The sequence below is a fragment of the Oncorhynchus tshawytscha genome, linkage group LG10 (assembly GCF_018296145.1).
Source record: "Oncorhynchus tshawytscha isolate Ot180627B linkage group LG10, Otsh_v2.0, whole genome shotgun sequence".
NCBI classification, from domain to species: Eukaryota; Metazoa; Chordata; class Actinopteri; order Salmoniformes; family Salmonidae; genus Oncorhynchus; species Oncorhynchus tshawytscha.
This window is the reverse complement of record NC_056438.1, coordinates 36740657-36884835: the sequence shown is the minus strand read 5'-3', so window position 1 is coordinate 36884835 and position 144179 is coordinate 36740657. Positions and strand designations below refer to the sequence as shown.

The window sequence follows — 144179 nt, the reverse complement described above, 5'->3', positions numbered from 1 at the left end:
AGGCAAGTCAGTTAAGAACAAACTCTTATTTTCAATGACAGTCTAGGAATAGTGAGTTAATTGAGGCTTGTTCAGAATGATACATTTTTACCTTGTCAGCTCAGGGATTTGAACTTGCAACCTTTACGGTTGCTAGGCCACCGCTCTAACCACTAGGCTACGCTGCCGCCCCACCTTGAAATGAAAGGGAAAATCGATGGCATAGCATCACATTACAATGTTCGACCTTGCAACCCCATCAGTTGAGATTCAGTTCCGTTTCGAAAATCCTCTTGCTGAAAGTGCTGGCTACAAATACAGACATTTAGATTTTTCTCCACATCAACTGGATCCACCTTCCGGTACTATGTCCTGAAATCGCTATGAATTTAGGATATTGTGGTTTGCTTACAACCAGGCAATGTAGATGGCCTGTTTCTACTGCTGTGATGCAGAAACCCTTGTATCTGTGTGTAGTGAAGAAATTCTCTAGTTTTATGACACAGGATATGTTAAGAACATATCCAGTGAAATAGAGCAGCAGTGAAATTTCCCTTTAAGGAGTTTTACAACGACGTTTGTTTGATCTGAACGGTTTTAGAACAGTTTTAGAGCCGTTTGGTTTTAGTTTTAGAACATCTCATGTTGGCTGCTGGAGTTTCCAAGAATCAACATGTTTTTAGCTAAAGACTTACAAACAAACACCATATAGGCTCGGAACATGATTAAAACTATCATTTTGATATCATGGATGGTCAGTCTTTGCATCCATAGTTCTATGAATTTGAGTGGTTACATTTCTCCAGCCCCATCCCTTTGCATGTTACTGAAATAGGGATAGGGAGTACGCTTTGTTATTGTTTCTACTTCTGATTAAGTATTTACCACACAGTACATGTAAGATATAGAGAGACCGTTTAAGTGTGAGCTGATCCTCTCTAGGCCTGTATGCATTATGTGCGTGTGCAAAAGATTTTGCGTCTGAAGCCAAGTTCAGATACGTAAGACAAGACGCCACGGGATGGTCTTCAGGAGTTTTAGAACAAAGTTTGCTTAATCTGAAGGTCTAGTTTAGGAATCTCTCATGTCGTCGGCTGGAGTTTCCAAGATTCAACATCAAACATCAAATCCTTATAATAATAATAAGTTCTAGGGAGGGGCTGTACAGTCATTGCTTTTGTCCAATCACAATGCAACTTAGGTTTTGGGTTACACAGCTACGAGGTGAAAAAGGCAATGCTTGTGGAATGTACAGTGCATAGCAGAAGCTTGGGCTTCATGCTGTTGCTTGCTTCTCCTGTTAAAGTCTTGCGACGAGACCGGCTAAATGGATCAATCAGAGAACAGTGCGCTAATGTTCTGTGTGCAGACTCCGGAGACGGGCACATCGTGCACCACTCCCTAGCATTCTTCTCGCCAATGTCCAGTCTCTTGACAACAAGGTTGATGAAATCCGAGCAAGGGTAGCATTCCAGAGGGACATCAGAGACTGTAACATTCTTTGCTTCACGGAAACATGGCTCACTGGAGAGAAGCTATCGGAGTCGGTGCAGCCAGCTGGTTTCTCCACACATCGCGCCGACAGAAACAAACATCTTTCTGGTAAGAAGAGGGGCGGGGGCGTATGCTTCATGGTTAACGAGACGTGGTGTGGCCACAACAACATACAGGAACTCAAGTCCTTCTGTTCACCTGATTTAGAATTCCTCACAATCAAATGTCCACCGCATTATCTACCAAGGGAATTCTCTTCGATTATTATCACAGCCGTATATATTCCCCCCCAAGCAGACATATCGATGGCTCTGAACGAACTTTATTTGACTCTTTGCAAACTGGAATCCATATATCCTGATGCTGCATTCATTGTAGCTGGGGATTTTAACAAGGCTAATCTGAAAACAAGACTCCCTAAATTGTATCAGCATATCGATTGCGCAACCAGGGCTGGAAAAACCTTGGATCATTGCTATTCTAACTTCCGCGACGCATATAAGGCCCTGCCCCGCTCTCCTTTCGGAAAAGCTGACCACGACTCCATTTTGTTGATCCCTGCCTACAGACAGAAACTAAAACAAGAAGCTTCCGCGCTGAGGTCTGTCCAACGCTGGTCCGACCAATCTGATTCCACACTCCAAGACTGCTTCCATCATGTGGACTGGGATATGTTTCGTATTGCATCAAACAACAACATTGACGAATACGCTGATTTGGTGAGCGAGTTCATTAGAACGTGCGTTGAAGATGTCGTTCCCATAGCAACGATTAAAACATTCCCAAACCAGAAACCGTGGATTGATGGCAGCATTTGCGTGAAACTGAAAGCACGAACCACTGCTTTTAATCAGGGAAAGGTGACCGGAAACATGACCGAATACAAACAGTGTAGCTATTCCCTCCGCAAGGCAATCAAACAAGCTAAGCGTCAGTGTAGAGACAAAGTAGAATCTCAATTCAACGGCTCAGACACAAGAGGTATGTGGCAGGGTCTACAGTCAATCACGGATTACAAAAAGAAAACCAGCCCCGTCACGGACCAGGATGTCTTGCTCCCAGGCAGACTAAATAACTTTTTTGCCCGCTTTGAGGACAATACAGTGCCACTGACATGACCCGCAACCAAAACATGCAGACTCTCCTTCACTGCAGCCGACGTGAGGAAAACATTTAAACGTGTCAACCATCGCAAGGCTGCAGGCCCAGACGGCATCCCCAGCCGCGCCCTCAGAGCATGCGCAGACCAGCTGGCTGGTGTGTTTACGGACATATTCAATCACTCCCTATCCCAGTCTGTTGTTCCCACATGCTTCAAGAGGGACACCATTGTTCCTGTTCCCAAGAAGGTAACTGAGCTAAATGACTACCGCCCCGTAGCACTCACTTCCGTCATCATGAAGTGCTTTGAGAGACTAGTCAAGGACCATATCACCTCCACCCTACCTGACACCCTAGACCCACTCTATTTGCTTACCGCCCAAACAGGTCCACAGACGATGCAATCTCAACCACACTGCACACTGCCCTAACCCATCTGGACAAGAGGAATATCTATGTGAGAATGCTGTTCATCGACTACAGCTCGGCATTTAACACCATAGTGCCCTCCAAGCTCGTCATCAAGCTCGAGACCCTGGGTCCGCGCCCAGTGCAACTGGGTACTGGACTACCTGACGGGCCGCCCCCAGGTGGTGAGGGTAGGCAACAACATCTCCACCCCGCTGATCCTCAACACTGGGGCCCCACAAGGGTGCGTTCTGAGCCCTCTCCTGTACTCCCTGTTCACCCACGACTGCAAGGCCACGCACGCCTCCAACTCAATCATCAAGTTTGCGGACGACACAACAGTGGTAGGCTTGATTACCAACAACGACGAGGCGGCCTACAGGGAGGAGGTGAGGGCCCTCGGAGTGTGGTGTCAGGAAAATAACCTCACACTCAACGTCAACAAAACTAAGGAGATGATTGTGGACTTCAGGAAACAGCGGCGGAAACACCCCCCTATCCACATCGATGGAACAGTAGTGGAGAGGGTAGTAAGTTTTAAGTTCCTCGGCGTACACATCACAGACAAACTGAATTGGTCCACCCACACAGACAGCATTGTGAAGAAGGCGCAGCAGTGCCTCATCAACCTCAGGAGGCTGAAGAAATTCGGCTTGTCACCAAAAGCACTCACAAACTTCTACAGATGCACAATCGAGAGCATCCTGTCGGGCTGTATCACCGCCTGGTACGGCAACTGCTCCGCCCACAACCGTAAAGCTCTCCAGAGGGTAGTGAGGTCTGCACAACGAGGGTAGTGAGGTCTGCAAACTACCTGCCCTCCAGGACACCTACACCACCCGATATCACAGGAAGGCCATAAAGATCATCAAGGACAACAACCACCCGAGCCACTGCCTGTTCACCCCGCTATCATCCAGAAGGCGAGGTCAGTACAGGTGCATCAAAGCTGGGATCGAGAGACTGAAAAACAGCTTCTATCTCAAGGCCATCAGACTGTTAAACAGCCACCACTAACATTGAGTGGCTGCTGCCAACACACTGACTCAACTCCAGCCACTTTAATAATGGGAATTGATGGGAAATGATGTAAAATATATCACTAGCCACTTTAAACAATGCTACCTAATATAATGTTTACATACCCTACATTATTCATCTCATATGTATACGTATATACTGTACTCTATATCATCTACTGCATCTTTATGTAATACATGTATCACTAGCCACTTTAACTATGCCACTTTGTTTACATACTCATCTCATATGTATATACTGTACTTGAATACCATCTACTGTATCTTGCCTATGCCGCTCTGTACCATCACTCATTCATATATCTTTATGTACATATTCTTATCCCGTTACACTTGTGTCTATAAGGTAGTAGTTTTGGAATTGTTAGCTAGATTACTCGTTGGTTATTACTGCATTGTCGGAACTAGAAGCACAAGCATTTCGCTACACTCGCATTAACATCTGCTAACCATGTGTATGTGACAAATAACATTTGATTTGATTTGATTTGATTTGCAGCTAGCTAGTCAAGCAGAGAGCCAGCTAGCTATTTTGCTGCACACAGCTAGCCTAGCTTGCTGATGTTTATCTGACAAGTCACAAAGTGTGCCCTGTTTCTGTTGCATTTATTTCAGGACACTCGTTTGCTATAACACTTCACTACAGCAAGTGGCAACTTTGTTTCATCAGTCATTTTAAAGAGGCACCATAACCGTGGAAACGGTCTCAACTGCACTTCTCATCTTTTTTAAAAATCTGAATGCCCCTTCTTGATCTGAAAGGCTCTGCATGGTCAATCCGAGTTCTACATTGGCCGTGCAGCATTTACAGTGATACGGCCTCTGCAGAAGTCAGGACATTCATACTTCTTGCTCTTCGCGGAGCAGAGCTGTTGAGAAGAAAGTTGTTAAGGAAGTGTGTTTATATAGGACCCCCCGCCTATCATCAACCAATCACGTAATGAGGATCTATACGGAGCCTTCCGCATTGTTATTGTTAAAACATTTGGGAGGCCCACAGCGATGCGGAGGCTACGCAATTATGTCACACCATCCATAAGGCGCCTCCGACCACATTTTCGGATCAAGCATAAATTGGCTCTTAGTCAGCTGTTGTACAACACAACATTCTAAAACGAGCTAGTTTTGTCTCGTCTCATGTCAGCTGTTCTATCTGAACTGGGCATTAGAGGCATTAAGGTGGAGTAGTGTGTTTATATGTGTGTCATTTGTATGTGTGCTTCTGATTATGCAAGTGAAAGTGTGACAAGGGGGCCATCTTGGCGTAGGTGTGTCTAGGTGTAGGTGTGTGAATGTAATCCCCAGTGTAATAACAATAATTATTTTCCTCTGCAGGCACTAATCCCCTTTGCCTCCCCGTAGACCTTAGCCCTCACTCTGCAGACAGAGAGAACACAGGATTACAGCTTTCTTTCTGTGTGTCTGTCTGTCTCTGTGTCATCTCAGACCTGACAAAGGGTTGAAATGTTGTCAGTGAAGCACACAGGAATATATTGCAGTGTACAAAGCCTCTTTTTACATTTTCACAATTTAGCTTTCACATTGATTGAGTCAAAATATCCTTGTTTGAATCGACAAGGCCCATTAAACAACCCAGAGGTTAATGCCGCTGACCTGGTGTACCTAAACCAGAGTTGGCAGGGGTTTGAGTCGCAAACTTCTCCTACCTTTCCTCTTCTCTCCACCGTTCAATAAAAAAATGGGACTGACCCATTTTTTACAGGGATAGTTTGGGATTTTGGAAACGAGGCCCTTTATCTACTTCCCAAGAGTCAGATTTACTCTTGGATACCATTTTATGTATCTGCATACTTTAAAAAACAACAACAACCCTCACCCACATAAGCATTTTGCTGAGTAACAACACGACTGTTTCTACTAACCAAAGCCTTGATTGAAGACTACGATGAGATGATTAGTAGAATCAGGCATGCTGGGTTGTACATCAGTGGGATAAGGGGAGGGTGTGAGGCTTTTTATCTGCAGAACGTGAGGAAGAGGAGTAGCGCGTGACTCCTGGCTAATACTGGAGAGTGTGTGTCCTCGTGTCAGAAGGACCTCTCACACCATCTGTGTGTGTGTGTGTGTGTGTGTGTGTGTGGTGTGTGTGTGTGTCTCTCTCTCTCTAATCCCACCCTGTGCTGAGCAAAGGGGAACCAATCCCAATCCGCTCAACTAGGTACAGTGGGCCCAGGAAGTCTGTGTGTGTGTGTGCACATACGTGTGTGCGTGAACATATCTGTGTGTGTGTCTGCCTGTCTGTCTCTCTAAGTGTCATTGTGAGGCAGAGAGACTCACCTGATTGGTCAGGGAATACATTGACGGACACAGGGTACAAATAAAAGTCACTCCACTGTTCTCCTCCGATTGTCTCCTGCTCTAGCAACACAGGTCTGTTTGTGTGTGTGTGTGTGTGTGTGCATTTTAAGTGTGTATGCAGTCACACTGGGCTACTGTAAATTAAACAGTTTGTTACAATGATGGTTAGCAGTTAGGCAGTGAGGGGAACGATGGGAAACAATCGTATTGGATGCTTGGCAGGGCTGAGATGTCATATGTCAATTCAATGTTGATTTGGGGTTTGTGTGTCAGGAGGGGTTTGTATGTCATTGTGAGATACCATGTTCAAAATACACACAGTGTTGTGTTTATTAGGATATTCTTTACAATACTGTAAATACCGGGTGGTTGTTAAAATTAATAATGGCATTAGTAAAGAAAGCAATGGGGATTTGTCTAATCAATTATTTCTCTCCCTCTCTTCTCTCTCTCTCTCTCTCTCTCTGTAAACCCATAGATCTCATACTCATAGATTTTCAAGTTTGCCACCATGAGTCCCAAGAACGTAATCTTCAAGAAGATGGCCAAGGACAAGTCGGTGAGTGTGTGTGTATGTGTGTGTGTTGGCAGGTATGCGTGCGCATGTGTGTCTGTGTCTGTGTGCTAAGCATTATTGTTAGAGTGGCATAATGCAATAATAACAAAATCTGACTATTCTTGATATTTCACACATTGACTTGTATTCGACAAGCAAACCTAACAATAGTTCTGCTCACTTAGCACTTACATATCCCTTAGTAGTCTCTTTCCATAGTTGCTTGTCAAGTGGCTGTGGAAAGAGACTATTCACTTAGATATTTCATGACTGTGTTGTCGTTAGCAAAGTGATGGCGTTAACAGGTGACACGGATGAAGCCATGCGTATGACAGATTACATTGAGATTAGATTAATGTATTACTCCTCTGAGGTGTGTGTGTGTGTTAAAGGATACGCAACACATTTTCCCCAAGGAAAGAATGCTTGCAAGTGGGTTTAGAATGCTGTGAAAGTGTTTACATGTGTTTGAGTGTTTATGTGTTGTGTGTATGCATGCGCTAATGTGTTGACATAATTCCAAGTGAAGGCCTCAGGTATGATTTTATGTTTTGTACTTGATCAGGTTGGAGTATACATGGCAAAGAGGGACTTTGTGGATCGTGTGGACTCTGTCGAGCCTGTGGGTAAGCTCAGCTCATACTCTCTTCGTCAATTAAAACAATCCGGCCGTGAACCAATCAGCAACTCAACAAGTCAAAAACAAACCAATCATTACACAGCAAACACATAACACACTAACGGCATTGCACAAAAAACTATCTAACACACAATTGATCAAATGCTGCCAGATCTAGCTGAATCTACATAAAAGATGACCTAGGATGTTTAATTTTCTCAAAGGCCACTTTTGAGGTCAGAAAACATCTGACAAACTTAGATATTGTAATGTCCCTTTAATTGAAACCCCTCATCCAAATGGCTTACTGGATTCACAGTATTGCTTTAGACAAGAGCCTTAGCAATAAACACTTACATCAATGTAATTAGTTCTTCAGAGCCTTTGGCCAGGAATCAATCAAACGCAGATAAACTACCTGCAGATAAACAACCAATGTGATCTCCATAAACCTCTGAGAAACGGCCTTTAGAAGTCCATTGCTGTGCACCCGTTGCTAACCTGCAATTGGTGTGAAACCTGGCCGCTGTCTTGTCTAATGCTGTAAATTCTAACCTATGCTGTTCTTCACTCACAATAGATGGTGTAATACTGGTTGACCCTGAGGTCCTCAAAGGAAAAAAAGGTCTGCATCTCACCAAACGTGTGCGTGTGTGTGCATGTGCACATGGGCAAGTATATGTGCTTGTGTGTGTGGAACAGGGTAATTGGGCCCCATTTTATTTGAAGGCAGTCAATTCAGAAAGTGATCTGAATTCAAATTAATACAACTTTTTTTTAAAACAACTTATGAAATAAATTGCTTTTACTTCAACTTTTATTGAGAAGCTATTGAAAATAGCAGTATTTGATGTAATCATATATGTTTGACGCCCCCTAGCGTTCGTCCAGCTGTCCTGCACGTTCCGGTACGGTCGTGAAGATATGGACGTGATGGGAATTGCCTTCCGTAGGGAGATCTACATAGCCATCCGTCAGGTGTATCCACCCATACAGGACAGGGAACAGTCCACACACACCAAGATGCAGGGCAAACTGCTGCGCAAACTGGGAGACAATGCCTTCCCTTTCTTTTTCGAGGTGAGGGCCAAGAACCTCAAGGGATACCAACATTTTATTGTACACGCACATTGTAAATTAAAAACACATATACATGTCAAGGAAAACACAAAACTCACATAGGCCTACTCGCCTCATTATGCGCAAACACACACACACACACACACACACACACACACACACACACACACACACACACACACACACACACACACACACACACACACACACACACACACACACACACACACACACACACACACACACACACACACACACACACACACCTCTCGTTCATCTTAATTACATTTGTGTGTTTGTGTGTGTGTTTCAGTTCCCTGATAACCTGCCTTGTTCAGTGGGTTTGCAGCCTGGCCCTAATGATTCTGGGAAGGTAAGGATCGTGAACCTTGACCTGGTTGTCTCTTACGTTGCATCATTTTATTATGTGATATTTGTTCGCTATATTTGAAATGCATACACTGTATTTTGTATTCTGAGTATATTGTGACGATTGGCGTATATAGTTCATATAATCTAAAAAGTAAGAAAAATCTATCTCTGATTGTGAGCATGCTCTGTTGTTGTCTTGGTAGCAATGTGTCGTGGAGTTTGAGGTCAAAGCCTTCAGTGCGGAGAGCCAGGAGGCCAAAGTTCGCAAACGGTCAGTGGAGTTTTCTCTGTCCCAAATAACCCCCATTCCTAACCCCAAGTCTCCACCATCGGCCCTGGAGAGCTGCTTTAACAGAAATAGCCGGTTGTGGCTCTATATCACAACAAACGTTGATGGATGGTGTCACGAAACCAATAACTAGCCTACCAATGTTGTTGCACTTGCTTCGTTTAGGGGTCCTAGGCCTAGTTACATAACTTCTGTAACTTGAATGAATGTGTGCATTTTTGTGAGAAATCAGCGTTTAAGGACCATGTTGGATGCACGTGTGCCCAGGGAGACAGCCATTTTCCTTTAGGCAAAGTGCCAGCTCCTTCTTGATCTCTTGATCGGCTAGTCCAAACTGATTATTATTTGTTCTGTTGGTGACAAAACAGAAATATGTAGAAAAGGAAAAATACAAAAGGCATGACCAAACTAAAGACTCAAAAAGAAACAAAAGGCCCCATGGACACCAAACTAAACCAACAGCTTCACGGCCCTTCCAGCTGGGTCAGTGACAATCACATAATTGGCAGCACCTGTTTCCTTATCAACCAGGCTCAGCACCTGGACACGGTTCCCTTGGGGAATGGAGTGTGGAATTGGTAGTGAGCTGTAGCATGCTGTCTAAACTACCTAACATATTCCATAACAATGGTTCTATCTCATCCATTCCCTCCCTTCCTCTCCTATCTCCCTTCCTCTATAGGAGTACCGTGCATCTGATGATCCGGAAGCTGCAGTATGCCCCGGAGAATAGCGGGACGGCCCCCTCTGTGAAGACCAGCCGTGAGTTTGTCATGTCCGACAAGCCCCTGCACCTGGAGGCGAGTCTTGACAAGGAGGTGGGTAGGATACCATTAGAGTTAACAACACACCACTGGCCTTAGATTTGATGCATTTGCTCATAAATGATTAGTGAAGCATCTACAGTGCATTCGGAAAGTATTCAGACCCATTACCTTTTTTACACATTTTCTTACATTAAAGCCTTGTTCTAAAATGGATTATATTGTTTTTCCGCACACACCTATCTATATAAGGTCCCACAGTTAACAGCACATGTCAGAACAAAAACCAAGCCATGAGGTTGAAGGAATTGTCTGTACAGCTCTGAGACAGGATTGTGTTGAGGGACAGATCTGGGAAACATACCAAAACATTTATGCAGCATTGAAGGTCCCCAAGAACACAGTGGCATTCATCATTCTTAAATGGAAGAAGTTTGGAACCACCAAGTCTCTTCCTAGAGCTGGCCGCCCGGCCAAACTGAGCAAATTGGGGAGAAGGGCGTTGGTCAGGGAGGTGACCAAGAACCCGATGGTCACTCTAACAGAGCTCCAGATTTCTTCTGTGGAGATGGGAGAAACTTCCAGAAGGACAACCATCTCTGCAGCACTTTGCCAATCAGGACTTTATGGTAGAGTGGCCAGACATAAGCAACTCCTCAGTAAAAGGCACATGACAGCCCGCTTGGAGTTTGCCAAAAGGCACCAAAGGACTCTCAGACAATGAGAAACAATATTCTCTGGTCTGATAAAACCAAGATTGAACTCTTTTGCCTGAATGCCAAGCATTGCACCTGGAAGACACCTGGCACCACCCCTACGGTGAAGCATGGTGATGGGGATGTTTTTCAGCAGCAGGGACTGGGAAACTAGTCAGGATCGAGGGAATGATGAGCAGCGCAAAGTACAGAGAGATCCTTGATGAAAACTGACTCCAGAGCGCTCAGTGACAATGACCCTAAGCACACAGCAAAGACAACGCAGGAGAGGGTTTGGGACAAGTCTCTGAATGTCCTTGAGTCACCCAGCTAGAGCCTGGACTTGAATCCGATAGAACATCTCTGGAGAGACCTGAAAATAGCTGTGAGGCGATGCTCCCCATCAAACCTGACAGAGCTTGAGAGGATCTGCAGAGAAGAATGGGAGAAACTCCCCAAATCAGGTGTTCCAAGCTTGTAGCTTCAAACTCAAGAACACTCAAGACTGTAATCGCTGCCAAAGGTGCTTCAACAAAGTACTGAGTAAAGGGTCTGAATACTTATGTAAATCTGATATTGCATGTTTTTATTCGTAAAACATTTACACAAATTTTTAAAAAACTGTTTTTGCTTTGTCATTATGGTCTATTGTGTGTGGACTGATAAGGGAAAAAAATGATTTAATACATTTTAGAATAAGGCGGTAACATAACAAAATGTTGAAAAAGTCAAGTGGTCTGAATACTTTTCGAATGCACTATATACAGTGTTTGTTGAAAGTGGGACCAGCGGTCGTATGTATTGAGAGTAGGATTTCTTATATAGGATCAGGTCCCCCCTGTCATGTTATCTTTTTCACAGTGATCTAAAATGAAAAGCTGATCCTAGATCAGCACTCCTACTCTGAGAAGCTTGATACACACGACCCCAGCTTTTGCATGTGCTGGGGCTTGTTCAATGGGGTCCAACATTTCAAACATTGCTGGTATAAATGTTATTTATAGACCTTCGACAATGCCTGGGATTTTTTCAGAGCGTTCCATATGGTCATATGGCCACAACAAAAAAATGGCTGCCACAAGGAGCCCTCCTCTCTGACATAATTTCCCTTGCAGATCTACTACCATGGAGAGCCCATTAATGTGTGTGTCAACGTCACAAACAGCTCCAACAAGAATGTGAAGAACATCATTGTCTCTGGTAAGGAAAGACCAACACGTGTGGCAAACTTTCCAAACTGACACATATGAGAACAAGATATCTACTCTATATTATATCAAAACTGTAAAAAGCAGTACCCCGCAATTTGCAAAGCACCAGAGGTAAGAACACATCATATCTCCCTTATTATATTGCTACATGATCTGTGAAGTATCTATTTAGGCATTATAAAAGACTTTATGTGTCCTGTGCGGCTCAGTTGGTAGAGCATGGCACTTGCAGCGCTAGGGTTATGTGTTTGATTCCCCACACGGTACCAGTATGAAAAACGTTGAAAATGTAAGCACTTAGTACTGTAAGTCTGGATAAGAATGTCTGATAAAATGTAAATGTAAAAATGTTTTGAAGCCTGACTCGTGCCCTGCCCTATAAGTTCGTTTTCAAAATGTGACTGGAGATGTCATACTCGTTCTATCTCTATATATCATTTCTCAGTGGACCAGGTGGCCACTGTGGTGTTGTATTCCAATGACAGCTACGTGAGGGCAGTGGCCTTAGAGGAATCTGGGTAAGCATCCAGCCTTTGAATGAATACATGTTTAAACTGCACTACACCACAATGGAAATTATATTTTAATCATTAGAATCAGCTATGCAGTGTGACTGCAATACATACAACCTGGAAAGCACCCCAAAATGTCTAACTCGGACTCTCCCATTGGTCTAGGGATGCTGTTGCTGCTGGTGCAAGCCTGAAGAAAGTGTACACCCTCACTCCCCTATTGGTCTGCAACCGGGAGAGGCGGGGCATAGCTCTTGATGGCAAGTTGAAGCATGAAGACACTAATCTGGCATCGTCTAGCATGTGAGTATCCCGTCAGTCATCGCCAGCTAGTAAAACAAGTGGTGATGCTGGAGGACAATCTGGGTCGTGTTCATTAGGACACTCCATAGCAAAACATTTGGAAAATGAGAAACGCTTCTTACTGGACAAGTTCAAATAGTACCTCTCCTTTACCTTTTTGCAACATTTTCATTCATTTGTGCCTACTGAACACGACTATGTAACATTCAAATATATTGTGTAGAACAGACATCCCAGCAAACCAAAATTGGTTCTGTGAAAGTTCCCAGAACACTCGTTAGGTCGTGTGTTCTCAAAACACAAAAAATGTTCAGCTGTGCTGATGATTATACACTGAACAAAAATATAAATGCAACATGTAAAGTGTCGGTCCCATATTTCATGAGCTGAAATAAAAGATCCCAGAAATGTATCTTATGCACAAAAAGCTTATTTCTCTCAATTTTTTGACAAATTTGTTTACATCCCTTTTAGTGAGTATTTCTCCTTTGCCAAGATAAACCATCCACTTGACAGGTGTGGTATATCAAGAAGCTGATTAAACAGCATGATCATTACACAAGTGCAGCTTGTGGACAATAAAAGGCCACTCTAAAATGTGCAGTTTTGGCACACAATACAATGCTACAGAATTCTCAAGTTTTGAGGGAGGGTGTAATCGAATAAGCCCCCACTTCCCGATTGAATAAACCCCCACTTCCCTCCATTCTGCTAGCAAATGTGCAATCTTTGGACAATAAAATGACGAGTTACTGGCAAGATTAAACAACCAACGGGACATTTAAAAACTAACATCTTGTGCTTCACGGAGTCGGGGCTGAACGATGACAAAATCAACGTACAGCTGTCTGGTTATACGCTGTACTGGCAGGGGCGGCGGGTCTATGTATTTTCGTAAACAGCTGGTGCACGATATCTAAGGAAGTCTCAAGCTATTGCTTGCCTGAGGTAGAGTATCTCATGATAAGCTGTAGACCACATTACCTACCGAGAGTTTTCATCTGTATTCTTTGTAGCTGTTTACATACCACCAAAGTCAGAGGCTGGCACTAAAACAGCGTTGAATGACCTGTATTCCGCCATAAGCAAACAAGAAAACACTCACCCAGAGGCGGCTCTCCTAGTAGCCGGGAACTTTAATGCAGGGAAACTTAAATCCGTTTTACCAAATTTCTATCAGCATGTTAAATGTGCAACCAGAGGAAAAATAACTCTGGACCACCTATCCTCCACACACAGAGACGCATACAAAGCTCTCCCTCGCCCTCCATTTGGAAAATCTGACCATAAATCTATCCTCCTGATTCCTGCTTACAAGCAAAAATTAAAGCAGGAAGCACCAGTGACTAGATCAATAAAAAAGTGGTCAGATGAAGCAGATGCTAAGTTACAGGACTGTTTGGCTAGCACAGACTGAAATATGTTCCAGGATTTCTCCGATGGCATTGAGGAGTACACCACATCAGTCATTGGCTTCATCAATAAGTGCAATGATGACGTTGTCCCCACAGTGACTGTACGTACATACCTCAACCAGAAGCCATGGATTACAGGCAGCATCCGCACTGAGCTAAAGGCTAGAGCTGCTGCTTTGAAGCTTATAAGAAGTCCCGCTATGTCCTCCGACGAAACATCAAACAGGCAACAGGGCTAAGATCCTATATCCTAAGATCCTCGGATGTGGAGGGGCTTGCAAACCATTACAGACTACAAAGGGAAGCACAGCCGAGAGCTGCCTAGTGACACGAGCCTACCAGACGAGCTAAACTTCTATGCTCGCCTTGAGGCAAATAATATTGAAACATGCATGAAAGCACCAGCTGTTCCTGAAGACTGTGTGATCACGCTCTCCGCAGCTGATGTGACATCATGTTGATGATGTGACCAACATCTTTTAATAAGACCACCACAGTCCCTGTTCCCAAGAACACTAAGGTAACCTGCTTAAATGACTACCGGCCCGTAGCACTCACGTCTGTAGCCATGAAGTGCCTTGAAAGGCTGATCATGGCTCACATCTACACCATCATCCCAGAAACCCAAGACCCACTCCAATTTGCATACCACCCCAACAGATCCACAGATGATGCAATTTCCATTGCACTCCACACTGCCCTTTCCCACCTGGACAAAAGGAACACCTATGTGAGAATGCTATTCATTGACTAAAGCTCAGCGTCCAACACCATAGTGCCCTCAAAGCTCATCAATAAGCTAAGGTCCCTGGGACTAAACACCTCCCTCTGCAACTGGTTCCTGGACTTCCGGATCGGCCGTGCTCAGTCCTCCCTGTACTCCCTGTTCACTCATGATTGTATGGCAAGGCACGACTCCAACACCATCATTACATTTGCCACAACAGTGGTAGGCCTGATCACCGACAACAACGAGACAGCCTATAGGGAGGTCAGAGACCTGGTCGTGTGGTGCCAGAATAACAACCTCTCCCTCAACGTGATCAAGACAAAGGAGATGATTGTGGACTACAGGAAAAAGATGAAAAAGATGACAGAGCGTGTTCCCATCCTCATCGACGGGGCTGCAGTGGAGCAGGTTGAGAGCTTCAAGTTCCTTGGTGTCCACATCACCAACAAACTAACATGATCCAAGCACACCAAGACAGTCGTGATGAGGGCACGACAAAACCCATTCCCCCTCAGGAGACTGAAAAGATTTGGCATGGGTACTCAGATCCTCAAAAGGTTCTACAGCTGCAACAGCTGACTGGTTGCATCACTGCCTAGAATGGCAACTGCTCGGCCTCCAACCGCAAGGCGCTACAATGTTACGATGAGCGAAGGGGGGGAACCCAAGTGCGGACTCAGAAGAGGAAGCCAGAATGAATGCACAAAAATGTTTATTGAACACAGAGAAATGGGGAGTGCAGAACCGGGGAAGCTCAGATGAGAAGCTCAGATGAGTTGGCTGAGTAGAACAGGGGAACAGGTCCTGAGGGGAATCCAAGGTAATGGTGGTGAATGATATCCAGAGCAAGGTGGTTGGTGGTGAGATGTGGAACAGAGACAGGAGCCAGAGACAGAGCGGTAACTGCAAGGAGAGGACAAAAATTGTGTAAGGCAGGAAATGAGCGCAGCAGAGCAACAGAATCTTGAGAATAGACAACAGGCTAGAATGACAACTGACTGAGCAGAGATTACGATCTGGCAGAGTGGAGGTGGCAGGACTACAGAGTACATGTAGAGGTCTAGATTTATGGAACGATTTGCAGCTGGTTAGGGATCTGCTCTGACTCCAGCACACCTGTCTCCAACCACACAATCACAACCAGAGAGAGAGAGAGAGAGAGAGAGAGAGAGAGAGAGAGAGAGAGAGAATGTATACAGGGGGAGAACTGCAGGTTAGGACCACACCGGATGAACACCTGAGGGCGGAGTGGGAGCAGATGTGACACACAGAGGGTAGTGCGAATGGCCCCGTACATTACTGGGGCCAAGCTTCCTGGACCTCTTTACCAGGCTATTATCGCTATTGTTAGTTCACTGCTGCTCTTTACTTGTTACTTTTAAATCTTATTCTTATCTGTATTTTTTTTAAACTGCATTGTTGGCTCGTAAGTAAGCATTTCACTGTAAGACCTGCAGAATTCGGTGCATGTGACTAATGCAATTTGATTTGATTTGAATTGTCATGCTTCCTGCAGGAATGTCCACCAAAGCTGTTGCCAGATAATTTCTCTGCCATAACCCGCTTCCAAAGTCATTTTAGAGAATTTGGCAGTATATCCAACCTGCCTCACAAGCACAGACCACAAGTAACCACGACAGCCCAGGACCTCCACATCCTGCTTCTTCACCTGTGGGATCATCTAAGACCAGCCACCCAGACAGGTGACAACTTAAGAATTTCTGCACAAACTGTCAGAAATAGTCTCAGGGAAGCTCATCTGTGTGTTCGTCGTCCTCAACAGGGTATTGACCTGACTGCAGTTCGGCGTCGTAACCGACTTCAGTGGGTAAATGCTCACCTTTGATGGCTTTTGGAAAGCTGGAGAAGTGTGCTCTTCACGAATGAATCCCCGTAAAAGGCAGACAGTGTGTAAAGCATCCTGTGGGCAAACGGTTTGCTGATGTCATCGTTGTGAACAGAGTGCCCAATGGTTGCAGTGGGGTTATGATATGGGCTGGCATAAGCTACGGACAATGAACAGAAATGCATTTTATCGATGGCCATTTGAATGCACAGAGATACCGTGATGAGATCCAAAGGACTGTTGTGGTGCCATTAATCTACCGCCATCACCTCATGTTTCAGTATGATAATACACAGCCCCATGTTGTAAAGATCTGTACACAATTCCTGGAAGCAGAAAATGTCCCAGTTCTTCCATGGACTGCATACTCACCAGACATGTCACCCATTGAGCATGTTTGGGATGCTCTAGATCGACGTGTACGACCACATGTTCCAGTTCCCGCCAATATCTAGCAACTCCACACATCTGTTGAAGAGGGGGTGGCAGGTAGCCTAGTGCGTTGGGTCAATAACCGAAAGGTTGCTAGATCGAAAATCTGAGTTGACAAGGTAAAAAGCTGTGGTTCTGACCCTGAACAAGACAGTTAACCCACTGTTCCTAGGCCGTCATTGTAAATAAGCTCTTAACTGACTGGTCTAGTTAAATAAAGGTTCAATAAATAAAAAAGAGTAGTGGGACAACATTCCAATCAACAGCCTGATCAACTCTATGCGAAGGAGATGTGTCACGCTACATGAAGCAAATGGTGGTCACACCAGATACTGACTGGTTTTCTGATCCACACACTTACCTTTTTTAAGGTATCTGTGACCAACAGATGCATATCTGTATTCCCAGTCATGTGAAATCCATAGATTAGGGCCTAATGAATTATTTCATTTCATTGATTTTCTTATATGAACTGTAACACAGTAAAATCTTTGAAATTGTTGCATGCTGCTTTTACATATATTTTTTCTCAGAGTAGAATGTTTTTATAAAACATTTGTCTGACATTTTTTTATGTTCTTTAATAAAAGGTTCCCAGAATGTTTCATTAGGTTGTTTGTAACAGTCTGGTGAGAACATTATGGGGACATCACAAAATATACTGTATATATGTTCCCAAAACACAAAAACTCACCTGAATGAAAATCGCTTCACGTTCCTAGGAAACTATACAGTATTTTGTTTTTTTATGTGTTATTTCTTACATTGTTACCCCAGGAAATCTTAGGTTTTATTACACACAGTTGGGAGGAACTATTGGATATAAGAGCAACGTCAACTCACCAACATTACGACCAGGAATACGACTTTCCCGAAGCTGATCCTCTGTTTGGCCCACCACCCAGGACAATGGATCGGATCCCTGCCGGCGACCCAAACAACGGCGCCGTAGAAGGGGCAGACGGAGCGGTCTTCTGGTCAGGCTCCGTAGACGGGCACATTGTGCACTGCTCCCGAGCATACTACTCGCCAATGTCCAGTCTCTTGACAACAAGGTAGACAAAACCGAGCAAGGGTTGCCTTCCAGAAAGACATCAGAGACTGTAACGTTCTTTGTTTCACGGAAACATGGCTCACTCGAGACACGCTATCGGAGTCGGTACAGCCACCTGGCTTCTTCACGCATTGCGCCGACAGAAATAAGCATGATTCTGGTAAGAAGAAGAAGGGGGTGTATGCCTTATGATTAACTTGACGTGGTGTGATCATAACAACATACAAGAACTCAAATCCCTTTGCTCCCCTGACTTAGAATTCCTCACAATCAAATGCCGACCACATTATCTACCAAGAGAATTCTCTTCGATCATAATCACAGTTGTGTATATTCCCCCCCAAGCAGACACATCGACAGCCCTAAAAGAACTTCATTCGACTCTATGTAAACTGGAAACCACATATCCTGAGGCTGCATTTATTGTAGCTGGGGGTTTTAACAAGGCTAATCTGAAAACAAGGCTCCCTAAATTCTATCAGCATACCGATTGTGCAACCCAGGCTGGCAAAACCCTGGATCAATGTTATTCTAACTTCCGTGCCGCATATAAGGCCCTCCCCCGCCCTCCTTTTGGAAAATCTGAACACGACTTCATTATGTTGCTCCCAGCCAAAAGACAGAAACTAAAACAGGAAGCACCCGCGCTCAGGTCTGTTCAATCGGATTCCACATTTCAAGATTGCTTCGATTACATGGACTGGGATATGTTCCACATAGTGTCGAACAACAACATTGATGAATACGCTGATTCGGTGAGCGAGTTTATTAGCAAGTGCATTGGTGATGTTGTACCCACAGTGTCTATTAAAACATTCCCCAAACAGAAACCGTGGATTGATGGCAGCATTCGCGCAAACCTGAAAGCGCGAACCACTGCTTTTAATCAGGGCAAGGTGACCGGAAACATGACCGAATACAAACAGTGTAGCTATTCCCTCCGCAAGGCAATCAAAAAAGCTAAGCTTCAGTATAGAGACAAAGTAGAGTCGCAATTCAACGGCTCAAACACGAGAGGTATGTGGCAGTGTTTACAGTCAATCACGGACTACAAAAGGAAAACCAGCCCCGTCGCGGACCACGATGTCTTGCACCACGATGTCTTGCTCCCAGACAGACTAAACAACTTCTTTGCTCGCTTTGAGGACAATACAGTGCCACTGACACGGCCCGCTACCAAAACCTGCGGGCTCTCCTTCACTGCAGCCAACATGAGTAAAACATTTAAACATGTTAACCCTCGCAAGGCTGCAGGCCCAGACGGCATCCGCAGCCGCGTCCTCAGAGCATACGCAGACCAGCTGGCTGGTGTGGTTGCGGACATTTATCAATCAATCCTTATCCCAGTCTGCTGTTCCCACATGCTTCAAGAGGGCCACCATTGTTCCTGTTCCCAAGAAAGCTAAGGTAACTGAGGTAAATGACTACCGCCCCGTAGCACTCACTTCCGTCATCATGAAGTGCTTTGAAAGACTAGTCAAGGACCATATCACCTCCACCCTACCTGACACCCTAGACCCACTCCAATTTGCTTAGGTCCACAGACGACGCAATTGCAATCACACTGCACACTGGGTAGGTAACAACATCTCCACCCCGCTGATCCTCTTCACTGGGGCCCCACAAGGGTGCATTCTCAGCCCTCTCCTTGTACTCCCTGTTCACCCACGACTGCGTGGCCATGCACGCCTCCAACTCAATCATCAAGTTTGCAGACGACTCTACAGTAGTGGGCTTGATTACCAACAACGACGAGACAGCTTACAGGGAGGAGGTGAGGGCCCTCGGGGTGTTGTGTCAGGAAAATAACCTCACACTCAATGTCAACAAAACAAAGGAGATGATCGTGGACTTCAGGAAACAGCAGAGGGAGCAGCCCTCTATCCACATCGACGGGACAGTAGTGGAGAGGGTGGAAAGTTTTAAGTTTCTTGGCGTACACATCACAGACAAACTGAAATGGTCCACCCACACAGACAGCGTGGTGAAGAAGGCGCAGCAGCGCCTCTTCAACCTCAGGAGGCTGGAAAAATTTGGCTTGTCACCAAAAACACTCACAAACTTTTACAGATGCACAATCGAGAGCATCCTGTCAGGCTGTATCACCGCCTGGTACGGCAACTGCTCCGCCCATAACCGTAAGGTGCCAAAAAGATCATCAATGACAACAACCACCCGAGCCACTGCCTGTTCATCCCGTTATCATCCAGATTGCGAGGTCAGCACAGGTGCATCAAAGCTGGGACAGAGAGACTGAAAAACGGCTTCTATCTCAAGGCCATCAGACTGTTAAACAGCCATCACTAACATTGAGTGGCTGCTGCCAACATACTGACTCAACTCCTGCCACTTTAATAATGGAAAAAGTAATGTAATAAATGTATCACTAGCCACTTTAAACAATGGCACTTTATATAATGTTTACATACCCTACATTACTCATCTCATATGTATATACTGTACTCTATACCATCTACTGCATCTTGCCTATGCCTTTCGGCCATCACTCATTCATATATTTTTATGTACATATTCTTATTCATTCCTTTACACTTGTGTGTAAGGTAGTTGTTGTGAAATTGTTAGGTTAGATTACTTGTGAGATATTACTGCATGTTCGGAACTAGAAGTACAAGCATTTCGCTACACTCGGATTAACATCTGCTAACCATGTGTATGTGACAAATAAAATTTGATTTGATTTGAATGAAACATTCTGGGAACCTTTTTAAGAACAGAAAAATGTAAGCTCTATTCTTGTCATTTCTATCTGCAACGTTCATGGCGTTACTTCCTGAACACAAATGTTATCCTTTATTGAAACATATTAAAGTGTGTCATTAATAGGATACTACAAAGGCAACACTATAGGGCTGATACAAGTAGCCTTTTATGCTGGTGACTTAATTACACGTCTCCACTTTCTTCATTTCCATTTCTTTCTCCTCGTTCTCTCTCTCTCTCGCTCTCTATCTCTGTCTCTCTTTCTCTCTGTCTGTCTCTCTCTCTGTCTCTCTCTCTGTCTCTCTTTCTCTCTCTCTGTCTCTCTCTCTGTCTCTGTCTCTCTCTCTCTTTCTCTCTGTCTCTCTCTTTCTCTCCCTGTCTCTCCCTGTCTCTCTTTCTCTCTCTCTATCTCTCTCTGTCTCTCTCTCTCTCTCTCTCTCTCTGTCTCTGTCTCTGTCTCTCTCTCTGTCTCTCTTTCTCTCTCTCTGTCTCTCTCTGTCTCTCTCTGTCTCTCTCTGTCTCTCTTTCTCTTTCTCTCTCTGTCTCTCTTTCTGTCTCTCTCTCTGTCTCTGTCTCTCTCTCTCTTTCTCTCTGTCTCTCTCTTTCTCTCCCTGTCTCTCTCTTTCTCTCCCTGTCTCTCCCTGTCTCTCTCTCTCTCTCTCTCTCTCTCTCTCTCTCTCTCTCTCTCTCTCTCTCTCTCTCTCTCTCTCTGTCTCTGTCTCTGTCTCTGTCTCTCTTTCTCTCTCTGTCTCTCTTCTCTCTCTGTCTCTCTCTGTCTCTCTCTCTCTCTCTTCTCTCTCTCTCTCTCTCTCTCTCTCTCTCTCTCTCTCTCTCTCTCTCTCTTGTACCCTACAGTGTTAAAGAAGGTGTGCTGAAGGAGGTTCTAGGAATCCTGGTGTCATACAGAGTCATGGTTAAGCTCATCATCGGCGGGTCAGTCCACTGTGTGTGTGTGTGGCGCGTGTGCGTTTGTGTTTGACGCTTGGGTTTGTTATTGGTTATGTTCTTTACTTTGTATGTTTAATACGTCTTTTCTCTTTTATGCTTTCGTAGAATATTGGGATCTAGGTATGATGCCTTTATCTTATTCAGCATTGCATTTCTAAGAGTGTGTGTGTGTGCTGTTGCGTGTGTTTGTGTGAGTTAGTTAGATTACTTGTTGGTTATTACTGCATTGTCGGAACTAGAAGCACAAGCATTTCGCTACACTCGCATTAACATCTGCTAACCATGTGTATGTGACAAATACATTTGATTTGATTTGATTTGAGTGTTTGTTATGGTTGATTATATTATATGTGCGGTTAATCTGTATCCTATTTGTTTTACTTCAGTGAGGTGGGAGTAGAGCTGCCACTCAAACTGATGCACCCAAAACCTGACCTAGGTACAAATATTTTTATTTCAATATGTAGTCATGAGTTACATGAGTTAAATATTTCTGAAGTTTTCAAGGCTTCACTCCATAGTCCAAAAGTAGCTAACCCATGAAATCTAATCACTTGTGTTGTTATTTTTTGCCTTCTGAAGTGAGGGAAAGGTAAAATTGGATTATCTTTCCTCCATGTTTTGCTTAGAAGTCATATGTGTTTACATGATTGATCAACAATTAATCCGTGGAGGGTGTCATATTCTGAATATGCACCTGGACACATTTTATCGCTCTGCCTTTCTCTTGTTTCTCTCTGACCATGTGTCTTCATCCTCTTATCTTTCTGTCTTTCTCTTCTTTCTCTCTGACCATGTGTCTTCATCCTCTTATCTTTCTGTCTTTCTCTTGTTTCTCTCTGACCATGCCTCTCTGTCTTCCTCCTCTTATCTTTCTGTCTTTCATTTCTTTCTGTCTGTATTTCCGCTTATTTCCAATCACTGTTTGTCTGTCTTTCTGGCTGCCTACCTGACTCGTGTGTGTCTGTGTGTCTGTGTGTGTCTGTCTGTCTGTCTCTTCATAAACCTGTCTGTCTTTTCATACACCTGTCTGTCCTTTCATACACCTGTCTGTCTTTTCATACACCTGTTTGTCTTTCTGGCTGCCTACCTGACTCGTGTGTGTCTGTGTGTGTCTGTTTGTCTTTTCATACACCTGTCTGTCTTTTCATACACCTGTCTGTCTTTTCTGGCTGCCACCTGTCTGTCTTTTCTGTGTGTCTGTTTGTCTTTCTGGCTGTCCTTACCTAAACCTGTCTGTCTTTTGTCTGTCTGTCTTTTCATACACCTGTCTGTCTTTTCATACACCTGTCTGTCTTTTCATACACCTGTCTGTCTTTTCATACACCTGTCTGTCTTTTCATACACCTGTCTGTCTTTTCATACACCTACCTTCTTGCTTATCTGACTGTCCTCTTGTCTTGCCACCTCTCTGGCTTTACATCTGTCATGTTGTCCATCCACACATTTCTTGGGAGCAGCGAGCTGGAAGAGGAGATGGTGTTTGAGGAGTTCAAGCGCTCCTACATGAAGGGGATGGCCGACGATGAAGAGGAGGGCAACGTGTCTACAGGAGACGCCGCTTCCTGAGCAGGGCCCCTCGTCGCTGGCCAGGCAGCCTCTGTCACAGCACCCCTTGTGGTTGCCTCCAGTACTCCATGCAATGAGAATGGAAAACGGGGATAGTATTGAGTAAAAAGTATAACGATAGCAGTCAAAACAATTGTGGTTAGGTGTTTGAGTCACCCTTAGAGGTAGTTTAGAACAAGGCTGGTGGATGATTTATAGTTTATTCACAAAGCTTAGGGGGTCTGTATTTCAGCCTCACCATCAGTAGACTCTTTCAGCTTTGTAATCGGCAGGATTTCACTCACTGTCTTATGGTCACCGTGAGCACAGGGTAATGTAACATCCATCCCTGTCTTTAATAAAGAGTTTGGCAGCCATGTTGTGAGGTGAATGGTGGCCATTTTGAGTCATGTAAAAGATGCTCTGTTACATTGACTATTATTAGCGTTATCTAGTAGATAAAAGTGTAGTGCACTAGATAACTGGGCATATATTTGTGCTTGCAGTGAAGACCAACTGTCTTGTACTTGCGTTATGGTATTAAAAGCTAGAGATGTTCTCACAAAAGCTATAGTATTACATTTTCATAGCATCCTTTCATATCCGTCCCCAAAGGAGAACCCTTTGAATAAACCTTTTGGGTTCCATTTAGAACTCTTTCTACAGAGGGTTTTTACATGGAACCCAAAAGGGTTATACCTAGAACCCAAAAAGATTTGACCTGGAACCAAAAAGGGTTCTCCTATGGGGACAGCTAAATAACCATTTTGAAACACTTTTTTTGTAAGAGTGTAGGGCTGCCTTACAGGTGTTGTTGAGGGCAGATTTGTCCCTTGTGCTTCAACAAGTCACACACAAATAAGTATGAACGACACAAAGACGGACGCACGGTCAAACCAATCAAAAACAGACAAAGACCAAGAGTTTACATTTGATTTAGGCGAGGAAGAGCAATATACAGAACAAAACACAAGCAACAACCATCAAATCTATGTACTAAAAATCACAAAACAACATACTGTATCTCCCTGTATCACAATGCATCACCAATCACTTTAGATACTATTGAGGAGTATACATCTGTTCCAAAAACCACCTGCACCAAATGGTCCATATACCATCAAAACATGTTTCAATACCTTTCTGCTTTCACTGAGTCTCAATTCACCCAAATACAGTGTAAGTCAAATATATTGTAAGGTTACTTCACAATTCAGTCGATCAATATCCGAACTTAAACAACTAAGACAGACAATACTTTTGACCGCATTAATTCATTTTTCTTATGCCGCCCACAAGATTATATTAATGAACAAAAATGGTGTGGGCATAGAGAGGAAGGTCTGCAACAGGATACGTGTGCTAGCTGTTTTCAAAGCAAAAGCTCTATGACTATCTGACGTTACCTGACCAACGCTCCAGCTAGCTAGCTTTCGTAATATTAGTTAGCTAGCTAGCTTTCGTAATATTAGTTAGCTAGCTAGCTTTGGTAATATTAGTTAGCTAGCTAGCTAGCTGTCTTACCTCAATGCTTGGAGGCTTTACTGACAGACAACAGGGAGACAGGGAGCCACAAAGCATCAAGGCTAAAGGCTAAAGCTAGCTAGCTATTATACCAAACAGGTGTGTGTGTGCTTCCACGTGTCCGTCTGTACACTGTACAAGGATTGTTCAAGACTATCCAGCCCCAGCATACACAGCTTGGCACACAAAGTTTTGACCATTACACTGCAATCAAGTGAGTATTAATTAATTATCAACAATTGTCTATATGCTGTAGGTAGCTAGCTATAGGTAGTCCTTTCCTCCACTTAATAATGCCAGAGATGAAAGTAATTAAGATGGATCGTTCAATTGTTCAACAATTCAATTATTCTCAATGGTAATTAGTGAGAATAGGTGAGTATGTCTTCATATAAATAGGTGAGCATACTGAGTATGCCTCCATATAGCCACCACTACACCTGCACCACTGGGTGAGATTGAAGTTGTCCGTGTTAACAGTGACACTACACATATAAGCAGGCACAGCACTTCTGCCATTCCCTGCCTTGCATGGTATGACTTTGTATATACTAGAGATCTCAAACTACATTCTGGACCTTGAAGCCAGTTCCACTGCCTTTTTTCATGTTTCCCTCTAATGAGTGACTGATTTATACCTGGGAAACCAGGAGGGTACAATGAATTATCAGGTAGAACAGAAGACCAACAAGCTCCGGACCTCGTAGGGTAAGAGTTGAATACCCCTGTACTAGAGTATAATTACATATTTCACTCTGTTTTTCTAGAGAAGGACCCGGACAGTATGTAATGTATTTGACTTGTGTGTAGAATATTATTTCTCCATAGAGATGCTGGATATAGAAGTACCTTACGAACCCTCACATCCTACACATGTTCAGTAGAGAAGAACATCAACAGACATGGAGCTGTTGAAGCAGCTCGACCACATCCTACAGGTAACACACACACATAGGAATCGATGAGCACACAAACAAACACATGGTCATAAGTTCCAGATAGAAAGGCTTAAAGTCTGCACCGAGGATCTTATGAGATTTATTAGTGTGTGGTGTGAGGTAACGAGGTGTGTGTACGTAAGGGGGCAGAGTGTTTCCCAATGTGCTCAGTTAGAGGGTATGTATCTGAAGGCTCTAACCTGTGTATGTGTGTGTGTGTGTGTGTGTGTGTGTGTGTGTGTGTGTGTGTGTGTGTGTGTGTGTGTGTGTGTGTGTGTGTGTGTGTGTGTGTGTGTGTGTGTGTGTGTGTGTGTGTGTGTGTGTGTGTGTGTAGTAGTGAAAAGGCAGACTGTGTTGTACCCTGTGTCCTCTCTGAAGGGGTTATTGTGAAGGCTCTAGCCTGCTGCTTCTGATGCTGCTCCCTCTGAGGAAGAGCATCCTGAAAAACATGACCATGATCTCCTTTTACTGGGACACTCACATCTCAACCTCCACATACCAGTCAAAGGTTTGGACACACCTACTCATTCAAGGGTTTTTCTTTATTTAAACTATTTTCTACATTGTAGAATAATAGTGAAGATAACTATAAAATAACACATATGGAACCATGTAGTAACCAAAAAAGTGCTAAACAAATCAAAATATGTTATATTTGAGATTCTTCCAAGTAGACACCCTTTGCCTTGATGACAGCTTCGCACACTCTCAGCATTCTCTCAACCAGCTTCATTTCAATTAGGTGTGCCTTGGTTAAATGTTAATTTGACAAATTTCTTTCCTTCTTAATGTGTTTGAGACAATCAGTTGTGTCAGTTCTGAACATCCGGCGCCGACAGAGATGGCCGCCTCGCTTCACGTTCCTAGGAAACTATGCAGTTTTTTGTTTTTTTACGTGTTATTTCTTACATTAGTACCCCAGGTCATCTTAGGTTTCATTACATACAGTCGAGAAGAACTACTGAATATAAGATCAGCGTCAACTCACCATCAGTACGACCAAGAATATGTTTTTCGCGACGCGGATACTGTGTTCTGCCTTACAAACAGGACAACGGAGTGGATTCCATGCAGCGACCCAAAAAAACGACTCAGAAAAAGAGGGAAACGAGGCGGTCTTCTGGTCAGACTCCGGAGACGGGCACACCGTGCACCACTCCCTAGCATTCTTCTTGCCAATGTCCAGTCTCTTGACAACAAGGTTGATGAAACCCGAGCAAGGGTAGCATTCCAGAGGGACATCAGAGACTGTAACGTTCTTTGCTTCACGGAAACATGGCTCACTGGAGAGACGCTATCCGAGGCGGTGCAGCCAGCGGGTTTCTCCACGCATCGCGCCGACAGAAACAAACATCTTTCTGGTAAGAAGAGGGGCGGGGGCGTATGCCTTATGACTAACGTCACATGGTGTGATGAAAGAAACATACAGGAACTCAAATCCTTCTGTTCACCTGATTTAGAATTCCTCACAATCAAATGTAGACCGCATTATCTACCAAGGGAATTCTCTTCGATTATAATCACAGCCGTATATATCCCCCAAGCAGACACATCGATGGCTCTGAACAAACTTTATTTAACTCTCTGCAAAATGGAAACGATTTATCCGGAGGCTGCATTCATTGTAGCTGGGGATTTTAACAAGGCTAATCTGAAAACAAGACTCCCTAAATTTTATCAGCATATCGATTGCGCAACCAGGGGTGGAAAGACCTTGGATCATTGTTACTCTAACTTCCGCGACGCATATAAGGCCCTTCCCCGCCCCCCTTTCGGAAAAGCTGACCACGACTCCATTTTGTTGATCCCTGCCTACAGACAGAAACTAAAACAAGAGGCTCCCACGCTGAGGTCTGTCCAACGCTGGTCCGACCAAGCTGACTCCACACTCCAAGACTGCTTCCATCACGTGGACTGGGACATGTTTCGTATTGCGTCAGATAACAATATTGACGAATACGCTGATTCGGTGTGCGAGTTCATTAGAACGTGCATTGAAGATGTCGTTCCCATAGCAACGATTAAAACATTCCCAAACCAGAAACCGTGGATTGATGGCAGCATTCGTGTGAAACTGAAAGCGCGAACCACTGCTTTTAATCAGGGCAAGGTGTCTGGTAACATGACTGAATACAAACAGTGCAGCTATTCCCTCCGCAAGGCTATCAAACAAGCTAAGCGTCAGTACAGAGACAAAGTAGAATCTCAATTCAACGGCTCAGACACAAGAGGCATGTGGCAGGGTCTACAGTCAATCACGGACTACAGGAAGAAATCCAGCCCAGTCACGGACCAGGATGTCTTGCTCCCAGGCAGACTAAATAACTTTTTGCCCGCTTTGAGGACAATACAGTGCCACTGACACGGCCTGCAATGAAAACATGCGGTCTCTCCTTCACTGCAGCCGAGGTGAGTAAGACATTTAAACATGTTAACCCTCGCAAGGCTGCAGGCCCAGACGGCATCCCCAGCCGCGCCCTCAGAGCATGCGCAGACCAGCTGGCCGGTGTGTTTACGGACATATTCAATCAATCCCTATACCAGTCTGCTGTTCCCACATGCTTCAAGAGGGCCACCATTGTTCCTGTTCCCAAGAAAGCTAAGGTAACTGAGCTAAACGACTACCGCCCCGTAGCACTCACATCCGTCATCATGAAGTGCTTTGAGAGACTAGTCAAGGACCATATCACCTCCACCCTACCTGACACCCTAGACCCACTCCAATTTGCTTACCGCCCAAATAGGTCCACAGACGATGCAATCTCAACCACACTGCACACTGCCCTAACCCATCTGGACAAGAGGAATACCTATGTGAGAATGCTGTTCATCGACTACAGCTCGGCATTCAACACCATAGTACCCTCCAAGCTCGTCATCAAGCTCGAGACCCTGGGTCTCGACCCCGCCCTGTGCAACTGGGTACTGGACTTCCTGACGGGCCGCCCCCAGGTGGTGAGGGTAGGCAACAACATCTCCTCCCCGCTGATCCTCAACACTGGGGCCCCACAAGGGTGCGTTCTGAGCCCTCTCCTGTACTCCCTGTTCACCCACGACTGCGTAGCCACGCACGCCTCCAACTCAATCATCAAGTTTGCGGACGACACAACAGTGGTAGGCTTGATTACCAACAACGACGAGATGGCCTACAGGGAGGAGGTGAGGGCCCTCAGAGTGTGGTGTCAGGAAAATAACCTCACACTCAACGTCAACAAAACTAAGGAGATGATTGTGGACTTCAGGAAACAGCAGAGGGAACACCCCCCTATCCACATCGATGGAACAGTAGTGGAGAGGGTAGCAAGTTTTAAGTTCCTCGGCATACACATCACAGACAAACTGAATTGGTCCACTCACACAGACAGCATCCTGAAGAAGGCGCAGCAGCGCCTCTTCAACCTCAGGAGGCTGAAGAAATTCGGCTTGTCACCAAAAGCACTCACAAACTTCTACAGATGCACAATCGAGAGCATCCTGGCGGGCTGTATCACCGCCTGGTACGGCAACTGCTCCGCCCTCAACCGTAAGGCTCTCCAGAGGGTAGTGAGGTCTGCACAACGCATCACCGGGGGCAAACTACCTGCCCTCCAGGACACCTACACCACCAGATGTTACAGGAAGGCCATAAAGATCATCAAGGACATCAACCACCCGAGCCACTGCCTGTTCACCCCGCTATCATCCAGAAGGCGAGGTCAGTACAGGTGCATCAAAGCTGGGACCGAGAGACTGAAAAACAGCTTCTATCTCAAGGCCATCAGACTGTTAAACAGCCAGCCACCACTAACATTGAGTGGCTGCTGCCAACACACTGACAATGACACTGACTCAACTCCAGCCACTTTAATAATGGGAATTGATGGGAAATGATGTAAATATATAAACAATGCTACCTTATATAATGTTACTTACCCTACATTATTCATCTCATATGCATACGTATATACTGTACTCTATATCATCGATTGCATCCTTATGTAATACATGTATCACTACCCACTTTAACTATGCCACTTTGTTTACATACTCATCTCATATGTATATACTGTACTCAATATCAGCTACTGTATCTTGCCTATGCTGCTCTGTACCATCACTCATTCATATATCCTTATGTACATATTCTTTATCCCCTTACACTGTGTATAAGACAGTAGTTTTGGAATTGTTAGTTAGATTACTTGTTGGTTATTACTGCATTGTCGGAACTAGAAGCACAAGCATTTTGCTACACTCGCATTAACATCTGCTAACCATGTGTATGTGACAAATAAAATTTGACTTGATTTGATTTGATTTGATTTGTTACAAGGTAGGGTTCGTATAGAGAATATAGCCCTATTTGGTAAAATACCAAGTTCATATTATGGCAAGAACAGTTCAAAAAAGCAAAGAGAAATGACAGTCCATCATTACTTTAAGACATGAAGGTCAGTCAATCTGGAACATTTAAAAAACTATGAAAGTTTGTTCAAGTGCAGTCACAAAAACCATCAAGCCCTATGATGAAACTGGCTCTCATGAGGACTGCCACAGGAAAGGAAGACCAAGTTACCTCTGCTGCAGAGGATAAGTGTCACAACTTCCGCCAAAGTCGGCTCCTTTCCTTGTTCGGGTGGCGTTCGGCGGTCCATGTCACCGGCTTTATAGCCATCGCCGCTCCATTTTTCATGTCTCCATTTGTTTTGTCTTGTTCCCTGCACACCTGGTTTTCATTCCCAATCAATCTACATGTATTTATTCCTCTGTTCCCCCTCATGTATTTGTGTAAGATTGTTTGTGTGATACGTGATTTTGTATGCACTAGGCTTGCTTTCATTTTCTCTCGTGTTATTTCACGAAGCCTGTTTGTATACATTTGACGGTTGTGACTGTTTGTGCTCGTTTTACACTTTGCCTTGTTGGTTGGAGATTTTTGGACGCAGCTGCGTCCGTCTGTATATTCTCTCCTGCCGAAATAAAGTGTGCGCCTGTTCACAATTCTCTGCTCTCCTTCACCTGACTTCAGCACACGCCTGACAATAAGGTCATTAGAGTTTCCAGCCTCTGAAGTTGCAGCCCAAATAAATGCTTGACAGAGTTCAAGTAACAGACACATCTCAACATCAGCTGTTCAGAGGAGACTGTGTGAATCAGGAATTGCTGCAAAGAAACCACTACTAAAGGACACCAATAAGAAGAAGAGACTTGCTTGGGCCAAGAAACACGAGCAATGTGCATTAGAACGGTGGAAATCTGTCACACACTGATCTGTTTCATCTGTCTTTGTGATTGTCTCCACCCCCCAGGAGTCGCCCATCTTCCCCATTATCCCCTGTGCATTATCCCCTGTTTGTCTGTTGCCAGTCTGTCTTGTTTGTTCAAGCCTACCAGCGTTTTGTGCCTCAGCTCCTGCCTTTTCCAGTTTCTCTTTTCCCGCCCTCCTGGGTTTGACCCTTGCCTGTCCTGATTCTGAGCCCGCCTGCCTGACCGCCGACCTGTACCTTTGCCCCCCCTCTGAATTACCGACCTCTGCCTGACCCTGCCAGCCATCTGGTACTGTTGCCCCTCCTCTGGTTTACTGACCCCTGCCTGCCTTGACCGGTCTATTGACGGCCCCTGTTGGGATATTAAACTATTATTTATTCGACGTGGTCTGCATCTGGGTCTAACCTTCATACCTGATAGAAATCTATCCTTTGGTCTGATGAGCCCAAATTTGAGAATTTTGGTTCCAACTGCCGTGTCTTTGTGAGATGCAGAGTAGGTGAATGGATGATCTCTGCATGTGTGGTTTCCATCGTGAAGCAGGTGTTATGGTGTGAGGGTTCTTTGCTGGTGACACTGTCTGTGATTTATTTAGAATTCAAGGAACACTTAACCAGCATAGCTACCACAGCATTCTGCAGTGATACGCCATCCCATCAGGTATGCGCTTAGTGGGACTATCATTTGTTTCTCAACAGGACAATGACCCAACACACCTCCAGGCTCTGTAAGGTCTATTTGACCAAGAAGGAGAGTGATGGAGTGCTGCATCAGATGACCTGGCCTCCACAATCACCCGACCTCAACCCAATTGAGTTGGTTTGGGATGAGTTGGACCGCAGAGTGAAGAAAAAGAAGCCAACAAGTGCTCAGCATATGTGGAAACTTCAATACTGTTGGAAAAGCATTCCAGTTGAAGCTGGTTGAGAGATTGCCAAGTGTGTGCAAAGCTGTCAAGGCAAAGGGTGGCTAGAGAAGTGGTGGGTGTGAGAAGTGTTTTCACTGTTCTATGAAGTTGATGTGCATTCTCAGTTGTGTTTGATTTGATCTCGTTCTCAGACACTTCTGCCCAAATGCAAAAAGAGTCTGGTAAGCTAACGCCTCAAACTGTGGTCAGAGGGAGCTGGGGTGCAGACAGCAGACAACAGATGGTTGGGGGTGGAAGTAGAGGTGTTTGGGGTGGAGAGGACGGTGGACTCAGTGGACGACATCCCAGCCATTTACCTGATGGGTAAGTTGACATCACTTCTACTTATACAATCAACCAAACAAATTTCAATGGCTTTTTTTCCCCACCAGCAGATGTCACAAAGTGCTTTTACAGTAACCCGGCCTACACCAGGGGAACCCGGGACATACAGGGCACCACTGTTCCTGCCTCTCTTTCTCCCTGTGTGATGACATATCCTGTTTAGGCACCTGGCCAGCTGAGTGCAGCTGGCTCTCCCGTCAACATGAGGATCCTGCTGCTCCAGCCCCAAAAACACATTGGCACACAGACACACACACGCACACTATTAGGAATGCTAGCCTATTTAAATGTTTGTGTGTTGTGTGTCAGAGTTAAGGGATAGTAAGACAGTGTTTGAGAAGAGGTGTCTGGTGTGGGAGGAGGACATGGAGATGCACTCCAAGTTTCTGGACAGAAAGGTGACGTATTAGTCTTTCCTTACACCCTACCATTACCAGGCTACTCTCACCTAGCCCCTTACACTTAACCGCTAACCCCCACATTTCCAACATGACCTGATGTGTGTGTTACAGGAAGAGTTGAAGGCGGAGCATGCCTTGTACCTGCAGCAGCACCTGGAGCTCCTTGCCATGATGGCCAACTTCTTGCAGTTCCTTTCACCACGAAAACTGAGCAATGTCTTGTTTGCCCTTGGACTTCTCCCCCTTCTCCTCCCACTTACATCCAGGTGGCACATTCAACACCTCTCCTTGTCAACACACTGGCTGGGTCTCAATAGTCTGTTAGCTTCCTCTCACAGGCGCTATAGTGAGGACAATACTCTTGTCATTATTATGAACATGAGGCCCTCCATCATCAAATATTAATGCTTTAATGGAAGTTTTGTATTTTAATTGTGAGAAATGTTTTACCGTTATTGTTTGACTGAGCTTCACTGAAAACAATTCCAATCAACTCTGTTGATATGGCAATGCAAGAGTTAGTTACAGTGTGTCTTATACATTTTCCATGGTTGATTTCTGTTATGAACTTTGTGGTAATTTTAGTAACTGCTACTTTGCTTTTGCTCTGATGTGATCACCCAATACATTTGTAAGAATAAAGTTACTAATGCTATTGTTTGGATAACTTTACTGCCCTTATTTCCTAGGAAATTATCATGTATACTCCTGACACATATTAATTCATTACAAAACGGACAGCTGGCAAAGATGTACAATGATTCATAAATGTACAGAACCCGCTGCATTTACTAACAAGTCAATGTTTTTATTGTAACATAAACAAATTTAACAAAACAAACAAGTTCAAGTCAAACAACTTCACGTCAAGAAAAAATATAATCAGTTCCAACATTTGACACCCTTGAAAAAGATCAGCAAAAAAGGTGAAAAGCTTCAAGTTCCTCTGTGTACATATGAAATGGTATGCCCACGCAGTGTGGTCAAGGTGCAACAGCGCCTCTTCAACCTATAGAGGCTGAAGAAATTTGGCTTGGCCGCTAAGACCCTCAAAAAACTCCTACAGATGCACCATTGAGAGCATCCTGTCGGGATATGTATCACTGCGTGGAACAGCAACTGCACCATCTGCAACTGCAGGGCTCGCCAGAGGGTGGTGCTGTCTGCCCAATGCATCACTGGGGGCATACTGCCTGCCCTCCAGGACATTTACAGCACCTGCTGTCACAGGAAAGCCAAGAAGTTCATCTAGGACCTCAGCCACCCGAGCCACGGCCTGTTAACCCTGCTGCCATCCAGAAGGGGAGATCAGTACAGGTGCATCATAGCTGGGACCGAGAGACAGCTTCTATCTCAAGGCCATCAGACTGTTAAATAGTCACCACTAGCCGGCCTCTGCCCAGAACAGTACCCTGCCTTGAACTTTAGTCGCTGTAACTAGCTGGCTACCACCCAGTTCCTCAACCTTGCACCTTAGAGGTTGCTGCCCCTAAGTACATAGTCATGGAACACTGGTCCCTTTAGTATTGTTTACATACTGTTTGACCCACATATGTATATACTGTATTCTAGTCATGTCCTATCCTATTTAACTGTTGCTATACATATACCATTCTATCCTACGTATTCTACAGATACACTACATATTGTATCCATAAACTGTCCATAATGTCTATACATCCCATCACATACAGTGCCTTTGGAAAGTATTCGGACCCCTTGACTTTTTCCACATTTTGTTGCTTTGCAGCCTTATTCTAAAATTGATTAAATAAAACAAATTATTCAGCAATCTACACACAAAACCCCATAATGACAAAGCGAAAACAGTTTTTTTCTACATTTGGCAAATGTAAATTTGAAAAAGTATTCAGTATTTGCTATTAGACTTGAAATTGAGCTCAGGTGCATCCTGTTTCCATTGATCATCCTTGAGATGTTTCGACAACTTGATTGGAGTCCACCTGTGGTAAATTCAATTGATTGGACATGATTTGGAAAGGCACACAACTGTCTATATAAGGTCCCATAGTTGACAGTGAATGTCAGAGCAAAATCCAAGCCATGAGATTGAAAGAATTATCCGTAGAGCGCCAAGACAGGATTATGTTGAGGCACGATCTGGGGAGGGGTACCAAAATCTTTCTGCAACATTGAAGGTCCACAAGAACACAGTGGCCTCCATCATTCTTAATTAAATGGAAGAAGTTTGGAATCACCAAGACTCTTCCTAGAGCAATCGAGGGAGACTGAGCAAACGGGGGAGAAGGGAATTGGTCAGGGAGATGGCCAAGTACCCGATGGTCACTCTGACAGAGCTCTAGAGTTCCTCCTGTCTCATCCTCCAGTATTTATGCTGCAGTAGTTTGTGTCGGGGGGGCTAGGGTCAGTCTGTTATATCTGGAGTATTTCTCCTGTCTCATCCGGTGTCCTGTGTGAACTCTAATTCTCTCTTTCTTTCTCTCTCTCGGAGGCCCTGAGCTCTAAGACCATGCCTCAGGACTACCTGGCATGATGACTCCTTGTTGTCCCCAGTCCACCTGGCCGTGCTGCTGCTCCAGTTTCAACTGTTCTGCCTGCGGCTATGGAACCCTGACCTGTTCACTGTGCCTACTATTATTTGACCATGCTGGTCATTTATGAACAGTTGAACATCTTGGCCATGTTCTGTTATAATCTCAACCCAGCACAGCCAGAAGAGGACTGGCCACCCCTCATAGCCTGGTTCTTTCTAGGTTTCTTCCTAGGTTTTGGCCTTTCTAGGGAGTTTTTCCTAGCCACCGTGCTTCTACACCTGCATTGCTTGCTGTTTGGGGTTTTAGGTTGGGTTTCTGTACAGCACTTTGATATATCAGCTGAATTTGATTTTGATTTGATGGGAGAACCTTCCAGAAGGACAACCATCTCTGCAGCATTTCACAAATTAGGTCTTTATGGTATCATGGCCAGAAGGAAGCCACTCCTCAGTAAAAGGAAGATAACAGCCTGCTTGGATTGTGTCTAAAGGTCTTCAGACAATAAGAAACAAGATTCTCTGGTCTGATGAAACCAAGATTTAACTCTTTGGCCCGAATGCCAAACGTCATGTCTGAAGGAAACCTGGTACCATCCCTACGGTGAAGCATGGTGGTGGCAGCAACATGCTGTGGAGATGTTTGTCAGCGGCAGGGACTGGTAGACTAGTTAGGATCATGGGAAAGATGAACAGAGCAAAGTGCAGAGAGATTCTTGATGAAAACCTGCTCCAGAGCGCAAGGGACCTCAGACTGGGGCGAAGGTTCACCTTCCAACAGCACAACGACCCTAAGCAAACAGCCAAGACAACACAGGAGTGGCTTCGGGACAAGTCTCAATGTTCTTGAGAGACCTGAAAATAGCTGTGCAGCGACGCTCCCCATCCAACCTGACAGAGCTTGAGAGGATCTACAGAGAAGAATAGGAGAAACTCCCCAAATACAGGAATGCCAAGCTTGTAGTGTCACACTCAAGAACACACCTGTTTTTGCTTTGCCATTATGTGATATTGTGTGCAGATTGATGAGGGAAAAAAAACAATTTAATACATTTTTGAATAAAGCTGTAATTTAGCAAAATCTGGAAAAAGTCTTGGGGTCTGAAAACTTTCCGAATTCACTGTACAAAGCCATACCGTATAAGGCAAGAAATAGCATAACTTTTGTTTCAGCCTATATGTGTCGTGTCACTGTCAACACTGCCAGCTTCAATCTCACCCAGTGGTGCCGGTATATTGGTGGCCATACGCTGGCATACTCAGTATTCCCACCTATTTTTCCTCTACAGATATACTCACCTATACTCACTAATTATTATTGAGAATATTTGAATGATTGAACGATCCATCCGAATTCCTTTCATCTCTGCCATTATTAGGTGGAGGGAATAACCACCTATAGCTAGATACCTACAGCATATAGACAATTGTTGATACTTATTTAATACTCACCTCATGACAGAGAGAGGGTGATGCTCAAAACTTGGTATGTCAAGCCTTGTTAGCTGGGGCAGGATTGTCTTGAACGAGCCGTGTACAGTCTACAGACACACACACACAATTGTTTGGTATGATAGCTCGCTAGCTTTAGCCTTTAGCTCAATGCTTTGTGGCTTTTAATATAAGCTCCCTGTCTTGTCTGTCAGAAAAGCAACCAAGTATTGAAGGAAGGCAGCTGGCTAGTTAGCTAGCTAATGAACTGACGTTGCTTGTTCGTGGCCCTTATTTATACCTAACCAGGCGACAGCTAGCTAGCTGGAGTGATGTTCAGGTAACGTCAGATAGTCACACAGCTTTTACTTTGAAAACCGCTAGCACACGTATCCTGTTGCAGCTCCTGCTCTACACCCATACCGTCTCTGTTCATTCATGAAATCTTGTGGACGACATGAAAAATGTATTCATGCAGTCTAAAATATTATCCGTCTTATGCAGGTTTTTATTTTTTTATTTTACAATAGCTCTAATTTTGAATCCCAAAAATATAGCTCTTATTATCAGACCGCTAATATCGTAAACATGTGAGTAGCGACATGAAGTTGGATTTTTGTATCAAAAAGAAGATAAGTTCAAACTAGCTAACTGAGATTCTGTTCTCATATATGGAGCTTATGTATGAACGTGGAGGTCACAAACCTCCAGGAATGAAATGTCCTAAATCTGCACTATGCAAGAATATGTGATTTTGCTAAGCAATACAATCATGAGCACACTCTCACTCATTAAGATAAACAAATCAGTCAAACAAATAGGTCGTTTTGTAGGAAATTTTATTCATTAATGTTATAGGAAACTGCCCAGAGCTAACAGGCCATTGTAGATGGCTTTTGATTTATAGAAGGTGCTCTGTTGGTGTTAACTTCGAGAACTTTGTTAATGTATGTGTGTGTGGATTGTGTGTCTTCCAATTATATGTGTATGTAACCTGTGTCTGTGTAACTGACTCTCACGGACTAAGGCGATGGGGTGGTGGATGGCCCCTCTATCTACCCCCAACTATAGTTCCCCTCATCACCACCTGGAGCGCCTGCTGGAGGAAAGTCTCGGAACAAGGGCAAGTCGCAGGAGTCGGGGTAGAGCAGGAAGCCAGAGAAGGTGCTTCTGCTCTCATTGTCAGCATACATGCCGTTGGTGATGTTGTCCTTCACCTGCAGCCACACCCGGTCGCCCATGACCAGGTGGAGCACCACCTGGTGGCTAGCGGTGCCCAGTAGGGCTGGCTCCGTGGTCTTCACGATAGAGTTGAAATTATGGAACAGACCCACCTTCAGCACCTTGTTAAACACCATCAGGTGGTAGCTGAAGACATAGGTGCCGTTCACTGGTGCCCTGTAGATGCCTATGATGGGGTCGAAATGAAACTGCCGGTTGGTGATGACTTGGGTGAACGGCACGGGCTTGTCCGGTAGCGGGTAAATTGTGCCGAGCGCGGCGGTGAATGAGGACTGGATGGCTGGAGAGCATGGCCCGGGAATGCCCGTCATACCGAGGTCACCCTGGTCTCCCTTTTTACCGTTGAGACCCACGGCACCCTTAGGGCCCAACTCACCTTGCTCTCCCTTGGGCCCACGGATCCCTTGTTGACCGTCTGCCCCGTCTGCTCCATTAGTGCAGTTGCACTCGCCCTTCGCCCCCAGTTCACCTTTCTCACCATTCGTCCCGGGGACCCCAGGGGAACCCATGTGCCCTGTTTCACCCTTGGTCCCCGTAGTCCCTGGAGGGCCTGCTACTCCGGGGAGACCCCTGGCCCCAGCCGGTCCGGGTATCCCTGGTTGTCCTGCACGGCCCTGAACACTTTCACAGGACGCAGGACAGGTCCCTTCCGCTCCCTGGGGCCCCATCTCACCCTGTGCACCCTCCAGACCCTGGTCCCCTTTGTCCCCTGAAACATACAAAAATGCACAACACACACACACACACACACACACACACACATACATACATACATACATACATACATACATACATACATACATACATACATACATACATACATACATACATACATACATACATACATACATACATACATACACATAGATGAGATCTAAAGTTCCAAAGTTGGATGATGGAGAGATGAGTTTATGTTCTGCATCTGTTGTTTGACTGACCTTTGAAGCCGCGGGCCCCCTTGGTGCCAGTGAAACCCACTAGCCCACGTTCTCCCTTCTCATTTTCATCACCCTTCTGACCTGTAACAAATAGGTAGAAAGTAAGAGAAAGAGAGAACGAAATTGCAAATCATTTTCTGCAAGCTTGTATTACTGTCATTGCCCAGACATGGAACAGTCCACAGCTTTTTTGCTTTTTTTTGAGTCTTAACAGAATTGACAAGTATCACTTACCCTTCAGTCCTTGGCGGCCCACGAACCCAGGCTGACCTCTGAACCCTGTGAGTCCTCTTCTCCCAGGACTTCCTGGAATACCTTTGTGGGTTAAGAACAATGAAGTAAACAATATGTGGCTAGCTAATACACTGTATTTAATATATTATATCTATGCTTGACAGTGGCAGAAAGAGAACAGAGAATGAGGCAAAGACTGTGGATGCAGCTAGTTATATCATTTGTTTAGTAAGTTTAGATGGTGTGTAGACCTAAAATACTGTCAGAGCAAAAGAAAAGGTCCACACTACTAATTAGGGTGAAAAAACTACATGTTTTTGATCCATTTCAGATAAACCATTTTAAGAGTGTACATCTCTTTTTCTACTTCTAATGGAACTACCTGGTAAAATGAAGGTGAAATAAAAATGTATACTATTCTATGCCTTTCTACATACCTGGCAGGCCCCTGTCTCCTCTGTCCCCTTTGGGTCCCACGCTGGCCTTGCAGCGGGAGCAGACACAGAACCAGGGCACCTGGTCCATGGGGGGAGGCACTGGCACATCCAGAAGTGTCTGGCAGTACGACATGTCCGGCTCCGACCCGGCCTCAACTACCAGCAGTTCCCCAGTTCGCCAGTTCCCAGTCATGTTCATGTGAGTGCTTGGTGGCAAGGGGAAGCCAGGATTGGGGTAGTCGGAGGGGGGCATTGGACCGCTGTGGGCCTTCATGTTTTGGTTGTTGGTGGGCATAGGGTAGTCAGATCGCATTGGGTACATGTGGATGTCCGTAGGGGGGATGGGGCTGTCTTGGGAGCTTGTGAACGGGAGAGGGGGCATCTCGTTGTATCCCCCTGTGGGTGAAGTATGCATCGCAGAGGAGATGGTGGTGCATAGGAGCAGTCCCAGCAGACTGGTAGTCTGAGAGAGAGAGAGAGAGAGAGAGAGAGAGAGAGAGTGGGAGGGAGAGTGGGAGGGAGAGAAAGAGAGAGCGACAGAGAGAGAGAGCGACAGAGAGAGAGAGACAGAGAGAGAGAGAGGGAGGGAGGGAGGGAGGAGGGAGGGAGGGAGGGAGGGAGGGAGGGAGGGAGGGAGGGAGGGAGGGAGGGAGGGAGGGAGGGAGGGAGAAACAGATGTCCAGTTGTTTTCATGATTTTTGTCTCATATGATAATCATTCAAGAGAACTACTTAATCAATTTCAATTCTTTAAACAATGACCCAAAACTTATTTTTGCTACAAAATGGGAAGAAAAATACAGTGGTATCTCATCGGGCACAAACTGGTTAATTCAACATTGTTTCAACGTCATTTGTGAAATGGCATCTACGTGGAAAATATATTGGATTTGAAAAAACCACAGGATTTTGTCATCATGGTAACCAATTTTCAACATAGACAAACCTTGTATAAAATATGTTGAACTTGTACCTTTGAAACAACGTCAGATCTTCAACGTTATATCCGTTATCAGAAGAAAAAAACAATAGGCTGGGCAGCATCTCCTACTGGAAAGCTGATCTATCTAGAGCTATCCATTTGGCCTCTCATCCAGGATTTTAACCAATCCCAGCTTTGATATTTGTCACTGACTACTACAGATGTTGTATCATGAGAATGATTACTGAGAGATCTCAAAATAGTTCAAGAATAGGACTAAATCAAACTTTATTTTAAAGTGCATTTAAAGTTTGATTTGATTTTGTCCTATATTCTTGAACTTTTGATTTTGACTGAGCTGGAGACATTGTCGTGACTCTCGCATCTGGATGAGGATCAAAGATGGCCTCATCCAGGCAGAGAGAAAGGGGGGGGGAGTCGGGCCGGTTTTATGACTTAACGCCGGTCGTTAACTTTCTCTATTTGGCTTTGCCGTATTGAGAATGGAATGTCTGAGTGTTACAGAAGACAGACTCTTGCTAAAAACCGTAACATCAATTGATTTGACATTGGAATATCCAAACAATTGGATCCAAACAATAATCACGTCATATCATTAAGTATTTTGTGATATCATTTAGGATGAGAATTGTTTTTCGGGCAAAACTTGTGCCAGTCAGTAGCCACTCCAACATATCAATTATGAATTTGTAGACAAACTGGATATTGAATTGTGTTTGGTTGTCAATGCAGCCAAATATCAACATTTGAAGGAGATGTATATTCTACTTGGAAATTTCCATCTGTGCCTCAGACTTAGCCTGGCTTTAGTTCCAGTTTGTCTACAAATTGATAATTTATATGTTGGATTCATGTCTCTATCTCTACCAAAAATCTAATTCAGTACTATTCTTTCATCTAGATTTATGGTTGAGATGGAGACATGTATCCAACATATCAATTATTCATCTGTAGACAAACTTGAATTAAGCCCAGACTAGGTCAGGGGCACAAAAGGTACATCTCCTTCAAATGTTGATATTAGGTTGCGTTGACAACAATTCAAAATCACTTTAGTTAAAACTATCTTACAAATTAATGTGCCAGTATTTATTCAACCTTAAAATGAGTAACACACCCATGGCCACATTTTAAGATTACTATAAATGTCTTCTTATGTAATCATAGAAAGAGTGCATGTTCAACATAGCATGCAAAGGTCACAGGTCTGTGGAGATCTTCACAATTGCTATAATAATCTATTCAGAATCTTGAACAGCATTGATGTAATCTCAACTGCAATCCAGGTCATTTGGTTGTGCTATTAAATGAAGCATGGTGATAACACATTAAGTTGTTGTAAATCTATCTGACATTGTATTCCCATTTGAACTTTGTTGTGTTTTTAAATGGTTGAAACCGCAATGACAACACATTTCGATGACCAATCAGACATGGTTTTTCCATAGAGATTTGGATGTGCTTTAAGATGGTTGAAAGCATAGTGGTAAAACATTAGAATTCAACAAACGTCTGGCTGTCTTTTGTGTGAATAAAGCTTGAAATCTTATTGATCTCAACCAAATATTACCCAAATTTCCATGCTGAAAATATGTGGTGTGCCCAGTGGGATGTTTTCAGTTAACCTATACCATACTTAATTTTGTTTATCGCAAATTTATAATAGTGATTAGTGACTAATGTACTTGTTTCCTGAGAATTATCCACCAATCCCTTACCAATCACTGCACACTCATGTCTAACCAATTTATTAAAGTTCACCATGAAGACTATCATCTACTACAGATAATGCAACAAAACAAATTGAATTCTTACTATAGGACCATGCAATCCCTACCAACCAATCACCAAAACACTTATCAACACATCAATTGTACCACCCATCCATCATTCAGGACTCACCAATCCCATTGGTCAATACACGTACAAGAACAGCCCAAACGATCAATGGTCCTAACCAACAGCCTTGACTCACTGGTAATAGTCTTTTGAAGTTTTCCATTTTTCAAAAGACTGTTACCAGTGAGTGCTCCGTGCGGGTTTTCAACCACCACAGATATCCTTTTCACACTACCTTTCAGTTTCAAACCAAACTGTGCTGACTCTTTCATTTTTACATGGTCCTTTTCAGAAAAGTTCTAGCAACTGTGGTGGATGTATACAACTAGGCCAACTCAGTACAGCTTGGTTTGGCTTAGCTCAGTTCTGCTCAGTAGTGTGAAAAGCCCCAAAGAACCCACTCACAATTTAAAGAGTTGCACTCACCATTCCTTTGGAGTCTTGTGTCATCATGTGCAGGATGAGAGATGCTGGTGGAATGATGAGCAGGACAGAAGCATTGATCAATATATAGGCCTTGCACAAAACAACACTTCTTTGAGTCCACCTCGCACCCTCTAGACCTGCAGACAAAGGATAGGAGGGAGGAATGGAGGGTGGGAGGAGGAAGATATACTTCATTGTGCTGTGGACAGAGTAACTAGGGCTTCTACCTGTAAGACGACCTCATTAGCGATCGACAGCATGGTCCACAGAATTATAATAAAAACAATAGATGGGTAAAAAAAAAGTGAGAGAGAGGCGTCACCCGTGTTGCTACAGTATATTCCACCCTACTCCTTGTCCCATGACTCCCTCCACCTTGCTATCTCTTCCCTTAACCTCTCACCTCTCACTTCTCTCCCTTAATGTCAGTCTTCCTCTCTCTCTTCTCTCTCTCCTTTTCTATCACCTCTACTTTCTTCCCCTTTTCCACTATCTCCCCATCTCCCTTTCCCTCTCATTCTCTGCCTCTCTCTCTCCCCCTCTACCAGGTTTCAGAGAAGGTGTTGATGGAGAGATAAGGAGCTCAGACAGAAAGCAGATCTATTTCAGACAGCTGGGTCTGTTGTAACCAGCACTCCAGAGACACAAGCGGCTCCACTGGCCTACTTCAGCTCGTGTCTGTTTCTGGACTGGACTGCTGTAGGCCCTTAACAGGAAATGTCAGGACCCCCCAATATAGACCTGGGCCCATATTCATAAAGAATCTCAGAGTAGAATAACTCACCTAGGATCTGTTTAGCCTTTTAGATCATAATGAATCAGATTGGATTGACAGAGGGTGACCCTATCCGAGATCAGCACTCATACCTTGAGATTCTTTATGAATACAGGCTCTGATAAACCACATTGGAGCGATTGCAGTGTGTGGAGTCTCTTGTATAATATTTATTTTATATCCAGGACTTGCTCAAAGACATTGGTATGTCTGTAATATTTTCCAATATCCCCCAATATAATAAAATATTGTATTGACACACTTTTATTGAGGAAGCATATGTTGAAGTCTTGTTTAAAGTACGAGAAGGGTGACATGGTCTTGGCATATGTTGAAGACTTGTTTAAAGTCTTGTTTAAAGTAAGTAAATATAGTAAATATAAGTAAATATAATATATTTAAATATAGTATTTTCAGCTGTTTGAAGCTTGTGTACAAAACGAAAGTAAAAGATGCAAAATCGAACACGCATAGAACAGATCTACCGCTTGAACAGATCTACCAACTTGCTTACAATGAGAATGACATATCTATAACCCACATTTCTATGTGAATTTTGTTGGGTCGCCCAAAAAGTTACATAATTGCAGATTTAATATATTAAGTCAAAGTAAATCACGTATTTCACAGGTTGAAGATTTACAGAATATCACAAAAGTGAGTACACCCCTCACATTTTTGTAAATATTTGAGTATATCTTTTCATGTGACAACACTGAAGAAATCACACTTTGCTACAATGTAAAGTAGTGTGTACAGCTTGAATAAGCTGTCCCTTCAAAATAACTCAACACACAGCCATTAATGTCTAAACCACTGGCAACAAAAGTGAGTACACCACTAACTGAAAATGTCCAAATTGGGCCCAAAGTGTCAATATTTTGTGTGGCCACCATCATTTTCCAGCACTGCCTTAAGCCTCTTGGGCATGGAGTTCACCAGAGCTTCACAGGTTGCCACTGGAGTCCTCTTCCACTCCTCCATGACGACATCCCGGAGCTGGTGGATGTTAGAGACCTTGCACTCCTCCACCTTCCGTTTGAGGATGCCCCACAGATGCTCAATGGGGTTTAGGTCTGGAGACATGCTTGGCCAGTCCACCACCTTTACCCACAGCTTCTTTAGCAAGGCAGTGGTCGTCTTGGAGGTGTGTTTGCAGTCGTTATCATGTTGGATTACTGCCCTGTGTGTCACACCCTGACCATAGTTTGCTTTGTATGTTTCTATGTTTTGTTTGGTCAGGGTGTGATCTGAGTGGGCATTCTATGTTACATGTCTAGTTTGTCTATTTCTATGTTTGGCCTGATATGGTTCTCAATCAGAGGCAGGTGTTAGTCATTGTCTCTGATTGGGAACCATATTTAGGTAGCCTGTTTGGTGTTGGGTTTTGTGGGTGATTGTTCCTGTCTCTGTGTTTGCACCAGATAGGGCTGGTTTGGGTTTTCACGGTTCTTGTTTTGTTAGTTTGTTCATGTGTAGTTTCTTTATTAAAGAACCATGAATAGAAACCACACTGCATTTTGGTCCGCCTCTCCTTCAACTCAAGAAAACCGTTACACTGTGGCCCAGTCTCCGAAAGGGAAGGGATCATGATCTGCTTCAGTATGTCACAGTACATGTTGGCATTCATGGTTCCCTCAATGAACTATAGCTCCCCAGTGCCAGCAGCACTCATGCAGCCCCAGACCATGACACTCCCACCACCATGCTTGACTGTAGGCAAGACACACTTGTCTTTGTACTCCTCACCTGGTTGCCATCACACACGCTTGACACCATCTGAACCAAATAAACTTATCTTGGTCTCATCAGACCACAGGACATGATTCCAGTAATCCATGTCCTTAGTCTGCTTGTCTTCAGCAAACTGTTTGTGGGCTCTCTTGTGCATCATCTTTAGAAGAGGCTTCCTTCTGGGACGACAGCCATGCAGACCAATTTGATGCAATGTACGGAGTATGGTCTGAGCACTGATAGGCTCACCCCCCACCTCTTCAACCTCTGCAGCAATGCTGGCAGCACTCATACGTCTATTTCCCAAAGACAACCTCTGGATATGACACTGAGCACGTGCACTCAACTTCTTTGGTCGACCATGGCGAGGCCTGTTCTGAGTGGAACCTGTCCAGTTAAACCGCTGTATGGTCTTGGCCACTGTGCTGCAGCTCAGTTTCAGGGTCTTGGCAATCTTCTTATAGCCCAGGCCATCTTTATGTAGAGCAACAATTCTTTTTTTCAGATCCTCAGAGAGTTCTTTGCCATGAGGTGCCATGTTGAACTTCCAGTGACCAGTCAGTATGAGGGAGTGTGAGAGCGATGACACCAAATTTAACACACCTGCTCCCCATTCACACCTGAGACCTTGTAACACTAACGAGTCACATGACACCGGGGAGGGAAAATGGCTAATTGGGCCCAATTTGGACATTTTCACTTAGGGGTGTACTCACTTTTGTTGCCAGCGGTTTAGACATTAATGGCTGTGTGTTGAGTTATTTTGAGGGGACAGCAAATTTACACTGTTATACAAGCTGTACACTCACTACTTTACATTGTAGCAAAGTGTCATTTCTTCAGTGTTGTCACATGAAAATATATACTCAAATATTGACAAAAATGTGAGGGGTGTACTTACTTTTGTGATATACTGTATGTCTTTACGATCAAATCTGCGCATACACATTTTGTGGGTACAAATGAAGCCCCACCAATGATGACTGTGCTTCTCACATGTTTCAGGGAAAGAGGATTAGGGTGGACCGGTAAACTGGTCTGGGACACAAAACAGGCCCCTAGCGACCGAAACAAACCCCTGACCCTGTTACGCGTGGGGGACCGCCTAGCGGGACGGCCAGTTCTGTACCCATAGTGTCCTGGGGAATAACCACAACCTTTGCTCCAAACACCTTTGTTCCCCCCGCAGAACTCTATTATCCAGGCCGGTTCTGTAATAAATCAACAGTGTGGATACAACAGAAACCTGAGCCATAGAAACAAGGCTCAAGCACAATGAGGATAATGGAGGATGAATGGCTAACCCCAATAACTGGCCTCATTTCCACGCTCTCAGACACAAATACAGGCCAACCGAAGGTGATGTGTTGTTGTCAATGTGCCTCTGGTTTCTAGTACCCTCTGCTCTTTCTCATCTTTGTGCCATTTCAACAGTATATCGAAGGTGTAGTATGTCTGTGTGTGTGTGTACTCGTATGTATGTGTGTGGATGCGCGTGTGCGCACACATTTATTCATGCTTTTCTCTGTGCTCTATTATTCGTCTATATGTAGTCCTATGTGTTTAAGTTTCAAGTACTTTGAGCTTTAAATTGAGGCTTCCTAAGCTATTGTGTTGAGAAGGACAGTAGTATTTTAAGGAGGCTATTTGATGCCGTTTTGAATTTGCATGGGAGTGTGTGTTACATCATTGAAAAATTAGAGGTATCATTGTAAAGGGTGCGTGCAGGGAAGTCAGGCGCAGGAGAACGAACTTGGTAAAAACGGAGTGTGTTTAATAAATGTTGATAAAACTCCAAAAAAACTAAATGTACAAAATAACAAAAGTGGGTACAAAACCCGTTGCACACCAACATAATACATGCACATCACATACAATCAAACAATCTCCGACAAGGACATGAGGGGAATCAGAGGGTTAAATACACAACATGTAATTGATGGGATTGGAACCAGGTGTGAAGGAAGACAAGACAAAACCAATGGAAAATGAAAAATGGATCAGTGATGGTTAGAAGGCTGGTGACGTCGACCGCCGAACACCGCCCAAACAAAGAGAGGGACCGACTTTGGCGGAAGTCGTGACAATCATTCATATCTTCATGCCTTTCATGGACAGGGATGATTTGAGTTTGTCCGTATAGCATTGTTATCCACTTTTGACCCAACTTAACAGAATTTTTAGAAAGTATTGGTAACCCTTCATATGAATTCCTTCTCCATTATGCATTATAAGCACATTCACAATGCCTTATGAGCTATGCATAATGCACTATCAACAACAGAGTTGCTAATAGCTGCTCATAAACATCTATAACTACATACATAAAGTATTATGAGCAGGGAGCATGCTTGCTTGTACTATTTTGTCATGTATCTCTTACATGTTTCTTACTTATTAACTATGAATGATTTAACAGAATTTAGTACATTATATAACAAGATGTATGTACATATTAATGAAAACATTTGAATTTATGTGTATGACCATAATTAATGTGTATTCATGTGTGGCTTGCGTGTGCTTTTGCTAATTTGTGCGTGCACAGGTTAGAATGGGAGGTGAGTATTGTGTTAGGGAACACTGACTGAGCTAGACATTAGTAACACAGACTGTGGACTCACAGTAAACATCTGTAGTTAGTCATTAACACAGTTTAAACAGCACATCCCGTCAGTCCTGTCCCGGCCTTGTTTCTGAAGATGTGAGTAAAAAATATATATTTTAATGAATGCTTTGTTTTGGCATTTCTCTTTTTCATTGGAAAATTGTCTGGTTTGATCAATGATATGTTTTTATTAGTTGATGGCAAGGTCATGAGTCAATGCTAATTCACTCTATGGGCATGTGTCCCTCCTCCTATCGTTTGGACAGGGCCATGTTTGTGGAGATTCCACAGTCGCTAGTCGTGTCTTTATAAACGTTGCATGAGGAAAGATGCAACCGAAGTAACACAAAGCATAGGGAATTATCACACCAGTTTGTGTTTCTCTATGTATCACTAATATTTGAATCGCTGTGTCTTAAAGAAGAACATTGAAGTGGAGATAATTGAGTTTGTTGTTCTTTACTATCTGGTATGGGACCTCTATTTTTATTTAGCAATAATTAATGTGGTTTAATGAAGATATAGATCTTATACCAATAGAACTTGTTAATAAATACTGAGTGTACAACTACTGTGTGAACATCAGATTAACGTAAACATACATCTCTATGCTACCATTCACAAATGTGTTCCCTGTGGACAGTTTCCATTGGCTGCAGGGTCTGTAGACATCATGGGCGAGCTTTTCCTCTGTGTGACTGCGGCTCTCGCTTTGTGGTCGGCTTCAGCTCTCAGCACATCAGGTAAAAAATGTATAATCTGAAGACCCAGTAGCACGTTTTTCAATGGCATTAAACATATTGTCCACCACCAATATGATGCAATCGCCTTTAAGGTCACAGCTGTACGGACAAACACTGCAAAATGTTTATGTATTTTTGTCATGTTTCTATATAGTATATAATAGTACTGCATGTGCAATAGGAGAGACCAGTGATTGGGTTGTGTGTAGATAGCAAAAGTGTTGTAATTCCAAATATCACAGGACTACAACAATGCACAGTTCTGGTGCTTAAAGAGTTACATTTCCTGAAAGCTTGTGTGCCATGTTGCACAATAACATTGAATAACATTCTAACCTTACAAGACAGTTCATTGAGGTCTAATAGAACTTGATAATGGCAATGCAAAGCAAAAATGAAAGTTTCATATTGGACAAGTACATGGCAGTGGTGGGAAAAAGTACCCAAATGTCATACTGTAGTAAAAGTAAAGAAACCTTCATAGAAAATGACTCAAGTAAAAGTGAAAGTCACTCATTGAAATACTACTTGAGTAAAAGTCTAAAAGTATTTGGTTTTAAATATACTTAATTATTAAAAGTAAAGGGAATTGCTCAAATATATATAAAATATAAAGTATCAAAAGTAAAACTATGAATAATTTCAAATTCCTTATGGTATGCAAACCAGAAGGCACATTTTCTTGTGTTTAAAAAAAATTTTTTTACTGATAGCCAGGGGCACACTCCAACACTCAGACATTATTTTACAAATGAAGCATTTGTGTTTAGTGAGTCCACCAGATCAGAGGCAATAGGGATGACCAGGGATGTTTTCTTTTTAAGTGGATAAATTGGACCATTTTCCTGTTAAAATGTAACAAGTACTTTTGTGTGTAAGGGTAAATGTATGGAGTAAAAAGTACATTATTTTCTTTAGGCATGTAGTGAAGTAAAAGTAGTCTAAAAGTAATCTAAATAGTAAAGTATAGTACAGATACCCCAAAAAATCTACTTAAGTAGTGCTTCAAAGTATTTTTACTTAAGTACTTTACACCACTGGTACATGGTAGTCCCTCCTTGTTATAACCGGTTTTCCTCCTCTTAATGCCAAATTAACATACCTGGTTTTGTTGGTCAGTGTTTTCCAGCGGTCCTGAGGCCCACATGCTTCTGCGCTCCAAAAGGGCCAACACCTTCCTGGAGGAACTGAAGCCTCCATCGATGGAGCGGGAATGCCTGGAGGAGAGATGTGAGTTTGAGGAGGCAAGGGAGATTTTCATAGCCAGGGAAGCCACGGTAAGCTGTTTTTAATTCAATTAAATGTTACGTTTTTGAGTATACCATTTCTGTATGAATTGAGTATATCAACTCTGTACGGCTAAGGAATAATAGACATTGACAGTTTTCTACTACTTTTCAGTTGGAATTCTGGACGGTTTATACAGGTCAGTGAAGTCTTTTGTTTCCGAATAGACTCATATATCCTTCTAACTGCCTTGCATTTTATACTATTTATGTTGTACACTTTGTAAGGACATTGGCAAACATGTATATTCGGGAATCAGTTGAATGAACAAACAGATATCTACACAATGTTTAAACTACAAGCAAATGTTTTCTACCAAAACAGCTTCACTGTCGGTCTCCCTGTGTCAATGTACTGTACCTCTCAGACACAACGTACAAAGCTTCTGTCCTGTGATGGAGAGAAAATGTTGCCATATTGTTTGGCCTGCTTATTGTTCAGGGTTACATCTGTCTTTGGTGTGTATCTTAGATGGAAATCAGTGCATTTCAAACCCATGTGTGAATGGGACCTGTGTGGACCTCTACCAGTCCTATGCCTGCCGCTGCAATTTAGGATTTGAGGGAAAAGACTGCAACCAACGTGAGCTCCTGACACCGCTGTGTTTGATACGTTTGCACCTGCGATGTTCTTGAATTTGAGTGTTTGTTGTGTATCTTTTTCTGTGATCAACTTTCTGTTTTCTAATATATGAGAAACAAACATTAACATGTGTTTGTCATGTCTGTGATGTGAAACGTCTTTTCTGATTTGTGTGTTTTGTCTGGGAGAGTACTTGTTACATCTCTGGTTCTGGTTCTGTTCCTTGTGTCAGTGCTTCTTTGTGTTTTGGCTTTGATACGGTCTGTTGTGTTTAGCTAGCACAGCCACTAATTGTGCAATAGCCAACGGTGGTTGTGACCATGAGTGCCAAAACCACAAGGATGGCCTGAGGCGTACCTGCAGCTGTGTCCAGGGATACCGTCTCCACCAAAACTCTAGACACTGTGTCCCCGAAGGTAAGAATTACTCTGGGGCCCTATTTAGAAACAACCCTGGCTATGCCTGGCTCTTTTCTGTGGTACAGGGAATTCTCCTCAAACGGGATAACATTTATGTAGGGGATTGTCTAACTTGTAAGTATGTGTTGTAAAAATGTGTACAAGAGTACACAGTGTTTTGGAAATGTTCATCCATGTGTGTCTTAAACGAAAAACTCGAGCAGGTGGAGAAAGCAGAATGAGACAGGTGGAAAGGACGGGACAGCGATGTTGTGTTTCCATCTTTGCTGACAGCTATGTTGTGTTTCCATAAGTGGATAAATTGGTCTAAACCCTTAGATACCTCTTCAATTTGAGCTAAAAAAAAGTTAATAATGACAAAATGTTTTGTGTTTTGTGTGTCTACGGTGCCCAAATAAATGAAAATAGAGATACGTTCTAATTGAGCGAGGCATCAAAGTGAACAACCCACCCACCGTGCTTCGGTTGGGTCATTATAATTAAGCAATAAGGAACCGGGGGGCGGTTTGTGGTATATGGCCAATATACCACGGCTAAGGGCTACCCTCTAGCACGACGCAATGTGGAGTACCTTATCACAAATCCCAGAGGAGCCTTATTGCTATTATAACCTGTTTACCAACGTAATTCGAGCAGTAAAAATAACTGTTTTGTCATACCTGTGGTATATGGTCTGATATACCACGGCTGTCAGCCAATCAGCATTCAGGGCTCGACCCACCCAGTTTATAATTCAAAACAATGCATTCTAAAATAAATCACACACACCAGTGGCGGTCAGTGACATTAAAGGGTGGACAAAATGGCCTTATTTCTATTACAGCATATTGGATGACTCTCATTCATACTCTGGTCACCCAGTTCAATGTGACAGCGATAGGTTTAGGCTACTACTTGATACTACAATTTTCCCTATACCCATCATGGTTGCTACACCCTAGCCTATGAATGAAAGTTTACAACATAGGTGCCCACAGGTCGAGAGACAAATTTGAGGTTACGGTGATACATGGCACACAGTGACATTCAATACCGCCTTTGTTCCATTTGCTTGCGTTTAAGAAACGTTTTCAACAGAATCGGCGGAATAAATACACCCCTAATCACGTGTAAACACAGTTCACTTTCATAGCAGGCACATTGTATTCCTTCTCGCATATATGCGCTCTCCTCCTCTCACCTCTTCCCTTTGCTTGTGGACCTCAATGCACAACACATCAGCTGTATGTGACCAGGCCAAAAAAACTTTCCAAGCCAAACCGCTACACACAGCCTACATCGTTGTCACCATATTAGGCCGCTGCATTCATGCAGTAACGTTACGGTGTACAGTCAGTAAGCAGTTACACCAGTGGGCCCGGTGGCAATAAATTAGTAATACCAAAATCTTACCTTGAGTTGGAAGAGTTCCAGTGTTGTGTTGAAAAGTCATAGCCAGGGTCTATTATATTTAGTATAGTTTTATCTAAAAATGATAACTTTTTTAATGTTTTTTAACTTTTTAAATCTTTATGAAATTCACTCAGGAGGATGGCCCTCCCCTTCCTCCTCTGAGGAGCCTCCACTGACACATTAATGTGTGACTGCTTGTGTTTTAGTGTACAGTACAGTCTCTCTTCATTCCTTTCTTACCTTTAGGTGCCCACTCCTGTGGGCAGATACTAGTGGCCAAGACCTCCTACAGTAAACCCATTCAAGGACTACTGCCCTGGCTGGTAGGGGGAGAAATGGGCAAGAAGGGGGAGAGCCCCTGGCAGGTACCATCCATACCTTGATCCATACACTACCCATACATTGATTCTGTTTCAGTACCCATGCACTACAACTGACATCAAAAGTAGTCTAGTGTCAAGATGATTCTACTTCCCAGCCCATAAAGGGAAAAGATAGACATTTCCAGATTTGCAGGGCAATATTATATTTTTCATTCATTTGGGGTTGAAACATCTAACTGGATCTATACAACCAATGACGTGGGATGTGGAATCATGTTGACATTAGACTACAGCGGAAATCTGAAAACATCTGACAAACATACATTTATGAGTGTAATACGACTTTAAAAATTCATAAAGTTGTTTGTGTGTGTGTTTGTGTGTGTCTTAGGCTCTTGTGTTGAATGCAAAGGGGAAGTTTCACTGCGGAGGGGTCTTGATTGATGAGAACTGGGTCCTCACCGCAGCCCATTGCCTGACCAGTAGCCTTCGCTTCAGCGTCAGACTGGGTAAGTCACATTATACCTTCATCACTAACCCGATACAAGGTGAGTTGATTATTATGATAATTATTATTATACACTCCAGCAGACCAATCCTTCTCACCTTCTTCTCCCTATACATAGCCAGATTAGGTTCGTGTTCAATAGGGCATGCAAAATAAAAGTTTAAAACCAATTGCAATGGAAAAGGAGTGTTTCTTATCAGTGACTGTAAAACACTTTATCCTATGTTGCTGTAACCCGCTCTTTATCACTGATTATCCATATTTAACTGTCACTCATCTACTATTTCAACAACAGGTGACTACGAGCGCTATAAGTTGGAGGGCACCGAAGTCACCGTGCCGGTGATCAAGACCTTCTCTCACCCGAACTATGACAAAGTCACGGTGGACAACGACATCGCCCTGCTGCGCCTAGCCTCTCCTGTCTCCTTCTCCGAGTACATCCTCCCGGCATGCCTCCCTAGCCGCGCTCTGGCCCAGGGTGTGCTCCACCTCAACGGCACACGCACAGTGGTGACGGGTTGGGGCAAGGAGGAGCAGAACTCCCAGCGCTTCACCTCAGCCCTCAACTTCATCGAGGTGCCGCTGGTGGAGCATGAGCTGTGTGCCCGTCAGATGGTCAACAACGTGACAGGCAATGTTCTGTGCGCTGGTGTGCTAGGACGGCGGGAGGACGCATGCGAGGGTGACAGTGGCGGCCCAATGGTCACCTTGTACCGTGATACCTGGTTCCTCATCGGCCTAGTGTCCTGGGGTGAGGGCTGTGGTGACGAGGAAAAACTGGGCATCTACACCAAGGTCTCCAACTACAATGAGTGGATTGAGAGTGTGCGGAAGGGGTGAGACAAAGCTCCTGAGCCCGAAGACAAGTCCCTCTACGCTTCCAATTCCTTCCCTCCATCCTCCCTACTGAGTCTATCCACCCGGCTACAGTATAGATATGTAACATGCTTTGTGAAATAAATCAACACATTCTCAAGTTTCACAGTTTTTCTTTAATGTTACTTGGCAGATTCATTATTTTGTCATCTTTACAAACAAAGGTACAGTAGAATACTGGCCTTTGGTATAATTCACATTTTTTATTTTATTTAACTAGGCAATTCAGTTAAGAACAAATTCTTATTTAAGAAGACGGCCTACTCCAGCTAAAGTCTAACATTGCTGGGCCAATTGTGCACTATGGGACCCCCTATCACAGCCAGTTGTGATACAGGCTGGAATCAAACCAGGATCTGCAGTGATGCCTCTAGCACTGAGATAGACCGCTGCACCACTTGGGAGCCCAAAGCTATTCATCCCGACCGGGAATTGACCCCGGGCCGCAATGGTGACAGCACCAAATCCTAACCACTAGACCACCAGGATAGAGATTCTAATCACACTTTATTTGGATAGTCCCATAAAGATGATCTACAGATGGTCATACTATTAAAAAAACTATTTGTTGATAAGCAACTGCTTGCTAAGGTTAGGGTTACAAGTTTAGAGTAAAGGGTAAGGGTTAGGGTTAGGTTAAGGATTAAGTTTAGGGTTAGGATAAGGGTTAAGGTTTTCCTATGAGATTTACAGTGATATACTTTCTTAAAGGGATTGTAGTTGCCTAATATTCAGCCCTAGTTCGTACAGAAGTATTTTTTCTATTGGCTATTTCTACCTTGTTGTAGCACATCGAGTATCACAGTTAAAGGCCAGCACTTGTACAAACAGTTGTACAACAATTTATTTTAGAAATTCACATATATACAGTCTCAATTATCATATGGTTGATTTATTTTCTCTAGTCTAGATTTTTTTGTCTCTTGTCTTGATTTTTTTTATGGCTTAAACATGTCAGACACATAGCTTCAGTAAAGTCTCAAATATTTTAGGCTACACAAGCAGCGCATGGCACATAACGCATGTAAACATAAATCATGTAATACCAAAGACATGTCATAGATGAACCTATAGCAATGAACAACATTAAACAACACTGACAAAGGGAACAGAGTGTTGAAAATGTCTGAAAGCACCCAAGATGTCCCCCATGTATACATTCAGCAGACAGTCTTATTCAGAAGCAATTAGTGCAAAGTGCCTTCCTTAAGGGTGTCGACAGATTTTTCACATAGTTGGCTTGGGGATTTAAACCAGTGACCTTTCAGTTACTGGCTCTATGCTCTAACAGCTTTGCTACCACTTGCCCCATATCCATGGAAGGGGAACATCTGATCATGGTTGCAGACAGGTTTACATAAAATGGGTGCTGGGACGCACTCCCAATAACAAATCAGGGCACCCTGGCGCCAGGATGGGCACCCATATAAGCTCCATATAAGAACCCCAACAGCCAAATCAAATCAAACTTTATTGGTCACGTACACATACTTTGCCGATTTTATCGCAGGTGCAGCAAAATGCTTATGTTTCTAGCTCCAACAGTGCAGTACACCGAACAATACAAAACCATACACAAATGAAAAAAATGTAATTAAATAAATTAAGAAATATCAGAACAAGCAATGTCAGAGTCCAGAATATATATATATATACACAGTGTCTTCGGAAAGTATTCAGAACCCTTTACTTTTTTCACATCTTGTTATGTTACAGCCTTATTCTAAAATGGATTAAAAAAAAAAAATCAGCAGCAATCTACACACAATACCCCATAATGACAAAGCGAAAACAGGTTTTTAGACATTTTTTAGAGCTCCGAGACAGGATTGTGTCGAGGCACAGATCTCTGGAAGGGTACCAAAAAATGTGCAGCATTGAAAGTCCCCAAGAACACAGTGGCCTCCATCATTCTTAAATGGAAGAAGTTTGGAACCACCAAGACTCTTCCTAGAGCTGGCCGTCCGGCCAAACTGATCAATCGGGGAGAAGGGTCTTGGTCAGGGAGGTGACCAATGACTATGTACATAGGGCAGCAGTCTCTAAGGTACAGGGTAGAGTACCTGGTGGTAGCCGGCTAGTAACCGTGACTAAGTTCAATTCAGGTTACTGGGCAGAGGCCGGCAAGTGATAACTATTTAACTGTCTGATGGCCTGGAGATAAAAGCTGTCTTTCAACCTCTCGATCCCAGTTTTGATGCACCTGTACTGTCTCCTCCTTCTAGATGGTAACAGGGTCAGACTGCTGCTCCACTTGGGAGCCCCCAGTAGGTGTGTCCAAACTTTTGACTGGTACTGTATATGTATACATCTTCATTTACATTACTGTAAGTGTTTATATAGTAAAACAACATTTAATGCATCTTCAAAGCTACAAATGATCATAGCCGCATCCTCAGAACAATCTGTCGTCCCCACTTGCTTCATTATGTCCACCATTGTTCCTGTACCCGAGAAAGAAAAGGTAACTAAACTAAATGACTATCGCCATGTAGCACTCACTTCTATCGCATGAAGTGCTTTGAGAGGCTAGTTAAGGATCATATCACCTCCAACTTACCCAACGCCGAAGACCAACTACAATTTGCATACCGCTTCAGTAGATCCATGGATGGCGCAATCACCATCGCACTGCACCCCATCTGGACAAGAGGAATACATATGTAAGAATGCTGTATATTGACTATGGCTCAGCCTTCAGCACCATAGAGACCTCCAAGCTCATCACTAACGTCAGAGCCCTGGGTCTGAACCCCGCCCTGTGTAACTGGGTCCTGAAGTTCCTGACGGGTCAACCCCAGGTAGGGGGTGAAGGTAGTCAACAACACCTTCGCTAAGTTGATCCTCAAGACGGGAGCTCCACAAAGGTACGTGCTCAGCCTCCTTCTGTACTCCCTGTTCACCCATGACTGCGTGGCCATGCACGTCTCCAACACAAACATCTAGTTTGCAGACAACACAACAGTGGTAGGCCTGATTACCAACAATGACTAAACAGCTTAGAGGGAGGAGATGAGGGCCTTGGCGGAGTGGTGCCAGGAAAATGAACCTCTCCCTCAATGTCAACAAAGAGAAGGAGCTGATCGTGGACTTCAGGAGACAGCAGAGTGAGCAAGCCCCCATCCATATCCATCGACCAGAGAGGGTGAAAAGCTTAAAGTTCCTTGGCGTGCACATCACTGACAACCTGAAATGGTCCACCCACACAGACAGTGTGGTGAAGAAGGTGCAACAGCGCCTCTTCAACCTCAAGAGGCTGAAAAAATTTGGCTTGGCCCCTAAGACCCTCACAAATTTCTACAGCTGCACCATTGAGAACATCCTGTCCAGATGTATTACCGCTTGGTACAGTACGGCAACTGCACCGTTCACAACCACAGGGCTCTCCAAAGGGTGGTGCAGTCATCCAAACACATCACTGGGGACACGCTGCCTGCCATCCAGGACATCCGCAGCACCCTGTGTCACAGGAAGGCCAAAAAGGTCATCAAGGGCCTCAGCCACCCAATCAACGGCATGTTCACCCCACTACCATCTAGAAGGCGGAGACAGTACATGTGCATCATACTGAAAAATTGCTTTTCTCTCCAGGCCATCAGACTGTTAAATCGTCACTACTAGCTGGCTTCCACCCAGTATCCTGGCTTGAATTTTTGTCACTGCTACTAGCCAGCTGCCAACCAGTACTCAACCAAGCACCTTAAAGAACACTGCCCTATGTGCAGTTGAACACTGGTCACTTTAATAATGTTTACATACTGTTTTACCCACTTCATATGTATATACTTTATTCTAGGCAAGGCTCATCTTATATAACTACTGCTGTACACACATGTTCTATTCATATACTGTCCATAATGTCTATACACACCATAATATACATATATATATTTTATATTCAGGACTCTGACATTGCTTGTTCTAATATTTCTATATTCCTTTCTTTTTATTTTTGGGATTTGCATGTATTGTTTTGTATTGTTAGGTATTACTGCACTGTTGGAGATAGCGAAATGCATATGTTCCTACACCTGCGATAACAAAATATGTGTACGCGACCAATAACATGTGATTTGATTTGATGCTTTATCTAGTCAATAGCAGCCCGCTATTGTAACATGTTGTATTACCTGAGCACAGGTCATTGCACCTGCTCTACATTAGCTGCTATAACGAACGTTTAAATGGCTAAGACTCGTTAAATCCCTGCAGAGTTAAGATTCAGTATTGCTCAGATAAATATTTAATGTGCAGAGGAGAAACATTTCTGAGCTGTAGAGATTTCAACGCAAAAAGTCTGTGGTAGTACATCTCCACAAAGCATCCCATCTGGTTTGTCATGTTTTTGACTCTATTCCATTGTAATACTTCCCTCTAGAGGTTAAAGGTGGCACTGCAACAGCCTCTTCAGTGTTTGTACATGGGTACATAAGTGCTGTCAATGACTATAGAGCCAGAGTAACACTCTCTATGCAACCCCATGGAAATATACATTATTGTGACATATAATTTAAGAGATTGGGTTGATTTATGAACCAACTGTACATAATGCATTATGATGGCACTTACATTGTCTATTTTCACCCACTTGTGCATTATAATACCTTTTTTCAATTATATGACTTGCTATAAGCATTCATAGCAGTGCATTGCTCCTTTCAGCAGGCTTTTTAAATGCCTAAAGGCTACACATATATTAATAATACATATACAAAGACATATTTTTGATAAAAGGACTCCATATGGCTTCTTATAAGAAGTTATATAAATTCATACTTGTAATGTATCTAGAATGCATTCATTACAAAGCATGTGGCTTTGTAATGCATTGGCTTTGTAATGAACAAATGGAGCGTCATTTTGAGGGTAAAAAGTAACACTTCTCTTTGTTTCTCTAAGGGGTAGAGGGGGCCAGGGTCCCACAGGGTGGAGCTCGATGTAGAAGTAGCCCCTAGCCTACCACAGATCTAGGATCAGATTACCCAACCCAAAATCATAACCTTAACCATTAGAAGGATGGAAAATATCGGACCCTGGCCCAGCGATTATAGGGGCAACTTCTACCAACTCCAGAGGTGGGGGCTCCTCTAGACCGGAGGCTGGTCCACCACTTTAGATACAATGCTAGTTTCCCAGACACAGATGTCCTTTAGAAATGCTATGTAAAACTCATGTATCATTAAACCTAGACCTGAATTTATAATGGAGATGTTCCATTGACCATGGTTTTTAATCTAGGATTAGGCTTAATCTGTGTCCGGGAAACTGTCCCAAAGAGTTTCAGGACGGTCGGTTTATGGTGGAGAGCTGCAGAGTCCTAGAGGGCGAGGAATTTGGCACAACATTAGGTTGGGGCGTTGTCCACCTCCCCCCGCCTCTTTTTCAGCTCTTGCTCATATCTTTCCAGCTGGGCCCAGAATCCCGAGTTGGGGTCCACCACTGAGCGTGAAGTCCTCACTTTCTGGAGAAGAAGGTGAAGAAAAGGAGTGTATAATGGTAATCAGTTACCTGATCAGCCCTGGTACACACATACTGTACCTGAATCACGCAACACATTGGGTGCATCTCAATACTCTAATATGACTTCCTCTCCTCCTGATGCAATGACATTAAGAACTGGGCAGGTATTTCAAGCAAGCAAAGTCTTGGTAGGCATCCTTGATATAGCTTTTACTCAGCTGTGGTTCATTAAGAGATCATTGAAGATGAAAGACAGGAGACGAGGACAGGAGACTAGAGGCTTCTGCATGCTTCCCAGCTGAAACAGTTCGGAAGAGTTTGTGCATACAGTACCAAGCAAAAGTTTGGACACACCTACTCATTCAAGGATTTTTCTTTATCTTTACTATTTTCTACAATGTGAAATAATAGTGAAGACATCAATGAAAAATAGTGAAGACATGAAAAAAGACCAGCCAGCTCTGCTAGATGAGTAGAATGGAGAGTGAAGACGTATTCTCTTGTTTGTGTCTGGAAGTAGCGTTAGCTAGCAAGATAGCCAACTTTCGCCAGTTAACTTTGGTGTGAGGCAAGAAAAGTATTATATTATATATATATATATTATATTATATAAAAGTATTATGAGAGTTGGATCAAGATCATCTTTGCTCCTTAGCAGATTTTGGGGTTCAATAATCCTCGTGAGAATCAAGGACAGTGGATAAGAGATAACATATTAAAGTGGCCTCCCTGTGAACAGACATTATGTTTGTTTTGACTATAATTGAAAGGCTAATTTAATAGCGAGGTGATTTCGATGTAATACGTTGTGTGGCCTAAATGATCTGCGGGAATAACCTTGTGAGAATGGAGTCCTATTTGAATCACTGAATCATGCTTGTAAACAATTGCAAGTGTTTGTTTTCTTACTTGTAGCCTACACAGGAGAGACAGTTGCCTAAATCTAATGAATTCTGATAATAGCGGGTATGCAATTGCAATAGAGCTGTGACCATGATCATGATAAAACAAGGCTACAACAGCAATGGATCGAAGTTTTGGGTGGTAAGAGGCTGTGCCCACCAAAATGTGTTTTTGCCTTGTGAATTTTCTGATGTATTTTATACATTTGGCGCATTGTCTTCTAGTAAGGAGAGAATAATTATGGTTTGGTTTCTTTTATTTTCTAAACCTTACGATGTATGACAGTGAACAAAAACATTAAAGAGTGTTGATGTACACTTAATGAGTGTTGACAATATGTGAATGGTAATATGTTATTTGTGAGTTTTTTGATAGCACTCTAATGATGCGATATTTTAGTAAAACAAGGTACAGGGTTAAATAATGAGTAGAGTGGTAATGGAGACTACTGCGTCCGCTGCATTTGGGGGGGATGCTGCGATACAAGCCGTAGCATCTTTTCAAAAGAGCAGCAACAAATCCTCTTGAAAGCAGCAGGACAGGGAAATGGTACATAGCGGTGTATGGCCTCAGTTAGATCAATAGTGGTTCATAGAGATTACGGTCTTTATGTTAAGGGAGACATAGGTGTCATGTTCTGACCTTAGTTCCTTTGTTTTGTCTTTGTTTTAGTATGGTCAGGGCGTGAGTTGGGGTGGGCAGTCTATGTTTGTTTTTCTATGTTGGTTTTTGTGTTCGGCCTAGTATGGTTCTCAATCAGAGGCAGGTGTCGTTAGTTGTCTCTGATTGAGAATCATACTTAGGTAGCCTTTTCCCACCTGGGTTTGGTGGGTGTTTATTTCCTGTTTAGTGTTTGTCATTCACCTTACGGGACTGTTTGTTTGTTGTTTATTGGTTTTGTTCAGTGTTAATTTTGCTTCATTAAATTATGGACACTTACCACGCTGCGTTTTGGTTCTCCGATCCTTCTCGCTACTCCTCCTCAGAAGAGGAGGACGAGATCCCTGACAGTAGGAGACCACGTCTCAAACAACTTTTTAATAGATGCCTGGGATCAAATATCCCTGATTCCTTATGCTAAATAAATTGACACTTTTTTCCAGGAGAATGGGGGCAGTCATTTTTTTTCTCTCTCTTTGAAACGTTTCCCAAGGCTATGGTTTTTGGGAGAGAGCAGTGAGTTAAATTCTGCAGTGTCGTTAGTATAAAGTTATCTGGATTAGGCTGTAAATTACCAAATTAAATAAGGCCTGGCCATTTTTTTTGCCATATGTTTTACCACACACACACCAGCAGGCACACAACTTACTAGTTCTAAATATGGGATAGTGCCAAGGTATCTTAAAAGGGCAGACAAATGGAATTTCCTGAAGTTTTTTTTTAGAGTTTTAATTGACCGCATGTGAATTCTTTTGATAAGAAATGTACTGTAAACTTACTGTAAACCTGGGATACAAAATGTATGAAATGTTTTATTGTTTTTCATGAATTAGTCTAATGTAGTAAGAAACACTTATTTAAAGGGTTTGAATGACCTCTGTCCTGACTTTCTAGTGTGGTTTGATCATCCTCACTGGAAAGCCAAAAGATGCTGGATGATGAATTTAAGGTAATTTGTACTGATGATAATTACGAAGGAGGTTATAATTAATTGTTCTATATGTAATTCGGACCATGTCTCTAGTCTATTTTTCTATTCCTTGAATCAAGTTATGGGTCCAAGTTTTTCTTTATGTGTCACGTCTGCTCCTGCTCCTCCCCTCCGGCCTACGACGTCGCCAGAGTACAAACCACCGATCCTGGGATTCATCATTACACACACCTGGGACTCATCATTATGTGTACTTGTTAATCATTATGATTCACACCTGAACTCCATTACCTTCATCATCTCCTCCTCTTTATATGTCACTCTCCCATGTTCATTCACCAGTTGGTATTGTTCTTGTGTATCAGCGTTCTGCCTTATGTTAGTGTCGTGTTCTTGATTTTGTTGTTTTATTAAAACATTTCATCTGCACATGCTTCCGACTCACTGCCCCATCATTACAGAATACCAACTCAAAATATGGAAGCAGCAGGACAGACGATTGATGAACAAGGTTACCTTCTTCGTCAACACCATGATCAGCTGGCTCAACTGGGGATGGCCATGGAAGATGTTCCCCGTAGTCTACAACGTCTCAACAGCAAAGAATATTCTAGAGACAGTCTACCCAATGAGTCAGCACACCAGCCCATCCAGCAACCCGCTCAGGTCAGCAATGCCCGTCTATCCCTCCCGGAGAAATATGACAGGACACCATCCAAATGCCATGGCTTCCTCCTCCAGTGCTCCCTCTATTTTGCACATCAGATGGGAGTCCCCAACACCGAAAGGTCTAAGGTTGCCACGGTTATTTCTCTGCTGACTGGGCGGGCATTGGAATTGTCTATGGCCGTCTGGGGGAGAGCCTGAGTCTTGTGAGGGGTTCATGGCTCTGTTTAAAATGTATTTTTGATCACCCGCGGGATGTGAGCGCGTGCTTCAGCTCCAGCAGGGGAATCAGACAGCTGCTGAGTATGCGCTTACCTTCTGGATGGTAGCAGCTTCCTGTGGCTGGAATGAGCTGGCGCTCAGCATGTTATTTAGAAGAGGTCTGCGCGAGGACGTCCAGACAGAACTGGCCTGCCGAGATGACAACCTCACCCTGGACGCACTCATTGCGATGGCCATCCGTCTGGATAACCTCCTCTGGGAGCGTCGGCATCTTCATCGCTTCTCTCCCTCTTTCGGAAAGTGTTCGGGATCAGAGCCTGAACCCATGGAGGTAGGGGTCACACGTCTTCCTGCAGTGGAACAACGCAGATGGATACAGCTGGGGCTCTGTCTGTACTGTGGCCAGGGAGGGCACAAGCGGTATCCGTTACTTCAGAATCCGGGATCCACTAGGGCAGGGGGAGGGTCACATGATGTTACATCCCCTGGATCAGGAGTAAGTATTCCATCTACTGCTCTTCCTGTTAGACTCTTTTTAGTACCCATCACTCTCGCTGACTGTGTCTACAGCTTTAGTGGATTTTGGCGCTGCGGGGAACTTTATGGATCAGACCCTTGCCTCCTCTCTCAATATTACTACCTACCCACTCTCCTCTCCTTTTCCGGTTCAAGGTCTCGACTGTCGGCCTCTAGGATCTGGAACCATCACACACATCACCCAACCATTCACCCTCACCATGGAGCCCAATCACCAGGAAAACATCCCCTTCATCACCAGTGCACCAGTTCACAATATCATCTTCGTCCTACCTTGGCTTCAACGCCATAACCCTACCATCTCATGGTTGAGGATGAGAATTATTGACCTGAATGCGGGAGGACCTGCTTCCCTGTTCCCTGTGGTTCCACGTTGGTTGAGAGTCCTGTGGTTGCCCTCCAGCCCAACATCCTGGAGGAATATCAGGATCTAAGCGAGGTATTCTCCAAGATCCGCACTACCTGTCTCCCTCCTCATCGCCCCTGGGACTGTGCCATTGACCTGTTTTCCGTTGCTAGACCTTCACGCAGATGCATCTACCCTCTGTCGGTGGCTGAGACGCAGGCCATGGAGGACTACAATCAAGAGATCCTCAACAGGGTTTCATCCGCAGGTCCACGTCCCCTGCATCGGCTAGATTCTTCTTCATGGCCAAAAAGGAGGGAGGATTACACCCTTGTATCGATTACCATGGACTCAATGGCATCACCACAAATATCGGTACCCTCTCCTCCTGGTGCCATCCGCCATCGAGCAGCTCTGTGGGGCACGGTTCCTCACCAAACTGGACCTGCGGAGTGCCTACAGTCTTATTCGTGTTCGGGAGGAGGATGAGTGGAACGAGTACTTGGTTATGCCCTTTGTCTTAGCCAATGCACCGTCAGTGTTCCAGGCATTCAGGGACATGCTCGAACATCAGGTGATTGTGTACATTGATGACATCCTGATCTTCTTGACCAACCTGGAAGATCATCCTCATGAGTCGTGGGTCTAGTGGTTAGGGATGTGGACATTCACCAGGCTCTAGATAGGGAGCCCGCACTTCGGAATTGTACTACCGCGCGCATCTATGTTCCCACAGGATAAGGGATTTGCCTGCTGACCTGGGCACACACAGCTGTCATCGTTGGACATCAAGTACTTCTCACACCATTCATTCTCACTGAGAAATACTGGTGGCCCACCTTGGTGCAGGATGTTACACGGTATGTCAACTCCTGTTCCGTGTGTGATCAAACCAAGTCCCGCCCGGAATGCTCCAGCAGGGAACCTCCTGCTGCTTCCTGTGCTTCAGCAACCTTGGTGTCATCTATCCATTGACTTTGTTACTGATCTTCCCCCTTCTGATGGTTTCAACACCATTCTGGTGGTAGTGGATAGATTTTCAAAGTCATGTCTTTTCATCTCTCTTCATGGTCTTCCCACTGCTCTCCAGGTCGCTGAGGCACTCTTCCAATAGGTATTATGGCCTTCGGAGGACATCGTCTCGGACCATGGCCCCCAATCCACATCCTGAGTATGGAGGGCCTTCTTGGAGAAGCTCAGGGTCACAGTTAGGCCTCACATCTGGGTATCGACCTCAGTCTAACGGGCAAGTTGCGAGGATGAATCAGGAGCTAGAGAGGTTCCTGAGGAGTCACTGTTAGGACTGGCAGGGTGAGTGTGCATGTTTCCTTCCTTGGGCAGAGTACACACAGAACTCTCTACATCACTCCATTGGGTTGACCCCCCTTCCAGTGAGTTTTGAGTTTCCAGCCGGCCCTGGCCCCGTGGACGCCGGGCCAGACCACGGCTCCTGCGGTAGATGAGACTCCAGCGCGCCGTCCATAGTCAGAAGGAACAGGCAGGAGTCACCACATTGAGGCCCCTGTGTTCCATCCTGGGGATCATCTCACTCTCTAACAGGAACCTCCCCTCTTTCAGGCCGGTGGTTCCTGGTCCCCAAGGGTCAATGAGGTGACATACAGGATAAAATTACCCAGTCCCTCTGGACATCGAGGTCTCTTTTCATGTCTCCCTGTGTCAGGGGTGGTTCCTGGAACCACTAGCCTGAAAAGGGAAAAGAGAAAAGAGAGTGAGATACGGCAGTGACTGGGTATGGGGGGGTGTATGCTGTTAGATTCCTATTGGACTCCCGACGTCGTGGGGGTCAGCTCCAGTATCTGGTGGACTGGTAGGGCAGTATGTCCCAGAGGATCCCAACAACATCTGTGATTTCCACCTTCGCCACCCGGACTGACCCGCTGCTCATCCTTAGGGTCGACCCCCTTGTTGGCGGAGTCCTGAGGCTAGAGTGTCACACGTCGGGGGGGGGGTACTGTCACGTTTGCTCCTGCTCCTCCCATCCCGGCATACAACGTCACCAAAGTACTAACCACCGGTCCTGGGATTCATCATTACGCACACCTGGCACTCATCATTACGCATACCTGTTAATCATTATGATTCACACCTGGACTCCATAACCTTCATCTCCTCCCCTTTTTGTCACTCTCCCATGTTCACTCACCAGTTGGTATTATTATTGTGTATCAGCATTCTGCCTTATGTTAGTGTCGTGTTCTTGGTTTTGTTGTTTTATTAAAACATTGCACCTGCTTACGACTCACCGCCCCAGTACATTATGGAGTTTTTATGGGTAGTGATTCTAATTATATTTTGTTATTTTAAATTGTTTTGTTTTATTTCTTAACCAATAGTGTTGTTTTTACAGTCACTATGGTGAGTCATGTGTCAAAATGGGGAATTACCCATCTTGAGGTTTTTTGGATTGAAGTTTACACACGATGAGTGATATGTATTGAGTGAAAAATGAAGGAGTGTATTGTCTCTCTTGTGATGTGTGTTTTGTCCTATATTGTTTTTAATCCCAAGATTGTTATATTTATTCACCAAATGGTTGTTTTATTTAATAGAGTAAGGTTCTTAGGACTCTCTCGGAGTTAACTGAGTGGAGTTTTTAATGGAGCTTGGGCTGGCAACTGATTCAGTGATGATGGCTTGGTGATAAAAAAAACTACAGCTGGCATTCCATAGATCAGATGTGGTAAGTGTCACTGAGAGAGCCTGGAGGAACAGAACAAAGTCCTCAGTATTCCTGATTATCCTGGCATCTGGGAGACAACACCAGAGGCAGATGACCAGAGGATGAACCCAAAGTGGCTTATGGTGCCCCCAATCAACCAGCTATGACTGAGCAATCTTGGTATCCTTGGATGCCGACAGTAGCCACACCATTGGAAGACATAGCTTGGACTGTAGCCTACAAAAACCTATTCCTACTCTTTTCTCACGATCCATAAAACCCATTTGGTGTGTCATCATAGTGGTCTCTGACTTGTGGTCAGACTCACTCAAGTGGAACATACTTAAAGTTGCGCCTTTTTAAAATGCTGATTTGAATGTCATTGAGCAAACAGAGAACTGTCAAAGATTTTTTTGCAAACATCCTTTCTGAATTGAAAAGTAATACTTGAAGTAATCATCTAGTTTTTCAAAAGTATCTTTAATCTGATTATAATATTTTAGATGTAATCTGTTACTCCCCAACCCTGTCTGTAATCAAATCAAATCAAATCGTATTGGTCACATACACGTGTTTAGCAGATGTTATTGCCAGTGTAGAGAAATGCTTGTGCTTCTAGCTTCGACAGTACAGTAATGTCTAACAAGTAATATCTATAATACATGAGATGGGTAATGCAAGACATGTAGACATTATTAAAGTGTTATGCATACCATCCCTACCTTGTCATAACACAACTGATGTGCTCAAACGCATTAAGGAAAGAAATTCCACAAATTAACTTTTAACAAGGCACACCTGTTAAATTGAAATGCATTCCAGGTGACATCCTCATGAAGCTGGTTGAGAGAATGCCAAGAGTGTGCAAAGCTGTCATCAACTACTACATGATTCCATATGTGTTATTTTATAGATTTGATGTCTTCACTATTATTTTACAATTTAGGAAATAGTAAAAATAAAGAAAATACCTTGGAATGAGTAGGTGTGTCCAAACTTTTGACCGGTAGTGTATATTGTTAGTTTTGGACTTAGGTCAAGGGTTTTTTCAGCTGTTTGGGCACACATTTTTTCTCTGGGCAAGCCAAAGTCTGTAGCTGAAGTCTATGCCCCTTCATCTGTGATTGGTCAACAGTAGGGAGTCTTCAATAAAGTATTTGTTGTCATTCAATGAGAGACGACTCATTTTCATGCACATTTTTCATTGACAAATATTGCACCAAACATTTAAAATTGCACAACTAAGATCTCCTCAGCAAAAAATTAAAAAATGTATGTCACTTTTCTTGAGTTATCTTATAAATGAATTCTGACTATTTTGAGGAAGCGTATACTGGCTACGGCATCTCAAAATGGACAAACAGTACCATTGACCCTTTTTTTTCCGTTGTTCATGTGAAAGTCTTTTAGGGGAGCATGCCAGCACACTTCGGTTCGGTTCGCCTAGCAGAGTTCAGCTAGGTGCCAGGCGAACTGAAGAATGCTGAGGCCTTTGAGTGTGAGATGCACTCATACTTTTACAACCAGAAAAACAAAGATAGACAGATAATCAGTTGATTATTCTACCTTGCATTAGAGGCTGAGTTTGGGTGAATTCAATTTAAATTCAGGAGGTCAATGGAAAAGTCCCAGTTATTGTCAATGAGGATTTTGAGAATTCACTTTGTGAATTGACAGAGCTAGTAACCATCTAGCCCTGGAAAGAAGCACAATTACATTAAAATTACAATTAGACCAAAAGCCATCTTTAACCCATCACTCCCATCCACTCCTCCCTCCCTCTTTTTGTCACCTACCGTAAACGCCTCAGCCAATGAGAGCTTGCGGTACTTCATGAGGTACGCCACGCAGATGGTGGCCGAGCGGCTGCGGCCATTCTTGCAATAGACGACGGTGTGGCCTCCCTTGGATGCCTCATCCCGGATAGCGTCTGCACAGCTATCAAAGTAGCGGTACAGGTCCTCAGTGGGGTCGTCGTAGACGGGCACACGCAGCGCAGCGATGCGTGATGACTCGGGGAAGGGCTGCTGCTTGGACACGTTGATGCACAGCGTCACTGCCTCCTGCTGGATGAGGTCGTCAGTGCAGGCCGAGCGTGCGTTACTGATGAACAGCGCGTTGGTGACCTTGCACAGCTGGAGCTGCGGCTGGAGCATCTTCGACGGATGACCTTTGACCCTGGTGACACGTCGACCTTTGCTAACTAAGCCTGCGTTGCGCTCACACACTCACTCGCACCAATGTCAACTTTCCTTTCTCCTATTTCACGTACATACATGCACTTGTGTACAACACTTTTGACTTGTATCTTTCTCACAAACCCTTCACAGTGACATTCTCACACTACACACACAAATAAATAACAGTAGCCTACACACTGCACACAAGTAGATTCACACTTTTCTCGTGCACCCCCCAATGACAATTTAAACACATCCAATCACACTTCCAGTGACATTCATCAATTCCACAAACATACAAACACTCACTAAAACCGTCTACGCACTTGCTCTCTCACTGCAACACACACTCTTCATAGGGAAACTGTCTCTCCTTCAGGCTATGGCATGTGGGGGTTGTCATGTCGGTCAGCTCTGGCCATCTGACTTTGTCCTAATAGCAAGCTATATTTATTGTAGGGGGTAGGCAGGTCCACGGTCAGGCACTCCCTGGGTCCTAACACCAGTTTAGTTCACGTTCAAAGGATCCACAGTGATTCATATTCTATGTGATGAGCTGGGGGTAGATTTAATAGAGTAGGTGATCACTTTTTTTAGTGTAGTGGTCATGCAGTGTGCACCCACACATATGCACAACACACATCTGAAAAGTAGATCAGAGAGGAGATTGAATTATATATATTAAAAGAGTATAAATTCACAGTGGGGGATATGAACTATACAAAAAAGCACACATTTGAAGCTGGTTATGTGTGATGAAAACACATGAGTAATACAATTCATTATGACCATAAACACACCAGTATTCCACAATCATAAATTCACTGATATCCTATGAACTAATCAGAATCACATTGATTCAGAGACATGGACACACACAGACTTGGTGCCAGTCTGTGCAGCTGTCCTGTTTGCTGTGTCACCACCATCCTATCCTCCTGCTTCATCATCACTAGACTTTGGAGGTGAAACTCTGACTGACTCAGCAATTGCCTGATGCCTACTCCAGCCCATCCATAGCTTAGAGTATTTATCTGTCTTTCTTTCTCTCTCTCCCCCTCTCTGTCTGTCTGTCTGTCTGTCTGTATGAAGTGAGAAGGCAGACTGTGTTGTATCCTCTGTCCTCTCTGAAGGGGTTAGTGTGTGAGGGCTCTAGCCTGCTGCTCCCTCTGAGGAAGAACGTCCCAAAAAACATAACCTTCCTCTCCTTTCACTAGGACACGCACATCTCAACCTCTATATATCTGTATGTGCGTCAGTTGTTTTAGTCTGCCCTACACATAAAACTGTTTCCTGTGAGAGACAAGTGTTTTCACTGTTCTATGAAGTTAATGTGTGTTCTCAGTTGTGTTTGATTTCATTTAGTTCCCAGACACTTCCACCCAAATGCGCGAAGAGTCTGATGGGCCAACACATGTGGCGAGAGAGAGAGGAAAAGAGAAGCACTGATCTCAGTTGTCTGTAGGTATATTTAGCTGAGAGCGAGGGAGTGAGAGAGAGAGAAAGAGATGAATGAAGAGGCTAGTAACCAAGCACTGTAAAATTATATCTTCAAAGAGACAGTGTGGTGACAGTGTGGTGAAGGAGGCGCAACAGCGCCTTTTCAACCTCATGAGGCTGAAGAGATTTGGCTTGCCAACGCTTAATCGGGAACAAACTACCTGCCCTCCAGGACACCTACAGCACCCGATGTCACAGGAATGCCAAAAAGACCATCAAGGACAACAACCACCCGAGCCACTGCCTGTTCACCCCGCCACCATCCAGAAGGCGAAGTCAGTACAGGTGTATCAAAGCTGGGACCGACAGAAGCTGTTTTCCAGTCTCTCTCAAGGCCATCAGACTGTTAAACAGCCATCACTAGCACAGAGAGGCTGCTGCCTACATACAGACTTGAAATCACTGGCCACTTTAATAAATGGAACACCAGTCACTTTAGTAATGCATACATAAAACTCAGCAAAAAAATAAACGTCCCTTTTTCAGGACCCTGCCTTTCAAAGATAATTAGTTCAAATCCAAATAACTTCACAGATCTTCATTGTAAAGGGTTTAAACACTGATTCCCATGCTTGTTCATTGAACCATAAACAATTAATGAACATGCACCTGTGGAACGGTCGTTAAGACACAAACAGATTACAGACGGTAGGCAATTAAGGTCACAGTTATGAAAACCTAGGACACTAAAGACTGAAAAACACCAAAAGAAAGATGCTCAGGGTCCCTGCTCATCTGCGTGACTAGGCATGCTGCAAGGAGGCATGAGGACCGCAGATGTGGCCAGGGCAATAAATTGCAATGTCAGTACTGTGAGACGCCTAAGACAGCGCTACAGGGAGACAGGACGGACAGCTGATCGTCCTTGCAGTGGCAGACTACGTGTAACAACACCTGCACAGGATCGGTACATCCGAACATCACACCTGTGGGACAGGTACAGGATGGCAACAACAACTGTCCGAGTTACACCAGGAACAATCCCTCCATCAGTGCTCAGACTATCCGCAATAGGCTGAGAGAGGCTGGATTGAAGGCTTGTAGGCCTGTTGTAAGGCAGGTCCTCACCAGACATTACCGGCAACTACGTCACCTATGGGCACAAACCTACCAGGGGTGGACCCGACAGGACTGGTAAAAAGTGCTCTTCACTGACGAGTCGTGGTTTTGTCTCACCAGGGGTGATGGTCGGATTCGCGTTTATCGTCTAAGGAATGAGCGTTACACCGATGCCTGTACTTTGGAGCGGGATCGATTTGGAGGTTGAATGTTATGTTCATACAAATATTTACACATGTTAATTTTGCTGAAAATAAACGCACTTGACAGTGAGAGGGCGTTTCTTTTTTTGCTTTATTACTCATCTCATATGTATATACTGTATTCCATACTATCTATTGCATCTTAGCCTATGCCACTCTGTCATTGTTCATCCATATATTTATATTCATATATTCTTATTCCATTCCTTTACTTAGATTTGTGTGAATTACGTATTTGTTGTGGAATTGTTAGATATTGCTGAACTGTCGGAACTAGAAGCACAAGCATTTTGCTACACTCGCAATAAAACCTGCTAACCTTGTGTATGTGACAAATAATATTTGATTTGACCGCAGTTTCAAAACTACAATATTTTTTTTTGTAAGGGTGCAGGTGCAACAGACGCTTACTTGGGCGCCCGGTCCAGATTAATTGAATGCCCTTATTATTTGTAGTAGGTGTAACGCTCCGGGTGTCGTGGGAGTGGAGTCAGACGCAGGAAACAGAGAGTTCACTACTGTGCTATTTAATGCACTCACGAAACACTAGGTGCTCAAAAACAAATGCCCCAAACACGGGGTACGAGAACAGTACAGCAGACTACATGACCAGGAACAACACGTTCGTCTACTACATACACGAAGGTTACAATAAGTAATCCCGCACAAAGACACAGGCGGGCCGGCTGTCTAATAAAGCCCAACTAATCATTAACTAACAGGTGCTAACAATAAACATAGAAGGAGGGGGAGGAAAGAAAATCAGTGGCAGCTAATAGGCCGGCAACGACGACCGCCGAGCGCCACCTGAACGGGAAGGGGAGCCACCCTCAGTCGGACTCGTGACAGTAATAGCTAGTAGTAATAACAGTACCCTAATTATGTGATGACATTAGGAATATTTAACTGCAGGCTTAATGTAGTCAGTCATATTGAAAAAAAATGTAATCAACTTTCCACCCTTGAGGAAAACGATTGCAATAAGAGTGCAGTATAACTGCAGTTAGAGTGCATTATAACTGCAGTTAGAGTGCAGTATAACTGCAGTTAGAGTGCAGTATAACTGCAGTTAGAGTGCATTATAACTGCAGTTAGAGTGCAGTATAACTGCAGTTAGAGTGCATTATAACTAGTATGCTGCGTCCAAAATAACATGTTCTTTACTTCAGTAATTTTGCAGTATAACTGGTTCAACTGCAGTTATTCTGCGATTAATGCGTCCAAAATATCACAGTTGACTGCAGTTAATGCAGATTTTAAAACTACAATCTTTTTTGTAAGGGTGCAATAGACGCCTACCCGGGCGCCTGGTCCAGATGATCGAATCCTCTTATTGTTATTATTATTATTATTATTATTAGTTGTAGTAGTAGTAGTACCAGTACCCTAATTACGTGATGACGTTTGAAACTCCCACCGCAGGCGTAATGTAGTCAGTCGTGTTGAAAAAAAATAGAAGCTGAACGAGGAGAAAGCGCCGAAATGGAGGCCGGCGTAGGTGGCTAAACACGAGAAGTGACAAACCGATACATTTTCAATAAACTTTGAGGCGCTTATGATTCTCAAAAAGAGTATATCTGAGAAGAATCTAGTTATCCATAGCTAGATAACTCTGCATTGGATATTGTTGGTGAGTTTCTAAGCATCGCGTTGTTGTTGTAAAGACGACTTCCACCGGGCGCCATTTAATTACGTTGTCAAGTCAGGAACAAAACATCAATTTGAAGAGGAACGGATTGTGATGTCTATTTTCGTGTTAGACACAAACCTTGAAATAGCTTACTATCCATCCATACACCGTAAACTAATCCCTTAATAGTTTGGCAGCTAACTAACGTTTTTCTTTGTTATTCATATTGACCTACGTTAGCGTGTTAGCTAAGAATTAGCTAGCAAGCGTTAACGTTAGCTGGCTAGCCACCACCTCGTCCATTTCCAAGACTAGTAACGTTAATGGCTTGTTGACATCAATTTAACTAGTTGGCTAACTTTAGGCTTAATTTCCCCCAAATAAAATACTATTGGGGTCTTTACTATTGCAGTTGGTCAACAACTTGGATAACAACCAAACCAGCCAGTGTAACTTCACGTTAACTTCGCTAATCAGCCGATCACTGGTTGCCAGATTCTACTGTGCGCTTGCTAGCATTAGCTGGTTAGCTAACTAGCATAGAAACCTCGTGTGCTGCTAGCTAGATAACGTTACCGCGGCAAGAAATTCAGACTCTTAGAACTGAAACAGTAGCCACCTAGCTTATACATTTAGCTAGCTGTCTTAGTAACCAATAGCTAACCAACCTTAATTAACTACTGGTAGTTAGCTACATCTCTGACTATGGACGTAATAACTTTTCGGGTAATTTTAGTTAGCTAATCAATTAGCCTAGAAGCAGATTCCAGTTGACGTTAGCTAGCTAGCTACCTCCCAACCATGCTGGCTGTGGACACATCGCAGTAAGCTATTTTTTGGACCCGGGCTAGGGGTACAAATAAAGTTGTTTGAATAGTTGCATATGTTGCCCTCACAAGGTAGTTATGTTTGTCAATTAAACCGCTTTATCGCTTACTTTTGGACATACGTGGAAGTTGTCAATTATACAAATCCAACAAGGAACAATTGCACACCGAATCACTGCATATTTCCTCACTAGTGTCCTGGTTATAATGGACTGTCCTTATGCACAAAATAAAGTGGATTTTATTATGGACACATGTTGGGAAAATGTTGATGTATTGAAAATAATGACATGAGACAATTTTGTCAACTAGCCTATTTGATATGAGTCATTTTGTGATGTTTCCGAGCTTAACGTTTGATAAAGGGTATTACTGCCAGTGGGTTCTGTTTTTATTACCACATTATGTAAAATGTCTGTTCATTTAGTTATTTACATGTGAAAGTGTAATGAAATGCACTTTGATTAGCCTTGTGATACATTTTGTTTGTTCTTTAGGCAACTGTGTTCATTCATTGTCATGCCAAACACGTTTCATGCTAAACAGGTATGACATTGATAAAGAGTTGGCTACAGTGTGAGACCAGAGCGAGCATGTTGGAATATTGCCCAATTATTATAAGTGGTCCCACTCTGATCATAAACATATTAGTATCACTTCTAGTTGTAGGATATGTTTGTGTTTTGATGTTTCTGGTCATTTTCCTTTATGTAAACCCAGCCTTATGCCTATGCTGTGGATAAAAGGCAGAAGGCAGCCGGGAGTGTTTTCTTTGGTGTCATTTTGTTTTCTGCAAATGTGTACAGTACTGAATGTTGTTGCTCTAGTAGGCCTATACATAGGTAATTTGCCTAAATTGAGTTTGTGTGGAAAGTGGGGTGCTCAAAGCTCACTTAGGTACTGCTTACATGCGGCATACATGAATGTCACAGTGAAGTAGCGTAGACTGACTGTTGCATTCTTAATTTGAATTGTGTTCATGGCAGGCTTGCTGTACACCTAGGTTCACCATAGGTTCAATGTACAGATTAATAAGCTTGTTTACGATAGTATGACAGAACAACGTTTAAATGTAACCTATAATTGATGCTTGCAAGATGGTATGACTGAAGCCATGTTTTTTTGTTTGTTTCCAATCCCTCTTGTTATGAGAGACGGGCAACAAAAGTCTGGAAACCTGTTGCAACAACACCCCTTTTGACACTCATTTATTTAGACTTGCCCATATTTGGAAGCTTACCAAACTAGAACTCATCTGAACTGATTTACATCAGTCACTGCTAGTCCAGGGTCAGATGTTTTTATTGACCTGAATAGTAGGCCTGTGAAGGTACCAGTATCGCAACATTGTTTTTTTCCATGACAAAAGTGAAAACACGAAGCACACCAAACTCTTTGATTCTTTAAGAACCTGCTGTATGTGAAATATTGTGCTATAGCTTGAAAAATTAAATAAATGTGACTGGATGACAACATAATGTTTGTTTCCAACATTAGGCCTGATTTCCTAAATAAGTTCATATCTGCTTTGTTTGTTTTCTTGCCACAATACTAATTGGTATCATCCCGGCCCTAATAAATATGCCTACTTTAAGGTTGTTAGAATTTGGGGTTGGATCGGCTGATCCTAGATTTGTCTAAAACTCTGATCACTTCCCACCTGTGGTATATGTTCGCAGTTTCAGCTGTGCCTGTCCAGTCAGGGGAGGTGTCATGTCTTGTTTCTTGAAAAGACAGAACTCTGCAATTAGACAGCGTCTACTTATAAGTTGACTGTTCTGAAAATTGTATATTGTGGATGTTGGTGGTGATAAAGCTTCTTGGTAGAGGAATGTTGCAAATTCCATGCCCAATCAATTACATGGGCCGAAGCCGAATTTGTCATCTGTAGTTACAGTATAATTCATCTCCTAAATAATGGCTGCACAAACCTGTTAGATAAGATGGCTTTGATGCCCTTTCAAAATGGATTTAGTACGCTATATTTTGAAGAAGCACTGCCCAAGTGTTTTGTGAGAATATTGTGTTGTTTAGCATTTTCTCTGTACTCATGACACACTACTTTTCAACCAACCGATCAATTGCCTCTCACCTCCACCCCCATCTTCCATCTCTTCCCAGGTTTAAAGGAGCAGCAGATTGACCATGGCGACGGACACCAGCTCCCCGCCACGGTTCTTCCACATGCCGCGGTTCCAGCACCAGGCACCACGGCAGCTCTTCTACAAGCGCCCCGACTTCGCCCAGCAGCAGGCCATGCAGCAGCTCACCTTCGACGGCAAGCGCATGCGTAAGGCTGTCAACCGCAAGACCATCGACTACAACCCCTCGGTCATTAGACACCTGGAGGTAATGGACGTGACCTGAAGCATCAGTTATTTTGTGACCAAACTTTTGAGTTCTCTTGTGACCCACTCAATGAACAACATTTTTCCAGCTACCAAAGCACAGGCGTGTTTCTAGAGAAACTGGACTTTGTGCACAGAGTAATGGCGCTGCATTGGATAGCAGCTCAGGGCTCAACATTAACACTTGTCCTATTTCCCAAGACAAGTAAAATAAAAATCATCCAAGAAATAAAATAAATACACATCACTATCAAACTATTTATTCTGATCAAAGGCCAACATTGGAATAATATTCAAATCTGTTTTTCATGTAGGCCTTTACGTACATAAAAATATAAGCCTGCATGTCAAAGAGTAGGTAATATGCAGGTGATATTGGCTTACAGCGTCATGTCCAAACCGATGCTGACACGAGGGAGGTGACAGAAAATGTAGCCTAACTTTAATAAGACTTTTAATTACATAAATATAGGCTAAACGCTGGTGATGTTTGACAAATATTATGAAAGATCGAATCCTACTACAACTTCTCTGACGCTCTTTGGCTCGTTGGATGTGGCAGGGCTGGCAAACTATCACAAATTACAAAGGGAAACCCAGCCAGAAGCTGCCCAGTGACGTGACCCTACCAGACGAGCTGAATTCTTTCTATGCTCGCTTCGAGGCAAACATGAAACCATGCATGAGAGCACCACCTGTTCCAGGGGACTAAGTGATCACGCTGTCCATAGTCGATGTGAGTTAAGACCTTTAAACAAGTTGACATTCACAAGGCCGCAGGGCCAGACGGATTACCAGGACGCGTACTCTGAGCATGCGCTGACAACTGTCTTCATTGATGTTTCTCTTCCTCAATAGTGTGCAGCAAATTTTACGATATGAAAAGCCAAAATTAGTATGACATCCTGGCATTTAAAGGATACTACATTTTCAAAATGTTATAAAAGCTTCATTTTTGCCCATACCCAACATTACTTCTATTTAGAATGCAAGTACGGGTATTCAGACACGGCCAGTTTCTAATATCCACACGCAGACATGACAATGAACGTGGAGAGCTGTACTTGAGCACTCACTCCCACGTATGTACAGTGCATTTGGAAAGTATTCAGAGCCCTAGACCTTTTCCACTTTTTGTTACGTTACAGCCTTATTCTAAATTCGATTTTTAAAAATCCCCCTAACCAATCTACACACAATACCCCATAATGACAAAGCAAAAACTGTTTTTGTAAAAAATAAAATCAGCTAATTTATAATAATAAAAAAAAGTATAATTTACATAAGTATTGAGGCCCTTTACTCAGTACTTTGTTGAAGCACCTTTGGCAGCAATTACAGCCTCGAGTCTTCTTTGCTATGACGCTACAGGCTTGGCACACCTGTATTTGGAGAGTTTCTCCCATTCTTCTCTGCAGATCCTCTCAAGCTCTGTCAGGTTGGATGGGGAGCGTTGCTGCACAGCTGTCTTCTGAAATGGTCGATCGGATTCAAGTCTGGGCTCTGGCCTGGCCACTCAAGGACATTGAGACTTGTCCCGAAGCTACTCCTGCGTTGTCTTGGCTGTGTGCTTAGGGTCGTTGTCCTGTTGGAAGGTGAACCTTCGCCCCAGGCTGTCCTGAGCACTCTGGAGCAGGTTTTCATCAAGGATCTCTCTGTACTTTGCTTTGTTCATCTTTCCCTCAAACCTGACTAGTCTCCCAGTCTCTGCCGCTGAAAAACATCCCCACAGCATGATGCTGCCACCACCATGCTTCACCGTAGGGATGGTGCCAGGTTTCCTCTAGACGTGTCGCTTGGCATTCAGGCCAAAGTGTTCAATCTTGGTCTCATCAGACCAGAGAATATTATTTCTCATGATCTGAGAGTCCTATAGGTGCCTTTTGGAAAACTCCAAGCAGGTTGTCATATGCCTTCTACTGAGGGGCTTCCATCTGGCCACTTTCCCATAAAGGCCTGATTTTTGGACTGCTGCAGAGAAGGTTCTCCCATCTCCACAGAGAAACTCTGGAGCTCTGTCAGTGACCATTCGGTTCTTGGTCATCTCCCTGACGAAGTCCCTTCTCACCCGATTGCTCAGTTTGGCTGGGCGGCCAGCTCTAGGAAGAGTCTTGGTGGTTACAAACCTCTTCTTTTTAAGAATTGTAGATGCCCCTGTGTTCTTGGGGACCATCAATGCTGCAGACATTTTCCTTCCACAGATCTGTGCCTAGACACAATCATGTCACGGAGATCTACCTTCGACATCATGGCTTGGTTTTAAATGTAACCTTTATTTAACTAGGCAAGTCAGATGGGAACAAAGTCTTATTTTCAATGACGGCCTACCCTGGCCAAACCCGGACGATGCTGAGCCAATTGTGCGCCGCCCTATGGGACTCCCAATCACGGCCAGATGCGATACAGCCTGGATTCGAACCAGCGATTGCACTGAGATGCAGTGCCTTAGACTGCTGCGCCTCTTGGGAGCCGCTTGCACCACTCAAATCATGTCCAATCAATTTAATTGACCACAGGTGGACTCCAAGTTGTAGAAACAGCTCAAGGACGATCAATGGAAACAGGATGCACCTGAGCTCAATTTTGAGTCTTATAGCAAAGGGTCTGAATACTTATGGAAAGTATTTCTGCTATTTTTAATGCATTTGCAAAAATGTCTAAACCTGTTTTCGCTTTGTCATTATGGTGTGTTGTGTGTAGATTGAAGAAAATGTTTTATTTAATCCATTGTAGAATAAGGCTATAACATAACAAAATGTGAAAAAAGTCAAGGGGACTGAATACTTTCCGATTGAACTGTATGTATTTGGCTAAAATGTGTTTAAATGCAAAGACCTTTGACCATTTTTTTTTTTTTTTTCATGGTTCCTTAAATGCTCTCTTTTTCTTGACTGCAGAATCGTTTGTGGCAGCGAGACCACAGAGATTTCCGTGCCATCCAACCAGATGCAGGATGCTACAATGATGTAAGTATGGACAGATACTAGGCTTATATGATTTACAGTTAAAACTGTGATTTTTGACCTTCTGGTGTCTGTAATCTAAGAAGAAAATATGCTATCAATGAATCTGTGTCAGGGTGTTATTGTGTGTATTTTTCTCAGTCATCTCCATTTATTCCTCTGGCTCTTGTAGCTGGTTCCTCCTGTGGGCATCTTGAGTAACCCCATGAATGCAGTTACCACAAAGTTTGTCCGAACTTCCACGAACAAAGTGAAGTGCCCTGTCTTTGTCATAAGGGTAAGTTTCTTTTCCCTCACACTTTCCGCACTTGTTCAGGGCAGACTACTCATATTTTTCTGAGACCATGTGAAGCCCATATTACATGGGTGTCACTCATTTCCTGGAGGGCTGTGTGTCATCTGGTTTTTATTTCTGTTCATTTTATGTCCAATTAAGACCGAGATAACCAGGTGAAGGGAGTTCCTAACTAATCATTAGGCAGGTTTCCATAGACAGCAATGACGCAAAACACATTGTGACATGTGCAATGGAAAAGGCAGCTATAGCAGAAATGTTCCTAAGATGGACAAAGTTCTTATGATCAGCGGATGGATTTTATTTTGTTTAACTTTTTTTACTGCGACAAATGATGGAAACTGTGTTTAAAAAAAAAAAAAAAGATTGCCGAATAGTTTTGAAGGTATTTGAAGGTAGGCGTATCTATATAGCTCCAGTCCACATTTTAAATTAAATGCCTACTGCTTGCTAAATCTATTTTTCCCCCAACTATAAAAATGTTTATTTGCTTGAGAAGGATTGTTCTGACTTTCAAGAATGCCTGAATATCTTCGCCTTGCTTTTCTGGTTGGCTGGATACAAGTTTCACCTCAGAATTAGGGCTGGGTTATAAGGCCTAAAAAACTTTTATTACATTATTATTATTTTTTAAACTAATGGGCAATTCATGATATACAGTGCATTCGGAAAAGTATTCAGTCGCCTTGCCTTTTTCCACATTTTGTTACGTCACATCATTTTCTAAAATTGATAAATGTATATATTTTTTCATCAATCTACACACAATACCCATAATGACTAAGCAAGAACAGGTTTTTAGAAAGAAAAAAAAATGATATCATGTTTACATAAGTATTCAGACTTTACTCAGTACTGTGTTGAAGCACCTTTGGAAATGACTATAGCCTCGAATCTTCTTGGTTATGACGCTAAGAGCTTGTCACACTTGTATTTGGGGAGATTCTCCCAACTCTTCTCTGCAGATCCTCTCAAGCTTTGTCCGGTTGGATGGGAAGTGTCTCTGCACAGCTATTTTCAGGTCTCTCCAGAGATGTTTGATCGGGTTCATGCTCTGGCTGGGCCACTCAAGAACATTCAAAGACTTGTGCCGAAGCCACTCCTGTGTAGGGTCATTTTCCTGTTGGAAGGTCAACCTTCACTCCAGTCTGAAGTCCTGAGCAGGTTTTCACTCCGTTCATCTTTTCCTCGATCTTGACTAGTCTCCCAGTCCCTGACAATTAAAAAAATCCCCACAGCGTGATGCTGCCACCACCATGCTTCACCGTAGCGATGGTGCTAGGTTTCTTCCAGGCGCGACAGTTGGCATTCAGACCAAAGAGTTCAATCTTGGTTTCATCAGACCAGAGAATCTTGTTTTTCATGGTCTGAGAGTCCTTCTGTTGCCTTTTGGCAAACTCCAAGCAGGCTGTCATGTGCCTTTCACTGAGGAGTGGCTTCTGTCTGGCCACTCTCCCATAAAGGCCTGATTGGTGGAGTGCTGCAGAGATGGTGGTCCTTCTGGAAGGTTCTCCCATCTCCACAGAGAAACACCATTTGAGGCCACTTTGTTCTTGGGGACCTTCAATGCTGCAGACATTTTTTGATACCCTTCCCCAGATCTGTTCCTCGACACAATCCTGTCTCGGAGCGCTATGGACAATTCCTCCGACCTCCTCCTGGCCTGGTTTTTGCTCTGACATTCACTGTCAACTGTGGGATCTTACATAGACAGGTGTGTGCCTTTCCGCTAGTGAGTAGCCAGCTAATCCTTTATGTTTAAGGGTATTGTTACAAAGGTTAAGTTCTCCTCTTATTACATGTTGGGACATACCTTAAATGCAAATAGCGAGTTGAAACGGCTTGTCAGAGAGGAAGAAGTGATCTTTTGTCCCTTTTTTGTGAGTGGCAGGGGGGGCTTGGTGTCTGTGCGAGGGGGAAGGTGCACACAGCACAGATGGATCGACGGATTACAGGCTCAAAATGGCCAGAAACAAAGGATCTTTCTTCTGAAACTCGTCAGTCTATTTTTGTTCTGCGAATGGAAGGCTATTCCATGCGAGAAATTGGCAAGAAACTGAAGATCTTGTACAACGCTGTGTACTACTCCCTTCACAGAACAGCGCAAACGGTCTCTAACCAGAATAGAAAGTAGTGGGAGGCCCCGGTGCACAACTGAGCAAGAGGACAAGTACATTAGACTGTCTAGTTTTAGAAACAGACTCCTCACAAGTCATCAACTGGCAGCTTCATTAAATGGTACCCGCAAAACACCAGTCTGAACGTCAACAGTGAAGAGGCGTATCTCAGACTGGCCAATAAAAAGAAAAGAAAAAGATGGGCAAAAGAACACACACTGGACAGAGAAACTGCCTAGAAGGTCAGCATCCCGGAGTCGCCTCTTCACTGTTGACATTGATCCTGGTGTTTTGCGGATACTATTTAATGAAGCTGCTATTTGAGGACTTGTGGAGGCGTCTGTTTCACAAACTAGACACTAATGTACTTGTCCTCTGTCTCAGTTGTGCCCCGGGGAGGGCAAGTTACACCATGGCACGGACTGTGGCGATACATTGGCACATGAGAATTATTAGAATATGGCAAATATTAGTAAATTCTTGCATTGTATCCATGCTGACTTTTGTGGGCTACCTGAGACATGAAACAGTTAGGTGGGAGGGCAGTCACTAATGCGCAATTTTGGAAACACTTCAACCACTACATTTTTATTCGACACAAGGTTTTAGCTGACTTTGTTTGTCATTACAACCTGCTGTTTTTATCGACACAACAGTTCAATGGAAATGCAACGTAGCAGCCATTTGCTGCATCTATTTTCTATGCAAACTTTTTAAATGTCGACAAAAATCATTGGATAAGTTTATGGAAACATAGCTCTTGCACTTAATTGATCAATCAAGTACAAGGGATAAGCCAAAAGCCACACACTTGGCCCACCAGGAAATGAGTTTTCTGCAGAATATAAATGGGCACTTCAGAATGTGATTACTAAGTTCAGTCTCACTCTCTTCCTTTTCTTGACTATTTTTTGTTCCCTTCTTCATTACCCCTTTAATTGATCAAACTATTCCTCCCTTTCTCCATGTCTCCTCCATCCCTCTCCCTCGTTCATAGTGGACTCCTGAGGGGAGGCGTCTTGTCACAGGAGCCTCCAGTGGGGAGTTCACCTTGTGGAACGGACTCACCTTCAACTTTGAGACCATCTTACAGGTGAACATTGAATCCTCCCTCCTACAACACTTTACAATTAACTTAACCTTTGGCTCCGCCGGCTGAATACACTTTCTTTAAAAAAAGGTTTAAGGTTAGGCATGGGGTTAGTGAACCACCTCTTGGAACCACAAGAAATGTCAGCTGTATATCCACTTGTCTTCTAGAAATGTGTCTCCAGCCCTGTGTTTTTGGTCCTAGTGCTCTCTCTGACTATGTATCTCTCTACTCCCCTCAGGCCCATGACAGCCCTGTGCGGGCCATGACCTGGTCTCACAATGACATGTGGATGCTGACGGCTGACCATGGCGGCTACGTCAAGTACTGGCAGTCCAACATGAACAACGTCAAGATGTTCCAGGCTCACAAGGAGGCGATTAGAGAGGCCAGGTCTATACACAATCTACCATTTTCTGTAGTTAACCCCAGCCTATTACTGTTGTTATTGCTGTTTCCCCTGAAAATGATTGATAAATGTACGTCTGTGCTGTCGCAACACTGCACTGATCTTTTCTTATTGCCATCATCATTGCCTGTGGCTCATGATGAGTTGTGTATCTTGATTTTTTCTATACATAACTACTATGTACAGAAAAGGTTGATTTTCACGGTGTTGTTAAATAAAGTGTTGATCTATATCTATATTCAAAAGGTATTGGCGCACGTTAAAAGACTACTGGTTTACATAGATGAGCCCAGGGGGACAGACTAATACCGAATAAAGTGGAGAGGTTGCACTTGACGTTGCTGCATAGGGAGTTTTGAATGTGGCGCACTTCCACAAGGGGACAGTATTATCCCTCTTATGGACACACATAGGGTCTCTCCATACACACACTTTACCGCAGTCCCATGGTCGGTTTGAAGTTTTTTGAGATGTAGGCAAATGCATATCTACAATTCCCACCTTTTGAATCCACCAATATTGCCACTCCCATGTTGTCTCCCATTTAATTTATCCCAGTAACAAAACCCACATCCACAAGTGACCCCATAGCTTCTTGAATAAAGACTTTATTTCTGTTGAACACGCAACCAAATTTCCTCTGGGGTTAGAGCAGTTGGCTATCACCCTTCACTTATAATTCCTATGCTACCCACAAGGTCGCTTCGACCACCCACCTTCCCACCACCCTAATAACCCTGGTATATTCAAAGTTAAAGATGCACTATGCAGAAATCGCTCTTTCGTTGCTAAAATTCGAACAGTTCGCCTAATTGTCAGGTTGTGACAAAACAAGCAAGTATAGTGTAGAGAATCGTTGTACCATCTAAACCGCTGTGAAATATTGCATTTTCAGCTGTTTGAAGCTTGTGTACAGAACCGAAAGTAAAAGATGCAAAAACTAAACTTAAGAACGGAAAGTATAGAAATAGTGCACATATAACAAATCTACAGCTTCTTAGACTTGATTTCAATGAGTGATTGATCTATGACACACTTTTCTTTGTGCATTTGGTTGGGTCAGCCAAAAAGTTACATATTGCAGCTCTAAGATCTACATTGAATGGGGCGGTGGAATAAAAGGTTGCCATTGTGTATATTTCTACCTTTGGTGGTGGTTGCCTTCATGGAGCTTTACGAAAATATTCAATAAAGATCATGAATAGGGTTTTATGCTGGGTTTATCTCTGACCTAAAACAACTTAAAGCTTCACCTTTTGAATACATCATTTCTCAATGCCACAACTTATTTTCTTTGACTGTTAATGTTTGTGAGACACTTTTACTGTCTTGTTGTTAATGTTTTTAACGTGCATTGAATCTCCAGGACCAATTGAAAATAAAGCATCTCAGGGCTGTGGCCATAGCCCTGAGAAAATTGTAACAGGAGGATAAGGGCAAGCATTGATGGCTATGCTCAAACTGAAGATTGCAATTAGGGAACTAGTCAAGAAGTTCCTCAGGTGTCTGTTATGTCAGGTGTAGGCTGTCTTTGCTGTTGGTATGAGTCAAGTTCGGGCCTATAGGCTGGGTGGTCAGGGGGGCTCTAGTATGTTAGTTCATCACCATGTTACAACTGTTGCTCCAAATACAGATCGAGCCATATTATCTGATTGACTAACAGGAATGCACTACCTCATGACGCTGTAAAAATAAATCAGTTTGTCTGTTTTCAGACCTAGGCCTAAGCAAATCTGGAAATAATATGGTGCCACTGCTTATCATTTCCATTTTGTAAAGTGTATATTGCTTGATCCACAAAACAGACCACCTGGGACATATCTCTACAGAAGTTCAGTTGGTCAAATACTACTGCTCTATAATCTCACACTAGACATCCGAGTTACATTTTCCCCTAGCTTCTACTTGTTTGTGGGCACAAATCTGATTAGTTCATGCATTATAGCCTTTTCACAAGGTCTAGTGGAGGGCAAGGTGGAGCTTTCGCCATATTGGCTTCACCTTTTTGATCACCTCCGTCTGTAAACACTGAAGGGAATAGGAATAGAGGTGGGTAGGACCGCAATGGGACTGACTAAGAGTTGTTGAAGATCATGAATCACTTGCATATATTGTGTATGTTGATAAGAAGGCCAGGTTTAGATTTAATTTTGAATTTCAACAGAACTTCGATTTTTAGCTGGCTTGCTTACTGTTGCTTTAGTGTAAGGCCAAGACAAATGCACTTATTGTAGGTATTGGTAATTTGTGGTGGAGTATAGATGGTAATGCTTGTGCAAACTGAGAAAGATTCATTGAACTTGGGTTTACGTCTAGTGTGAAGCTTGCTTTTGGGTTACAGTTTAGACCTGATTGTGTTTTTTCATTTTTATTGTTATACATATGTATGTGGACACCTGCTCATCGAACATCTCATTCCAAAATCCAGCATTAATATGGAGTTCCCCCTTTGCTGCTATAACAGCCTCCACTCTTCTGGGAATGCTTTCCACGAGATGTTGGAACATTGCTGCTGGGACCTACATCCATTCAGCCACGAGCCTTAGTGAGGTTGGACACTGATGTTGGGCGATTAGGCCTGGCTCTCAGTCGGCATTCCAGTTCATCCCAAAGGTGTTCAATGGGGTTGAGGTCAGGGCTCTGTGCAGGCCAGTCAAGTTCTTCCACACCGATCTCAACAAACTATTTCTGTATGGACCTTGCTTTGTGTACGAGGGCATTGTCATGCTGAAACAGGAAAGGGCCATCCCCCAAACTGCTGCCACAAAGTTGGAAGCACAGAATTGTCTAGAATGTCATTGTATGCTGTAGCTTTAAGATTTCCCTTCACTGGAACTAAGGGGCCTAACCTGAACCATGAAAAACAGCCCCAGACCATTATTCTTCCTCCACCAAACTTTACAGTTCGCACTATGCATTGGGGAAGGTAGCGTTCTCCTGGCATCTGCCAAACCCAGATTCGTCCGTCGGACTGCCAGATGGCGAAGCGTGACTCATCACTCCAGAGAAGGCGTTTCCACTGACCCAGAGTCCATTAGCGGCAAGCTTTACACCTCTCCAGCCGACGCTTGGCATTGCGCATGGTGCTCTTAGGCTTGTGTGCGGCTGCTCTGCCATGGAAACCCATTTCATGAAGTTCGAGCAGTTCTTGTGCAGACGTTGGTTCCAGAGGCCGTTTGGAAGTCGGTAGTGAGTGAGGACAGAAGATTTTTATGCGCTTCAGCGCTTGGCTTTCCTGTTCTGTGAGCTTGTGTGGTCTACCACTTCACGGCTGATCCGTTGTTGCTCCTAGACATTTCCACTTCACAATAACAGCACTTACAGTTGACCGGGACAGCTCTAATAGGGCAGAAATATGATGAACTGACTTGTTGGAAAGGTGGCATCTTATGACGGTGCCACGTTAAGTCACTGAGCTCTTCATTAAGGCCATTCTACTGCCAATGTTTGTCTATGGAAATTGCATGGCTGTGTGCTCGATTTTATACACCGGTCAGCCACGGGAGTGGCTGAAATAGCCAAATCCACTCTTTTGAAGGGGTGTCCACATACTTTTGTGTATATATAGTGTAGGTGTTTCATTTTGGATAGATACGTCCTAGTGTTATTGACTCAGCGTGTTAGTTGTGGGGAAAGACTGTTGAATGAAATAGTATTTGTCTTGAGTTTCCATTACTGGTCCGGCCAAGTTTTGTCAATTTTGTTAAATGCCACTGCACAGCTTGATGGGAGAGGTTGCTGTTGTGCCCAGGAGATGCCCCCCTAAGTGGTTGTACTGTACTAAGTTGTACTAGGATTTGACCCTGTTGTAAACCCTGGGAGCCCAACTGTGTCTTCCTGCATTGTTGATTCTCTTCCTGCCTCACTCTGTCTTCAGTTTCTCACCTACGGATAATAAATTTGCCACTTGCTCTGATGACGGAACCGTACGCATCTGGGACTTTCTACGCTGTCACGAGGAGAGAATTCTCAGAGGTATGTTTTCTGTTGAATACACATACAGCTGTACCTAATTGATACACATCACTGAACACTGACTCACCCCCCTCCGAAAAAGATACTCCTGCAGACACTTTTCGGTGACTTGTACCTTTACTGTAATCATAAGTCTGAACCATCCATGAACACAAACCTTGGTGATTGTATAGGTAGGCCTAGACCAACACCAACTAGGCACGTTGCATGAGCATTGACTTTTAATTGCATTACTTGTATTTTATATAATATAGCTATAAAGGCTAAAGCTAGTTCAATTTCCAAACATATATGACGTACGTAATGTATTTTACGTGGTGAAGTTGGTTAGTAACAGTTATTCCAATAGTTATTGAATGAGTGAAATACTTTGGGCTCTGCAGTACAGAAGCATTGACGCTTAGCATGCTATCATTAGCATATTTATTTCATGTTTATTATTTTTGATACACCATACTTATGGCGTTAGATAAACCATAGCTAGGTTTTTGAAGCTGCAGTTACAGTTCACACCACTATCTGCAGTAAATAACAGCTGCTTCTTTGTATCTAGCTAGCTAGAAGTGTTAGACGGATGCCTGAGTTTGCCATTAATCAGTTTTAAGCAGTGTACTATTGACTTATTCTATATTACGTAAAAAGTTATTGTTTGTTTTTATTTTGTTGTACAGTAGTGGTCATCTAGGGAAAAGCATAACTGATCATCTTTGGTCTCAATACTGCTTATGTTGGGCGGTCATCTCCTTTTAATATCAGAATTACAAAATGATTCACTGTTTTAAAATGGAAGTTCATATTTTGTACCTTAATGTTAGATGGTTTCTTAATTTCTTTCTTTAATGGTTCTTCCACTGAAGTAGTCTATGGGCCAGGAGAAACTGTAATCCATGGTTCATTTATATATATATATATATATATATATATTTATTTTTTTAACAACTACCACAAACTTGAGCTAACTTTTGCCACAGCCAGCTAAAAAATATCAATGGGAGTAATGGGGCAAGTCGCACCCGTTAAAAGTGGAGTTGCCAAATAGCTTAATAATTTGATGTTACTTTAAGGTGATTTGAAAAAAATTCCCCCCGGGAACCGCATGTAACTACTCCCATTTAGATTTTTAGATAACGATGGCTGAAGTTTGTAGTTGCTGTTTACATTTTGTACTGGTCCATCAACTACTTTCATGAGCAACTATCTTACATTAAGTTGTACAATACTGAACTTCCCCTTTATTGTTCATCTTTCAACACCATTTCATGCACTAATACAGTGCATACGGAAAGTATTCAGGCCCCTTGACTTTTTCCACATTTTGTTACGCTGCAGCCTTATTCTAAAATGTATTCAATATTTTTTTCCAACAATCTCCACATAATACCCCATAATAACAAAGTGAAAATAGGTTTTTAGAAATGTTTGCAAGTTTATAAAAATAAAAACAGACCTTATTTACATGATTATTCAGACCCTTTGCTATAAGACTTGAAATTGAGCTCAGGTGCATTTTGTTTCCATTGATCATCCTTGGGATGTTTCTACAACTTCATTGGAGTCCACCTGTGGTAAATTAAATTGATTGGACGTGTTTTGGAAAGGTACACACCTGTCTATATAAAGACCCACAGTTGACAGTGCATGTCAGATCAAAAACCAAGCCATGAGGTCGAAGGAATTGTCCGTAGAGCTCCGAGACAGGATTGTGTCGAGGCACAGGTCTGGGGAAAGATACCAAAAAATGTCTCCAGCATTGAAGTTCCCTAAGAACACAGTGGCCTTCATCATTCATTAAATTGAAGAAGTTTGGAACCACCAAGACTTCCAAGAGCTGGCTGCCCGGCCAAACTGCGCAATCTGGGGAGAATGCCCTTCCTTGGTCAGGGAGGTGACCAAGAACCCGATGGTCACTCCGACAGAGCTCTTGAGTTCCTCTGTGGAGATTGGGAGAAACTTCTAGAAGGACAACCATCTCTGCAGCACTCCAACAATCAGGCCTTTATGGTAGCGTAGCTAGACAGAAGCCACTCTTCAGTAAAAGGCACATGACAGCCCGCTTGGAGTTTGCCAAACAAGATTCTCTGGTTTGATGAAACCAAGATTGAACTCTTTGGCATCAATGCCAAACGTCACTTCTGGAGGAGACCTGGCATTATCCCTAAGGTGAAGCATGGTGGTGGCAGTATCATGTTGTGGGGATGTTTTTCAGCAGCAGGGACTGGGAGACTAGTCAGGATTGAGGCAAAGTGGAACAGAGCAAACTACAGAGAGATCCTTAATGAAAACCTGCTCCAGAGCACCCAGGACCTCGGACTGGGGCAAAGGTTCACCTTCTAACTATACAATGACCGTAAGCACACAGCCAAGACAACGCAGGAGTGGCTTCCAGGACAAGTCTTAATGTCCTTGAGTGGCCCGGACTTGAACCCAATCGAACATCTCTGGAGAGATCTAAATATAGCTGTGCAGCGACGCTCCCTATCCAACCTGATCTGCAGAGAAAAATGGGAGAAGCTTGTATAGTCATACCCCAGAAGATTCAAGGCTGTAATCACTGCCAAAAGGTGATTCAACAAAGTACTGAGTAAAAGGTCTGAATACTTATGTAAATGTGATATTTCAGTTTTTTATTTTGTATAAATTTGCAAAACATTTCTTGAGACCTGTGTTTGCATTGTCATTATTGTGTGTAGATTGATGAGCGGGAAAAAAACAACATTTAATGCAGTTTAGAATAAGGCTGTATCATAACAAAATGTGGAAAATACTTTCCGAATGTACTGTAGGCTGAGCAGGATTTATTAGTGATGGCATACTATATCCACAGGAACTGGTTTCAGTGTCCCACCTCCTTGTAGTACATCATAAGAGTACATGGTTTGGTGTGTTTTCTGTCGTGTGTCAGGATCAGGATGGTTCAGCATGATTCACAGTCACATCAAGTCTGTTGCATAAACACCCTAGTCAAGAAAAAACATTCCTCCTTGATAACATGCTTTGCTTTCTTTTAATAATTGCTGGGAAGGGATAGCCTTGTTGCCGGTCTCTGTTCGGCTATTACATTCCACTCTGTAGTTTGTCTTTGGCACATGACACGGAGTACAAGAAGTGAGTGGAATGTTAGACAGATACTCAGACTAGCGAAGGGATTGGGGGTAATTCATTGTAGTGCATGTTTGCATCCTTGTGCGAATTGAATAAAATGCTTTCAGCCAAGTATGAATAAAGCAAACATCTTGTTTTAGTATTATGCTAATATGTTCACAGTTGCAGTCTGACAATTTGTGTACGTTAACTATTCACAGGCCATGCAGAAAGTTTAGGCCTAATCTGCAATTGGCTTATTCACAGATTCTGTACCGTGTGCAAGTTTACTTGTCGTCCGACTTCGGTTAAGGCCCTTCTGCTTGCTTTATTTATTTTGTAACAAAATCATTTTTACTGTGCTCATTGAAGAATAATGCATAAATTATCACTTAGCCTACTTGAAAACAGTTTGTCTTGCTTTTGTTTTTTTAGCCTTTCAATAAACTAAACTTTTCTGTGCTCATTGAAGAATAAATGCAGAGTTTTACTTTTACTTAACAAGTTTGCCGTTTCTTTTTCCTCTAGACACCCTGAAATTTTGAATATAACCTAATGCATTACCGTTGGTTGACAACGGTTGTTTTGATTTGTGGGTATTGAGAAGCCTTGTGTACCATAACTAGAGAGACACTCAAAGATTTGTGCAAATCTTGAGTGAATTTACTTTTAGTTTATATACACTAAGCAAAAAAAGAAACGTCCTCTCTCTGTCAACTGCGTTTATTTTCAGCAAACTTAAAATGTGTAAATATTTGTATGAACATAAGATTCAACAACTGAGACATAAACTAAAATAGTTCCACAGACATGTGACTAACAGAAATGGAATAATGTGTCCCTGAACAAAGGGGTGGTCAAAATCAAAAGTAACAGTCAGTATCTGGTGTGGCCACCAGCTGCATTAAGTACTGCAGTGCATCTCCTCCTCATGGACTGCACCAGATTTGCCAGTTCTTGCTGTGAGATGTTACCCCACTCTTCCACCAAGGCACCTGCAAGTTCCCGGACATTTCTGGGGGGGAATGGCCCTAGCCCTTACCCTCCGATCCAACAGGTCCCAGACGTGCGCAATGGGATTGAGATCTGGGCTCTTCGCTGGCCATGGCAGAACACTGACATTCCTGTCTTGCCAGAAATCGCGCACAGAAGGAGCAGTATGGCTGGTGGCATTGTCATGCTGGAGGGTCGTGTCAGGATGAGCCTGCAGGAAGGGTGCCACTTGAGGGAGGAGGATGTCTTCCCTGTAACGCACAGCGTTGAGATTGCCTGCAATGACAACAAGCTCAGACCGATGATGCTGTAACACACCGCCCCAGACCATGACTGACTCGCCACCTCCAAATCGATCCTGCTCCAAAGTACAGCTCATTCCTTAGACGATAAACTTGAATCCGACTATCACCCCTAGTGAGACAAAACCACAACTCGACAGTGAAGAGCACTTTTTACCAGTCCTGTCTGGTCCAGCGAGGGTGGGTTTGTGCCCATAGGCGACGTTGTTGCCCGTGATGTCTGGTGAGGACCTGCCTTACAACAGGCCTACAAGCCCTCAGTACAGCCTCTCTCAGCCTATTGCGGACAGTCTGAGCACTGAGGGATTGTGCGTTCCTGGTGTAACTTGGGCAGTTGTTGCCATCCTGTACCTGTCCCACAGGTGTGATGTTCAGATGTACCGAACCTGTGCAGGTGTTACACGTGGTCTGCCACTGCAAGGACGATCAGCTGTCCATCCTCTCTCCCTGTAGCGCTGTCTTAGGCGTCTCACAGTACAGACATTGCAATTTATTGCCCTGGCCACATCTGCAGTCCTCATGTCTCCTTGCAGCATGCCTAAGGCACGTTCACGCAGATGAGCAGGGACCCTGGGCATCTTTCTTTTGTGTCAGTAGAAAGGCCTCTTTAGTGTCCTAAGTTTTTATAACTGTGACCTTAATTGCCTACCGTCTGTAAGCTGTTAGTGTCTTAACGACCGTTCCACAGGTGCATGTTCATGAATTGTTTATGGTTCATTGAACAAGCATGGGAAACGGTGTTTAAAACCCTTTACAATGAAGATCTGTGAAGTTATTTGGATTTGACGAATTATCTTCGAAAGACAGGGTCCTGAAAAGGGGACGTTTCTTTTTTTGCTGAGTTTATTTCACTACTCCCTTAGTTTTGTTTCCACTTAATAAATTGATTGGTGATGTGTAGCTATCAATTTACCCATTTGTCTTATGTTCATATTCAAATAATGTGCTTTTACAGCTGAAATGCCTTGCTGCACTTCTAGGTAAAAATGAATTTAGTACTATTTTACTATATAGTCAAAAGGCAAAATTAACAGCTTTTAACTAAGTTAATGTAGTAAGTACCCCCCTCCCCCTGATCTTGTCTGGTTTAGTAAGGGAACCACAAGGCATTTGTGTTATGTGAGATGGAGTTGATTCAAACATTAACACCGGTATGAAGGACCCAGCAGACTGAGGACATTATTTTCAATGTACCTTGTATTTGTATAATTTTGAGTTAAGTTGAACATGTTTTTAAAAGCCATCAATCTAAGCTAGTTGGAATGTGTCAAGCCATGATTATCTAAGATGTGTCTTAGACTGTGAGGATGCTGAATCGCAGGGTATCCAATCTCTGGTGTGTAGATGATTTACACACACACACACACACATTCACACACACAGTCAATCTGCACCCATTTAAAGCCAAACAAAGTGAATGTCTTCTCACTCCTTCACCATGTTTTGTTTTTACATGGAAGTACATTATCACAAGCATATATCTACCTGTGCACATATTCTTGAAATGGAACCCCTGTGTGTGCTTTCATGTAAATATTTAGGCCGAAGGGGTTACACGCAAGAATGCACTGCTCACAATCACTTGATGTGAACTGTCATAAATCCCAACATATTTGTTTGTAGAATGTTAAACTGCTTATAGCAATGTCAGGTAAAACAAAGGCAATGTTTATTTGGTGTCATGTAGTGCTTATGTAGACCTGAAGAAGGACTTACTTACTACTTGTAGAATCAAAAGGTAAAATTGTTGAGTGCCTAACACCCAGAGGAATTGGCTTAGTTAATTTGTTCAAAATTTTTACAAGGTCAACCAGTCATGTTATCACTAATGGTTTGTACACTCATGTATCTCCTATCACACAAATGTACACATTGTTAAACCTTGTTGGTGTCTCAATTACGTTTGTTCACCTCTTGCTCTCTCTTGGCATACACACACACACACACACACACACACACACACACACACACACACTTTGCAATCTTCCGGTATGTGTAATTACTTTGGATTTGGTCTGCCTCCACATCTACTATTTTAATAATAATGTATGTGCATTGGTACAAGTATATTGCCCAAGTTTTATGTTTAGTCACCCCACAGTGAGTGAGTGTGGAATTGAGTGACCCCCCTAAACACACCGTCTTTGTCACACACACCCGTAGACCGCACCACCTCTTACATACAAGTGAACGATTGTATATTTGTCCTGTCCTTTTGCCTCTGACACACACCTACAGATACTAAAGGTGTTCTTCCTCAACAGGTCATGGAGCTGACGTGAAGTGTGTGGACTGGCATCCCACTAAAGGCCTGGTGGTTTCAGGGAGCAAAGATAGCCAGCAGCCAATAAAATTCTGGGATCCCAAGACCGGACAGAGTTTGGCCACACTGTGAGTTTTACCCAAAGGCATCGGAAAGCGGCATGAAGCACCCCATCCCCAAAACCCAGAGCCGCCTGAGAAATTATCTAACAAAATGTGTTACTTCTCCGTAACAATTTGTGCTTTCTTGTTAAAATTGTTGTTACTATGTCGTTTCTCAGTAGATGACTGTTGGTAAAAGGAGCTGTAAAATAGTTCAATCCTTTTTAAAATGCTTGAGGTAACTTGGAGGATAGAAAGAAACTTATACCCTTTTTACACTACCGTGCCAAGCTGATATGTACTGTGCTGGCTCTGATATTCGTCCTTTCCACACGGTTCAGGCAGCAACCTGATGCACAACCAAGCCTGCACAGCTCGGCTCTGCTTAGTAGTGTGTAAAAAGTGTCAGTACCTTACTCTCTTCCCATCTTTCACCCTACCTCTCCGTCAGTCACGCCCATAAGAACACGGTGATGGAGGTGAAATGGAACCTGAACGGTAACTGGCTGCTGACAGCGTCCCGCGACCACCTGTGTAAGCTCTTTGACATCCGCAACCTCAAGGAGGAGCTACAGGTGTTCCGGGGCCACAAGAAAGAGGCCACAGGTATGCTTTGGCTTGACTGACTTGACTTGGCCTATTCCATTTAGCACCTAGTTCAGCAAATGGCCTCTGCTGTAGTTAAAGGAATGTTATGCCAAATGTTGCTTAGTTTATTTACCCTGTGTATGCATGTGTGTGTATGTGGATGAATATCATGAGTGTTTCTATGGATTGTTTCTGCTGTGCTCTGTCAAGGGTGTGAATACGTCCTGTATCGTTTTTACTGGTGCAGGAGAAACTCCTTGAGTTGACAGACTCAAGACTATTTTTGTGGTGATCCTGAGTTTGAGACAAACTTATGTTAGTGAAATATGTGTGTTAAGCCTTTGTCTCCTGTCTCCAGCTGTAGCGTGGCACCCTGTCCACGAAGGCCTGTTCGCCAGCGGAGGCTCGGATGGTTCCCTCCTCTTCTGGAACGTAGGGTAAGAGTGACAGCTCAAGCCTCAAATCGACACACAGGATCTCATTTCCTCTACCAATCACTTGCCAGAGGCTTGATTCCTTTGCCAGACTGTCATTTCAACGAACAACGTTAAAAAAATGTTTGATTGCAAGCATTAATCGTGTGTAAGAGGCAATGCTCATAAATGTAGTCTGAATACCTCAAAGTGAATAATTCCTACACAGCCTATAGTCATGACATTAGACTTGTTACGAAGGACTGGGTTCATTACCAATTATGACTGTTTCATGTCACATCCTGCTCTTATCATTTATTCCTACTGTGCTTTCTGTCAGTGTGGAGAAGGAGGTGGGCGGAATGGAGATGGCCCATGAGGGCATGATCTGGAGCCTGGCGTGGCACCCGCTCGGGCACATCCTCTGCTCGGGATCCAACGACCACACCAGGTAAGCTTACAAGTTGCATACAGTGCATTCGGAAAGTATTCAGTCCCGTTGACGTTTTCCATGTTTTGTTACATTAGAGCCTTATTATAAAATTGATTAAATACAACATTTTCCTCAATCTACACTCAATACCCCATAATGACAAAGCGAAAGCAGTTTTTTATACATTTCTGCAAATGTATTAAAAATAGTAAATAGATACCTTATTTACATAAGTATTCAGTCCCTTAAAATTTGAGCTCAGGTGCATCCTGTTTCTATTAATCATCCTTGAGATGTTTGATTGGACTTGATTTGCAAAGGCACACACCTGTCTATATATGGTCCCACAGTTGACAATGCATGTCTGAACAAAAACCAAGCCATGTGGTCGAAGGAATTGTCCATAGAGCTCCGAGACAGGATTGTGTCGAGGCACATATCTGGGGAAGGGTACCAAAAAATGTCTGCAGCATTGAAGGTCCCCAAGAACACAATGGCCAGACCCCGGACTTGAACCCGATCTAACATCTCTGGAGAGACCTGAAAATATCTGTGCAGCGATGTTCCCCATCAAACTTGACAAAGTTGTAGTGTCATACCCAAGAAGATTCAAGCATGTAATCGTTGCCAAAGGTGCTTCAACAAATTACTGAGTAAAGGGTCTGAATACTTACGTTAAAGTGATATTTCAGCTTTTTATTTTTAATACATTTGATAAAATTTCTAAACTTATTTTTGCTTTGTCATTTTGGAGTATTGTGTGTAGATTTAGGGGGGGGGGGACAATGTAATACATTTTTGAGTAAGGCTGTAACATAATAAAGTATGGAAAACTCAAGGGGTCTGAATACTTTCTGAATGCACTGTATACACAAGACATAGAGAATCACAACAATGGTTGTACACGAACTCTCCACCCATACCAGAGTGTATATGGAACAAAAATATCAACGCAACAAATGGTGTGACCACCATTTTCCTCATGAGGCGCGACACATCGCCTTGGCGTACAGTTGATCAGGCTGTTGATTTTTGGAATGTTGTCCAACTCTACTTCAATGGCTGTGCGAAGTTGCTGGATATTGGCGAGAACTGGAACACACTGTGGTACATGTCGATCCAGAGCATCCAAAACATTCTCAATGGGTGACATGTCTGAGTCTGGAAGCCATGGAATAACTAGGAGATGTTCAGCTTCCAGGAATTGTGTACAGATCTTTGCATCATGGGGCCGTACATTATCATGCTGAAAAATTAGGTGATGCCGGCAAAAGAATGGCATTACAGTGGCCTCAGGATCTCGTCACGTTATTTTTGTGCATTCAAATTGCCATTGATAAAATGCAATTTTGTTCATTGTCTGTAGCTTATGTCTGCCCATACCGTAACCCCACCGCCACCACAACGTTGCCATCAGAAAACCGCTCACCCACATGACGCCATACACTTGGTCTGCGGTTGTGATTCTGGTTGGACATACTGCGAAATTCTCAAAACGACATTGGAGGTGGCTTATAGTCGAGAAATGAACATTAGATTATCTGGCAACAGCGCCGGTGGACATTCCTACTGTCAGCAGGACAATTGCACGCTCCCTCAAAACTTGAGACATCTGTGGCATTGTGTTGTGACAAAACTGCACATTTTAGTGGCCTTTTATTGTCCCCAGCACAAGGTGCCCCTGTGTAATGATCATGCTGTTTAATCAGCTTCTTGATATGCCACACCTATAAGGTGGATGGATTATCCTTGTTAAGGAGAAATGCTCACTAACACGAATGTAAACATTTGTGCACAACATGTTAGAGAAATAAACTTTTTGTGAATATGGAACATTTCCCAGGAATTTTTATTTCAGCTCATGAAACATGGGACTAACACTTATGTTGCATTTTATATTTTTGTTCCGTGTAGACAGGGAAGCAAGACTAAATAAATGGAATTGTTCATAAGGTTGAAAGATGAGGGTGTAACAATTCACTGATCTAAATCGGAATCCGGTTCAAAGGTTTAAGATACGATCACGTTGGTCCGTGGGACTCTTAACTGATCCAAATGTGGCATGTATCGGTCAGGAAACCAATTAACTTTACGAACCACCGGTTCGTGTTTTTTACTCGTTACTTCCCTTTTCCCTTCCAAAAATGATTGAAGTCTTTTCTGACTGAACTGGGGCGCCCTCTCACATGTGTAACTGTATGACAGTAATGGATCTACAAGTCATCTCACATGCCGAGCCACCCCAATAGCTGTCATTATCCGTTGTAACATTTCTACGCATGGTGCACAGCTTCCCGCGCTGTCCAGCGAGAGGTAGGCCTTAATTTAGAATGGAAAACTCATGTGTAAATGCAACAAATGTTAGTGCATTGAATCTCAACTAATCATTTTGAACTAAAACGTATCGTTCCTGTATCATATCGGAGCCTACATGGCTCTTGAATTATCTTGTCTTGCACACCCCTATTGATAGACCTTTCTCCCATATTTCCATTGTTCCATTGTTTGCTAATGGCTCTGTTGGTAGGTTTTGGGTTTGATTTCCACATTGGCCGCATACTGAATGTGTCACGAGGTGCGGCAGATAGCGTGGGGCCATTAACCTAAAGACCTCTAGTTCGAAATCACGAGCCGACCAGGTGAAAAATTGTCTGTGCCCTTGTGCAAGGCACTTAATCCTAATTGCTCCAGGGTCGCCGTTGATAATGGCAGACCCTGCTCGGACCCCACTCTCCAAGGGTGTCTCAGGGTAGTTGGGATATGCAAAAAAACACATTTCCAATTCACACATGAGTATATAATATACACCTTTGAAATAGGACAAATTATTGTTATTTTGGATGTCTGTTCTGGTGTGCTTTGAAGTGTTTCCTGCGTGATTTATATCCCTTTCAGTAAATTCTGGACGAGGAATCGGCCAGGGGACAAGATGAGGGACAGATACAATCTGAATTTGTTACCTGGGATGTCAGAGGATGGAGTGGAATACGGTATGATGTGTAGGAATATTTTGTGTGAGGTGTGTGTGTGTTTGAATTTGTCTGTGTATAGACCCCCACAGTGGAGGTGTTATAATACCCAGAAAACCTAGCGGTCAAACAGGGAAATGGTTCCAATTTTTTTCCCACAATTAATTTTGCCTGTAGGGGATTTTAGAATCACTTAAAATAAGGAATGTGTTTAGTGTAGGCTTGCCCTGGCATAATGTTTTGATAACCATGTAAATCTCTATAGGACAAGGTGACTTTTATCAATATGTTCGGCTCTATTTACTCTGATTCCAAAATGCTAATTAGAATCAAAGTAGACAACATGCAAGACTACAAATCCCTGCAAGCTCCTGCACGTCATCTCTAGCAGACATCTTTGCTAACCGTTGTGTCAATTTAAAACTTGCATAAGACAGTTCACAGAATTGTCAATTTAATTAAATTTCACCAGTTTATTTATTACAATTTCGCTAACATTAGATAGTTAATCCAGACATTTTTACCTTTGTCTCGATTCGGCAGTCAAATGCCAGATCATCATGGCATTTGTAGTTCTTTGATGGCCACATTAGCAGCTAATTAGCGTTTGTTTTTTTGGGGTAAATACAGGCGAATATATTGATAAAAGTCACCTTGTCCAAGAGAGATTTACACGGTTATCAAAACGTCACACCAGGGTAAGCCTACAGGAAACACAGCCCTTGTTTTAAGTGTTTCTAAAATCCCCTATGGAAAAATGTATGGTAGAAAAATTATTGGAACAATTTCCTTGTTTGACCGCTAGGTTTTATGGGTATTATGACTCAAACTGTGGTACTCGATTACTGGGCTGCACAACTGTGTTCACTAGGCAATGGACAGCAGATTATCCTTGTGCATGGAGGATTATCTAAGCCATAAATGTTATACCTTATGATCTAAAATAGATTCACGACTTCGGGTCCAAGGCGTGGAAGAAAGAAACAGACAATCCAATGATTCTCTGAATTCCATTTGTGTTTGGAAGAGTTAATGAGGTGAAAAGAACCAATATCGCCAGGCAACCCTATTTGGAATAACCCCACCTTACCTCTAGTGTTTAATGACAACCCCTTTAAGTCCTGGCACCAAAGTGGCATCATGACTTTTGAACATACTAGGATGGATCTCTACTGTCATTCAATCAATTACAAGAAAGAAAGAGTTTGCTTATCCAAGGCCGATTTCTTTAAGTACAATCGTTTCAACAGAATCTGGATGAACTGAAGGCATCTAGCATAGAAACAATCCTGAAAGAAGCTGCTACGCCAAAGAAGTTGATTGCCAAGTTATATCAAGGGTTGATTGAAACTCTACCTGATGCTTCAGAACCTAGAAGGAAAAAATGGGAAACTGAGGAGAACCATTGGTCACAGATACAGTGGGGCAAAAAAGTATTTAGTCAGCCACCAATTGTGCAAGTTCTTCCACTTAAAAAGATGAGAGGCCTGTAATTTTCATAATAGGTACACTTCAACTATGACAGACAAAATGAGAAAGAAAATCCAGAAAATGACATTGGAGAATGAATTTATTTGCAAATTATGGTGGAAAATAAGTATTTGGTCAACAACAAAAGTTTATCTCAATACTTTGTTATATACCCTTTGTTGGCAATGACAGAGGTCAAATGTTTTCTTTAAGTCTTCACAAGGTTTTCGCACACTGTTGCTGGTATTTTGGCCCATTCCTCCATGCAGATCTCCTCTAGAGCAGTGATGTTTTGGGGCTGTTGCTGGGCAACACGGACTTTCAACTCCCTCCAAAGATTTTCTATGGGGTTGAGATCTGGAGACTGGCTAGGCCACTCTAGGACCTTGAAATACTTCTTACGAAGCCACTCCTTTCGTTGCCCGGGCGGTGTGTTTGGGATCATTGTTATGCTGAAAGACCCAGCCACGTTTCATCTTCAATGCCCTTGCTGATGGAAGGAGGTTTTCACTCAATCTCACGATACATGACCCCAATCATTCTTTCCTTTACACGGATCAGTCGTCCTGGTCCCTTTGCAGAAAAACAGCCCCAAAGCATGATGTTTCAACATCAGCATTCTTTGTCCTCCAAACACGACAATATTTTGGTTTCGTCTGACCATATGACATTCTCCCAATCTTCTTCTGGATCATTCAAATGCTCTCTAGCAAACTTCAGGCGGGCCTGGACATGTACTGGCTTAAGCAGGGGGACACGTCTGGCACTGCAGGATTTGAGTCCCTGGCGGCGTAGTGTGTTACTGATGGTAGGCTTTGTTACTTTGGTCCCAGCTCTCTGCAGGTCATTCACTAGGTCCCCCCGTGTGGTTCTGGGATTTTTGCTCACCGTTCTTGTGATCATTTTGACCCCACGGGGTGAGATCTTGCGTGGAGCCCCAGATCGAGGGAGATTATCAGTGGTCTTGTATGTCTTCCATTTCCTAATAATTGCTCCCACAGTTGATTTCTTCAAACCAAGCTGCTTACCTATTGCAGATTCAGTCTTCCCAGCCAGGTGCAGGTCTACAATTTTGTTTCTGGTGTCCTTTGACAGCTCTTTGGTCTTGGCCATAGTGGCGTTTGGAGTGTGACTGTTTGAGGTTGTGGACAGGTGTCTTTTATACTGATAACAACTTCAAACAGGTGCCATTAATACAGGTAACGAGTGGAGGACAGGGGAGCCTCTTAAAGAAGAAGTTACAGGTCTGTGAGAGCCAGAAATCTTGCTTGTTTGTAGGTGACCAAATACTTATTTTCCACCATAATTTGCAAATAAATTCATTAAAAATCCTACAATGTGATTTTCTGGGGGTTTTTTTCTCATTTTGTCTGTCATAATTGAAGTGTACCTATGATGAAAATTTCAGGCCTCATCTTTTTAAGTGGGAGAACTTGCACAATTGGTGGCTGACTAAATACTTTTTTGCCCCACTATATGTGAAAATGCTCATACCTGCTCATAAGGCATTAACTACTGCAATTTAAGATCATTCATAGGACATTTCATGCACTCCTGCCAGAATGCATGTAATGCACCCAGAAATGTCACATCTCTGTTGGAGATGCAAAAAGGAACTCTATTGCATGGTCATTTTGGGATAATATACAGTATGTGCTGTCATTTCATTGTGTCTCGAAAGTTCTGTAAGCTAGGTCTTATTGCTGCAAAGAAATGTATAGCTATCAATTGGAAAGCCTTGTATTCACCCTCAATAACAAACTGAAGAACTGAACTATCTAGTTAAAAATAGAAATTTTTGGCAGAATTTGGAAAACACACGTTGATCACCTTAAAGAATGTTTTCTATAGTTGGTGTTTTGAAGTACTGTAGAAAATGTTTTTTAACTGCAGCCAGACACGTGTCCGGTCAAGGTTACATGATGTCACCATTTGACTTGTGGTTCTGGGTCTGTTTGTTTTCCAGATGACATGGAGCCAAACAGCTTAGCTGCCATTCCTGGTATGGGGATCCCCGATCAGCTCAAAGCTGCCATGGAACAAGAGGCAAGCGGTGAGGACACACACGTACACACATTAACACTTCTCAAACAAATCTTTGTCTCATCTAAGTCGAAGAGATGGTTTGGGGGGGGGGTTAAGGTTTACTTTTGCAGTTGAATTAGCTCTAATAAGGTTGCAGCAATGGGCTGTGATTTACACAGTCTATACATTTCCAGCAAGGTTGGAGTGGTAGATTGGTGGACTATGGGTAATGTTGTTTTCTCAAGATAAAGAGACTGCAGCCGAAGAGGAGATGAGCATCCCAGGTCTGGATTGGGGGATTGAGGAGATTTTACAGAAAGACCAGAAGAAGGTGCCACAGAAGAAGGTCCCCTACGCCAAACCCATCCCTGCCCAATTCCAACAGGTAACTTAGTCTTGATTCACTTTTGTATGCAAGAAGCAAGAAAAAGAAGCACGGCGGATCTGTTGTGAGTAAATTTGAGTATTTGCTCTGTGACATTTCTCACTCTTTCTCCCTTCCTTTGTCTCCTCCCCCTTTCCTTCCTTCAGGCCTGGGCGGACAATAAGGTGCCTCTCGTGCCACCGGGAGGAGAGAAGAAAGAAAGGATGGATGAGAAGAAAATGGATGGGAAGACAAACACCAACCCGATGATGCTAGAGGTGAGAGGTCCTCTTTGAAACAAACAAAAAAATGTGACAAAAGTGTCAGTGACAAAAATGTGGAAGAGAAATGCATTTTAGGTCAAAGGTCAACAAACCTAGCCCTGCAGTGCAGCTACAGGCATTTGTTTCAGATTAAAAGGATAGTTCATGCAAAGTCTATATTTGGGCCTTAACTTGAGTTGTGTCTAAAGGGCCATGGTGACAAAATCCACAATAATCCATTATTTACTTCAGGCTACCATTGTCAGATTTCATGAATGGAAACGGCCGGATCGATGTTAGCAGAGCTGCACTACAAGCCGAAACTCCCTAAAAAATACTTCAAACTAAGTCTGATAGTTGGAGGTAGCAGGGATTTTTTTTACGTGCATACTGCTGAATTAATTGCTGGAATTTGGTTACTCAAAACTGGAACTATGTCCTCACGTAGCCACAGCACAGAGCATCTGTATGCATCTTCCACGGATGACGTCATCCCTCTGTGGCAGGCTCTTAGACCTGTATTGCTTTTCAGATGTGAACAAAACTGACCCGTGAACATTGGTAGTATCAGAGCTTTACATTTTTTAAATTTCATTGCAAAAATAACATTCTCGTGGGAAAGAAAACATGGACAGGTTCTTGCAAGTATCGACGCTAGTGTTTTGAGGACGTTCCAGCTCGGCTGTTTACATTCATGAAATCTGACAAATAATAGATTATTAGAAATAATAATAGAATAGATTATTATGGATTATTTCAACATGGTCCTTCAGACATACACAACTGAAGGGAAGTGTAATTTTACTCAGATATAGATTTAACGTGAACTATCCTTTTAAATGATACGCTGAATCAGGTATGATAGGCTGAATCATTTTCCCCAGCAAATGAAGATGGACCGTATGAATCAGATGGACGGGAACATGCCTCCCCCAGGAGGTCCACAAGGACCCATGCCACCTTTCCCTGGCCAGGGAGGAACCATGCCCCCACCTCCTCAGGGCTTCCCCCAGTCCATGCCCCCTCAGCAGATGCCCCACAACATGGGGCCCCCCATGGGCCCTGGCGTCATGCAGGCTCCGTTCATGCGTCCGGGCCAGATGGGCCCCCCTCCAGGGTCCCAGCACCACCAGGGGCCTCCTCAGGGCATGATGGGTCCCCCTGACCTCCATGGGCCCCAAGGCATGCAGAGGCACCCCGGCCCCCACAGAAACATGGGCCCCCAGGGGCCTCACGGCATGCCTCCCGGACCCAGAGGGATGCAGGGCCCCCCCGGAAACATGCAAGGCCCCCCACCGGGAGGAATGATGGGGCCCCCTCCTCGAGGCCAGGGGCCTCCACCACAGGGGGGCATGATGCCCCCTCAGGGGAATATGATGGGCCCACAGGGACCCATGCAGGGCGGGGTGGGAATGGGGCCTCCCATGCAGAACCCTCCCAGGACACACGGCAACATGCCAGGCATGGGGGGCATGCATGGGATGGGCAACATGCAGGGGCCACCCCCAGGTGGGATGCACGGGCCCCCACCGGGTAACATGCAAGGACCCCCCGGGAACATGCAGGGACCTCCTGGAAACATGCAAGGACCCCCAGGCAATATGCAGGGCCCACCAGGCAACATGCAGGGGCCTCCATCCTACATGCAGCACCAGGTGAGATTGTCAAACTAGCTGTAAAACAAAATAAATGTCAGAAATATGAAGGTAGGCTCATTTCATAAGTATGTGGCAAGAGCTTTTGTTGAATCTAAAGAGGTTAATCTGGGGTGGGTAGTTCAGTGGTGGAAATTGTAGCAACATTGTCAACATTGGTTAGCCAACTTGCTAGCTACATTGAGTTCAAATTCAATATTTAAGCAGTAGGGCTGTTTGTGTGCAACATGAATTGATCCAAGATGGTTCAATTCAATGCTTACTGAAACGCCTCTGTGTTTACAAAAAGTCTCAAATCCTAAAAACACCACTTCACACAGGTGGGACAAAACACTGGCCCCATGATGCATGGGATGGGACAGCAAGGACCCAATGGCAAAGGTAGGTGAACACAAATTCTCACGAGTCTAAGATAACGTTTTTTGGTCGCTTACACAGATTTGCAGATGTTATCGCAGTTGCAGTGAAATGCTTGTGTTTCTATCTTCAACAGTGCAGTAATACCTAGCAGTAAAAAAAAAAAACTATATACACATAATCCAGAAAAAACATCTGAAATGAAGAAATATCAGAACGCGCAATGTCAGAGACCGGAACAAAATACACTACATGGCCAAAGGTATTTGGACAACCCTTGAAATTAATGGATTCGGCTATTTCAGCCACACCCGTTGCTGGCAGCTTTATAAAATCGAGTTCACAGCCATGCAATCTCCATAGATAAACATTGGCAGTAGAATGGCCCGTACCGAAGAGCTCAGTGACATTCACCGGCGCAGCGTCAGTTTGCCACCAGTCAGTTTGTCAAATTTCTGCCCTGCTAGAGCTGCCCAGGTCAACTGTAAGTGCTGTTATTGTGAAGTGGAAACGTTTAGGCGCAACAATGGCTCAGCCGTGAAGTGGTCTAGTCGCACAAGCTGACAAAACAGGAACACCGTGTGCTGTAGCGTGTAAAAATTGCCTCTCCTCAGTTGCAACACTCACTACCAATTTCCAAACTGCCTCTGGAAGCAACATCAGCACAAGAACTGTTCTTTGTGAGCTTCATGAAATGGGTTTCCATGGCCAAGCCTAAGATCACGATGCACAATACCAAGCGTCGGCTCTGGAGCAGTGGAAGTGCATTTTCTGGAGTGATGAATCACGTTTCACCATCTGGCGGTCCCACGGACAAATCTGGGTTTGGCAGATATCAGGAGAAAGCTACCTGCCCCAATGCATAGTTCCAACTGTAAAGTTTGTTGGTGGAGGAATAATGTTCTGGGGGTGTTTTTTCATGGTTCGAGCTAGGCCCCTTAGTTCCAGTGAAGGGAAATTAGCATGCAATGACAGTTTGGGGAAGGCCCTTTCCTGTTTCAGCATGACAATGCCCCATTAAAAAAAGTGAGGACCATACAGAAATGGTTTGTTGAGATCTGTGTGGAAGAACTTGAATGGCCTGCACAGAGCCCTGACCTCAACTCCATCAAACACCTTTGGGGATGAATTGGAATGCTGACTGCGAGCCAGGCCTAATTGCCCAACATCAGTGCCCAACCTCACTAATGGTCTAATGGTCTTGAATGGAAGCATGTCCCCGCAGCAATGTTCCAACAACTAGTGGAAAGCTTTCACAGAAGAGTAGAGGCAGAAGTATGTGGTGTGTATATGTGTATATATACACCACCGTTCAAAAGTTTGGGGTCACTTAGAAATGTAATTTTCTATTTTTTTGTCCATTAAAATAACATCAAATTGATCAGAAACACAGTGTAGACATTGTTAATGTTGTAAATGACTATTGTAGCTGGAAACAACACTATGTACTACTCCCTTCACAGAACAGCGCAAACTGTCTCTAACCAGAATAGAAAGAGTGGGAGGCCCCGGTCCACAACAGAGCAAGAGGACAAGTACATTGGAGTGTCTAGTTTGAAAAACACCTCACTAGTCCTCAACTGGCAGCTTCATTAAATAGTACCCGCAAAACACCAGTCTCAATGTCAACAGTGAAGAGGCAACTCCAGGATACTGGCCTTCTAGGCAGGTTTCCCATGCTTGTTCAATGAACCATAAACAATTAATGAACATGCACCTGTGGAACGGTCGTTAAGACACTACCAGCTGACAGACGGTAGGCAATTAAGGTCACAGTTATGAAAACATAGGACACTAAAGAGGCCTTTCTACTGACTCTGAAAAACACCAAAAGAAAGATGCCCAGAGTCCCTGCTCATCTGCGTGAAGGCATGAGGACTGCAGATGTGGCCAGGGCAATAAATTGCAATGTCAGTACTGTGAGACGCCTAAGACAGCGCTACAGGGAGACAGTGTCAGACCACGTGTAACAACACCTGCACAGGATCGGTACATCCGAACATCACACCTGCGCGACAGGTACAGGATAGCAACAACTGCCCGAGTTACACCAGGAACCCTCAATCCCTCCATCAGTGCTCAGACTGTCCGCAATAGGCTGAGAGAGGCTGGACTGAGGGCTTGTAGGCCTGTTGTAAGGCAGGTCCTCACCAGACATCACCGGCAACAACGTCGCCTATGGGCATAAACTCACCGTTGCCTATGGGCACAAACTCACCGTTGCCTATTGGGGTAACATCTCACAGCCAGAACTGTCTAATCTGGTGCAGTTCATGAGGAGGAGATGCACGGCAGTACTTAATGTAGCTGGTGGTCACACCAGATACTGACTGTTACTTTTGATTTTAACCCCCCCTTTGTTCAGGGACACATTATTCCATTTCTGTTAGTCACATGTCTGTGGAACTATTTCAGTTTGTCTCAGTTGTTGAATCTTGTTATGTGTAAATATGTGTATGAACATGTTAAGTTTGCTGAAAATAACAGTGAGAGGACGTTTCTTTTTTTGCAGAGTTTACATATAATGGTGCGTAAAGATAGTATATGAATAGTAACGGTGTGTACAGCAGTAGTTATAGAGGATGAGGCATGACTAGAATACAGTATGCACATGTAAAGTGGGTAAAACGGTATGTAAACATTACTGAAGTGACCAAGGAAGATTACTTTTCAAAAAAATACACGGTAGTAAAAAATACCGTTGGTAATTACTGGCATAAACACTTGGGGACGGTTTCCCAGACACAGATTAAGCCTAGTCCTGGACTAAAAAGCATTCTCAATGGCGTTTCTCCATTGAAAGAGCCATATGTTTTGTCTGACTTATATTTCAGTATGTGCCCTCTATTTTGATGTCTCCGATTCTCCCAAGGAGATACCCGAGGGCCCCCCAACCACCACATGGGTCCTCCACCTGGGGGCCAGGGGCAGGGCGGCCCTGGGGGCCCTGACCAGGGCTCTGGTTCTTACTGGGGAGACTCTCAGCAGGGGCGCCGATCCAACGACTTCAATGAAGGTGGCCAGGACTTCCACGGACGGGGAGAGGAGAGCTGGAGGAGAGGGTCCAGCCAGGAATACCAGGGAGGCCACAGAGGAGGGGGCAAGGGGGAGGGGGGGGAATGGGGGAAACTGGGGCTCTTCTGAGGAAAGATTCCCCGTGATGGGGGAGAGTTCCGAGGCCGCAGGGACGACAGGTGAACTTTACCTTGCTTTTCGGTTGTGACCTTTAACCTCGCGTCTGTCTTTACTTACATCCGTGCCGCCACCTCTACCGGCTCTCTAACCTACATCTTTAAATCTCACCTAAGCTCTCATAGTGTTTACCTGTACCTCTACACCTTAAATCTCACCTACTTTTTCATCATTCTCATCTTAACCCAAACCTTTGTCATCAGGGAACCCCCTCTTTCAAACCTACCTTTCCTCTGACCCTTAACTTACTATATTAGTGGATCTATGGGTTGCTTCTGCCTCGGGTTGCTCAAACTATGGGCTTATGTGCGTGTGTGCATGTCAGGTTTGGTGGTTATGGGAGTCCAGGAGAGGAGTTTGACCAGAGGCAGAGAGACAGACTGCCTCCAACAAGGCATGGCCAGGACTCAGACGACACGTGGGTCTAACTTTCCTACTAACTCGCTGACTAATTTACCTACCAACTCACCACCTAGCTTTCCTACTAACTCGCCAACCAGCTTTTCTACTAACTCACAAACTGTCCTAACTGGCAACCTAGCCTTCCTACAAACTCGTTGACTAACCCGCAGACCAACTTTCCTACTAACTACGTACTGTCAAAATACACTGTAAAAACTAGAACACAGACATTATGCATACCAAGGCCAGGATTCAATCCAAGTCGCATTATAGAGCAGTGCATTATAACAGACTTTTAAAGGTAATTTACTCTTGAGCCGACATGTGCATAGTTAACCCTGAATGCAATCTCTGCAAATGTCTGTGAAAATGAATTTAAAAGGTGCGTTGTCGGCTGTCTAGTGCACTGCTTTTTAATTGCCCAAGTTACCTTAGTGGATGTTTCCTCTAAAAAACAGCAGCTGAGGTTCTGTTTTGAATCATGTATTTTAACTAGCAGTTGCAGTATCACACATCACACTGCTGAGAGTAAGCACACTCATATGTGATTTGTTTTATAGCCTTAGTGTCCTGAAGTGTGAACCTCTCCTTTTTTGAAGGAAAGGATAAAGCATGGACAGTGGAGCATGGATGTTTCAACGGGCCTTCTGTATCCCCTCTCAAACGGCGTCTCTTTTCTGTGCAGGTACAGAGGGGTTGGACAGGGTCGCCCTGGGGGGAGGGGGTTCCCTGATGAGTTTGGTGGGCAGGAAGAGAACTTTGACACCTCAAATGAGATGGCCGGAGGTTGGGACAACGGAGGGAGGGGGAGACCCCCCCGAGGAGGGGGCCCACCCAGAGGAGGAGGTGAGACCAGCTGAGTTTGTGTTGTCTGTCCCTCTTTTATGATCTATCTGTCTCTGTCCTTATCTAGTTCTCTCTCTACCTCTTTCTCGTCTGTCTGTATCTGTCCATCAATCTATGGGTCCTATCTTTCATTCATCCCTCGGTTGTTACCTCAGGAGGTGGTGGTGGTGGACGCCAGGGCTTGCTCCCCACCCCTGATGAGTTCCCCCCACACTATGAGGGAGGCAGAAGTCAGGAGGCCTGGGAGGGCGGGCAAGATCAAGGTAAAGGGGCTGTCTTATCGAACCAGGGTTGCGTGGCAGGCCAACAGCTCCCAACGCTAGCCATAAGGAAATAATAGCATAGTAGGCTAACCCTTACAGAAATCATGGCTAGCAGCCAGTCTCACTCCACGTAATGTATACGTTCAAGGTAGTGAAAGGACTAATCAATGTATATGGCAGCCCCAGAGGATTTTTAGTGCGACACTACTAAGGAATTCATTTTTTAGGGGTTCATTTTGACAGCTCAGCGCCAGGTTATGAAATAAATAGTGCCACACGTAGTGTGAGTAATAGTGTTCGTTTTATCCACATCTCCCCCATTTTGACCCTGTTGGGAAATTACTGTGTTCATGTAATTGCGTGTGTGTGTGCCTGTGTGCTCCCAGGTCACGAGGCATACAGAGAAGGCCAGCGCTCCGAGCACGGCCCGCTGCATGACAGCCCGTCCCCTGCCAGCCGTGAGCGCTCCTCCTCCCTGCAGGGCATGGACATGGCCTCGCTGCCCCCACGCAAACGCCCGTGGCACGACGGCCCGGGCACCGGAGACCAAGACTCCCCGGGAGCAGGGGTAGAGGACAGGACAACAGGTATACAAGGGAGAGGGGTTAGGGGGGGTATTTGTGTGTGCGTGTTTGTGTGACAATGACTGATGCTAAGGCTGTGATTCATGTATCCATTACTTGTCATGTCATGGAGACTTTCAACTACTAGCCTAGCCCACCATGCCTTTATTTCTCTTACAGTATACAGTGCATTCGGAAAGTATTCAGACCCCTTGACATTTTCCACATTTTGTTATGCACATTCATCTTCTGCACATCTATCACTTCAGTGTTTAATTGCTAAATTGTAATTATTTCACCACTGTGGCCTATTTATTGCCTTTACCTCCCTAATCTTACTTAATTTGCACACACTGTATATAGACTTTTCTATTGTGTTATTGACTGTATGTTTGTTTATTCCATGAGTAACTCTGTGTTGTTTGTCAAACTGCTTTGCTTTATCTTGGCCAGGTCGCAGTTGTAAATGAGAACTTGTTTTTATATAGTTTTGCAAAAATGTATAACCTGTTTTTGCTTTATCATTATGGTGTATTGGGTGTAGATTGTTTTTATTATTTAAATATATTTTAGAATAAGACTAATGTAACAAAATGTGGAAAAGGTCAAGGCGTCTGAATACTTTCCGAATGCACTGTATTGAGACTTCTATAATCTGTCTTTGCATGTCATTCTTTTTTTGCTAATAGGGTTAAGTGGTTTTATGTCCTATTTTGAAATGGAACGGAGTCCAACCCCAGTCTCTTCTCCCTCTGCTCTCTCCAGGCCGACCGCCCCAGAGAGAGGAAGGCGGCTACGGCCCCTCGACCCGCGGCGGCAGAGGGGGCTGGAGGGGGGCGCCCCGCGGGGCCCCCAGGGGAGGAGGGCGTGGCCGGTAGGACTGAAGGAACAACTCGCTACAAATCGACCTACCTGCTCCCCACCAAACCTCCATTCTCTTACCTCCCCATCCCCTTTTCTCTCCTATTCACCCCCCGCAAAGAGGACAGGGACCAAAAAGAGATACACAACCACTACCGCCACCTCCTGTCCCCCAGATCAGTGGATCATCTCTGGGCTCAGACTACACCTCTTCAGGCCTGATTGTATGGCTGGAGGATGGATTGTTTACTGTGTGTATAGGGGCCTCGTGGAGTGGGAAAGGGCCTTTATTGCTGTATGTGTCGAAAGCCTCAGGTCTCTCACTACGAGATGGACGAGTTGCTATCTTTACATTTGGATCCTTTAGACGACAGATTCCGCCCTATGGCTCTTTGCCATACTCATCCTGATTGGTCGCAGGGTGGATATTGCAAGCTGAAGCAATCACTGATTGGTCAAGGTTTCTATTCCAAGTTCAGACATGGGCCACATAACAGTGTTTTTTGTCAGTGTGGTTTGAACAAAGCATTGTAACAGGCAAGAAACCCGGGATTTATTCAGGAGGGTGCAACGTTTAGAACATTGCAGACAGGCATTGGTAGGATTCCTCATTCTGCATTAGAAAGAATTGTCTGTTCTCAACATATTTCTGTCTGAATGTTTTGTAATGCTGCACCCTCCTGAATAAACCCCTGGACACACTTCATGTGATAATGTGAACTGCCCATAGTTTCTCTTTTCTACATGTACTGTACCAATCACACATAATAGAAAGAGTCCAGGATCTTGAACATTGCAGATAGGAATACAATGTACAGATTAGACAACTTTTGTTTGTTTTGGGAAGAATAGAGAACCATGTCCACTTTGTACATTACATTTATATCTGAAAATGTTCAGAGGGTGTGGCGCCACACTGAAAATGCCCACGTTTCAAGATTCATTATTCCAGGAGAGGATTTGGTCCTTGGCTATATGGGTGCATCCCAAATGGCACCCTATTCCCTATATGGAGCACTACTTTAACATGGCCCATAGGGTATGTATGGTCAAAAGTAATGCACTATATAGGGAATAGGGTGCTATTTGGGATGCTCAGAAGTCCTGTTTGTCACTGGTAGTTAACAAACAGAACAGGGCGTTGAATATGTTATTCCCCCCAAGTCCTCGGCTCCATTTATTTAAGTTAATTTTTAAATGTCCAATAATGGAGAGAAGAAGAATCACTGTCTCATCGCCGGGCTCCCCTGAATATCGAGGCGGCCTTCCTCTCTTTCTAAATGTACAGTTTGTCATGAGATTGTCATATTGCTTTTGTCCATTTTTTTGTATGAGACTAATAGAAATGTGTGCAAAATGTCACCCTCGTTTCTGGTCTTTCATTCTTTTTACAAGGGGGGGTGGGTAGAGTGTGTACTTGTACACCCTTAGCCTGGTCCGGAGTGACAATGACCATAAATATATGGAACCAGGCTAGTAGAGCCCATGTCATCACATTAGCCGTTAATTGAGACACCATTATCATGACTCGTAAGCATATTGCCAATCTAAAGGAAGGGTTATATTGAATCAGAACCTAAGACCATACATAGCCTTTTTGGATACTCTCAATAAGTGATTACCTAAAGGAAGAAGTTAGGATAAGTGAAACCTCAAGGAAAGACAGGAAATATGCATTTGAAACTAGCCAGACCTGAATACAGACTTTCAAATAGCCTACGGTTTTAGAAATATGCTTGATTTAGCTTGCCTGGCATGCAGAATTGGTACTTTTGGTGCTATTCCCTTGGTCCTGCACCAAGTATTTCATCCACTCTAGGCCAATATTCTATCCCTTGGTTCAGGATAGAAAATACATTCCATGATAAGATTGTACATTTTATTAGTTGAAAAAAAGACATGAGGCTTCATAGTTCTCTGCTGGTCTGTTCCATTTGAGTCTTATTCTGATATATTACTGGGCATGTTGGTCCATCAGAAGTAAATTACAAGAGAAAAGGAATTAACACCATTGTCATGAGCCACATTATGACATTGTTTTGCTAGTGCACTCTAAACTAGTCATTCAGTCCTATTCACAAGAGGGCAAAAGTCCGTTCGGGTTAATTGAAGTGGTAGTTAAATTGGCATCGTTTTACCCGTGACAGTCCTTTTGATAGCAGACACTGCCATCCCTCCCATGAATCGAATTCCTGCGCTACCGCCCGGCAGCAAAGAGACGATGTACCCAACGATTACGGCAACCTGGACAATGGCTCCGACGGCGGTGAGTATGGTGCTGTGAAGGCTGAGCGCTGCATAAAGTGTACCTCCAATAGAGCACAGATACACCAACGCGCTGGGAGTCGGCCTCGCTATAAGCTTGCTGGGTCCCCGCAGTATCGCTGCTCCCAGAATCGCGAAAAGAGAGCCGAGAGACCAGAGAAGGGCAAATTTGCGCGCATACAACAGCAACAAGGGTGCGTACAGGGCGGACAGTCCAAAGCACAACGCTGAGAACGCAATACACACTCCGAAAGCGACCAGTCGTTGCGAGCGACTCATTCCCGGAAGACATGGGTCTGGCTCCGTAGACCACGGCCAGGAATAGCCGCTGCCTAACCCTTGGCCTGTCGAACCTCCGCCGCGACTGCTGGAACCAGAGAACGGGCTCGACCAGCTACCGAACCAGCTCCCAGCTACCGAAGTGGATTCGATATCTATGGTCGTACTTGAGCTGGACTGAGATATCGTCTTGGCACCACCTTTAGACTGGGCCAGATATTCTTGAAGACTTCGATTTAATTCCGCCATAACTTCTCGTCGACTTGTTTATTGACAAATTTCCTTTATGTGCGACCGAGTATTCTGCCTGCAGCACAAATGATGACGTCACGTTAGTATGATGAGGAGACCTTACGTTTACATTGTGGATAACTCATTAAAAATATTACATTTTAATCCACGTCAATTCGTATTGTGCTTATATTCAAACACAAGAATGAATTTACGAAACAATTAGAATTATGCTTCAGAAACCACTCACCACTATATCTTTTTTCACTATAGTTGTAGTCCTAAATCCCGGAAATGAGTTCGCTCTGGTTCGTTCAGCCATCCCTTTTGGGAAAGAATAGGGTTTTGCAATACACACTGAAAATAAGGTTTGAGGTTAACACAGGCTTAGGACATCCTATGCGTTTTTTCTGACATAAGTCAGTTAACATGACCTTAATGAATTATGAAGCCTTTGTGATTAGTTTTATTTTATTATTACATACATACGTCAAATTCACAATAAGTGACGTTAGCTGATGAATATGATGTCATAGAACAAAACGTGTAAGATATCCTAAGCATGTTATTACCACAACTTATTTTCGGTGTTTATCCAAAAAACACATACAAAAACGCCATTCATTTCCCTCAGAGAGACACAGAGTGCACACATTTTGCGTAATCACGTTGCCATATGGTACATATTACGCAATTGTCCCAATTCAAGCCACACTCAGGGTTGTCATGTCTGCAGCTTTCCTGAAATTGGGCAACTTTGAAAATGTATTGGTCGCTAGTTGCGGGTTTTTGTGCTACTTCTAAATTGCACCGCCATGGCAATTTCTTAAACATAAACAGTACCAACGTTTAGACACACATACTCATTCCAGGGCTTTTCTTTATCTTCACAATTTTATACATTGTTGAATAATAGTGAAGATATCAAAACTATGAAATAACACATATGGAATCATTTCGTAACCAATATAGTGTTAAACAAATCAAATATATATTTTTGTATTTGAGATTCTTGAAAGTAGCCACCTTTTGCCTTGATGACAGCTTTGCACACTCTTGGAATTCTCTCAAATCAATTTTTATTGGTCACATTTAAATCAAATCAAATTGTATTAGTCACATGCGCCGAATACAACAGTTGTACATCTTACAGTGAAATGTTTACTTATGAGCCCCTAACCAACAATGCAGTTTTAAAAAATATGGATAAGAATAAGAAATAATAGTAACAAGTAATTGAAGAGCAGCAGTAAAATAACAATAGCGAGACTATATATAGGGGGGTACCGGTACAGGATCAATGTGCGGGGACACCGGTTAGTTGAGGTAATATGTAGGTAGAGTTAATAAAGTGACTATGCATAGATGATAACAACAGAGAGTAGCAGTGGTGTAAAAGAGGGGGGGGGGATCAATGCAAATAGTCTGAGTAACCATTTGATTAGCTGTTCAGGAGTCTTATGGCTTGGGGGTAGAAGCCGTTTAGAAGCCTCTTGGACGTAGACTTGATGGTCCGGTACAGCTTGCTGTGCAGTAGCAGAGAGAACAGTCTATGACTCGGGTGGCTGGAGTCTTTGACAATTTTTAGGGCCTTCCTCTGACACTGCCTGGTATAGAGGTCCTGGATGGCAGGGAGCTTGGCCTAAACAACCTCCCTCTGCAACTGGATCTTGGACTTCCTGACGAGCCACCCCCAGGTGATAAGGGTAGGGGACAACACATCCGCCATGCTGATCCTTAACACGGGGGCCGCTCAGGGGTGCGTGCTCAGTCCCGTCCTGTACTCCCTGTTCACTCATGAATGCATGGCCAGGCACGAATCCAACACCATCATCAAGTTTGCCGATGACACAACAGTGATAGGCCTGATCACTGACAACGATGAGACAGCCAAAAGGGAGGTCAGAGACCTGACCGTGTGGTTTAAGGACAACAACCTCTCCCTCAATGTGATCAAGACAAAGGAGATGACTGTGGAAAAGGAGGACCGAGCACGCCCCCATTCTCATCGACGGGGCTGTAGTGGAACAGGTTGACAGCTTCAAGTTCCTTGGTGTCCACATCACCAACAAACTATCATGGTTCAAACACACTAAGACAGTCATGAAGAGGGCACGACAAAGCCTATTCACCCTCAGGAGACTGAAATGATTTGGCATGGGTCCTCAGATCCTCAAATGGATCTACAGCTGTCCTATCGAGAGCATCCTGACTGGTTGCATCACTGCCTGGTATGGCAACTGCTCGGCCTCCGACCACAAGGCACTACAGAGGGTAGTGCATACGGCCCAGTACATCGTACGGCCCAGTAGTGCGTATGGCCCAGTACGTCCTGCCATCCAGGACCTCCAGGGAGTGTCAGAGGAAGACCCTAAAAATTGTCAAAGACCCCAGCCACCCTAGTCATAGACTGTTCTCTCTGCTACCACACGGCAAGAGGTACCGGAGCGCCAAGTCTAGGTCCAAAAAGCTTCTTAACAGCTTCTACCCCCAAGTTCCTGAACAGCTAATCAAATAGCTACTCAGACCCCTCTTTTACGCTGCTGCTACTCTCTGTTTATAATCTATGCATAGTCACTTTAACTCTACCTACATGTACATATTACCTCAATTACCTCGACTAACCGGTACCCCCGCGTATTGACTCTGTACTGGTACCTCCAGAATATAGCCTCGCTTGTTGTTTTACTGCTGCTGTTTAATTATTTGTTACTTTAAAAATAAAAAAAATCCTATTTTCTACTTAAAAGGATCCACCCTTTTTTCCAATTTTCCCTCGAATGAAATACCCAACTCTCACTGCCAGTAGCTCAGGCATTGAAGCAAGGATATGCATATTCTTGATACCATTTGAAAGGAAACAGTTTGAAGTTTGTGGAAATGTGAAATTAATGTAGGAGAATATAACACCTTAGATCTGGTATAAAAAAAAATACAAAGAAAAAAAACAACCTTTTTAAAAATTAAAAAATTGTACCATCATCTTTGAAATGCAAGCGAAAGGCCATAATGTATTATTCCAGCCCAGTTACAATTTAGATTTTGGCCACTAGATGGCAGCAGTGTATGCGCAACGTTTTAGACTGATCCAATGAACCATTGCATTTCTGTTTCAAAATGTTGTTTCAAGACTGCCCAAATGTGCCTAATTGGTTTATTAATAATTTTTCAAGTTCATAACTGTGCACTCTTTTCAAACAATAGCATGGTATTATTTCACTGTAATAACTACTGTAAATTGGACAGTGCAGTTAGATTAACAAGAATTTAAGCTTTCTGCCCATTACAGATATGTCTATGTCCTGGGAAATGTTCTTGTTACTTACAACCTCATGTTAATCGCATTAGCCTACGTTAGCTCAACCGTCCCGTGGGGGACCCACCGATCCTGAAGTTCCTGAGTTCTAACACATTTCATTTTTCTTTCTTAAAACTTCTTAAAGCATTGTTGGTTAAAGGCTTGTAAGTAAGCATTTCACTGTAAGATCTACAACTGTTGGATTCGGCGCATGTGACAAATACAATTTGATTTGTAGTGCTAAGGCAAAAAGAAAAATGTGCACCCCTTTGAGTTCCCAGGACCAGGACTGAGAACCATCACTCTTCATTGGGACCTCTTCATGTGCAGACAGGCTTTCACAGCTCTTGGTATCTGAGGAGAGAAAACATTATACTTAAATTAGACAGCATTGGGAATTATGTTACTATTATCTCTGGCCTCACTTCTAGGGACTGATATTACACAAAAGTACCTGCCCTATCCAGAATAGGCTACTCTGTCCCTTTGACAGTTGGGGCTCCTATCCTTTCACCCCACTCCATGGCTGTTAGCTAGCTACCTACAAATGCATTTGGAGTTTGTTTTTTACAATGATAAATACATCAAGATAGTTAGCTAATATGAAGTTAGGTAGCTGGTGATATTTAATTCACTTAGCTAGCTAGCTATACATTTAGTAAAGTTGGCTAGATAGCTAGGTAGCTACGTTAGCCACTCATTTGAGTTAGCCTGCACTGTAGTATTTACTTACTTGAATAGGTTTTCCCAGCCATGTGGACGATTGGAAACAAGTTTGTTTGTCACCAGATTGGCTTAGATAATATTTACCAGTGAATAAATTCATGAAATAGAGAATGGATTAAACTATTTACCCACTTAATAACCTATATGCTGCCAGCACACCCACAAGCGAGCCATATGGGCGGCAGGAGCAACATGCTGCAATTTACCACGTACTTTGGGAGTGATTCAGGCCAGAATTCAACCTAGTTAAGCTACTGATACCTCTCACTAAGTCACCTAACATATTCCTAGCGACGTAAAATACCGTCATGAATTAACATGGATTGTCAATGGAGAAGTTTTGTTCTAAGGCGTCAAACTGCCGACGCGTTCATGCCACGTTCATGTCATGTTGACATAGTGTTCACGTCATGTAACGTGGCACTGACACGTCAGTTTGTGTAAGTTTATTATGAAAGATATCACCATGAACGCCTTAACGTCTACATGACATCTATGTGTACATCATGCTTTCACGTTGTGTAAACCCGACACTTACATGTCGTGTCAGTTTAAGTGTCTGTTTAATCCATGGAATCCATGCAACACTAGAAAAGTTGTGTGAGGAGGTAGCAGGGCTGAGGGGGAGTTTGGAGTTTAGCCAGAGTGAAATTCTCACGCTCCAAGGAGAGAACAAGGCACTCACAGCCAAGGTAAAAAGCCACGATTCTAAAATGGATTGTCTACTCAGGGAAAACAGTCGCTAATAGACATACAAAGTCGTAGCACCTCAGGAGTAAATGTCAGATGGCTTTTCATAGCCGATCATTGAGAGTATCTCCACCACTCCTGCTCTCTCTAGACAGTTGAAAACAGCAGGTCTGGGACAGGTAGCATGTCCGGTGAACAGGTCCGGGTTCCATAGCCGCAGGCAGAACAGTTGAAACTGGATCAGCAGCATGGCCAGGTGGACTGGGGACAGCAATGAGTCATCATGCCAGGTAGTCCTGAGGCATGGTCCTAGGGCTCAGGTCCTCCGAGAGAGGGAAAGAAAGAAAGAAAGAAAGAAAGAAAGAAAGAAAGAAAGAAAGAAAGAAAGAAAGAAAGAAAGAGAGAATTCGAGAGAGCATACTTAAATTCACACAGGATAAGACAGGATAAATACTCCAGATATAACAGACGGACACTAGCCCCCCGACACAAACTACTGCAGCATAAATACTGGAGGCTAAGACAGGAGGGGTCAGAAGACACTGTGGCCCCATCCGATGATACCCCCAGACAGTGCCAACTTTGCCAAAGCACAGCCCCCACACCACTAGAGGGATATCTTCAACCACCAACTTACCATCCTGAGACAAGGCCGAGTATAGCCCACAAAGATCTCCGCCACGGCACAGCCCAAGGGGGGGCGCAAACCCAGACAGGAAGACCACATCAGTGACTCAACCCACTCAAGTGACGCACCCCTCCTAGGGACGGCATGGAAGAGCACCAGTAAGCCAGTGACTCAGCCCCTGTAATAGGGTTAGAGGCAGAGAATCCCAGTGGAGAGAGGGGAACCGGCCAGGCAGAGACCGCAAGGGCAGTTCGTTGCTCCAGTGCCTTTCCGTTCACCTTCACACTCCTGGGCCAGACTACACTCAATCATAGGACCTACTGAAGAGATGCGTCTTCAACGAAGACTTCTTGATGCACCCATCCCGTTAGCGGGATCATTTTCATCAACATCCGCTGAATTGCAGAGCGCCAAATTCAAATTAAGTTACTAAAAATATTTACATTTCATGAAATCACAAGTGCAATATAGCAAAACACAGTTTAGCTTGTTGTTAATCCACCTGGCGTGTCAGATTTCAAAAAAGCTTTTTGGCAAAAGCATACTAAGCGTTTATTTAAGGACATCTCTCTCAGTAGACAAAACATTGCAAACAGCTTTGTGACCAAGTAGATTGGTCGCTTACCTTTGATGATCTTCGGATGTTTGCACTCACGAGACTAAAAGTTACACAATAAATGTTCCTTTTGTTCCATAAAGATGATTTAATATCCAAAATACCTCAATTTGGTTGGCGCGTTATGTTCAGAAATCCACAGGCTCGAGCGATCACGACATCGCAGACGAGAATTCCAAATAGTATTTGTAAAATTCGTAGAAACATGTCAAACGTTCTTTTATAATCAATCCTCAGGTTGTTTTTACAATATATAATCGATAATATTTCAACTGGGACTGTAGCTTCTTCAATACGAGAGAGAGAAAATGTCTACTCCAAGCTGTTGCGCATGCAAACCGCTGCATGACGCGATGTGATCTTTCTCGTTCATTTTTCAAAATAAAAGCCTGAAACTATGTCTAAAGACTGTTCACACCATGGGGAAGCCATAGGAAAAGGATTATGGTTGATATTCCTTTAAATGGAGCGAAGGCAGGCAATGGAACAGAGAGCTTTCAGGAAAAACAGCACTTCACAGGGTTGGATTTTCCTCAGGTTTTCGCCTGCAATATCAGTACTGTTATACTCGCAGACAATATTTTGACAGTTTTGGTGTTTTCTATCATAATCTGACAATTATATGCATATTCTAGATTCTGGGCCTGAGAAATAGGCAGTTTCATTTGGGTACGTTTTTCATCCAAACATCAAAATACTGCCCCCTACACTCAAGAGATTAAAGGTTGAGACCGAGTCTGCGTCTCTCACATGGGTAGGCAGACCATTCCATAAATATGGAGCTCTATAGGAGAAAGCCCTGCCTCCAGCTGTTTGCTTAGAAATTCTAGGGACAATTAGGAGGCCTGCGTCTTGTGACCGTAGCATACGTGTAGGCATGTACGGCAGGACCAAATCGGAAAGATGGGTAGAAGCAAGCCCATGTAATGCTTTGTAGGTTAGCAGTAAAACCTTGAAATCAGCCCTTGCCTTAACAGGAAGCCAGTGTAGGGAGGAGTAATATGATACATTATTTTGGTTCTAGTCAGGATTCTAGGAGCTGTATTTAGCACTAACTGAAGTTGATTTAGTGCTTTATCTCGGTAGCAGGAAAGTATAGCATTGCAGTAGTCTAACCTAGAACTAACAAAAGCATGGATACAGTTTTCTGCTTCATTTTTGGACCGAAAATTTCAGATTTTTGCAATGTTACGTAGATGGATAAAGTTCTCCTTGAAACAGTCTTGATATGTTCATCAAAAGAGAGATCTGGGTCCAGAGTAACGCCGAGGTCCTTCACAGTTTTATTTGAGATGACAGTACAACCAAGATTAATTGTCAGATTCAACAGAAGATATCTTTGTTTCTTGGGACCTAGAACAAGCATCTCTGTTTTGTCCGAGTTTAAAAGTAGAACATTTTTACAGCCATCCACTTCCTTATGTCTGAAACACAGGCTTCCATCAAGGGCAATTTTGGGGCTTCACCATGTTTCATTGAAATGTACAGCTGTGTGTCATCCGCATAGCAGTGAAAGTTAACATTATGTTTTCGAATGACATCCCCAAGAGGTAAAATATATAGTGAAAACAATAGTGGGCCAAAAACGGAACCTTGAGGAACACCGAAAAATACAGTTGATTTGTCAGAGGACAAACCATCCAAAGAGACAAACTGATATCTTTCAGACAGATAAGATCTAAACCAGGCCAGAACTTGTCCGTGTAGACTAATTTGGGTTTCCAATCTCTCTAAAAGAATGTGGTTATCGATGGTATCAAAAGCAGCACTAAGGTCTAGGAGCACAAGGACAGGTGCAGAGCCTCGGTCTGACGCCATTAAGAGGTAATTTACCACCTTAACAAGTGCAGTCTCAGTGCTATGATGGGGTCTAAAACCATGGCCAAGCACAGGAAGCAGCTCTTTCTGTAGTGTAGTTGGAATAGGGTCCAGTATGCAGCTTGAAGGTTTAGAGGCCATGATTATTTCCATCATTGTGTCAAGAGATATAGTACTAAAACACTTGAGTGTCTCCCTTGATCCTAGGTCCTGGCAGAGTTGTGCAGACTCAGGACAACTGAGCTTTGGAGGAATATGCAGATTTAAAGAGGAGTCCGTAATTTGCTTTCTAATGATCATGGTCTTTTCCTCAAAGAAGTTCATGAATTTATTACTGCTGAAGTGAAAGCCATCCTCTCTTGGGGAATGCTGCTTTTTAGTTAGCTTTGCGACAGTATCAAAAATAAATTTAGGATTGTTCTTATTTTCCTCAATTAAGTTAGAAAAATAGGATGATCGAGTAGCAGTGAGGGCTCTTCGATACTGCACGGTACTGTCTTTCCGAGCTATTCGGAAGAACTCCAGTTTGGTGTGGCGCCATTTCCGTTCCAATTTTCTGGCAGCTTGCGTCAGAGCTCGGGTATTTTCTGTATACCAGGGAGCTAGTTTCATATGACAAATGTTTTTAGTTTTTAGGGGTGCGACTGCATCTAGGCTATTGTGCAAGGTTAAATTGAGTTCCTCAGTTAGGTGGTTAACTGATATTTGTCCTCTGACATACTTGGGTAGGCAGAGGGAGTTTGGAAGGGCATCAAGGATTCTTTGGGTTGTCTGAGAAATTATAGTACGACTTTTGATGAGCCTTGGTTGGGGTCAGAGCAGATTATTTGTTGCGATTCCAAATGTAATAAAATGATGGTCCGATAGTCCAGGATTATAAGGAAAAACATTAAGGTCCACAACATTTATTTCATGGGACAAAACTAGGTCCAGAGTATGACTGTGAGTAGGTCCGGAGACATGTTGGACAAAACCCACTGAGTCGATGATGGCTCCGAAAGCCTTTTGGAGTGGGTCTGTGGACTGTTCCATGTGAATATTAAAGTCACCAAAAATGTGAATATTATTTGCTATGACTACAAGGTCCGATAGGAATTCAGGGAACTCAGTGAGGAACACTGTATATGGCCCAGGAGGCCTGTAAACGGTAGCTATAAAAAATGATTGAGCAGGCTGCATAGATTTCATGACTAGAAGCTCAAAGATGAAAATGTCTGGTTTTATTTGAAATTTGCTATCGTAAATGTTAGCAACATTTCCGCCTTTGCGGGATGCGTGGGGGGATATGGTCACTGGTGTAACCAGAAGGTGAGGCTTCATTTAACACAGTAAATTCATCAGGCTTAAGCCATGTTTCAGTCAGGCCAATCACATCAAGTATATGATCAGTGATTAGTTCATTGATCTTCTGATCTTGTGTGAAAGTAATTTTCTATACACTGATCTTTACAGGAAACCTACTGATCGTAACAGTTTGTTGAGGGCTGACAGTTGTCACCCACTTCCCTTGAAAAATAGTTTGCCCTATAGCCAATTCTATCGAATCAAAAGAATTTGCAAAGAATATTCAGATTTCGACAGAAATGTGGCTGAGACTCAAAGAAAATTCAAGGAGAGGAGGTACAAAAATGATCAGATTAATATTGCCATTGAGAAAATCCAAAACAAAACAAGACATGACCTTGAAAAAGGTCAGTCTCGCACAAAGACGCATTCTTGCGTTCTAACTACCCGCTATTCAAATTGCTCTGAAAAAATTAAGGGAATAGTTCACAAACATTGGCACACTCTAAAATCCGATGATAATCTCAGTAATGTGTTTTCGGACCTTCCCTTGGTCATATTCTTGCGGGGCAGAAATCTCAGAGACCAATTGGCACACTCTGATTTACCACCACAAGATATTCCTGAACAACGTCTATTTGTGCCCCTACTGGATGGAAATTACAAGTGTAATGGCTGTGCTCAATGCAATGGCACTTATAAATGTAGATCCTTCAAACACCCACAAACAGGGAAACAGATCCCAATCAAAGGTATTATTACATGCTCCACTAAGGCAGTTATTTATCTTATAACTTGTCCTTGTGGTAAAAATTATGTGGGTAAAAGAAAGCACTAATTAAAAGTACGTATCTCAGAGCATCGTAGCACCATTAGGTGCAAAAACTCGACTTACCCAGTTGCGGACCACTTTTTGGAAGCAAACCACTCGATTTCGTCTCTGCGTTATATTGGCATCGAACATGTCACCCTCCCTAGGAGAGGGGGTGACCTTGATCATTTATTGTTAAAATGAGAGGCTGCCTGGATCTTTAATTTAAAGACCCTGATCTGAAGCCATTCTTTTGATTATTGTGACTTTTGCCACTGTAATTGTTTGTTTTTCATTATTTTATTTAACTAGGCAAGTCAGTTAAGAACAAATTCTTATTTTCAATGACAGCCTAGGAACAGTGGGTTAACTGCCTGTTCAGGGGCAGAACGACAGATTTGTACCTTGTCAGCTCAGGGATTTGAACTTGCAACCTTCCAGTTACCGGTCCAACGCTCTAACCACTAGGCTACTCTGCCAACCCTTGTAAGCTTGTGTAGTCTAAAATTAATCTATGATCCTCAGTTAGGTGGTTAACTGATTTTTGTCTTCTGACGTACTTGGGTAGGCAGAGGGAGTTTGGAAGGGCATCAAGGAATCTTTGGGTTGTCTGAGAATCGCACCCCTAAATTAATCTATGATCGTATGCTATCCATTTGTTTTTTGTATGCGGTTCTTTGTATGCCATTTTAATATTTGAGAATTAACCAATGATATTAGGCCACACTTGGCCATGATTACAGACACCTGTGTGTCTTTTGACACTATATAAACGAGTTACCCTGCTGTGTTTGTGATTATACCCTGATGAAGACAGCTTGCCTGTCGAAACGTTGGATATTACATTTTTTGCATCTGAGCTCCTAGAGTGTGCGGCTCTCCTTTATTTTCTAGTTCATTGAATATAACTGCAGAAGTAGCCCTATTTTAGTTTTGCCCAACCTAGGTCGAGGCACAGACACGGTCTCAATGGGGATAGCTGAGCTGACTACACTCTGACTGTGCTAGTGGCAGACTCCACTAAACTGGCAGGCTGGCTAACAGCCTGCTGCCTGGCCTGCACCCTATTTCCTGGTGGAGTTAGGGGAGTTAGAGCCCTGTCTATGTTCGTAGATAAGATGAGAGCACCCCTCCAGCTAGGATGGAGTCCGTCACTCCTCAACAGGCCAGGCTTGGCCCTGTTTGTGGGTGAGTCCCAGAAAGAGGTCCAATTACCTACAAATTCTATCTTTTGGGAGGGACAGAAAACAGTTTTCAACCAGTGATTGAGTTGAGACTCTGCTGTAGAGCTCATCACTCCCCCTAACTGGGAGGGGGCCAGAGACAATTACTGAATGCCGACACATCTTTCTAGCTGATTTACACGCTGAAGCTATGTTGCGCTTGGTGACGTCTGACTGTTTCATCCTAACATTGTTGGATATCCCTATACTCTCTACACTCGCCAGGTTTAGCTTTAGCCAGCACCATCTTCAGATTAGCCTTAATGTCGGTAGCCCTGCCCCCTGGTAAACAGTGTATGATCGCTGGATGATTTAAGTTTTAAGTCTAATACTGCGGGTAATAGAGTCGTTAATGACTAGGGTTTTCAATTTGTCAGAGCTAATGGTGGGAGGCTTTGGCATCTCAGACCCCGTAATGGGAGGACTAGAGGCCAGAGAAGGCTCGGCCTCTGACTCCGACTCGCTGCTTAATGGGGAGAACTGGTTGAAAGTTTCTGTCGGCTCAAGCGACACCGGTTGAGCATTCCTACAGCATTTCCCTCCTGAAGCCATAAGAAAGTTGTCCGCTGCAGGGACCGTGCGAGAGGATTTATACTACTATCTGTACTTACTGGTGGCACAGACGCTGTTTCATCCTTTCCTACACTGAAATTATTCTTGCCTAACAATTGCATCTGAAGCTACCATAAGGCGATATAATGAGTACAGCGACTGCAATCAGAAGGCATCATGTTAATGTTACTACTTAGCTTCGGCTGTTGGAAGTCCTGACGAACCATGTCCAGCTAAAGCGTCCGGAGTGAAAAAGTTAAATGAAAAAAAAGTGAGGAAAAACTGAAAATATAAACGGGAATTAAAAGTAAACACCGTAAAGTTGTCAGGTAGCAAAGTAAGGTTAGAAACAAAACGCACAGTAGCACGTAAACAAGTCTGCAAGTTGTGAACGGAAATGACACATGACACATGACACAACTCCCTGCTCCCTTAAGGACAACAAAGTCAAGGTATTGTTGTGGCCATCACAAAACCCTTACCTCAATCCCATAGAAAATGTGTGGGCAGAACTGAAAAAGTGTGTGCGAGCAAGGAGGCCGACAAACCTGACTCCGCTACACCAGCTCTGTCAGGAGGAACGGGCCAAAATAGCTTGTGGAAGACTACCCGAAACGTTTGACCCAAGTTAAACCATTTAAAGACAATGCTACCAAATACTAATTGACTAACTTCTGACCCACTGGGAATGTGATGAAAGAAATAAAAGCTGAAGTAAATCGTTCTCTCTACTATTATTCTAACATTTCACATTCTTAAAATAAAGTGGTGATCCTAACTGACCTAAGACAGGGAATGTTTACTGGGATTAAATATCAGGAATTGTGAAAAACAGAGTTTAAATGTATTTGGCTAAGGTGTATGTAAATGTCCGACTTCAACTGTAGATACGTGTTTAACTGTTCAATCTGGATAAGCTTGTACTGTACATTTGGAAAGTGTGGCTGACTGCAAGTGTGAACCTGTGCTAGAGGAGTGACTGGCCTGGTAAGCGTGTGAAATGGGAGGGTGTGATCATTGACACTGGCCTGAGAAAGGTGACAGAGCGAGACACAGCCATGGTGGCACTGACTACGCTACAACACCAAGCAGTCTAGGGTTTGGGTTCCCAGAGTCTGACCCTTTATCACCTGCAGCAGAGAGAGGGGGCATCACAAATGACATCCTTTTCCATTTATATTGCACTACTTTAGACCAGAGCCCTATGGGTAGTGCACCATACAGGGAATATGGTGCCATTTGGGACACAACCAGAGTTTTTTGTGGGAAAGCAATGCGATGAAATGAGGACTCATCCTGAGAAGTGATACAATTATTTGCATCTGAAATCTTTTATTTTATTTAACCTTTTTTTAACTAGACAACTCAGTTTTGAACAAATTCTTATTTACCACGATGGCTTAATGTCTCATTACACTATATCAATGCCATGAGCCTCAGGACATATTAAAGGTCCAATGCAGCCATTTTTATCTCAATATCAAATCATTTCTGGGTAAGAATTAAGTACCTTTCTGTGATTGTTTTTAATTAAAATGAATGGAATAGAACTGAAAAAAGCTGAACTGAAGTTAATTGAGTTTAACTGAGTTGTCTTGTCTCTCTCTCCCAGCTGACTAGGCTCACTAGGACCATGGCTCTTTGGCTTCGGACTGTTTCTCCGTTGATGCTGACAGAAGAAGCATTCAAAGTTATTTGAAAAGCTTTGGTCATGTGTCCTTACAGATGAAGGTACCATGAATGGTGATGCAACCAGACTTGAAGATGCCATGGCTGACAATGCTTTGACGATTGACCATCCCATGGCTGAAGATTCCCACATAATGAATGAAGACCTCCATAAGATGGAGGTCCCCAAACTAAAGATCCCACGCACGATGGAAGATCCGATGGGTGAAGGTCTCATCGCTGAAGATCCTACGACTGAAGATCCCACCACTGAAGTTCAAATGGGTGAAGATCCTAAGGGTGAAAATCCTCCCTCGGCTGAAGCTGGCCATACATTGACAATAGATTATTAATATAATGGAGAAATGGTGTGTCGTTCAATGATGTCTGCCTCATCTGCATTCTACCATTTAGCTCTGACTTGTTGATGACTGTGATATTTCAGTTTTTATTTTTAAAACATTTGCAAAAATCCATACCAAAGGACAAATTTCCATCTGGTTAATGTCCGTTGCTCGTGTTTCTTGGCTCACGCAAGTCTCTTCTTATTGGTGTCCTTTAGTAGTGGTTTCTTTGCAGCAATTCTACTATGAAGGCCTGATTCACACAGTCTCCTCTGAACAGTTGATATGGAGACGTGTCTGTTACTTGAACTCTGTGAAGCATTTATTCGGGCTGCAATTTCTGAGGTGGGTAACTAATGAACGTATCTGTAACGCTCGCTGTCGGTGGAAGGAAGAGTGGACCAAAGCGCAGCGTGGAAAGTGTTCATGATATTTATTTTCAAGGAACACTCAAACAAAAATAACAAATCCTAAAACGAAAGCGAAGGCACAGACTCTAAACAGAAAATAACACCCAACAAAACCCAAATGGAAAATCATAACTTGTATATGATCCCCAATCAGAGACAATGAGAGACAGCTGCCTCTGATTGGGAACCACACTCAAAAAAAGAAAAAAAAGAAATAGGAAACAGATTTTCCCACTCGAGTCACACCCTGACCTAACCAAACATAGAGAATAAATAAGGATCTCTAAGGTCAGGGCGTGACAGTATCTTCTGCAGCAGAGGTAACTGAGGGTCTTCCATTCCTGTGGCGGTCCTCATGAGAGCCAGTTTCATCACAGCGCTGGATGGTTTTTGTGACTGCACTTGAAGAAACTTACAAAGTTCTTGAAATGTTCCGTTTTGACTGACCTTCGTCTCTAAAAGTAAAGATGGACTGTCATTTCTCTTTGCCTATTTGAACTGTTCTTACATAATATGGACTTGGTATTTCACCAAATAGTGCTAGCGTCTGTATAGGCCTAGCTTCTGTATAACCCCCTACCATGTCACAACACAACTGGCTCAAATGCATTAAGAAGAAAAAAATCCACAAATTAACTTTTAAGAAGGCACACCTGTTAATGAAATTCCTTCCAGGTGACTACCTCATGAAGCTGGTTGAGAGGATGCCAAGAGTGTGCAAAGCTGTCATCAAGGCAAAGGGTGGGTATTTGAAGAATCTCAAATATAAAATATATTGTTTAACACTTTTTTGGTTACTACATGATTCCATATGTGTTAAGCCATAGTTTTGATGTCTTCAATATTATTCTACAATGTAGAAAATAGTAAAGGTAAACAAAAACCCTTGAAAGAGTAGGTGTTCCAAAACTTTTGAATGGTAGTGTATAATTAATTTCAAACTCCAAAAAATGATGTAGAAATTGCAGATTACCGCTTTAATGTGAAAAATTGTTATTTCCATGAAACAGTGTTTAAAAAAAAGGATCTATTACAAGGCATTTAATATGGTTATAATAAAGACCAGTAGGTTATTACAACTATTTAACACAGTTGTAATATGTTATTACCTATGTATTCCTTTATGTAAAGTGCTAAAGTGTAGAGCAGAACATAATTTGGATAGCACTTTATTTTACAGTGCAGAATTTACCTGGTATGTACCTGGTACTTACTAGGAAGCTACAAGATAGCAATGGGTGCTTTCTTGTATTTATAGTGCCTTCAGAAAGTATTCATACCCTTTGACTTTTTGCACATTTCGTTGTGTTACAGCTTGAATTAAAAATGTATTACATGTATGTTTTTTCTCACCCATCTACACACAATACCGCATAATGATGAAGTGAAAATATGTTTTTAGACATTTTTGCAAATATTTTCTAAAATGTATCACATTTTGTCAAATTACAGCCTTATTCTAGAATGGATTAAATAGTTTTTCCCCCTCATAAATCTACACACAATACCCCATAATGACAAAGCAAAAACAAGCTTAGAAATTTTTTGCAAAGTTTGAAAAAATGTATATCTGAAATATCACATGTACATCAGACCCTTTACTCAGTACTTTTTTGAAGCACCTTTGGCAACGATTAAAGCCTCGAGTCCAGCTGCACAGCTATTTTCAGGTCTCTCCAGAGATGTTCGATCGGGTTCGAGTTCAGACTCTGGCTGGGCCACTCAAGGGAATTCAGAGACTTGTCCCGAAGCCACTCCTGCGTTGTTTTGGATGTGTGTTGTTGCCTTTTTGGAAGGTGAACCTTCGCCTAATTTTGAGGTCTTGAGCGCTCCGGAGCAGGTTTTCATCAAGGATCTCTCTGGACTTTGCTCTGTTCATCTTTCGCTAGATCCTGACTAGTCTCCCAGTCACTGCCGCTGAAAAAAACATTCCCACAACATGATGCTGCCACCACCATAGGGATGATGCCAGGTTTCCTCCAGATGTGATGCTTGGCATCTGTGGTCTTGTTTATCATGGTCTGAGAGTCCTTTAGGTGCCTTTTGGCATACTCCAAGCGGGCTGTCATGTGCCTTTTACTTCCGTCTGGCCACTCTATCATAAAGGCCTGATTGGTGGCGTGATGCAGAGATGGATGTCCTTCTGTAAGGTTCTCCTATCTCCACAGAGGCACTCTGGAGCTCTGTCAGAGTGTCCATCAGGTTCTTGGTCACCTCCCTGACCAAGGCCCTTCTCCTCAATTTTTTTATTTTACCTTTATGTAAGTAGGCAAGTCAGTTAAGAACAAATTCTTATTTACAATGACAGCCTAGGAACAGTGGGTTAACTGTCTTGTTTAGGGTCAGAATGACAGATTTTTACCTTGTCAGCTCAGGGATTTGATCTAGCAACCTTTTGGTTACTAGCCCAACGCTCTAACCACTAGGCTACCTACCGCCCCGATTGCTCAGTTTGGCTGTGCAGCCAGCTCTAGGAGGAGTCCACACTTCTTCCATTTAAGAATGATGGAGGCCACTGTGTTCTTGAGGACCTTCAATGCTGCAGAAATGTTTTGGTACCCTTCCCCAGATCTGTGCCTCGACACAATCCTGTCTCGGAGCTCTACGGACAATTTCTTTGACCTCGTGGTTTGGTTTTTGCTCTGACATACACTGTCAACTGTGGGTCCTTATATAGACAGGTGTGTGGCTTTCCAAATCATGTTCAATCAATTGAATTTAACACAGGTGGACTCCAATCACGCTGTCAACATTTAAAGTATGAGCAATGGAAATAGGATGCACCTGAGCTAAATTTCAAGTCTCATAGCAAACGGTCTGAATACTTATGTAAATAAGGTATTTCTGTTTTTTATACATTTTCAAAAATGTAGAAATACTATTTTTGCTTTGTCGTGTGTAAATTGATGAGTAAATTTTTTAAAAAGTCAATTTTAGAATAAGGCTGTAACGTAAAAAAAAGTGGGAAAAGTCAAGGGGTCTGGATATTTTCCGAATCCACTGTACATATGTATTCACACCCCTCAGTCAATACATGTTAGTCAACTTTGGCAGTGATTACAGTTATTAGTCTTTCTGGGTCAATCTAAGAGCTTTTGCACACCTGGATTATACCATTTAAAAAATATATATATATTTAAAAAATTCTGAAAACTCTGTCAACTTGGTTGTCGATTATTGCTAGACAGACATGTTAATGTTTTGCCATAGATTTTCAAGCCGATTTAAGTCGATACTGGAACTAAGTCACTCAGTAACATTCAATGTTGTCTTGGTAAGAAACTCCAGTGCATATTTGGCCTTGTGTTTTAGGTTATTGTCCTGCTGAAAGTTGAATCTTCATCACAGTGCTTGAGGCGTCACTACAGACCCGGGTTCGATTCCAGGCTGTGTCACAGCCGGCTGTGACCGGGAGACCCATTAGGCGGCCCAGCATCGTCCGGGTTTGGTTTTGGCTTTGGCTGTGGTAGGCGATCATTGTAAATAAGAATTTGTTCTTTACTGACTTGCATAATTAAATAAAGGTTAAATAAAAAACAAATATAATACAATTCCATGTATTTTTATACTAAAAACTCATCCTGGAATTGTTTTAAGATGGTCATACCAAGGATCATTGAACTATTTGATTTAGGACCCGTTTAGGTATAAAAAAATATATATATACAAAATTATTTGATGAAACATCGAAGTTGGCCTTACTGTTATTAGCCCATGGAAACACAATGAATTACAGACTCATACATGGAAAAACAGATGGTCCTATCTATCAATAGGTGCCCTTCTTTGTGAGGTATTGGAAAAACCTCCCTGGTCTTTCTGGTTGAATCTGTGTTTGAAATTCCCTGCTCAACTGAGGGACCTTACAGATAATTGTATGTGTGGGGTACAGAAATGAGTAGTCATTCAAAAACCATGTTAAACACTATTATTGCACACAGAGTGAGTCCATGCAACTTATTATGTGACTTGTAAAAATGTTACCCCTGAACATATTCAGGCATACCTGAACAATGGGGTTGAATACTTATTTACTCAAGACATTTCATTTTTTCATTATTTATTCATTTGTAAAAATGTCTAAAAACATAATTCCACTTTGACATTATGGGGTATTGTGTGTAGGTTAGTGACACAAAATCTCAATTTAATTCATGTTAAATTCAGGCTGAAAACATGACAAAATGTGCAACAAGTCAAGAGTGAATACTTTCTGGAGGCACTGTACTTCAAAGACCTTACACAATTGGTAACTTCCTGGTTCCAACGGTGCCAAGTGATGCCTGTTGCAATAATTCCCAAAGAAACCAATAAGTACATAGTCAATATTGTGTTGTTATCATTTCATCATGTTGTTTATTTAAGTAAAGATGAGGCCATTTTTGTACCATAAAATCAAGTGATATCACAATTTAAGTAGCAGAGGGAGCAATAGTCTTAAAAGAGTGATCTCAAAAAGAGTCATCTTCAATTGTATTGTAAGTGTCCCGGTCCACCGGTTGAGGGTAGTATTGGATCTAATGCTCACATCTTTCAGCACAGTTGGTTTGGTTAGATGTGACGTTAGATTTAATATTAGATTTAATATTAGACCCATCAGTTTCTGGACCATTCAGACAGCCCTGAATGTGTTCGCATTCAGTGAAGGAGGTCTGGGTGATACTCAGATCCAGACTCATTGCGGAGAAGAAACTAACGTCCGTAGGCGTGGCGTAGAGTTTGGCCAGAGCAAGGAGATTGGGTAGCCAGGCCAACTGGCAAATTGAGATCAATCTGGTCTTGAATCCAAACAAACACCTTGTTATTATAAGTAGTTTGGTCACCTCAATCTGTGCGTTGTGTGTGTGTGTATGTGTGTGTGTGTGGATGTGTGCGCTCAAGATAATTACAATTTCAGCAGCATTTGCCAGGTGATTACCCCCTCAATCCCCCGTTTAATTTGATAAGTCATGCATTGATTTTACTCAGAGTTGGAACCTAATGAAGTATCTTTTCCAAAATGACAACTGCATTGGTGGTAGAAAAACAGCTCTCGCCTCTTTTCAGATAAAGGATAAAAGATACATTTGGTAGCGACCGGAAATTCAAACACTGAATGATGTCAACCACCTGCACACAAACCCTTTCATGGGTTGAAAGTACCAGAGCCATGTAGGGAAAAAGACTTCAACTTTGTTTAATGGAACAGCCCCCCCTTTCACGTTACAGTGAGGGAAGTAGCTAGCTCGTGTAGCCAACTTGTAACCGAAAGTTTGCAAGATTGAATCCCCGAGCTGACAAGGTAAAAATCTGTCGTTCTGCCCCTGAACAAGGCAGTTAACCCACCGTTCCTAGTCTGTCATTGAAAATAAGAATTTGTTCTTAACGGACTTGCCTAGATAAATAAAGGTGTAAGAAAAAAAAAACACTTGTAGCACTAGCGCACTACTGGGTAGTGATTACCCTTGCTGTAATGTTAAAATAACTGCAGGAAAGCAGTGTTTGGCTGGCGGGGGTGAAGGACACTGTGTGCCAGTGTCCTATCTAGCTAGCTTGCAAGCAGTATGTAGTAAGTGATGAGAAGTGGATGCAGCAAGTAGTGGGTGTGGCATGTAGTAAACACGGTCTGCAGATAGACCTTTCTCGATGTCTGAGGTGGAACTGTGTTGGATCTGTCAAATTGTTGAACAAATGCTTTTGTGATAATTGTCATGAAGCCACCGCCCCACTTGTGTTAGAAGTTCAGCCAGAGAAAGTGTAGGCTATATAGAAATAATTACAGTTTTGATTTTTTTTAAATTATTAGGAGTTCTATCATCCTAATCAAGGTGTGTAACTTGGAATAACTTGGCTAAAAACATACTGCAATTACTTCTTCTGTTTGACCATTTGATGTATTTTATGGGATACATAGACAGTTGGAGAGAGACAGGAAAGGTTGGAGAGGAGTGTGTCAGAAGTGCCCCACCACACATCAACACTGGTATATTATGTGTTCTGGGAACGGCGCCATTGGCACGAACCATAAGACCAATTGCAGACACTGTTGAACACGTTTACTTCCCAAAAGGAATCTTACAGACAGAAAAGAAATGTAATTAGTAATTAATTATCTGAATAAGCATGGGGACAGAGGATATGGACTACTTAGAAACAGAAGAACATTGTAGTTTTTTGTTCCTGCAACCATTGTATTTGACCTGGTGGCTATTTTTGTCTCAGTGCCTTTCTTCAACAAGAGACTGCCAGACATAATTCTGTGTATGTCTACAACAAGTTATTGCGGAAAATAGTACATATAGAAGAGGAGCTGAAGATAAACCAATGCATAAAAATATACTTAGTCGGGAAGCAAGTACAGGGAGTGTTTTAATGAATAAACACAACAAACACGAAACACAAACAATGCACCAACATGAAACATAGTCAATAACACCTGAAGAAAGAACCAAGGGGAGTGACAGATTTATGGAAGATAAACAGGGTGGGTGTCATGAGGCGCAGGTGTGCGAGATGACGGTGACAGGTGTGTGGGAAAATCAGCAGCCTGATGACCTAGAGGCCGGAGAGGGAGTATACATGACACTTACAAACATTCTATGCTTAGGGTTCTTAGGTTGCCCCACAAATGCCACCCTATTCTCTACATAATGCACTAATTTTGACCAGAGCCCTATACAGTGGTTCCTCTTTTAAAAGTTGTGTCATACTGCAGTACATCTTGCGGGCTGCTGCAGCATTTTGTGGCACGTTATCTATTTGTCAGCCATTTTTTCTGTTAATGCAAGTTAGTGCTAGTTTGACCACCAGAGGACATATTTGAGAAGCATTTTGGCATTAACACAGTGGGACTAAATATTTCCTAACGATATCACAACTTAAATATAGCCTACTTACTCCTCAATCGGATCAAGGAAATCTTGGTAATTATTTTCACAGTCTCTAAGAAAACTATCTTGGGCAGACACTCTCAAAAATCACGTCTGCTGCTTATAAGAAAACAAATGAATGTCTATGTCGCTGCCAAGCCCTCAAATACTGTGCCCGTCTCTCACTTTATGAAGGCCACTACTAACCAGATTCCTTGGGACATCCCTACCCTGAACCCTAAACCATAACCCTTACCTAACACTAAGCTTAACCCTCATCTTAACCATGTTACGTTTCTACTTAATTGAGATCGGGACATCCCAAGGATTCTGAATAGCACGGACCCTCTGGGAAAGCCTACGAACTTGTGTATTCAACTGAAAGAAATGGACACAGCTCTTATTGGTTGTCTGATGTAGGTTACTGGGAACTGGTAACAACACAGTCTGTGATTGGCTAACAGATAGATCTGTATACAGCGAGACAAGATAACATACCATCCCATGAGTTGTTGCGGGAAAGAAAGACTATCTTCAAATTGGACATGATCTTTTCTAGGCCATGAGTGATAACAGTAAATACACAAGCTGTAGGCTACTCTATAGCTTAAGGTGGTTACATGGGAATGTTGGCTTGCATGGGGAAAACGGTAAGTTTCTAACATTTATGGTTTAGATTGAATTAATATCAATATAAACTATGCACCTTATGAATTTAATTAACATGCAGGCGTCATGCAGATGTTAGTATGGCGTTGGTATCATTTTATGTCAGTCAGATGTTCAATGGTAAGCAACAGCCACACGGTGGTACTGTTGCCTAGGCTGAATTTAGGCCTCTATCACCCACCATACGTACTAATGTACAAGTAAGTGAGTCTAGTGAGTGAGCGGAGAGAAAGAGCAGCATACAAGCATGTAGTAACAACTTTTTACCAGTTGTGGGTAGGTTATTAAGATTGTCATTATGGAGACACTTATTTCCAACACTTTTCCCATAAAACATATTAACACTCTAGAACTCAAGAAATAATGGTGACAATGCACAGGAAAACGAATTTGGACTAAATTTGCTTGGAGGGGGTTTAATTTGCATTCTAATGTCGACTTTGCTTTTGGAAAACCATATCAAGCAAAGGGGTTTATGCATGAAATGGACATTTGAAATGGAAGTTATGGAACTCCCTCAAGTGCTTCTGTTATGGGGAAAAGTCCTCAATCTGCTGGCCATCAATTAGCCTATAACTTCAGTGTATTGTTGTTTTAGCCTTGTGTTATTATGCAATTATTACTGGCCATGTTAAGTTAATGAAATGGGAAGTTATCAATTGTGATCATGGTCACAGTTCTATTGCAATTGCCGATCAGCTGTTGTTCGAATGCATTAGATTGAAGGTAACAGTCAATCAGATTAGGCTACAGGTAAAAAATACAACAACCTGGTTGTTGTTGACAAGCATAGGCCTATTCAGTTCATATCCACATTTTAATATTTGATCCAGTGATTGAAATTACGACCCCACCCTTAGTAGCCTATTCCAGCAGGCTATTGGGCAACGGAAGCATTTCTTACCTTGAAATCGCCTCGATGTTCATGATTAATAAATTAGTCCGTCAATTTGAACTAAGCAAGCTGCAAAATTGTTCATTTTACCAAGGCTACTGTAGGCTATCTGAAATTACAGTGCCTTCGGAAAGTATTCAGACCAATTGACTTTTTCCACAGCCTTATTCTAAAATAGATTTTTTTTTTCCTTAGCAATTTACACACAATACCCCATAATGACAAAGCGAAAACAGATATTTAGAATTTTTGCCAAAAAATAAACAGAATACATTAAATACCTTATTCAGACCCTTTGCTATGAGACTCGAAATTGAGCTCGGGTGCATCTTGTTTCCATTGATCATCCTTGAGATGTTTCTACAACTTGATTGGAGTCCACCTGTGGTAAATTAAATTGATTGGACATGATTTAGAAAGGTGAACACCTGTCTATATAATGTCCCACAATTGAGAGTGCATGTCAGAGCAAAAACCACACCATGAGGTCGAAGGAATTATCCGTACTCCTGTACTCCCTGTTCACTCATGACTGCGTGGCCATGCACGCCTCCAAGTCAATCATCAAGTTTGCAGACGACACTACAGTGGTAGGCTTGATTGCAAACAACGACGAGGCGGCCTACAGGGAGGAGGTGAGGGCCCTTGGAGTGTGGTGTCAGGAAAATAACCTCACACTCAACGTCAACAAAACAAAGGAGATGATCGTGGACTTCAGGAAAGCACCCCCTATTCACATCGACGGGACAGTGGTGGAGAAGGTGGAAAGTTTTAAGTTCCTCGGCGTACACATCACGGACAAACTGAATTGGTCCACCCACACAGACAGTGTGGTGAAGAAGGCGCAACATCGCCTCTTCAACCTCAGGAGGCTGAAGAAATTCGGCTTGTCACCAAAATCACTCACAAACTTTTACAGATGCACAATCGAGAGCAACCTGTCGGGCTGTATCACCGCCTGGTACGGCAACTGCTCCGCACACAACCGTAAGGCTCTCCAGAGGGTAGTGAGGTCTGCACAACGCATCACCGGGGGCAAACTACCTGCTCTCCAGGACACCTACACCACCTGATGTCACAGGAAGCCCAAAAAGATCATCAAGGACAACAACCACCCGAGATACTGCCTGTTCACCGGGCTATCATCCAGAAGGCGAGGTCAGTACAGGTCCATCAAAGCTGAGACCGAGAGACTGAAAAACAGCTTCTATCTCAAGGCCATCAGACTGTTAAAACAGCCATCACTAACATTGAGTGGCTGCTGCCAACATACTGACTCAATCTCTAGCCACTTTAATAATACAAAATTGGATGTAATAAATGTATCACTAGTCACTTTAAACTATGCCACTTTATATAATGCTTACATACCCTACTCTACTCATCTCAGATGTATATACTGTACTCTATACCATCAACTGCATCTTGCCTATGCCGTTCGGCCATATATATTTTTATGTACATGTTCTAATTCATTCCTTTACACTTGTGTGTATAAGTAGTTGTTGTGAAATTGTTAGATTACTTGTTAGATATTACTGCATGGTCGGAACTAGAAGCACAAACATTTCGCTACACTCGCATTAACATCTGCTAACCATGTGGATGTGACAAATACAATTTGATTTGATTTGATTTAGAGCTCTGAGACAGGACTGTGTTGAGGCACAGATCTGGGGAAGGGTACCAAAACATTTCTGCAGCATTGAATGTTCCCAAGAACACAGTGGCCTCCATAAGATGGAACCACCAAGACTCTTCCTAGAGCTTGCCGCCCGGCCAAACTGAGCAATTGGGGGAGAAAGGCCTTGGTCAGGGAGGTGACCAAGAACCTGATGGTCTCTCTGACAGAGCTCTAGAGTTCCTCTGTCGAGATGGGAGAACCTTCCATAAGGACAACCATCTCTGCAGCAGTCCACCAATCAGGCCTTTATGGTAGAGTGGCCAGACGGAAGCCACTCCTCAGTAAAAGGCACATGACAGCCCACTTGGAGTTTGCCAAAAGGCACCTAAAGACTCTCATACCATGAGAAACAACATGGTCTGATGAAACCAATATTTAACTCTTTGGCCTGAATGCCAAGCATCACATCTGGAGGAAACCTGGTACCATTCCTACGGTGAAGCATGGGGGTGGCAGCATCATGCTTTGGGGCAGGGACTGGGAATCTAGTCAGGATTGAGGGAACGATGAACGGAGCAAAGTACAGAGAGATCCTTGATGAAAACCTGCCCCAGAGCACTCAGGACCTCAGACTGGTGCGAAGGTTCACCTTCCAACAGGACAACGACCATAAGCACACAACCAAGACAACGCAGGAGTGGCTTCGGGACAAGTCTCTGAATATCCTTGAGTGGCCCAGCCAGGGCCCAGACTTGAACCCGATCAAACATCTGTGGGGAGACCTAAAATTATCTGTGCAGCAACACTCCCCATCCAACCTGACAGAGCTTGAGAGGATCTGCAGAGAAGAATGGGAGGAACTCCCCAAATACAGGTGTGCCAAGCTTGTGGCGTCATACCCAAGAAGACTCAAGTGTGTGTAGATTGATGAGTAAAACCATTTTTAAAAATCAATTTTGTCATCAGGCTGTAACCCAACAAAATGTGTAAAAAGTCAAGGGGTCTGAATATTTTCCGAAAGCTACCTGCATGTAGTTAACCAAACCATGGCAAAGTTGAATTACAATCATAAACCCACATTTTAGTCTGTTGGCCTAGCCTATGCTTATTGAAATGACAATTCAATCTCGCTATTAGGCTTTTCATAACGGTTTGTAGTCTTAACATCTGACACATAATAATGGCACAATTGCCAGAAAATAGCCTAACATTACTTAAGTTTAGTAAGGGCGAATAATATTTTCTCTTACGACATATTAAAATTCCTTTATTAGTCACATTAGTCTGCAATAATTATTATTTTAATGGAAAAGCAAATTTAGATTCTTAGGTCGTTAGAAGCTAAATCAAAATTCCTTCTTAATTCGCTCCGTAACGTTATGGAAAAAAGTTTTATTGGCCAAATGTTTCACACCCTGATCTGTTTCACCTGTCTTGCGCTTGTCTCCACCTCCTCCAGGTGTCGTCCATTTCCCCCATTATCCCCTGTTCATTTATACCTGTGTTTTCTGTTTGTCTGTTGCCAGTTTGTCTTGTCTCGTCAAGCCTGCCAGCGTGTGTTTTTTCCCGTACTCCTGTTCGCTCTAGTCTCTGTTTTCTAGTTCTTCCGGTTTTGACCTTTCTGTCTGCCCTGACCCTGAGCCTGCCTGCCATTCTGTACCTTTCTGACACTGCCCTGGATTACTGATGTAATATTTGGCAAATAATTGTTTAATCCACGTTGTATTGTATTGTAGACGATACCAAACTCATTATAGGCTAGTAGATTTCAGCTTCCAACATTGATAGGTTCATGTACCATGGGCAAAATATTGTTTCTTGCTGTATTATTGTAGGCTATACCAAACTCATTACTAGTAGATTTCAGCTTCCAACATTGATAGGTTCATGTACCATGGGCAAAACATTGTTTCTTGCTGTATTATGGTAGGCTATACCAAACTCATTATAGGCTAGTAGATTTCAATCTCCAATGTCAATAGTTTCATTTACAATTGGTAATTTTGTAATCAGCAGTCAACTATTAATTAAGCAAATACATATTGAGTGTGTAACGGTCTTCTTCCTCCTCTGACGAGGAGTAGTAGGAAGGATCGGAGAACCAATGCGCAGCGTGGTACATGTTCATGATTCTTTTAATAGAACACAGAAAAATACAAAATAACGTGAAATAGCAAAAACCGAAACAGTTCCGTGTGGAACACACAGACAGAAAATAATCACCCACAAATCAAGGGTGAAAACAGGCTACCTAAGTATGGTTCTCAATCAGGGACAACGATTGACAGCTGCCTCTGATTGAGAAACATACCAGGCCAAACACAGAAATACCAACTCATAGAAAAACAAACATAGACAACCCACCCAACTCACGCCCTGACCATACTAAAACAAAGACATAACAAAAGAACTAAGGTCAGAACGTGACAGAGTGTACACAATTTACCCAATGCTTGTTCCTATCTTGGTGAGTAGGTCAAACTGGCCCTGGTCAAGTCAAAAGTACCTTTGTAATTCCTCTCCAAAAAGGCGTAGTTCCATGACCAGCCGATTTTACTCCCCATGCTGCTTTCTGGTCTGCAGCAGCAGCTGGACCCAGAAAGACCTAGGGCGCCGACGGGCGTTATTGTCCTCAAACAAGGAGCTGGAGCTTCCTAAACTTCGGTCTCAACTAACCAAGTTTCCATCCAACCTTTTTATGCGAGTAAAGTAGGCCTACATGTCGGATAAAAAAATGTCATGACAGGGCTGATGGAAACATTTTCTTTCCAGATGTTGACAAAACAAAATACGCTAGAAAAGGTGAGATTTTTTGGTCGGCAAAATTAAATAATTGTCAGGAGAAATGCTTTTATGTGCATCTATTGATAGACCAGCGAAGTAAACTTGGAGACACGTGATGACGCAATGACATGTTGTGTGGTCCTCCCACTAAAGCATGCAGTTTATTAGGCTACAGATGAAATAAGTTATGAATGTATTTTTATGTTCACTACATCATCATGCAAGTCAGTGGAAACATCTCTGGTGGAAAATGTGCATAGTATTTTTTTATACAGTATTAGATTATTAGCATGAAAACCTGTCACCAATTGGATGGAAACCTAGCTACTGTGGTAGATGAATGAAAACTGTTCAGTGAAATAACCTATATATACATTTCCTGTGAAAATGTCCTTCTCAAATATACCCTAAATACTGGAAAAAATAATAATATTGTAGCCATCCCATAAACACAAAGCTGAAAGCTACACATAAACACCTTCTTCAGTGGTTTATCTACTTCAGTTTCTGTGACGACATGGCAAACCAGCATACAGTGCCTTCGAAAAGTATTCAGACCCCCTAAGTTACAGCCTTATTCTAAAATGGATTAAATAAAATAAAAAATAAATACTTTATTTACACAAGTATTCAGACCCCCTAAGTTACAGCCTTATTCTAAAATGGATTTTAAAAAATAAAAACTTTATTTACACAAGTATTCAGACCCTTTGCTATGAGACTACATGCTACAACTTGATTGGAGTCCACCTGTGGTAAATTATAAGGCACTGTACAAGTTGGAAATATCCAAAGCATGCACGCATGGCAGCCTAGTCCAGCTCGACTTTGGTGATGTCATCTACAAAATAGCTTCCAATACTCTACTCAGCAAACTGGATGCAGTTTATCACAGTGCCATCCGTTTTGTTACTAAAGCACCACCCACCACTGTGACCTGTATGCTCTAGTCGGCTGGCCCTCGCTACATATTCGTCGCCAGACCCACTGGCTCCAGGTCATCTACAAGTCCATGCTAGGTAAAGCTCCGCCTTATCTCAGTTCACTGGTCATGATGGCAACACCCACCCGTAGCACGCGCTCCAGCAGGTGTATCTCACTGATCATCCCTAAAGCCAACACCTCATTTGGCCGCCTTTCGTTCCAGTTCTCTGCCGCCTGTGACTGGAACGAATTGCAAAAATCGCTGAAGTTGGAGACTTATCTCCCTCACCAACTTCAAACATCTGCTATCTGAGCAGCTAACCGATCGCTGCAGCTGTACATAGTCTATCGGTAAATAGCCCACCTAATTTACCTACCTCATCCCCATACTGTTTATATTTATTTACTTTTCTGCTCTTTTGCACACCAGTATCTATACCTGTACATGACCATCTGATCATTTATCACTCCAGTGTTAATCTGCAAAATTGTAATTATTCGCCTACCTCCTCATGCCTTTTGCACACAATGTATATAGACTCTCTTTTTCTTCTTTTTTTTCTACTGTGTTATTGACTTGTTAATTGTTTACTCCATGTGTAACTCTGTGTTGTCTGTTCACACTGCTATGCTTTATCTTGGCCAGGTCGCAGTTGTAAATGAGAACTTGTTCTCAACTAGCCTACCTGGTGAAATAAAAAAAATAAAAAAAATACAAATGTATGACAGATGAGTTGCAGCAGTACGGATTGTATCCCATTGAAATTAAAAACTTCTTAGGGATAGTGGACTGTATTCGGAAGTTTGGATAACTGAGGTGCCTAAAGTAAACTGCCTGTTACTCAGGCCAAGAAGCTAAGATATGCATATAATTGGTAGCATTGGATAGAAAACACTCTAAAGTTTCTACAACTGTTACAATAATGTCTGTGAGCATAACAGAACTGATATGGCAGGTGAAAACCCGAGGAGAATCCATCTGGAATTTTTTGTTGTTATTGAGCCCACCACTCATTGTAATGGCAGTCTATGGGAAAATCACTGGAATACATCCCAGATTGCAGTTCCCAGTAGATGTCAACAGTCTTTAGAAAGAGTTGCAGGCTTGTTTTTGTTTTTTAATTAGCTCGAATTTGTAGTTTTTCTAGGTGGCTCCCATTTTGGCTGTAGTATTGTGGGGCGCGCGTGGATGAGGGTGCGCACTTCGTTATTTATCTCCGGTAATGAACATACTATTCTCTGTCTTAAATTGTATTGTTTATTTACATATTAGGATACCTGAGGATTGATTAGAAACGTTGTTTGACTTGGACAAAGTTTATTGGTAACTTTTGGGATTCATTTGTATGCATTTTGAATGAGGGAACCCCGGTGGATTACTGACTCAAGCGCTCCAACTAAACTGACTTTTTTGGGATATAAAGAAGGACTTTATCGAACAAAAGGACCATTTGTTATGTAGCTGGGACCCTTGGGATTGTAAACAGAGGAAGATCTTCAAAGGTAAGTGATTTATTTTATCGCTATTTATGACTTTCGTGACGCCTCTGCTTGTTTGGAAAATGTTTGTAATGCTTTTGTACGTGGGGTGCTGTCCTCAGATAATCGCATGTTATGCTTTCGCCGTAAAGCCTTTTTGAAATTGTTTAGTGGTCCGAAAATGTTGGAAACATAACTTGTTGGGGCTAGGGGGCAGCATTTTCACTTTTGGAAGAAAGGCGTGCCCAGAGTAAACTGCCTCCTACTCTTTCCCAGATGGGAATATATGCATATTATTATTACTGGTGGACAGAAAACACTCTGAAGTTTCTAAAACTGTTTGAATTATGTCTGTGAGTATAACAGAACTCATATGGCAGACAAAAACCTGAAAATACATCCAAACAGGAAGTGAGAACTCAATTTTGAAAACAGTGCCATTTGATGTCCATCTTAGATATGGATGAGCATGCATTTCCTAGGGTTTCCACAAGATGTCACCGTCTTTAGATTCTGGTTGTATGATTCTACTATAAAGGAGGGGCTCACAATAGCTCTTTGAGTGGGTGGTCTGGCAGAAAGCCTCAGTCTCATTGCGCGTGGTCATGAGAGAGTGTTCTTCCATTCCAATGCGTTTCTTCAGACAATGAAATTCTCCGGTTGGAACCTTATTGCTGATTAATGTTTAAAACATCCTAAATATGGATTGCATACATCATTTGACTTGTTTCTACGACCTGTAACGGAACTTTTTGAGTTTTTGTCTGGAGGAATTGCTCGTGCTTTTTGAGGATTGAATGCTGGGCTGAACAAGCTAACAACAAGTGACTAAATTATGGGCTTTATGGAACTTTATGGAACAAATCAGTCATTTATTGACGAACTGGGATTCCTGGAACTGACTTCTGATGAAGATATTCAAAGTTAAGTGAATATTTATAGTGTAGCTTCTGTTGACGCCAAAATGTCTGCTATTTCTTTGGCTAATTTGAGTTCTGAGCTCCGTTCTCAGATTATTATTTTTCCGTAAAGTTAAAAACAAATCTGACACAGCGGTTGCATAGAGGATACGTTTATCTTTAATTCTGTGAATAACACTTGCATCTTTTATCAATGTTTATTGTGAGTATTTCTGCAAAATCACTGGATGTTTTGGAATCAAAACATTACTGCACGTAACGCACCAATGTACTTTGAGATTTTTTATATATATATATATGCACATTATCAAACAAAACACACAATACATGTATAACATGATGTCCTATGAGTGTCATCTGATGGAGATAATCAAAGGTTAGGGATTCATTTTATCTATATTTATGCTTTTGTGACTGTGAAAAATGGCTGTGTGTTTTTGAATTTGGTGGTGATCTAACATAAATGTTGTATTTTCGCTGTAAAACATTTTAAAAATCGGACACGATGGGTAGATTAACAAGATGTTTATCTTTCATTTGCTGTATTGGACTTGTTAATGTGTGAAAGTTAAATATTTCGAAATAATATTTTTGAATTTCCCGCGCCACCTTTCCAGCTGAATGGGGGGGGGGTGTTCCCCTAGGGAATGCTAGCCATGACAGGTTTTAACTTGGTTGACCATGCTGTAGGTCAAGTAACTGTTTCTTACATGCATATGCTTTTTGGACTGGTCCT

The 144179-nt window shown here is 43.1% G+C and overlaps 6 protein-coding genes and 1 long non-coding RNA gene across 11 annotated transcripts; 4 read left to right on the top strand and 3 right to left on the bottom strand.

Annotated features, from left to right (window-relative positions):
* Positions 1-6312: 6312 nt before the first annotated feature.
* saga (S-antigen; retina and pineal gland (arrestin) a) lies at positions 6313-24015 on the top strand. The gene is made up of 16 exons (XM_024435018.2): positions 6313-6413; positions 6820-6900; positions 7463-7523; positions 8097-8141; positions 8397-8596; positions 8910-8969; positions 9172-9239; positions 9940-10075; positions 11832-11916; positions 12373-12445; positions 12605-12742; positions 21799-21876; positions 21997-22011; positions 22278-22330; positions 22474-22483; positions 23352-24015. Exons 2-16 carry the CDS (start codon positions 6853-6855, stop codon positions 23458-23460), a joined length of 1179 nt encoding a protein of 392 aa, XP_024290786.2. The 5' UTR covers positions 6313-6413; positions 6820-6852; the 3' UTR covers positions 23461-24015.
* A 2167-nt stretch (positions 24016-26182) lies between these two features.
* LOC121847626 lies at positions 26183-33446 on the top strand. Its single transcript, XR_006084465.1, has 3 exons — positions 26183-26409; positions 32208-32798; positions 32913-33446. It is a non-coding gene; the product is annotated as an uncharacterized LOC121847626 (long non-coding RNA).
* Positions 33447-37573: 4127 nt separating this feature from the next.
* LOC112261064 (inner ear-specific collagen-like) lies at positions 37574-42968 on the bottom strand. The gene is made up of 5 exons (XM_024436415.1): positions 42803-42968; positions 39596-40058; positions 39159-39239; positions 38925-39005; positions 37574-38695 (listed from the first exon to the last, which is right to left on the bottom strand). Exons 1-5 carry the CDS (start codon positions 42827-42829, stop codon positions 37800-37802), a joined length of 1548 nt encoding a protein of 515 aa, XP_024292183.1. The 5' UTR covers positions 42830-42968; the 3' UTR covers positions 37574-37799.
* A 4940-nt stretch (positions 42969-47908) lies between these two features.
* Positions 47909-54152, top strand: proca (protein C (inactivator of coagulation factors Va and VIIIa), a). 2 transcript variants are annotated; one of them, XM_024435019.2, is made up of 9 exons: positions 47909-48015; positions 48563-48662; positions 49782-49939; positions 50064-50088; positions 50421-50531; positions 50807-50947; positions 52589-52707; positions 53057-53174; positions 53469-54152. In XM_024435019.2, exons 2-9 carry the CDS (start codon positions 48593-48595, stop codon positions 54014-54016), a joined length of 1290 nt encoding a protein of 429 aa, XP_024290787.1. In that variant the 5' UTR covers positions 47909-48015; positions 48563-48592; the 3' UTR covers positions 54017-54152. The 2 variants fall into 2 exon arrangements, with proteins under 2 accessions (XP_024290787.1, XP_042184471.1); XM_042328537.1 differs by lacking the exon at positions 47909-48015 and adding an exon at positions 48234-48388.
* A 3776-nt stretch (positions 54153-57928) lies between these two features.
* dusp28 (dual specificity phosphatase 28) lies at positions 57929-69265 on the bottom strand. Its single transcript, XM_024436416.2, has 2 exons — positions 68254-69265; positions 57929-59513 (listed from the first exon to the last, which is right to left on the bottom strand). Exons 1-2 carry the CDS (start codon positions 68611-68613, stop codon positions 59397-59399), a joined length of 477 nt encoding a protein of 158 aa, XP_024292184.1. The 5' UTR covers positions 68614-69265; the 3' UTR covers positions 57929-59396.
* A 3569-nt stretch (positions 69266-72834) lies between these two features.
* Positions 72835-108745, top strand: wdr33 (WD repeat domain 33). 4 transcript variants are annotated; one of them, XM_042328535.1, is made up of 19 exons: positions 72835-73029; positions 75978-76205; positions 79102-79170; positions 79340-79444; positions 82577-82672; positions 82911-83062; positions 86956-87053; positions 93694-93820; positions 94245-94399; positions 94740-94818; positions 95135-95245; positions 98123-98217; positions 101633-101719; positions 101943-102076; positions 102223-102333; positions 103203-103973; positions 104294-104354; positions 107203-107524; positions 108610-108745. In XM_042328535.1, exons 2-18 carry the CDS (start codon positions 76002-76004, stop codon positions 107472-107474), a joined length of 2727 nt encoding a protein of 908 aa, XP_042184469.1. In that variant the 5' UTR covers positions 72835-73029; positions 75978-76001; the 3' UTR covers positions 107475-107524; positions 108610-108745. The 4 variants fall into 4 exon arrangements, with proteins under 4 accessions (XP_042184469.1, XP_042184468.1, XP_042184466.1 ...); XM_042328534.1 differs by having other exon boundaries at positions 72836-73029; positions 101937-102076; positions 107206-107524; XM_042328532.1 differs by having other exon boundaries at positions 72836-73029; positions 101937-102076.
* A 3577-nt stretch (positions 108746-112322) lies between these two features.
* sft2d3 (SFT2 domain containing 3) lies at positions 112323-113503 on the bottom strand. The gene is made up of 2 exons (XM_024435020.2): positions 113483-113503; positions 112323-113308 (listed from the first exon to the last, which is right to left on the bottom strand). The coding sequence occupies exon 2, from the start codon at positions 113248-113250 to the stop codon at positions 112576-112578; it is 675 nt and encodes a 224-aa protein (XP_024290788.1). The 5' UTR covers positions 113251-113308; positions 113483-113503; the 3' UTR covers positions 112323-112575.
* Between the last annotated feature and the right edge of the window lie 30676 nt (positions 113504-144179).

What these genes read in the sequence shown, in the direction of transcription:
- saga (XM_024435018.2), top strand. Translation starts at nt 6,853, where the DNA reads ATGAGTCCCAAGAACGTAATCTTCAAGAAGATGGCCAAGGACAAGTCG. An exon ending in GGACTCTGTCGAGCCTGTGG is followed by an intron (nt 7,524 to 8,096) that starts GTAAGCTCAGCT and finishes CACTCACAATAG; the next exon opens with ATGGTGTAATACTGGTTGAC. An exon ending in GTGGCCTTAGAGGAATCTGG is followed by an intron (nt 12,446 to 12,604) that starts GTAAGCATCCAG and finishes CCATTGGTCTAG; the next exon opens with GGATGCTGTTGCTGCTGGTG.
- LOC112261064 (XM_024436415.1), bottom strand. Translation starts at nt 42,829, where the DNA reads ATGATGACACAAGACTCCAAAGGAATG. An exon ending in AGGAGACAGGGGCCTGCCAG is followed by an intron (nt 39,240 to 39,595) that starts GTATGTAGAAAG and finishes TAACCCACAAAG; the next exon opens with GTATTCCAGGAAGTCCTGGG. An exon ending in GGGGGCCCGCGGCTTCAAAG is followed by an intron (nt 38,696 to 38,924) that starts GTCAGTCAAACA and finishes TGTATGTTTCAG; the next exon opens with GGGACAAAGGGGACCAGGGT.
- proca (XM_024435019.2), top strand. Translation starts at nt 48,593, where the DNA reads ATGGGCGAGCTTTTCCTCTGTGTGACTGCGGCTCTCGCTTTGTGGTCG. An exon ending in TTCAGCTCTCAGCACATCAG is followed by an intron (nt 48,663 to 49,781) that starts GTAAAAAATGTA and finishes TTTGTTGGTCAG; the next exon opens with TGTTTTCCAGCGGTCCTGAG. An exon ending in ATTCTGGACGGTTTATACAG is followed by an intron (nt 50,089 to 50,420) that starts GTCAGTGAAGTC and finishes TGTGTATCTTAG; the next exon opens with ATGGAAATCAGTGCATTTCA.
- dusp28 (XM_024436416.2), bottom strand. Translation starts at nt 68,613, where the DNA reads ATGCTCCAGCCGCAGCTCCAGCTGTGCAAGGTCACCAACGCGCTGTTC. An exon ending in CATTGGCTGAGGCGTTTACG is followed by an intron (nt 59,514 to 68,253) that starts GTAGGTGACAAA and finishes CTTCTTCTCCAG; the next exon opens with AAAGTGAGGACTTCACGCTC.
- wdr33 (XM_042328532.1), top strand. Translation starts at nt 76,002, where the DNA reads ATGGCGACGGACACCAGCTCCCCGCCACGGTTCTTCCACATGCCGCGG. An exon ending in ATGCAGGATGCTACAATGAT is followed by an intron (nt 79,171 to 79,339) that starts GTAAGTATGGAC and finishes TGGCTCTTGTAG; the next exon opens with CTGGTTCCTCCTGTGGGCAT. An exon ending in GGATCCAACGACCACACCAG is followed by an intron (nt 95,246 to 98,122) that starts GTAAGCTTACAA and finishes TATCCCTTTCAG; the next exon opens with TAAATTCTGGACGAGGAATC.
- sft2d3 (XM_024435020.2), bottom strand. Translation starts at nt 113,250, where the DNA reads ATGGCGGAATTAAATCGAAGTCTTCAAGAATATCTGGCCCAGTCTAAA.